The 144,179-nt window shown below is 36.7% G+C and overlaps 2 protein-coding genes across 4 annotated transcripts; one reads left to right on the forward strand and one right to left on the reverse strand.

Annotated features, from left to right (window-relative positions):
* Nucleotides 1-235: 235 nt before the first annotated feature.
* On the reverse strand, nucleotides 236-68,020 carry LOC129733281 (protein Wnt-5). Of its 3 annotated transcripts, XM_055695045.1 has the most exons (10): nucleotides 67,832-68,020; nucleotides 66,425-67,735; nucleotides 30,613-32,386; nucleotides 30,356-30,440; nucleotides 6,282-6,462; nucleotides 4,022-4,271; nucleotides 3,726-3,905; nucleotides 3,128-3,230; nucleotides 2,893-3,060; nucleotides 236-1,761 (listed from the first exon to the last, which is right to left on the reverse strand). In XM_055695045.1, the coding sequence occupies exons 2-10, from the start codon at nucleotides 66,535-66,537 to the stop codon at nucleotides 1,574-1,576; spliced, it is 3,042 nt and encodes a 1,013-aa protein (XP_055551020.1). In that variant the 5' UTR covers nucleotides 66,538-67,735; nucleotides 67,832-68,020; the 3' UTR covers nucleotides 236-1,573. The 3 variants fall into 3 exon arrangements, with proteins under 3 accessions (XP_055551020.1, XP_055551019.1, XP_055551021.1); XM_055695044.1 differs by having other exon boundaries at nucleotides 66,425-68,020; XM_055695046.1 differs by lacking the exons at nucleotides 66,425-67,735; nucleotides 67,832-68,020 and adding an exon at nucleotides 32,484-32,584.
* A 35,361-nt stretch (nucleotides 68,021-103,381) lies between these two features.
* On the forward strand, nucleotides 103,382-105,791 carry LOC129733285 (F-box/LRR-repeat protein 14). The gene has a single exon (XM_055695053.1). It carries the CDS (start codon nucleotides 104,062-104,064, stop codon nucleotides 105,436-105,438), a length of 1,377 nt encoding a protein of 458 aa, XP_055551028.1. The 5' UTR covers nucleotides 103,382-104,061; the 3' UTR covers nucleotides 105,439-105,791.
* Nucleotides 105,792-144,179: the final 38,388 nt, after the last annotated feature.

A 144,179-nucleotide genomic window follows, 5' to 3' on the forward strand; every position in this document is an offset into this window, starting at 1 on the left:
CTTTATTCACACTCATCATAGGAAATGAATTTCAGATAATATTTTTCATGTATCTGAACACTTTCAATTAATAGTGATTTGGTCGTTCTATTAAAAATAATTCATCATCAGCTGCAAATAACATGTTCTGATATACACTGCTACTTCTAATAATACTGATAATAAAACACATTTTCCATACTAAATATATATATATATATATATATATATATATATATATATATATATATATATATATATATATATATATATATATACAATGTTAGATAGAGTAACATTATTAGACATGCAATATGATTAAAGTTGATCAAATAAAACGACAATTTATATTGTAGTAAGTGTGTTGTCGAATGCTCTCAAAACTGGTATTTTTACAGAACTCTTTTGCTCGTGAATGGACTCACTTAATTTCTTCGGAATTGACAACGTTTTTTCTCCATGCGTGATTTTTCATTTACAAGTCGATTATCTACTTGCGTGAAAGAGTTTATTTTGTCCATCTGATTCGTAGGTCTGGCTGTCATTGCAATCACAAGTAGAAAAACAGATGATCTTGAAAGCAAACGAACTTGTGAGATTAACTAATTTCGAATAGTGTGAATTTTATGCCAAATTCAATGGGATGCACCGACAATTAAAAATATTGTCTATTCGATATGTAAACGTTGATAATGTTTTGCAAGTTTTTTTGTGAAAAAACAAATTCTAAATACATCAATTTATAACGGATTGGCAAATACCTAATCATGAATCATTCAAAACGGCCTATAATTCCATGCTTGTAGAATATGCATAAGTCGAATTAATTCAGATATTGAATGTGGGTCTTAACTCCTGATCTGGATGCACGACATTGTACTATCATTTTCTAATTTGCGCTGCCAGCGTCTTTGATAATTTTGTATGATGAATAAGAAAATATTCTTTTAAAATGTTGAAGATTGAGAATATTTTCCAAGGGTAAGGCAAATACCTAAAGAAGAATAACAGTTGTCACGTCCTGCCTAGGTTACTATAAATTATTATGGAGGGAGTTGTCGACTATAGTCACTGTATTTATTAGTCCGGCGAAGTGGATTTCGGAAATCAGCTAATCTGTCGAAGCGTGAAGCAGCGGATTGTTTGACAAATTTCATAGTTGAAGTGTTGTGTTCGTATACTCACACAGTATAGTCGGCAGCTTTTCGAAACTTTGAAACAAAATCAATGGCAAGTCAAGTCACTAATTTGTAATCATTTTCTTTTCATTTTTACCATTCTTAAAAAATTAAAATAAGCATACGTTCTGACCTTTCATTCGAAAATTGCTGATGCTTTTTTTTTTTTTTTAAAGTCATGTGTTAGCGGAAATAATTTCCAGTGGTATCAGTGGTACCACAAATGGAGTATATAGAATTGTCTCGTTCACACTGATAAACTTTTACTGAGAAATAAATAATTCTTTAACTCGTTCTAATACACATTCAATCATACTAAATTCTTAACTGATTCATTCTGTGAGTCAAGCCCTTAATCTAAAAATTCGTTCCTAAGAGCAATACAAAGTTTTGCAATACATTCTTGTTATAAAGAATTATTTACATGTGTATTCTTCTATATGTTTCGTACATATATCACACTTGACCTGACAGCACCACTGAAATTTACAGTTGCACCGTTCTTTAACGACAATTTTTTTTGTGTTATAACCTCTTCCGCAACAAAGTATCGCGCATCCATCTAGGCCCGTAGAAGTTTTGTTGCAGACTCGGCCATGCGTACCTGGAATAATACAAAATTAATAATTTTAGTTTTTTTTAGTTTTTCACAAACAGCCTTTGATGTAGGTATTGAAAATGCAACTTTACTCAACGACAGAAAGTCAGACGGATATTATAAATATATATTTAGGGGAAGGAATTGCAGTTTTATTATATGATAAAAAATGTTTTATACATGTTTGTAAAATTCGACAGGAATGGATTTACTGTCCTGTCGTTTTTAATGCTATTGTATGAAAAATGTACACCCGTAACAACTAGTAATACTCAGAGGGAGAGATATGCGAAAAAAATGTTGTGAGCCAAACGAACATGTCAAAATCCGAGCCAAACGAACAAGAAAGGTAACACATTGAGAGGTATTGCAATCAGGTACAATAAAGGATATTTTTATTTTCAAACGTTTTTGTGTTCTATTACTAAACTATTAACTGAGAATGCTACTAAACTATTAACTGAGAATGTTAGTTCACAAACCTTTTGTATGGTCAACAAAATAATGATCAATTATGGTGCAAGTATATAAAATTGAACCGAAATATAAAATTTAAGACCTTCATGGTTTTCGTGGTGCACTTAATTATTCCCCAGTACTTCCACCGTTGAAATGAATTATACGAATCAAACAAAAAAAAAAACAGTTAGTCAACATTGCGCTTTGAGAAGAGATCTGGCACCTCTGATATGTGAAACCTAGTTGCTAAATTACCGGTTTTATCATTGCTTCTCTCTCTCTATCTATCTATCTCTCTCTCTTTCTCTCTCTCTCTCTCTCTCTCTCTGAGTATCCCTAGTAACAACACATGTTTTCAAATAATGACGAAGCAATCAAAGAATGTTCATTCAATTTTAATCTTATTAAGGTGAAACTGTGTTGAAGCCACAAATCATCAGCCCCAGCACAGCAAACGTAAAATAGCGTTTTCACAGTTGACGCATTAACTATTACCAAGTCTTGTGTCGTTGGTGGTGGCTCGAAGTCGGCCATTTGTGGCTACAACACAGTTTCACCCTAATGCAAATTAATTCGTAAGAGTTCTCATTTGTGGCTTCAATCCAACTATCCGACTATGGGTCTGACGATTTAAAACTACTTTTTTTTTCAAATTGATATGTATAAAAAAAAACTTACCAGGCCACTTAAGTTGCCTATTGTTTCGACACCAGTCCGGGCTTTCGTCGAGATACACTAAATCAAGTGGAGTAGGAATTTTGTATCGGGAGTCTTTCACCTGCAATCTACCTCGTTTGTTGATTTTCACTTGGGTAGCTTCATCATACTTTTCTCTCAAAAAATCACCTGTAGATAGGATTATATGATCACAAATCTCAATCACAAAAGAACAAAATAATCAAGTATGTATTACCAATTTCTCGAATTGAAGTTAACTGTTGCCAACAGGTGATAAGACTGCACGAACCGGATACACCATGACATTTGCATATTATGCGTGATTTTTTTATGATTGCCTGAAATAGTACAGAAACAAATATTCTTGAACCTATTGTTGGTTATAACATATGAGTAACGCCTTGAAAGTGCTCACCAATGGTTGAGTCGATTCAAGGGTGTTTTTTTTCATATTTGAATACTGTTAAATCTGTTTCTACGCTACAATTATATTCAGCCAGCATGTTTTTTTTTAACTTATCAATGAAATGAAATTCTGAAAATGAGAAAGCGCTCTTCTTGATTTAGTACACTACAGAATAGTAACAGTAATAGTAATATGTAATGAACTTGATAGTTAGGATGATTTCAAATCAATATGTCAAGGAAAAAATACAATATGGAAAAAAACGATTTAAACAAAACGATAAAAACTACTATTATGTAACGAAAAAATTCCAGTAACATGCTGCGTTAATTTATTTTTGTGTGTAATTTTTAACATTTTGACCAACTTTTTGCAACGAAATATAATACGAAAATAATGAAATGCAAAACTAAATTAGTGTACCTACCCTTCGTCCTGCTTCATTGTTATGCAGATTCATTAGTGCACGAGCTTTGGCTGAAGCGCTGAACTTCACACCGTTGAGAGTTTTTTCTGGTTTTCGGAACATCTTTTTAAGTTTATCGTAAATGTTAAAATGCTTTAAGTTGAAAACTTCAGAGTTAGTTATTTCTTTGTTAATTTTTTCCTGAAATTATAGATACAAGTTAATGCTTTATGCTTTTTATTCATATTTCAAAGATTTATAGAAATAGGAAAGTAGAAAGAGGAGATATTTTTGAGTCTTTTAAATGAATGTCATACCTGTAAATCGTTCATTTCCTTGGGATCCAAATTTGAACTAGAAATTTCTTTGGCAATTTTGTCTTGCAACTTTTGTAGATCTTCGGGTCTGAAAAGTGTATCTGTGCCATTCAGAATATTTTCACTTGTGTCATTTAATGTTTCTAGCAGCCGTTCGACGATTTTTGGATATTTCGCTGGGATGGAGACCAAACCTCTAGTGCCACGTTTTCGTTCTTTTTCTTTGATGTCGATGAAGGTTTGAGAGAATCTAGGAAACAAAAACGTTACACTATAGAGCTCAGCAAACTGATGTTTATGTATTTTCGAAGTAAAATATATTAAACAGTTTTATTATTCAATTTGTTTTGCAATACTTTGATTTTCAGTGCATAAAACCAAAATTAAAATGTAAGACTATTTTTTCTATTTATTCTGAAATTTTACCAAAGTTTTATTTTGCTTCGGCTACTCAATGAGAGACACATAAAAAATACGCGTTGGTATCTTAAAATATGAGAAATTATAACCAAACTGCTTTAAAAACTACCAAATTCATAGCGACCTTTACTATTGGTGTACCATCTTCTAACCAAAATGAAGTAGCATAGGGTAAGGAACCAATTTTAAGCAGCTCATGCAGCCTCCTGTGCATATTTCACGAACATTTGTTCATAATCTTTTTCTCTGTCTGCACTTATCTCCAGATCATAAAACTGAGTGCGATGAATAAATATTGTGCATACTAAAAGATATGATATTTTTTTACATTTGACATTGTCATTACTTCCTCGAGAGGCAGTTTATCGAAAAAGGCGTCAATTAAAAAACTAACATTAAAAAAAAAATACACTGCGAAATTAGGTTTTCTGATAGCTGCATGATGATGGTACTAACGTAACTATTTACAAACACTGTTGCGCAAAGATTATGGTTAATCTCAGCAAATATCTATGAAAGGTAGCAATGCATTATGGATGTGCATAATAGTTAAATTCCACAAAAAAACGGGCAACCATTTCAATCGACCTCGCCCGATCGATGTAGTGTCTTCGGCAAAGTTGTAGAAAATATTGTTATCCATAACAAAAAAAAATTAAGTGTAAAAAACCATGAAAAAATTTTGATTTTTTTGACAATTTTTAATTTCATTAATTTTAATTTTTCATTTTACCAACTATTATTGTTTGGCTAATAGTGTCTAGTTTTCGCTTGAAAAGATCCGATTTTTGAAAAGAAAGATTTTAGACAACTTTCGAACGTCTTTGGCAGGATTTTGCATAAGACTACTGCAGAAAATTTGCCGAAGAAAACCACCGCGAAAGCGTTCGATATCCTATTGAATTTATGATTATTTTTTTGTGATTTTTTCTATATGTTAAATTAATTGCAATTCAAATGTATTTCATACATCCAATATTTGCATGTGGGACATTAAGTAAATTAGGTTGCCCGATTGTAAAAAATCATGATGGCAGAAAATAAACAAATAATCGTGTATTATATTTAACTTGAAAAACAATCCGAAAACTGCGTGGTAAAATGCTTGCACAATGTAGCAAAGCTTTGATATTTCCGAATCATAACTTGCGGATATTAAAAACAGCTTTAACTGTAATTTATGTACCCCCGTCTGGGAAAGTTTGCAGTTCGTATTAACCTTATATGAACGATCTAGAAGAGCTTGGAGATGGGGTAGGCTATTTTTATTGAGGGTGCATTCAAGTGCCTTCCAGATCTCCCTGCGCCTTCTAGTGCAGTTATACGGTGGCAGTGTTCAGTCTTAACTTTTCGAGGGGCACCGAAGAGTCATGGGTAAACCAAAATACAAATTCCCAAGTTGTTGCAAAGTAAACTGGGCTAGGTACATTCAAAATTTATGTTTGAATGGGCGATTGACGTACCAACCAGCATGGGATTATTCCAAGTAAGTAGCTGTTGGAAATGTTAATTGCGAACTGAAGTTTGCACTGAATGATACAAACTCTGAATCGGGGCAAATAAGCATGGCGTGTCAGATTTAGATACATATTATCTGTGTCCAAATGTACGTATGACGGCATAATGTGACTGTTAGTGTTTCTGACATAAAGTGTCATCGAGAATGTAGAATTATTGCATCTCTTTTGGCTACACCAACAGCTAGGCTGCCTAATGGTATGGAACGTCAATTTGATATGCATTGCCATTAGTGTTACCGAAAATTGTCGACATGAATTATTATATCAAATTCAGCGAAACCAGTACCAAAGCTACCGCCTGTATTTTCGGTTATACTTACTTGTAGCCGAATTCCATGTCGTCGCCACACCCGCCCCATGTCCAATCTTCGTGTAACTGCGACGGTCGAGAGCTCCGGGAACATCCGCATGAGGCTAACTGTCCGTCTCGGCAGGCGCGAGCAATAAAACTGGCAGCAGCAGCTGCTGCCAGAGCGTGGACAAAGGCCATCTCTGGTGATCCTGCAAACAAAATAAATATCACATTCAATTGCAGTGAAACATATTAAGTCTAGCTTAACTGTTCGGCATCGTAGAATTCAAAACATAAAAGAGCTATAATTGTTCATCCAACCGTTGACACTAATGAATTTATTGACAGTACCATGCTTAATTGTTTTACATGTATCGTTAAAATTTGTTACAAGAGTCGTTCATGAGCATTACCTATCCTAGATCGAAAAATGTACTCCATGTTACAATTTGTTTTTTTTTATCGAAATTTCTTCTATATGTTGATGTTTCTATAAACAATTTTTAAAGATTGTATAAAATGGCACAAATAAACATTTATTTTTTTGTTTACTCATTATTTATTATTTATTTATTTGTTTGTTATTTTCATGTAACAATAACGTGAAATTTTACAAAACGCGCAAAATATATCTGGAGTGGGAAAAATCACAAATAAATTTAATGAAACCACTCAGGTTGTACCAAAAAGTAAATTTGATGCCCATAATTCACATAATTGAGCGTTCACAAAAATGGTCTATGTCATGTATTTCAATAGTTGAAACCTCTCCAGGGACGTATAGTTGGCGGAGCAACAAGCGGTAAAAGGAAGGGCATACCACAAGCACGGATAGTAAAATAAGCATGTCACTTACTCTCAATAGTACCTAAGGTCGCTTTTCACGCGGTTTTTTTATATGGGTTTTTTACGCTGATTACGAAATTTACGCGGTTTTTTACGCGAATTCCGGAATTTACGCGGTTTTTCTACGCGGATTTCGGAATTTACGCGATTTTTACGCGGATTCCGGAAACTACGCGTTTTTTTACGCGGTTTCTTTTTACGCGGCATGTATTTCCCGCGTAAAAAGCGACTTTAGTGAACCTAATAAATAATGCCTAGCCAATCGAAAAATCAACGAGAATTTTTTTGTGCATAATTTTTTCAAAAATATTTCCAATACATCTGATAAAAAGAAAGAACAAATGAATGTGATTTTTTCTTTCCGGAATTTTAGCATGTTTTGATCGTCTAAATATAGGAATGTCGTGATGAGTTCTGTTTGGTTCAGAGGTTGGTTGCTGCATCGTTAAGGTGAAGCCACCAACGAATGTGTTCATAAGGCGTCTCAATAAATAACAATAATAATAATAAGGCGTACGTTTTCTTTAAATTTAAAGAAAATATGTTTGTGTTTTTGTGTCAAACTATATCCGTTTTATTTTATAAATTCTAGCTTAAGTTTGAAAGCATGCTTTCCATCTCACCATGAAGTTGACATTTCAAAAAATAGTTTTTAAATACAGCATGACAGCAACAACAAGACACTGCTGTTATTGAATCAAATTTTTATATTGAAATAAAAAAATAGTAAAGGCGTGTTCAGTAGTATTCTGTTATATAATAATAAATATTTAAAATTAGTTTTGTTTATTATGATCCCAAAGTTGTAAAATCTAAATAGCATTCTAGAATTCCATAATAAAAATCACGAGTTTACCAAAATTTAAAGAAAACTTGAACTAATCCACCTTGAAGTGTGATTTGACCCTTCTTCAACGAACATGCATATTTATAAACACATGACACATGTTTCAAATTCTGAAAAGATTTTTTTTATCTAGCATCAAAATAATCCAGAAATCAATAGAATTTGCATAAATGCTTCATGTTAGGTATATAAATTAGAAACTAGTTCTTTTACATGTTAAAATGAAAGAGGATAAGTGTCTATAACTCCACAATCACATGCATTATGAAACTTATTTTTTAGAGATTTTAGCACATATCGTTTCCTTTCATTATCGAAATGGTTCACAAACACAAAAATTCACACCATACACACACACAGAAAATTTTCAGTACGACGAACTAAGTCGTACACTCAGAACCCTTTTTTTGGAAAAAGACTATCATTTCGGGAAAAGAACTACAATTCAAATGAAAGTTGTCAATACAATAACCATATAATAAACCTACTACACGCAAAAGTTCAAGCCTTAATGAACCAACATGTCCTCTCATTTCGCATAACACTTGCTGTAATTTCGCACAATAATTGTGTGAAATTCAATGACGCAACAGTTGTACAATGAATAGATTGACAAAGAATAAAATCGGAATATATAAATCATATGCACAAAAATCGTGTTGTTTCGGTAAACTTCGGTTTCGGGTGAACAATCAGTTTTGAAGCGCCTAAAAAACCGTAGTTCATTTTCGTAAGCCGGTTCACATGAACGATTTGCCCATCCCTAATAACAGTCTGCTGCCGAAACAGCCAATAGAGAGTCTTGTTGCAACCAGATTTGCTTGTGCCAGTAAGGTGGAATCGAATGTATATGAGTAAGATCAGAGTAATCGTTAAATGCAATGTCTTTTTAATAGTTATTGATTCGATAATGCTTTTTCAAGTGGCCGGATTCAGGAAAGTGCATCGATCAAGTAATATTTTCATTAATCTACTTAGTTCGAAAATCATTAGTATTTATTGCTGGTTGCACTTAAACGATAGCAGGCTTCTGAAAAACATTACCAATACCAGTACAAATCTTCATGAATATACCAGCACGGGTAAAACTTAATAAATGTAATGATTTGAAGCCGTCTGATACATCGAAAATATATACGTTTTCCTGAAATCCATCCATGCCCCAGTCTAGTCCCACTTCCTTCCGTCTACATTCAACAAAAAGACAAGAACACGTTGGACCTCGATATTGGAATTCTCATCTGACCCCCTCACGAATTCGTCAGGACCGAGAGCCCGAGGCCTTCCGTGACATCGTGGCTCAGTGACACACACCATATGGCTACTTGAACACCAACGGACAAAAACATAGAACCACTGATCAGAAACAACATGTTAACATGATTTAATTTTAGCTCGTAGTCGGCAGCGAGGATAAAAAATTTGCTCTTAGTTTATAAGATACTTTATAAAGTAAGACACTAGAAATAATTGGCTCTGTGAAACATAAATATGTATTGTGCCGTGTCAAATAAATGCTAATTGATTAAAAAAAAAACATCGAAAATATGCTGGTTTTTAAGCTCAATCATTAGTTGCACCAAATTCGCACAATATTGATGTTGGTTTTAAACAGTCTTTGCGTTTTTTCCATAACTGATAAACCACATGTTAAATTATTATGAAATTCATTACTTGTGGGCTTAAGAGGCAGCCCGTTCCTATAATATTAGTTTCGTTCAAATCAATCATGTAGTCTCTTAGGATCACTGTTATACCTTTGGTTTTGCCAGAAATTTCTATACCTTTTTAGAAGAAAAGCAAACATATACTTTTATTGGTTCAGATACTGGCTGTTTCAACCAACGGCAATTCGCGTGTTCAGAATTTTTAGATTTTCTATTTAAACAGAAACTAGTTTTCGAAATTCGATTGCTCATTTGATGGCCATATTAATTAGCGCTACAGCTAATGTGTTGTAAATAGAATTCTTTGCAGAAGACAACCGCTATCACTTAAAAACCCAAATTAATCCACCTAGCGGTGAGACCTAGCTTTTCTCATTCGCACTTCAATTTTTGTTGAAATAAGTTTGCCAGAAACAAACTTCAATTTTTCGAATAAAATACATTTTGCTAATTTCTTCTGAATTCATAGTTTACTCTAAGTAATAAAATTGGGTATTCAACAGCACATTTATACAAAATATTTTCAAATAAGCATTCACACGCAACATACATTCACACATACAAACATGTAAAAATACACACACGTACACATTACATTCGAAGAAATATGTTTTGAATATAGCAGGCGTAATTTTTGTATGATTGTCAAGTCACTTTTCAGGTAGAGGCCGGGAATCAACTCCGGATTTTATTTCGAAATCCGAAATTGTGGCTTCCTTCTTTTGGATTACACTCTTGAATTGCCAAATACGATCCAATAAAAAAATTACCGCTTTTTGCGTTCCAAGAATAGTGATACTGTATTTCAAGTAAATCATTTTCAACGCGTCACTATCGCAGGCGAAATTCCCGGAGATGTGGAAACAATCATTTATCATTGAATATGGAACACAAAAAAGGGGGAAGGGTGATATCGGCAATTACCGAGGGATAACATCATTATGCACTGGGTCTAAGCTTTTTAAAATTTTAGTTGAAGATGTTCTATTTGCTGCAGTCCGTTCAAATATTTCACTTGCTCAACATGGTTTCTTCAAGGGACGGTCAATTGACATTAACCTCGCAGAATTTTCATCACTTTGCATCAAGGCAATGGAGGACGGAAATCAAATTGATACAATCTACACAGATTTTAAGGCTGCCTTCGATCGTGTTGACCATCAATTATTGCTAACTAAAATTGAGCGTTTGGGTGCCCTTCCTCACTTCGTTAAATGGTTGGGATCCTACTTGATCAACCTTAAGCTGAACATCAAACTTGGATCGACTTTCTCTTACAGCTTCACAAACAGCTCCGGAGTGCCTCAGGGAAGCAATTTGGGGCCATTACTATACTCGATTTTCTTCAACGATGTCAGTCTATACCTACCTTCTGGCTGTAAGCTAGCGTATGCTGATGAACTTAAAATCCTCGTCATTATCGAATCAGTAGAAGATTGCATTGAACTACAGCGACTGATGAAAATATTCTAGAAATGGTGCATGTGGAACCAACTTATCATCAGCGTACAGAAATGCTGTGTCATATCCTTCACGAAGAGAAATCTGCCATTGCGTGGGCTTACGAAATCAACGGACGCCCGGTCGTCAGAGTTGATGTTGTGCGAGACCTTGGAGTTTTATTGGACTCACAGCTTTCGTTCAGAGATCATTACTCGAATATTATTGCTAAAGCAAACTTAGGATTTATCATTAGAGCTGCCAAAGGTTTCCGTGACCCCTTCTGCCTGCGATCACTGTTCTACGCCCTTGTTCGCTCAGTATTGGAAACAGCTTCAATCATTTGGAGCCCCTACATAAACTGTTGGGCCACTAGAATCGAAGCTATACAGTCGCGATTCTTAACATTTGCACTAAGGTTGCTTCCTTGGAGTAACCCAACGAACTTACCACCCTACGAGGACCGATGCCGTCTCCTTAACATGGAAACTCTGCAGTGTTGGCGGAATTCAGCTAGAGCACTGTTTGCTGCCAAGTTGTTGCTTGGTAATATTGACTCTCCCAACCTTCTGGAGCAAATCAACCTGGTACATTCAGGTTGATTTGCTCCAGAAGGTTGAGAGAGTCAATATTACCAAGTATCTTTAAGATCTAGTTACTGTTTAAGACTTAACTTTAGACGAACTAACTACGGTAAAAATGAACCTGTTTTAACGATTTGCAAAGAATTTGACGAAGTGTACCACTTATTTGATTTTTGTCAATCCTGTGAAATTTTTAAAAACCATCTGAAACTATTCAACTTGGCTGCTTAACTGTATTCGTAATAGCTAATAGTTTATGTTTTATTCATGTAGACAAATGCAGTCCGATGAATTAATAAACCAATAACAATAACAATAACAAATGAATTTCATAATGATAACAGAGCAAAATCATTTCAAATCGCCTGGAAATACGCGAAAATTTAATCGACCATTTTTGATTTGAATGAAACTTTGCACACGTATTTGGCTTAGCAAACTGATCATTTTTCACAGATGGAGAGATTTTTTACACCCATGAGTTACATTCTAAAAGAGCGTATGCCTTTTGGCATAGGTTTTATTCGAAGCATTGTAGCCCAGAAACCGTTGGTTGTATAGAAAAACTGTCTGAGAATGAGTTGTAGGGAATTAAAAATGCACTATAAAAAAATATACACTGTACAAAAAAAAATATTCTTGACCAAAAAAAATTAAAAATAAACATTAAATTTCAATTTAAAAAAAGAGTTGAGTTTTTTTTCAATCTTTTTTCTTAAGAAACTTGACGTTAATACGCAACTTTTAAAAAAAATCCAGGATGGAGAAATGTAAAATATTTTTTTTATGGTAGATTAATTTATTTATGAAAACTCTAATTCAAACATTTTTAAAAATATTTGTACTCTGATGATTTTAAAAGATGCAGAGAATAATTTTGAATCAAAAAGCTCTTGGTAGTAAACATTCTAAAGGTATCGGTTTTCGAGTTATTTCTAATTTAAGCTCGAAAAATTATAATTATTTAGGGAAATAAGCAGCAAAAACCATACGTTCATTGGAATGCTAGATCAAAAATATAAAATTCATTCTTTGACAACAAAACGATTGGGCGAACGGTTCTCAAGAAAAGAGTTAAATGTTCTAAGTGATATAAATATATATAAGAATCAAACATTTATTTTCGAGTTTTATTATCTTAGGAACATATTTTTTTATGACATAGATACTTTACAGAACTAGTTTCACCTTATATTTTGTATACATCATAAGTAAATGATTCGTCATCTTTTGAAAACAGCTTCGTTTGTATCATATTTTCTGAAATCGGAACAAAAAAGTAATACTTTTGTGTGGCAGCTATTATTATAGATTTTTTTAATATATTGCTCCATTCTGTTACTCCTTGTTCATATTCTTCCCAACTAAATGACATTTTTGATGAATTTTTATTATTTTTCTGATTAGACCAATCATACAATTCATTTGCGCTTGTAATGGGATGTTCATGTTCTTTAGCTAAACTTGCATTTCTTGCCATTCGTTTTAATATGCCACCAATTGCATCGCATGGGCCTTTACCATGAGAAGTCGCAAAAAAATGCCACTCTGCATCGACGCTATATTTTGTTTTGAACTTGCAAAGACTTGCAAAGTTTTTTCTATTTTTAAATTGTGAGGCAGCTCCATCAGACAGTAATATCGCTTTTTTCAACTTTATTGTTGTTTTCAAAAAACTCATTAATTTGGCAATGAACACCTGAACCGCAACAGTATCATGATGGAGTACTTCCGATATTATGATGAAGCTGATATTCTTGAGTGTTCCAGATTTTGAATAGTAAACAACGAAGGGATGAATGGTGGCTTGACTATTATTCCAACAACTACACGGATCACAAATTGATAAAGACGTATTGAAATGAGCTTGACTGTTCAATATTTTTAATTTTGCAATAACGTTTTCGTTCAATTTGCGTAAGCTTGATGAGCACCGATGATCAGGAAAGGGTTTACAGCATTCGGGCTTGGTGTATTCAATTTTTACTTTATTCATCTTCACAAAATGCAAACTGTTACCAACACTTCTAAAGAAGTGCAATCGTATTTATACACGCAAACAGATATTATAGGATATTGGTAGCGTACTTTACAAACAGTTATTATTAGTAAACAAGTAGGTAGTGTTGCCCGACAAACATATTTTTTTATAAAACATTCGGTAAGGGGAACGTGTAGGTAGCCTAAGGTTTAGCGCTTGAGTTATTTATCCAATCGTTTTGTTGTCAAAGAATGAATTGTATATTTTTGATCTAGCATTCCAATGAACGTATGGTTTTTGCTGGAGAACCATGGACAAATTAAGGAAAACGTGTATTTTCCTCAATAATTATAATTTTTCGAGCTTAAATTAGAAATAACTCGAAAACCGATGCCTTTAGAATGTTTACTACCAAGAGCTTTCAAAATTTTGATTTCGAAAATTTGATTCAAAATGACTCTTTGCATCTTTTAAAATCATCAGAGTACAAATATTTTGAAAAATGTTTGAATTAGAATTTTCATAAAAAAATTAATCTACCATAAAAAAAATATTTTTCATTTCTCCATCCTGGACTTTTTTTTAAAAGTTGTGTATTAACGTCAAATTTCTTAAAAAAAAAATAAAAAAAAGTTCAACTATTTTTCTTTTTAAATTGAAATTTAATGTGTATTTTTAATTTTTTTTTGGTCAAAAAAAAATATTTTTTTGTACAGTGTATATTTTTGTTATGGTGCATTTTTAATTCCCTACAACTCATTCTCAGACAGTTTTTCTATACAACCAACGGTTTCTGGACTACAATGCTTCGAATAAAACCTATGTCAAAAGGCATACGCCCTTTTAGAATGTAACTCATGGGTGTAAAAAATCTCTCCATCTGTGAAAAATGCTCAGTTTGCTAAGCCAAATACGTGTGCAAAGTTTCATTCAAATAAAAAATGGTGGATATTCGACCATAGGTCATTTGGCGCGATCTTGCTCAACAGTATAATGTTGTCGTAATATTCTTGAAATGAGTTGTGCTAAAGAGGTAGTAAAATGAAAATAAAAAAATGATTCCTAGTTTTGAATAATTTAATTCCTAGCAACGCTGAGAACGTTCAATTTGAATAAATATGATGCTGAGGCCACATATTTAAAATTAAGCAGTTAGTTTTAAACAATCTTTCACATAATAAATTAAAATAAAATAAATCACTTGCTAGAGACCGTTTGTATGACACCTGTTTTGCTCAAATAAGTTATGTAATCTTTGAGATAAGAGACTTCCGTTATTTTTGCAATTTGATACATAATGGTTAAGGTAAAAGTCTGGCTGTAAAATAATATTTTGAAAACTTTGGGACAACTTGACCTTTCATTTGACTCTGAGAACGTCGAAATCGATCCGGCCACCTCCGGGGAAAGTGAGCGAGTTTAAGCGGTCTTCAGAATATGTTTCCTTTCAAAATGTGCTTTCAAATTTTCATACATAACGGACAAAGTTACAGTCCGGTTACAATAAAATTCAATAGGGTTTTATGGGGCCAGTGGGGCTTTATGGACCTACCATCAAATATTAATTTTGTGAAAATCGGTCCAGCAAAATGAGTGAGTTTAAACAACCTCTGGATAACTTTTCTTTGCATAACTTTTGAACCATATGTTTAATTATTACGAAATTTATGAGTTAAGAATTTTGAAACAGCCCGTTCATCTGACACCAATTTTATAAAAATCGGTTGTGGTTTCTGAGATATTGATGTTTCGTGATTTTTACATTTTGATACATAACCTCTAAACTAAAAATCCGATTACAATGAATTTCAATAGCAATATATGGGGCAACTAGACCTTTTATTTGCAAAGCATTTTATTTAAATCGGTCCAGCCATCTCTGAGAAAAGTGAGTGAGAAAAAAAAGTTGCACATACACACACACATACATATACACATACATACAGAAAATGCTCAGTTCGTCTAAGTGAGTCATATACCATATGACATTCGGCCTTTGGGACCACTTTTATACCGTTGGTTTTTTCCAGTCATTGCTATACCTTTCTAGGAGAAAGACAAAAAGTAATGTTCATTGCGAATTATTAACGAATGATTGCCCATAATGCCTGCAATAATTTTCATATATGCTCTTAACAAAATTATTTTTAAAATCCTGTTTCAACTGATGACGGTCCAGCTCAAGAAAAAACGTAAGTGAGTAACGAAATAGAAATATATAACCAATTCAATACGAAAATTTCGTTTCGGTTCGTTAAAAAACGAATATGAATAAATGCCTGAAAGGCAAAGCGGTGTGGATAAAAAAGTCAGATCTACGACCAAGAAGGTTTCATTTTTGTAAAAAGGATGCTGCTTATTTTTCACGGTGATCACTATTGTTAAGTGCGGTACAATTTTCCAACAACAAACGACATGAGGCACGTATAGTCCGATAATGAGCTTCCTTCTAGGTGGCATACCGTCACAACCAGTGTCGTGAGCAATAATAAAGCATAATTTATTGCACATTCAAGCCAAAAGAGATCGCACCGCAACATCAAAGAGAACATATTTTGTCGGAATGCCAACGTGGATTGTGCGATGCGGTAGTTTTTTCTATATGCAGTTTGTGGCATTTTCTCCTTGTTCACACATAATCATGTTTGACCACCGATCAGATCCAGTTTGCCAGAAACAAGCCGCCGTAGACGACTATAGCATTGAATTAATCGTTTTCAATTATGTAAATTAGTGAACGAAGGAGTCTTTTTGGTGCCGATCATGTTATGTTAATTATTTCCAAATTTTACCGTACACGTATCGGAGCAGGAAGTTTGTTGAATGGTTGATTTGTTTATCAGCATATTAATTATGTATGTTTGCACGTTGGCAACACTGTAAATGCACAGAATAAAAAATTGCAACCGAATTAGTTAACGTTTACAGCATGTATCGAATGCATTTATTTGAATGGTAGCATTTTATATATTTAAGGATGAATGGCGTTAATACTTATATTTCTGCTGCATTGTGAGAAAAAAAAGTTGATTTGTTATTGGTTTGTAAAAATAAAAAAAAGTTTAGTCAAGTTGAACATCCTTCAAAAGTACGAAAATTTTGTCAAAATTTATTTTGGTTGATTTCAATGCACTGTTGGCTATCATTATTAAAACAATTTTTACAAGACGAATAAGTCACAGTTGTTTCTCGTCTAGTCTTCACTCGGTCACCCATTTGTAACGATTATGTCAAATTTATCAAATCATTATTATGTATTGGATTTCTGTGAAGAAGAACATTCTTACCCAATTAGCTGCAGGTAAACATTTCCAACAAAGGAGCATCAAACCACAAAGGGAGATATTAATAATTTAACGAGGATTGTTGCGTTTGGCTTTGTAATCAGCCGCAGCATCATGATTTCGTAATTTCATCGGTTTCCTTCGCATCATGCTTGAAGCGGGGTAAATTCTGCTCGAGGACTAACTTGAATGCTTTTGGAAAGCTTCGCCCCTACAGTTCACAATGTGCTACATTTTTCGTATTTATTCTATTCATTGAATTTTGAGTATCACTGAACCCTGAAAAGGCAGCAAGTTTTTACATCTGCTTCTTTTATTCACTAGCTTAATTTCATCACAGTTATGAAGTTCATTTTAGGGCAAAGACTATCATTACATCGTAACAGAAGCTTCGTTTAATGGAAATTACTCAGGAGGGCGGCATGTTAAGGTAAAACGGGATTGTGGTCTTTTCCTATACAATTTTGAGGTTATAGTTCTTTTTACTTTTGTAGTTTGAGCGTAAAAAATTCGGCTTCCACTAAATAAACAGCACTCAAATTGCTACTTCAGGCATGCAACAGTTGTGAAAACAATTGATCAAAGTTTCATGTACGTAGTCTTCATTAATCAAGTAAAATTAGATTGCAAAATTCGAGTTGATCGCGACCACGTCCCGTTTCACCTTAAATTTAGATCTAATTTACTTTCAATCAAGTTGCATGTTTCAGTATTGGGATATGTTAGTGATAGTGAGTTCGACACTATAAGTATTGTGAATAAACTTAATGTCTTGAAAAACAGGGATTTTTTCCTTGATTGCATGAAGATATATATACAGTCTATCCCAACAATCTATATCGTTGATTTACAGCTTATTAAGCTATTAGCTATTAGCAGATTTCGGATAAACTATAGCTTAATAAGCTGTTGTTGAACAAAATTGTTTGCTGGAATGTTGAAATGTAGCTTCCCATCTAGTTATAGCCATTTGAATTTCCGTAGAAATCTCTTAGAGCTTAATAAGAGAAAATTAAAAAGTGATAATAGCATTTTGCCTGCGAAGTATGCATAGACTTAAAACACAAGCCCCGGGCTTACATTGTTCCTTAGCATTTGGTATGAAAAAAAAAGCAAAACAACCTTCTGATCATAACCCATTCAGGGTGGATGCGACGTTACTTTGTATATGCTAGTTAATTAGAAATATTATACTTAGTCCAAGTAATCTTGGAGTCAAAAAAATGGTAATAGCAACTATTTATGTAATCCTTGATTGATTGTCTTGTGTTGCTTCCTACAGACATTCTGAGCAAGCTTTGTATAGCATATGCGCAGGATGGACTACATAGGTTCCGAACTTTCTTTTTTACAAATTCATTTTTTTTCTCTGTGTGGACTTGTCACTGCAACCAGATACATTTGGTCTATTGTGATATTGCCCAGGTGTTTTCTGTACTCCGCACATCATATTATTGGCAAAATCACTATTGAAGTTGATGATACGCTTTTCATTCATATCTGTGCTTGTGTGTGAGATTTCGTTTCAAGCTTACTGCTCTACTATACCGAGCCTCTTTCTATCCTACACCCAACACAAACGAAGAACATTTTGTTACTTTGGTGCAACAATTTATTGCTTACTGTGTATTAGACCGCGCATTGTACACAAAGAGTAATAACCAAAAAGTAACCAAAATTATGACCGCCACACGCTTGTATGTGTTTCTGCAGAAGAACATACAACCAAGAACGATCAGGTTCATTTCTGTCCCCTTTACTACACATAATCAGAATCTCACCCGTCAACCTTAAATGTCTAATTAGAAACACCACTGTTTCGTTTCCCAGTGTTTACTTGAAATGAAAATATGCAGTACCGTGTGACCAGAGTTGCGAATGTTGTTCTGGATTTCTATGAAGCACACTCATTGCGTGCTTAAGATAGCTAGGCAAATGTTTGTGTTTTTCTCTGACGCAGTTTACAAATCGTGATGTGATTTCAAGGCGCATTTGAAGTCTTTGAAATCATCAAAGTTTGCATACTGTATGATGGGAAAAATATGCTGCTTGGCAGCTCTTGTCATATTATTTCTCTATTCTGTATGCGTACAACAAACCTATACCGGATGAATTGGAGATAGAAGGAATTCGTAAGACCGAGGACATACTGGCGCGGCTTGAGTTGCGATGACGGTTCGCCTTGCCGTGGGTTAATGTACTGCCCTCAGTAGTGCTGTACATTAACCTGCGGCAGGGCGAGTCGCCCTCGTAGCACAGGCCGCGCCAGTATGGTCACGGCCTGACATGTGCGACGGCGTTGTTTCTTGCCTGGGTTTGGAGAACGTGTATTTTTCAACAGAGAAAATTTTGCATGTGGTTGAAAAGTCCTTCATTAGATAGTCGTACTCCCGTAACACGTGCTAAATATGTGACTGTATGTGTTGTTACTTGACTGGAGATGAACTTTATTGCTTTTTAAGTAACAGATTTGTTACCTAAAGAGCAATTTCACGTTATTGCTAATTAAGTGATACAGAAAAACTTTGCGTGTACCAATATCGCCAAATTACAATTCCTTAGTTTTATTAAGATTATAGTCAGCAGGGGTACTATCGAATTCAGTTTGAAGGAAGGGTATGTAGCGGAGAGCCTGAGAATAAACCCATGTTAAAGTCCTTTGTCAACCAGATGGCCTGCTTCTACTAAGATTCGAACCCATGACCACCCGGCTGCCAAAGCGGACTCTGTATGAAGCTTTTCTTTCATTGTTAATTATTTGTATGAAAATCCAATAAGAATTTTTTAGCTGAATTTCGTTCGATGTTTGAAAGATTGTTATTTTATTAAATGTAAGATCCTAGTTGAATAATTTGAAAAAGATTTTCGAACTTTAATTTCAAGACTGTGTGTTCCAAAGTATTGATCCTTCTTTGTGCGTCCCAAATCGTGACAACCTGTTTAAAACTTTTCTATATGTCGCGATTCATGATGATTGATGTAAGATACTTGTGTTTCGAAACGTGCTACACTAGCGGATCACTTCTCGATTGGTTCACTGACTTCAGTATTTACGATATAGATTCCACCTTCTCTAAACTCGATAATCCTATTTCTTTTTACGTCGTAGAACTAACTTTAAATTATCGAACAAATGCTCACAAACCATTAATTCATCTTTTTGGCCAGTCTCAGTTCTTTTGCGGCTATCGGATCAACAAAAGTTGTTAAAGCAATGCAAAACAAAGCCTAGGTACTACATTCCGCTGTCGGAACTTGACCTTCTGTTTATTAAACACAGACTTCGCAGGTTGTTCTTAGTGAATAAGACAATTGCACGGCTACTGGCAAATAACTATCTCTCAAATCGAAAATGTTGGACCAGCCTCGTAGCCCGGGACCAATCGGGGACTAACATGGAAGATCAAAACTTGTTCCAAAAATGAGTTTGCTAAAGTTGGCTTTGACAAATATACGGGCATTTCTTTACAACACAAAAACTGCAGAGAACTTTATAATGCGAAAATAAAAAGTTTACCAACTTATCTTCTTGATATTAGCGTTCTTCCTACTGCATATGACTTCCAAATAATTCATTTGTTTTGATGCTATTTCTTGCCTGTGGTCAAACAAAAAAGTTAGTTGTTAAAAACAAAATCTATCCGCTATAATTATTTCAACCGTTTGAATATGAACTTTTGTGTTTTGAACGGTAATTTTTTTTTTACATTTAAACTTTTTTTAAATTGGCTGCCAAATTAAGGCCCTTTACAACAAAATCTCGCATTTATTTTGTCGGTTACCATTTATGTATTATGCGATACTGATTCGGGAAAGCATGACAAAAGCGGTTGTAAATCCTTAATTTGTTCCGGACGTATGGCAGACATTATGAAAATATATGCTACAACGATGACGACGTCATGCAGATATGAGGGGTTTATGTTTTTCTATGCCACCTTTTTATGCCGTCCCAACCAGCCCCTTTCTACTATTAGAACTGTAGAGTATTGCATATAGTCCTATATGTTTTAAGAAACAGTGTTATTTTCAAATTCTCGAGATAGAATACGCATTTATTTTAAGAAGAAATATAAAGCACAGATTTTGAGATTATTTTTAAATTCTTATTCTTCATATTTTTTTTGGTTAATTGTCAGCGGGTAAATTTTTAAATGTATTTTTATTCTCATTTTTTAAAAAATAAAACTTTTTGAGATTACAACAATCTACGAGTCAAATAAAAACAAACATTGCAAACTTGAGTTCAATTTTTCGTTTTTGAACTTTTTCACATCAGACAATATAAAAATAATAATAACTATCTTTTTAGTCGACTCTTCAAAGCATATAGTATTTTTATATCAACTACGCGAAAATACATTCCATTTGCAATTCGGAATATCTGCGACGAAACTATTTTCCAGTATATATTTATTCAAAAACTATTGGGTAGTATTGATTATTTTTATTTTAATCTTGTACGTGTATTTCTAAAGTTGCATGCCACCTTCTCCAGTTCATAAATGAAATGAAATTGTAAAATTGGCAAAGTCGGCAAAGTTTCTAAAATGTTCAAATGAGAAATCAATGAAATTTTAAACAGAGAAACCGTTTTTCGAACACAAATTGAAGCGGGGAATAACAGAAGTTTAGAATCAATGTATCCTGTGCTCTTGATAGACATATCTGATTTAATTAGAATGATAACAAAGTCACCTATAATACCACAATAGATCTACTACCAATGGTCGCAGTGGTTCAGTCTCCTACAGGAAAAAAAAGTCGCCTATAAAGTCAATTGTAAACCATTGCAAATTTTGTGCATTGATGTGAATACCTAAGATTATTTACGTTTTTTATTTTTGAAGATTTTCAAAAGGGAATAAATAATGTTCCATATCAAAATGCATCACAAGAAAAACACTGTAGATAATTATCAGTGAGTATTTTGTCTCGAAAATTAGGGTAGAAGTAGTTTGGGGTGTATTGTTAACATTATATTTTTATTGCTGTCAGTTTTTCGAAAATTAGAAATAATGTCTTTACCCGAAAAGCAACATCTCGAATTTATTTTGGGCAAGCATCTAGAAAACCGTAAACGCTCTTATCGAGGCATCGGAAAACAACTCGGAATCGTGCAGTCGTTTGATTAAACGTAACTACGAAACTCTAAACATCGAACGGAAGGATAAATGCGGTCAGAATGGATGTTCTATCAGTGATCAGGATCACAATCGTGTTGTGTTGTGATCACAACACGATAGTGATCCTGATCACGAGACTGCATACATACAAAGTGCAAAAGGCTTCAAATCGTGACCAACGGTAAAATACGGTGGGAAAGTCACGGGCCCGGAAACTGTACACCCTGATGCTGAGACGAAGGCTCATTGTCTCATCATGGATGATGAGACTTACGTCAAGGCCAGCAGCCGTTTTTCATGGCTACTGTTCTTCACCGCCCAGCACAAGGTTGATGTTCCGGTGGAAACGAGGAAGCAAAAACTTTCAAAGTTTACCAAGAAATACCTGATTGGGCAAGCGATCTGCTCAAGTGACAAAAAGAGTGCCCCGTTTGGGACTACCGGGACTTGAACGAAGAGAACTACCTCAAGGAGTGTCTATAGAAGCGTCTGCTTCCTCTGTTAAGGCAACACGAGGGATCTATACTCTTTTGGCCAGATCTAGCTGCGTGCCTCTATTTAAATTATGTCGAAGCCAACGGGGCCACCTTCGTGCCCAAGGGCATGAATCCCCTCAACGCGCCGTAACTAGGGCCTATCGGAAAGTACTGGGCTATTATAAAGCAGGCATTACGAAAGCATCACAAAGAGGTAAAATCTGAGGAAGGCATAAAGAAAAAGTGGGTTTCCATACAAAAATAGCTGCAGCACAAATACCCCCAGTATACCCTTCTACATCACAACAATTGTTCAAAGTTTCTTGACTGACCGCACTCTTCAGGCTAGTTATCTGACAACCACAACAATATCGCACGCTGGCCTGTGGGGCTAATAGCGTCTCGATCAACAAGATTAGTTGACAGAATTCGTTATCGATAATGTTTTTGGCACACTTTGCATGTGTAGGATAAGTACAACGATACACCGAGCCCCAGTGATGAGTCGGGGAAATTTCCAGCTCGAAAAGATCCTCGACTTGGCTAATAATCTGGAGCTGACAGATTACCTGTTAAAGCTGGTGTATCCAAGGAAATATCTTGGCACCAATCTTATATATTTTTACTTATGATCTTCCTGACCAGGATACAAGAAATCTTTGTTTAATAACGATACAAGCATTTTTGTAAAAGGGAATTACCTTCGTGTCATATTTTATTTCAAGAAAAAATTCATGTTTATATTTCATACCTACAAAAATGGAGGCCTTCTCCTTATGTATTGAAACACAAATGATTTTAATACAACTTTCAGTGCTTATTGATGTTGCAAAGAACCGAAAATTTGAAACCAGGAGAGCGTAGGCAATCTCAATTTATCTATTATAACTTCAATAATATACATATACATATACTTTTAAACATCTTCTGACAACTAGAACATTCTGAATCTTCTTTAGATATTTGGGAAAAAAAAACTAACCTTTTTCAAAGACCACAAAAATTCTTGAATAAACTCAGTCGTGTAGGGACGTCTATTTGCACCTCTCTAACATCTAGTTTTAGGATATCTTTAACAAATTCTTCAACAACAGCGCGTATCATACTTGCATTCATCAATTTTTCAACCATACAACTTTTATTTTGCTATTCCTAATGATAGGCGAAAATGTTCTGTTCTGAACTCTTATTTTTTGTCAGTTCCTTTTTTTGTAAATTATATAAACTAATTAAACGGGATTTGATTCGTTTTCTTTCTACGCAAATAGACTCAATTGATTCCCATCAGTGTAGCATCGGTCCATGTAGACGTTTCCAGCTGTGTACCATGATTGAACGGCTAATATTCAGCGTACACAGCGTATAATTCAGTATATTTAGATGCAGAACCCATTTTTTATCAACTATTTTTCCTTGACAGAGAGGCCACGCAATCATTTTGAAATAATGCACAACGATCAGTTTATATCATTAGCAGAAGATAATTCTATATTTACTTGTGAATATGAATATGTGTTCTACACAGTAAAAAAAATTTACATTACTTTAAATGCACATAAATGGAGCATTGGAAACCACGTAATATTCCGTGTGTCATTATATTCACATGCAAAGTAAATGAATATATTGTGAATTTGCATGCATATTTATATTCGAAGCTTTAAGTTTATATCAATTAACGTACAAATTTACATGGCTTAAAACGATTCTGTATTGTACATTATTAACGGTGTGAAAATGTATATGTTTTTCACTTTATGTGCTAGAGATCGTTATGTGCTTTCATTTGTATTAGTTGTAAATTTCATATTTTGGTACTGTGTACCTTTCTTAAAAATGGATACAACTATCTTAATAAAAACATCAGTCTTTAGATTTCTCAACAAAATTTAATAATTATCTTAGTTAAACTAAATGTAACTCCGTGATGTAAGCAAAATTATGTTTTTCGAATTTCTAAATCTTGACCAGTCGAGTGAATTTTTCTTTTTCATCAAAATAAAGAAATATACGAAAGTGAGAGACGAATGTATCCTTTTTTAAAGTATATATACAAAACACCTAATATATTCACTAAGTGAATAGATTTTCTACTCGACGTCCAGTCACGCTTGAAGGTTTAAACGGACGGATATACGAAGGGGAAATTGAGAAGTGATGAAAACAGCGAGCGGCAAAATATGAAAGAGAAACTCGCTGTAATCCAACACATTGCAGTGACGTGACGAATCAGATGTAAGTGAGCATATTACCTTGGTATAGAGGGGTTCCTGGTGAGCTTTTATACGTTACATGACAGCGTAGACAAGCAAATAGCAACATATTGGCAGCCTTTCGTGACTTGTTTTTCCACTGTTTACTAATTTAAAATTTTAAAAGTATTTTTTTTTTTCATTAACTGCATATTTGTTACGTACATCCCCTTCTTTATACATTTTTAATTTTGTTTATTTGCCATTAGTCTTTCGAGATTCAAGATTATTCTCTTGAGAAGATAAGGCACAAGGCTTTTTGTGAGGTCAAATCATTATGTTGGCAATATATACGAATTGCAAGTAACATAATTTAAATTAGATTAATAAACAGAAAACAGATTGTTTACTTCTCTTCATTTTTGCTCATAGTTATTAACCCTGGAAATCTTATTTAGACGTGAAATTGATGAGTGATCGTTACGGTGTTAACACACCAATACATAACAAATATCAGAATTCGGTTTTTTGGAAAACGGGAACGTTTTCGCAATATTTGAAAACGAAGAGGGCAATGTCACTAAAAGCGAGGAGTCAAATTAATGCAGACTTTTTTTCTAGGGGTAATATGCGTAAAAAATGAAAAAAAAAAACGGATAAACAAAATGGATCATTCTATCAAATTTGTGATTTGGTACCTACACTAGAAAAAAAGAAAAGCTATAATATTTTCCAGATATTTGATAAAACTTTTTGATAAGACTGTTCACTCTGTTCATTGTATGCATCAAAAATTTCAACTCTTGGCGCACGATATAACTGATAGATGTTTGCTAGGCTTTTATCTTATTTTTCAGATTTCATTTAAAACCTGCTAGCAACCCAGTTCACCATTGTCTTATACACTTAAAGATAAGAGGGTTGTGAATTCGAAACCAACATGCTTGAATTCTTGACAACTTTGTGATAAGGTCGTATGTGTAAACGTAAACAAAACGCGTGAGAGTTATGTCCCTTGTACTTCACAAACACAAATCATCTCTTACTCGGTTTGTTTACGTATAGACATACGACCTTATCACAAAGTACTCCAGAATAGTATTTTTTACTATGTTACAATTGGGTTGTTTAGCTATGTTAGTTTTTTATATCATCTGAAAGATCTGCATTTTCTAAGTATATTGTAATTTAAAAAAATTTCTATCGTTGTCCTTCGGTTTTAAAATCACGATTTAAAACTACTCGAAATCGCTACAATGACAGTTAGCCCATATATAAACTGTCATTGTAGCGATTTAGAGCGAATTTTTATTCTTCATTTAAAAATCGAAGGATAATGATATAAAGTTTTAAGCAATCACGTTTTGCTCAGAAAATTACATTCTTTCAGATGATATATAAAAATCGGAATCCGTAAATAGCTAAACAACCCAATTAAGAGTGCTTCTCCTAGCAATTGAAGATTGCAACGATTTTTGTCGAAAATTGGTAATAATTATTTGCCATAGCATCTGATGTTTCAATACCAGTAGGTCGAGTGTACCAAACCAAGGAGGACGTTTCGAATTTTTTTTCAGAATTTTATCTTAAATCTTTGATTTTTTTTCTTCTTTGTTAAACAACAACTTGACCAGATTGGTACAGCATAAGCATTGCTGGTCTAAAAATTTGTTTGTAAATCAAAAGTTTATTCTTCAAGCAAAGTTTAGAATTCTTATTAATGTGGAAATATAAACATGTCGTGTATTTGATGCACTTTGCTTGTACATTCTCAATGCACTTTAAATCTAAGTTTTTTATCGTAAATTAATCCCAAATATATAACCTTGTCAGACCAATTTACAATAAACCCATTCATCATGATAACGTAATTATTGTTTGGTTTGAAGAAAGAAGCACTAGGCCTAGGGAGAAAAATTATCAATTGAGTTTTAGAAGCATTGGGAGAATTTTTTTCCATTTTTGCAAGTAGGAAGAAAAAATATCTAAGCTTTTCTGCAATCGATTGCATATGACGCGAAAACTTTTTCCTTTTACGGAAATGCTTACGTCAAAGAGGATTCATTATTGCGTGATCTTCTTGGTTAGTCAACAAACCATATTGACAACAATGAAAAGTTCTTCTAAGACCTCTCCCTTGATGATATCTTTTTTTCTGTTTGGCCACATACTAATACCTGTGGTAATTTACCGGCTACGTGAAAATCTAAGAGGTAACATAAGCATCAAAGCGCTATAAAGATGACGGTAACTGATAAGTTTTAATATCCAAATTATTGAAAACAAATTTAAATTGTCTAATACACATTTTCTAAAAGAATGATTCAATGAAAAAGAAATAATGGATTGCAACTCTACACTGCACCACCTCTGAATTGGGAATATTTATATTTGTTGACGAAAGAAATATTCAATTCAATTACAATTTAACTTTGTAAAATATGTAATTCTACGCCACTATCTCGCCCCGTCTGATCAGTGTACTCCAGTAAACTGCGAAGCCAGCCAATTCCAATTGAATCGATTATATTTTTGAACTGTTTGCATTCGAATCTGTTTCTCCGGATTAATAAATAATCGGTTTACGTTATGACAGATCCCTCTTATATCATGCTTATACGTATAACAATGACCATGGAGCATGAAACTGCATTTATCCTTACTTCCAACCGTTCAGTGTGGACGTATTGACTGTTTGCTCTCACCCAGAAAGGCAAAGAGAGTTTGTTCATGGCTTTTGCGTTTCATTCATGCAAGATACGGTTAGATAGAAAGATATCGCCGTTGTGACTATTTTGAAGTGAGCAAGCTGGGTTTGGAAGCAACCCGCAGCCCAGTTCCACAGAGCCTGATGAAGGGGTCGTGAGGATTTGTCTCAAAGTCGTACTGCTTTTATGCTGCATAGCTAGAAGTGCATTCCAGATTCAAGCTCAACCCTACGTTTATACGTATCGAGGAATGATAATGACATTCTATCATAACTGTAGAAATCTTTCATGCATTCGAAAATGTTCATTTGATGGTTGAGTGATTGTAAAAGTACCAGAGCATTTCTGTTACATCATATTCCGCAAGGAACGAAGCGATGAATAGAAGATAATAGGATGAGCAATATCGAATTTCTGTTCTTTTGCTTGTTAAAACATGTAAAGGTTTGCGACTTTTTAGGGGAGTTTTTTTGTACTACCGTTTCTCTGTGTTGCTGGATGATGATATTTGGGAAATATAGCTTAGCACATTTACGTAATGAATTTCACTCTAAAAGTACGACTTTGTTCAACAGATACTTTCGATAGTGTATTTCATCGATTGTCTTTACAAAGGAGTTACGGCATACTCGTGAACTTTAAAATTGAAGTAAGTTTGCTAAAACATCTCAAATGAGCTTTTTCGATAAGATCAAAATTATAGCGGGGAACATATAGGTAGGTGCATAACTTCCTTTCCTTCTCATAGGGATTTGCTTTGTCATTACGTCATACGACAATACGTACCAATATGTTAATCATAACAATGGGCATGATGAAATCAAAATTGCTCTTTTTGACCCTGGAAATCCATTTTAACTCCTCGCTTTCAGCAACGTTTCAGACGTTTGATTCACTGGTCAACACAGGTTCACTCTCAAAGCTCAAACCGGAAAAAATAAAAGATTATAGCTATTCAACTATTCCTGAGAACTTTGGTGTCCCTAGCCATTACCGTTTTTGAGAGACTTAAATGAGTTTTCTCGTAAACTTACCGTTAAAGCGACAAACTCGGTGAGCAATTTCTATACGCCACTCTCACGTACGTTGACGTGTTTTGGTAATGTTTAGAGGCACCAAAATTTATAGGAATTGTTGAATAGCTATAATCTTTCATTTTTTCCCGGTTTGAGCTTTTGGAATGCATTTTTCTTTTATCCTTTTACACACATCAAATTATGGTTGTCTTTTCAGGGTTATTCAAGGGAAAAATATTAACATTGAAATTGAGATTCTAACTGAGGTATATAAAATCACATATCCGAAAACTGGGTGGGTGTGTCCGATTGATGTTTAATTTCAAACGCATCTAAGTTCCAAACTACATATAGAGTTGAATTAAGTTACCAACACATCGTTAAACAGGTTGAGTATTTAGCAATAATCCTCGCTATTTAGCTACTAAATAAGTATTTTCTCATGAGATTCCCAATCAGCTGCTCCTTTTTTTACATTGATAATAGTTGTTAATTCAGAATCTGATTTTCTGCGTATTTGATATAGACTTTAGTATACATACAGGACAATTGTGGGATTATTGCTACAATCATATTGAATATAACAAGATTCGATTATACGACGACCGGCACATTAGCCTGGCATCTTAAGCTAAATAAATACAATACTCGTTTTACCGATTTTCGATTTGTCAACCATATCATGCTCAACAAACGATATTACCGATCTATCAAATATGTTTATCTAGCAAACCATTTTTATGCTTCCTAAAAAAGTAAGGCCGTACAATTGAACTGCTACAGTATTTTTGCGATTATAGAAATAAGCCAGATACCCCTGAACACGCTATTTTCATTGTAATTCAATTTGACTCCAGGCGATCATTGCTATATTCACAGCAGAAAGATCGAACAAAGCAAATTTTTCGGGCGCTAGGTAATTAAAAACTGTGAAACGAATATAAAAGTTAGGGTTGCGACTTATATGGATAGAATAATAATCCCAATTAGCAAACGGTAATGTAGTAAATTGTTTACCCATAAACGTCAATATTAGCTAGTAATCAAGCTCAAGGTAAAACGCAATATAATGATTGAGTAAAGTAAGACCCAAGAATCAAGCACGTAGAGAGACTCTGATAATATGTTTTGTAATTTCACCAATGCAACTCTGTTAAATATTATGCATGTATGCAGACTCTGACTTTGAATATTCTTCGAAAACTGTGTATCATCAATTCAATGCTTCTAATAACTTCCTGAGACACATTATCAATAATTATTGAACATATACAAGAGATATTTCACACGTAACCGTTCTCTTGTACATACAATGCTGTTTTTGTTCAATGAATTATTTTTAATCATCTTACTGAAAATAAATATCATAACATAATGTGCTTGCCGATGGAATATTTGAATGCCGATATTGACAAAAATTTATACTGAAATAATATTAGAGCCCGTTAAACTTTAAAAAACTTGCCGAAAATCGAATGTTCAGTGTTATTTTTTTCAAGGTGTTTTTCAACTTAAAACTATACTCCGAATTTCCTCGAAGAACATTAGGAGACTAAAAAGAAGATCTAGATCACACGACTAGGTGGATCAGGATAGTATTTTTCATTATTCAACACCTCAACGTTGTGAGATGATGCACCACCACCGAGCTACTGTTCAAGGACACTTTCTTCGGCGGGAAGAAGAACGGGTAAGTACACCTTGAGGTGTATAAGCAGTGATTTGTCGAGTGACGTTTTGAGGCAAAACCATTAGCGGCTAAAAGAAGGGTTGTTATCTAACGGTGTCGTTAGCCTAGGTTGGTTGCGTTGTTTGTGTAAACAGGAGACGTGTTAGCACTGCTTAGAGACGGATCAAACAAAAAAGAAACCTGATACGTCGACCCCCTGCCTTGTGGCAGCAATGCTGGAAGCATAAATAGTCTAGTCTACAAACCTATATTTGAAACGGGTCCAAAAACGGTGTTGTCTTCTATCGTTGTGCAGTTCCATCGTCGGTGCTTGAACTGATGTTTGCACTCCTGTGAAAGAAGGAAACCGATTAGCGAATAGAACAAAACACGGTGATAAATAATGATGAATGTGGTAATTTAAAAAAAAATCAACACGAAAGTCAGCTTCGTGTCGCTGATCGACGCGTTAAAATTCAATGATTTTTAATAATTTAGTTTCACAGTTCACAGTCAGACTAACCTGAATAGCGGCTCGGGCGCCTCGACTAATTGCCGGCATAACGCTTGTATGCTGGGCACATAATTTCTGTTGTCCTCCACTAAGTCCACTCACTTTGTAGCAGAGTTCAGGATTCAAATTAATGATATCCTTTTCACTTTGGTTGCTATTGTTATTATTGAGATCGATAGTTGAAATTGAGCTATTCCTAAAGGTAACACTATTAGTGATACTCCCAATGGAACTGACGCTAGACCCATTCAATGAACTGTAAAACGGAATTATTGTACTGTCTCGAACCAATGTGTGCTCCAGTTGGGATCGTGGGATTTTGTTGGCAGGCCATTCTGCGCGACGGAAACGCGAAAGCTTTCGAACCTTGGAACTTTGTAATACAGAAGACGATGTGGGGGCAGCAATCGTCGATGAGCTGGATGTTAATTGCTGCAACATAAGCGCTTTCTGTTGTAGATTTTGCAGCCGTTTAGCACCTTTTCTGCCGACTCTGGTCTTGTTTGCGCTTGAACTTCGATTCGTTACGCCGTCAAAGTCTTGAACCGGATTGGAGTTAATTGGTTTCTCGGACGGCTTTTTATTTTTCCGATTTCTTTTTTTGCCATTTCTTCCCCGTGTACCAGCAATGCCGCCACTGGAGCCACGTGTAGTAGTATTATCAATATCAACAACATCAGCACTGATGGCTGTTTGTGCCGCGCTAGACACCATCGCCGCCAAAGTTGTTCTGTTGCGGCCGTTCATTCGTGCCGGTGTTATTGTGACCGACAGTGGAAATTTATAACCTGTGTCTTCCCCCGTGTCCTCCTTGCCGTGTCCATGATAGACGGGCGGAGACGGTATTTTATTTTTGATGCTCTCTCTGTCATTTCCTTTGATTTCTTTCCTCCTTTCGTTGTTGTGATCGTAATTATTGTCATTATTATCTTCATCTGCCATGGAATCCGGCGTTTGGTCGTTTTGTAGGAAAACCTGTGGAACTATTGTAATTTTTTCCATTTTGAACATGTCATCCTTATTATCGGTCAGAATATCTTGAGAATTGGGCAAGATTTGCCGGGGCATATTGATCGTTGGGCGTAATCGAATAAATTTTTCTGGAAATACTCTGGTTGGACCTTGATCTTCCCTAATTTGTAGCACCGGCATTTGGTGAATCGCAGGTCGAACAGTTGACGTAGTTACTTTTTCGGTAGTAGTAGTTTCTGAACTATTATTCTGCAGAGCAGGGAACACAACAAATTTGCTTTGAAAACTCTTATCGGACTGAGTTAGATTTTGCAGCATCAGAATGTGACGTTTTAAATCGTCAATATTAGTCGACGATCCATGAAATACAGAAGACGTTTTTTCCTTTTCATTCGATGACGTCTTCAAAGCTAGCGGTATAATATACTTTCTTTCCTTTTTGCTGCTATCATCAGATATCATATGCTCGCCAAAAATTTTCTTCTCCATGTCTACATCGTTTGAAATGCCGTGCTCTGTCGTTATTTCAAAATGATTTACAAACGATGGTGGAGTTGTGGTCAGAAACGTAATCGACATGTTGCTAGGAAGCGTGTTGACCACACCTGCAGATGATGATGACAGTCCAGGAAAGAGATTCCTTTTACTATCATCTTTTCGTCCATTATCGACGGGACGAATAAAGTGGTCCAGATTTTGTACACTCTTTAGTTTATGCCGAATTTCTGTCAAATTTAACGATATACTGTTGTTCGACAGTACCTCGAACTCCGACCGGAACTCGATAAATGGTGACTTCAGTCCGAGACATCTGTAAGAGAAACGAAGATAAAATAGAAAAAATTAAGCTTATTAACAGTTGCATTTCTGGTTCAATTTGGCTGTCACACACGCACACGCACACTCACATGAACGCAAATGTTGATACATTATTACAGAATTATGCAGTGATTTGTCTTGATTATACAGCTCGGAATTCAGCTTCATTCTGAACGACCCACGTAGCATGATGCAACGTTTATTCTGTCCAGTGAATCAGATGACACGCAAAAATTTGTACCAAAATCTAACCAAAATATGTATGATAGAAAATATTTCTTGTTGACTTGCATGTGTTTGGTATTTTTGAGGTTCGGAAGAAAAAGTATTTTGTAAAATACGTGTAACTTTTGCAACCATTTGAATGCACTAAACATTGTAGGCAAGCAAGCATCAAGTAAAACGTTACAATATTCGCGTAAAAACACCACAATACTTCTTTTAAAAATTGTAGATTTTGTGTATAACATTACACGGCAGATGCATCTTGACGGCTGATTTTTTGCGTGTACACGAAAGCACGCAAAGAATCTGAATGAAACCGCAAACATCAGCAGCAGGTTCTAGTTTAGTAATAGGATCAATCAAAGAGATGAGCTACACAGGCCGCACCACAGGAAAATGACGGCTGATAAATATGCAATATCAAACATTGCCTTTTTTTGCATTAAAAATGAAGTTAATTTGGAAAATCTATACTGAGCGTCTTAGCAGAGTGATTTAAGAAATCAGAAGAAATAATTATCGGTTTCCGTTAGACTCTACTAGAAATTCTAGAATTTCTAGTAGAGTCTAACGGAAACCGATAATGAAGTTAATGCCCAAATAACTTTAAATGTGCTTTGTAAGATAACAGCAAGTTTTATGAACTTTAAACATAAAAGTCTTGAAAAATATATGTAACCATATTATAGACGAGTATCGATTTCATTTGACCGGATGTTTAATAACGGGAGTATTTGTAAACCTACGAGAGTATAGAGTATTAATTCATAGCACATATTTTAACAGTACACATTGCAAAGTTAAGTCATTAGTATTGAAAGTGGCACATTCTGTTTATTTGTTGAAACATTCAAGCCTAATCCAGACAATCTGACAGTTTGTAGTTGGCATACTCCACCGATTAAATGAAAGTATATAACGTGCGCAGCGACGCAGTATAAAGACTTTAAAGACAAGAGAAGCTGCACTGATACGAAAACATTTCAACCCACATCGCAGGCAGATACGTTAAGACGTTCCTGCTCTACATTAGACAAATAGTGATTCACTGGAATCGGCTCCGATTGACCCGAGGGAAATTTTATACTTTCTATTCGATTGCAATGTTAGCATCATTAAAGATATTTTATTATTTCAAGCACATACCCATCGACCTAATAGGTAATAACATGAGCTCAATTTTTGTAAAAGGTATCGCCGATTTCGGCTCTAAATTTAGCGTCCTCAGATTTGATTTTAGTGATATGCTTTATTAGGAAAATTTTCTATGTATTTTTTTTTTGTCCTTCTTTTAGAATGTACGATTTGGTGATTAATTCACCAAGAAGTGATATGAAAAATTTATTTATAGATAGCCTATAGATAGCCAGTGTCTTCGATTTCATCTCAAGTTTGAACATATTTTTGAATAATATCATCATCAAAACGAGTGACAGATGCGCACGCTGACTTTTTTTTTCTTCATCAACAGTCATGCACGCTGACTTGATTAAAACGATTATGAGATACTTTTCTTGCTCAAAAACGAAAACAAAATTGAACTGTCATTGAGCCAGAATAGACAGAAGGCTGCATGAGTTGCTTAGAATAGGTTGCCACCCTATGAACTCTTTCTCTTTCATTAAAAAACGCTCGATTTTGTCTTATGGGCACTTTTTTATCATTTTAGTCAACAAGTAATACAAGTAAGAAATACAAATTTGAAACTCAAATAGTAGGTAATTTCCATACACGAAAAAAAAAAACAGATTCAAAAATATATTCTAGAAAGAATGGCTATTTCAATACTTCTCTTGGCTTTTTTCAGATTTCCTAGCAACAGCAATTTGTCAATTTGTAAATAGTTTTGAAATAACAAAAATGTGATAGACCAGTGAATATATAAAAATCACATATCGTTGGAAAATTTTTAGGTTACCTGTTAATTTTTTTTCTTCATCTAAAGGTTAACCGTCAATTGAAAATACATGTTATAATAAAATTGAATTATAATTACAAATGAATTTACGAATAAATGTAGGTAATACCCTAGCCAGTACACCATTTTGCTTTGCTACACAACTTGACTTCCGGGCTTCCGAGTTTGTTGAATGCGATTTCAATCGATAAGTTAATGTACACAAACTTTTGATGTAAACACGGTAACCCCGGTGAAGCGGTTTTCACAGCAAAATTTCGCGTGTAGGCAAAGCTAATGGAGTTTGCGGTCAGATTGGGCTTCCTTGCGACTGTAAACTTGCAGTTGATGGGTGGGCAGCGATTAAAGTGCCATAATTACCCAATCTTTCTAAAACTTATACTGGCAATGCGAAGAAACACATAAGATCGAATCAGATTTTTCAAATGCTGACTGTGCACAGAATGGAAAGCAATTTATTGTTTCACGGCGTTCATATGGTGGGACGCTGAGGCTTCGAAGTATTTGATCAAACCTGTCAGAGCAATGAAAAAAAAAAAACAAATCCCCAACCTGATCAGGCAAGCAGTATATTATAATAGGATGGCAATAGTCAGTAGACCTCATGTAATAAAGAAAAAATCAAAGTTTTTTTGTTAGATTTCTGTTTGAGTGAGAAGATGTATTGCTTACAAAATCTCAAATTTTGAATATATTCCTGCTATCAGAAAACCTTTCATAAAAGAGATTAATATGATGCGGCTTTTTAACGTAAATAATTATTTTTAAAAATGAAAAAAAAAAATGAAAAATGGTTAAAAATGAAATGGTTTTAAAAATAAAAAATGAAATAAATAAAAATATTGCTATATAGTAGATCCATTTACTCATAGAAGTTTCAACCTATTCACACAAAATTAATTGTAACATATTTCACGAAAACAAACGAGAAAAGCTGGGATTTTAAAAATTGTCAAATAATCTATGGTCTAATATCGACCATTTTCGATGTGAATGAAACTTTGCACACGACTTAGAAAATTGAGTTTTTTCCTCGAGTGGAGGGATTTTCCAGATTCAAGACTAATTTAAAAAAAAAACGTATGCATTTTGGCATAGGTTTGACCAAAGAATTTCAGCTTAGATACTTTTAGTTGTACATAAAAACTGTCTGATAACGAATTGTATATCTCAAAAACGTATGCATTTAGAAAGTAATTTGCCAAGAACTTTATAACTTAAAATTACTGACAAAATCAAATTGAATCATTGGAATTCGGTTATTCTCAAAAAATGTTGAAATTAGAAACTTGAAAACCTAACTGTTTTTCATTTATTCATCCTGGACTTTTTATCAGAACTAGCTTTATAACTCAAAGTTTCTTAAAAAATATTAGAAAAAATCAAGTCTTTTTTGAAAATTTAAATTTTCTATTTATTAGGAATTCACTTTGGCAAAAAAAGTTTGTATTTATTTGTTTGGTAAAGCATTCTTAGTTCCCTACACATCGTTCTCAGGCAGTTTTTCTGTATAACTCATGGTTTTTGACTGAGTTACAATGCTTGGAACAAAACCTATGCCAAATTACAATCACTCTTTCAGGAAACTAGTCCTGAGTCTGAAACATTCTTTCATCTGTGAAAATTTTTTAGTTTGCTTAGCCAAACACCTGAGCAAAGTTTCATACAAATCAAAAAACGGTCGATTGGATTTTTGCGAATTTTTAGATCATTTGGCATGGGAACGCTTTATAGCGAATTCGACAGGACGATTGGAACCGTAAAACCCGAAACATTTTCTTGGTTTTAATCATTTTTAAAAAAACTCAGTTTTTAGCGCCTAAAATTACATATATCAAACATTTTATTCTTGGACAAAATTGAAATGTACGCATAGAACATGATCGTTCAAACACTGAGAACGTTAATAATGAATCTTTTAAGATAGATTAAAAAATTGCTTTTCGGCATAGAGAGAAAGTTACAACGACGTTACGACCGCATAAAGTAAACTTAAAAATTTTACGGCAATCGGTGTCCTTCAAAAACACAATTTCAAGATAATCAGGTTTAAAGTTCAAGGTTTGATTTATGCGGCTGTAACGAGCCACGCTTTGTAATGCTCAAACTTTATCCCTATTGCTTGAATCTATATAGAGATTTAGGAATTCTCAGGGAGTTGTACTTCAATGTTGAACCATGAAACAATTTCTCAAGAAAAAATAATAAAGAAGTTTGCATGAAAAAGGTCACAGACTCAGGGATTAAATAGAAGAAAATAGAATTTAAAAAAAAAGGCTTAGATTGCCCAATTGAATGCTTTGCCACTTTTCTGTCACTGACCAAGCCTATGATCCGAAGATGTCCGAGATGAAAGACTACAATTGAAGGCAAAACTGCAGAAATGAATAGCAACTTCGATTAACTATTAACACGTTTTTGTTTTAAAACTAGCTGACCCGGCAAACTTTGACCTGCCTATTTTTTCCTCCCTATTCAATTAATTTTGAACAATGAAGGCATAGATATTCTAAAACAGTTCGAAATCGAGGCTTATCTAGGGGGGGCGTGAAGCTCTTTGTGAATTTGACAGATAATTAAAATTTCTCACTAGATATCCCTGTGAAAGCGGATTTGAAACTCTTCGGCGTTTTAGGACCAAGACGTGAGTTATATTTGTATTGCGAAACTTGCCCCTGAAATTCTTTTGTGGCCGCGAAGCTCTCTGTGTTTTGTAAAAGGGGCCGCGGAGCTCATTTTGTTAGCAGAATAGCAGAAAGGGCCGCGGAGCCAAAAGGTTGGAAAAAACTGTTCTGAATTAATTCCACATACTTTCAAATATTGACCTTGCGATTTGTTTATAGTTTTAAATGATAAGTTTTATCGGAATGAGAACATCTTCGCCCTTGAATTTGTCTTGAAATTGCTTGTAATACATTGGTTTTAAGATGCTATCAATTTTGTCCCTTTACATAATTTCGGTTGATTGAGGTCTCTAAATATGATTCGTCACACAGACTACTGATTTATTATGTCCAAAAATTTAGCTTTAAGTAATAAAATTCAAATCATCGACATCTTTGTTTCTCTCAACCAGTATTGCACGTGCATTCAATTTTAGACACTGCACTGGATTCTGGAAGATTTTCAAAAGCACATTCGTAATGAGTTTCTCTTTCGTCGATATTAGGGTAAGAGGGGAACTTAAGCATTTTATCTTATTAATTCAACGAAAATTAAAAAACCTGAGAATGCACCATTAAACTAACCTACCTAAAAAGCATACTACACAACAGTTTTCGGTGAAATACAGGCTATAGGTAGCATTACTTTGTAATTAGTTCACACACATTCAAAATCATGCCTAAGTCGACCCGAAGTCAAGAGGGAGTGGTAAAGTTTTCAAGTCAACTTCCGAGCGCTATTGTAACAAATCTGTATGCTTTTGAAACAATTTATTGTTACAGTAATATTATTAAAATACCATAGAAACAGTTTATATACTCTAACACGTGAAAAAGTCAAAATAGTAGTCTAAAGCAGGTATTAGACGAAGCAAAGATTTGCTATTTTTAAATACAGATTTTATTTTGTGCAAATAAAAACCGTACCAAAAATAGCAAATATTTGCGTCGTCTAATACCTGCTTAAGGTATGCCCAAAAGATGTTTGTATTTGTTTAAAGCGAATATATTTTGGCCATGCCACCTGAATGTGCTTCGACTGCTCTTTGTTTGCCATTAAGTCGTACTATTACTTATTTCTTAATTTTTTTTTCTTCATCTATAGTTTATTTGACACGGCACAAATACAATTCAATGTTTAACGGCGCCAATTATATCTGGTAGCTTACTTTCTAAAGTATCTTAATAACTAAAAGCAAATTTTTTATCCTCGCTGCCGACTACGAGCTGAAACTAAATCTAACTTAAAGCTAGAATATTTTGCATTAAAAGCACAGGTTTGCTGTTTGATGGTTTTCATTGCCATAGGTAAGCAGCATATTAAATTTGTTCCGCTGCTGGGCCAAGATATTACGGACTGGCATATTGGGTTGTTTCCATCGGGCCTTGAGAGTATCGTGCGGGTCTGATTGCTGTTTCGGATCCGGGGTCTTAACGTGTTCTTGTCGTTTGGTTGGATGTAGGCGGAAGGGGATAGGACTAAACTGGGGCGTGGATGGATTTCAGGAAAACGTATATAAGGGACATGTAGGATAGGTCACGGCTCGCCAAGACATCACGAACAGGAACAGCCGACTGCCTACCTTCGGCCTGCAGGGAAGCTATTAACCTAGACCTGGCGTCACGGTGTACAGGGCATGACCAAACAACGTGCTCTATGTCGTGATAACCTTCACCACAGGCACAGATACCACTCTCCCCGAGCCCAACACGACGGAGATGCGCGTCAAATCTATAGTGATTGGACATAAGCCGGGACATCACGCGAATGAAATTCCGACCTACATCCAACCCCTTGAACCACGGGTTCGTCGATACCTTGGGGATTATGGAATGTAACCACCTTCCCAGTTCCCCCTTGGTCCAAGAATTTTGCCAACTGATGATCGTATTCTGACGTACAAATGCGAAAAATTCATTAAAGGCAATTGGTCTTTCATAAATATCACCATTTGTTGCGCCCACCTTAGCCAAAGAGTCCGCTTTCTCATTACCCGGTATCGAGCAGTGAGAAGGGACCCACGCTAAGGTAATCTGAGTAGATTTTTCGGATAAAGCACTCAGATGCTCCCGTATTTTCCCCAGGAAATACGGAGAGTGCTTAACATCTTTCATCGATCGGAGAGCCTCAATGGAACTGAGACTGTCCGTAAAGATGAAATAATGGTCCGTGGGAATTTTTTCGATAATCCCTAGGGTGTACTGAATTGCAGCTAATTCTGCGACGTAAACAGAAGCAGGATTATCGAGCTTATGGGAGACGGTTAAATTGTTATTGAAGATACCGAAGCCAGTGGACCCATCAAGAAGTGATCCGTCAGTGTAGAACATATTGTTGCAGTTGATGTTTCGATATTTATTGGAAAAAAATTTAGGGATCTGCTGCACGCGTAAATGATCCGGGATTCCACGAGTTTCTTCTATCATGGATGTATCGAAAAACACAGTAGAATCAGAAGTATTTGATAAGTCGACACGATTTGGAATATTCGAAGAAGGGTTAATATTTTGGGACATGTGATTGAAATACAATGTCATAAAACGGGTTTGAGAATTAAGTTCGATTAACCTTTCAAAATCTTCAATCACGGGACGGTTCAAGACCTCACATTTGATTAGAATACGAGAAGACAGGCTCCAGAAGCGGTTTTTCAATGGTAGTACTCCAGCTAAGATCTCCAAACTCATCGTATGGGTCGATTGCATGCAACCCAAGGCGATACGCAAACAACGATATTGTATTCGCTCCAGTTTGATCAAATGTGTGTTTGCTGCGGAGCGGAAGCAGAAACACCCGTACTCAATAACAGACAGTATCGTTGTTTGGTAAAGCCTTATAAGGTCTCCTGGGTGGGCTCCCCACCATTGTCCGGTTATTGTACGAAGAAAATTCACTCTTTGTTGACATTTTTTCATCAGATACCTCACGTGACAACCCCAGGTGCTTTTAGAGTCGAACCAGACACCAAGATATTTGTGTACCAAAACCTGAGAAATCGTTTTACCCATTAATTGTGTTTGAAGCTGAGCAGGTTCATGCTTCCTAGAAAAAACTACTATCTCAGTCTTCTCCGGAGAGAATTCGATACCTAGCTGTAAAGCCCAAGCAGACAAATTGTCCAAGGTATCTTGCAATGGTCCTTGCAAATCGGCAGCTTTGGCTCCTGTAACAGAGATTACACTGTCGTCTGCAAGTTGTCTTATCGTGCATGAATTTGCCAGACATTCGTCGATGTCATTTACATAAAAGTTGTAAAGAAGGGGGCTTAAACATGAGCCCTGGGGAAGACCCATGTAGCTAATGCGAAAAGTTGCCAAATCGCCGTGCGTAAAATGCATGTGCTTTTCGGACAACAAATTGTGCAAAAAATTGTTTAAAATTGGAGAAAATCCTTGTCGGTGAAGTTTGCCCGAAAGAATGTCAATAGAAACGGAATCAAAAGCCCCCTTAATGTCCAAGAACGCAGACGCCATTTGTTCTTTGCGAGCATACGCCAGCTGAATATCTATTGAAAGCAGCGCAAGACAATCATTCGTCCCTTTGGCACGGCTATTTCTTAATTTAATACATTAAACAATATAATAGGTACTGGCTAGAAATGCTTGCCAAACCGCTATAAACCCTATCTTTACATTTTCAAATGCTTACCCAAGCGAAAACTTCTTGGTAGAAGTTTCAGAAGGAGGACGTCCTCCTCAAATCCACTATTTTTACGATAAAAAGATGATGATCTTAGATAGGAATAATCCGAAATATTTCCTCCCATGGTTCTAAGTAAATAGAAAGGTGAACCAAAATATGAGCTTAGCGGTCCAGATGATTTTAGTACTTCGTAGAAATATTGATATTTCTAGAATATCTTACAACAAATTGCATAGTTGAATGATGTATATCGAAATGGACACTTAGTTTTTAACAATAGATTTATGTGATTGTATTTTTAATAATTTGTGCAATCACTTCCTAAAGAGGTCCAAATTACCTCCGTTACTCTAAGCGGTAGAAATGTTTTGAATACATAACAACAAATCCTTAACTGTTATATTCCCATTGCCAATCGCTAACAAATGATTAAAGAAAATTTCTTACCAAAAAAATCAAAAAGGTTATTGTGAAAAGCCACGACCCCAAGGTTGACGTAGACCTGCATAGAGCTGTTTGTTATACTAAATGCGTTGTTGCATTCGAGAGTAATCGCAAGTGATAAGCTTGAAACAAACTTCTCCTGTTCAATATTACGATTGCCTAGGTAGTATCTATATGTTTATGTCAAAAAAAAAACTCTTTGCAAATAGTATGGTGGTCCCGAACAGATTCAAAACGGCGTCTGGATTCGATTTTGAACCTCTGAGTATCATCTCGATTACGGAAATACCCATGTTCTGTGGTATTTGGTACCAAAAGCAAAGCAAAGCCTTGGTGCTACATTCCGATTCGGAACTTGACCTTCTGTTTATTTATACACAGACTTCGCAGCCGACTATTTAGTGTACAGGACAATTGCGGGGCTAGCGCTACGACCCTACTGACACTAACAGTCTCTCCCGAAACGAGACTCGAACCTACGACGACTGGCTTGTTAGGCCAGCATCGTACCTCGAGACCATCTGGGAGTTCCAAATTTGGTACCAAAGTAGCCAAATTAGGCACTATGAAGCAAAGAGAAAGTTTTAGCAAATTCGCCGACGAGATTGAAAAACTAACTCTCGAATTGGAGAAAACACACATTCAGGAAAACATTCCTTTAGACACATCCTACAAACTAGCGACAAGTGCGGGTAGAAAAAGCACTTATCAATGGCATCAAAGGTGAAGAAACAAAGTCGCCATCTTTCGCCATCTTCAATATTAAAACGGTGTCTGGAGTCAATGCTTGACCTCTTAGCATCATGTTGAGAAAATACCTATATTGTGGGGTACTCGATCCATTTTCGCTGTTTTACCAGAAATTATTCCAACAAATAATTTTGAGATAATCTAGTTTAAAGTTGTACTACTTCTGATACATGGTGCTGCTAGTGTGATTTGGGCTTTCGCACAGTGCCAGTGGTAGGTATCGCTAATCATATTTAGCGTTGATAATCGCTAACCCACTAACCGCAAAAATTAGCACTAGATAAGCTTTTTTTTTAAGGGGGGATTTGTTAGTAGCTTAAGTATTTATGATAAATATTAGTAAATAATGAGTATGTGTGTCCAATCACAAATGGTGACTTCTCAACACTGTTAGAAATTTGTAATTTTAATTGTTAGGATTTGTTTGCTTTCGCAATTAGGACTTATCATTCGTAGGGATTTAAACCTACTTGTCAGAAAAGGGGAAGTAAACTTACAACTAACTTAATTGCTAACTTTTTGGCTATAAAGAGAGCTTATCGTAGCAATTGAGGATTGCAACGATTTTTGTCGAAAATTGTTAATAATTTTATTTGACATAGCTTCTCATGGTTCAACACCAGTAAGTCTATGTAATTCGAGTGTACCAAACCAAGGAGGACGCTTCAAAATCATTTTCAGAATTTTATTCTGAATCCTTTGGAGCGTTTTCTTCCTTGTTGAACAGCAACTTGACCAGATCGGTACAGCATAGAGCATTGCTGGTCTAAAAATTTGTTTGTAAATCAAAAGTTTGTTCTTTAAACAAAGTTTAGAATTCCTGTTAATGAGAGGATATAAAAATCTCGTATATTTGATGCACTTGGCTTGTATACTCTCAATGTGCTCTTTGAAAATAAGTTTTTTATCATAAATTAGTCCCAAGTACTTAACCTTGTCGGACCAACTTAAAATAACCCCATTCATCTTGACAACGTGATTATTGTTTGGCTTGAGGAAAGAAGCCCTAGGCTTATGCGGAAAAATTACCATTTGAGTTTTAGAAGCATTGGGAGAGATTTTCCACTTTTGCAAGTAGGAAGAAAAAATATCTAAACTTTTCTGCAATCGACTGCATATGACACGAAGACTTTTTCCTTTTACGGAAATGCTTGTGTCATCGCAGAACAATGACTTTATGCATCCTGGAGGCAAATCAGGAAGATCTGAAGTGAATATGTTGTACAGGACTGGACCCAAGACTGAACCTTGAGGTACACCTGCTCTGACAGGAAATCTATCAGATTTTGAATTCTGATAGACAACCTGCAGAGTTCGATCAGTAAGATAATTTTTTAAAATTTTGATTAGGAAAATTGGAAAATTAAAAGTTTGCAATTTCGCAATCAAACCTTTATGCCAAACACTGTCGAATGCTTTTTCTATGTCTAAAAGAGCAGCTCCAGTGGAATAACCTTCAGATTTGTTAGCTCGTATCATATTAGTAACTCTGAGCAATTGATGAGTTGTGGAATGCCCATGGCGAAATCCAAACTGTTCATTTGCAAAAATTGAATGTTCGTTGATGTGTGACATCATTTTGTTAAGAATAATTCTCTCAAACAGTTTACTTATTGAAGAAAGCAAACTGATTGGTCGATAACTTGAAACTTCAGCTGGGTTCTTATCCGGTTTTAAAATGGGAGTAATTTTTGCATTTTTCCATAATTTGGGAAAATATGCAATTTTGAAGCAGCAATTGAAAATTTTCACTAAAAAATCCATTGTGCTCTCAGGGAGATGTTTGATTAGTATATTAAAGATTCCATCGTCACCAGGTGCTTTCATATTTTTGAAATTTTTAATAATTGATTTAATCTCATTCAAGTTAGTTTCAATTATTTCTGCAGGTAAAAAATTCTGGGAAGAAATTAAATCAAATTGGCGTGTGACTTCATTTTCAATTGGACTCACAAAATTCAAATTTGAGTTATGAACACTCTCAAACTGCTGAGCAAGTCTTTGAGCCTTTTGTGTATTGGATACAAGAAAACGTTCACCATCTTTTAAAACTGGAATAGGCTTTGAAGGTTTCTTAAGAATCTTCGACAGCTTCCAAAATGGTTTTGAATATGGTTTCAATTTTTCAACTTTAGTCTCAAAATTTTGATTTCTCAGAAGAGTAAATCTATGTTTAATCTCTTTCTGTAAATCTTTATGAATAGTTTTAAAAACAGGGTCACGAGAACGTTGATATTGACGTCTGCGGACATTTTTCAAACGAATTAGAAGTTGAAGATTTTCGTCAATTATTGGTGAATCAAATTTCATTTGAGCCTTTGGAACAGAATAATTCCTGGCATCAACAATTGCACATTTTAATGCTTCCAAAGCGGAATCAATATTCACTTCGTTTTGCAAATCAAGCTCATTATTGGAATTTCTCTCAATATGAGTTTTGTATCTTTCCCAATTAGCCTTGTTATAATTAAAAACAGAGCTCATGGGGTTTAAAATTGATTCATGTGATAAAGAAAAAGTTATTGGAAGATGGTCAGAATCAAAGTCAGCATGTGTGATCAAATCACTACATACATGACTTTGATCTGTTAGCACCAAATCAATTGTTGAAGGGTTTCTTACAGAAGAAAAGCATGTAGGACTATTCGGAGAAAAATAGAATAGTATCCTGAAGAACAATCATTGAATAAAATTTTGCCATTGGAATTACTTTGAGAATTATTCCATGAACGATGTTTAGCGTTAAAATCGCCGATTATGAAAAATTTCGAACGATTTCTGGTGAGTTTTTGTAAATCACCTTTAAAATAATTTTTGAGCTCGCGTGTGCATTGAAATGGTTAATATGCTGCGGCAATAAATAAAATCCCAAGTTCAGTTTGAACTTCAATTCCCAAAGTTTCAATAACTTTCGTCTCAAGATGGGGAAGAGCACGATGTTTGATTCGGCGATGAATAACAATTGCAACTCCACCGCCGGAACCCTGAATCCTATCATATCTATGAACCACGTAATTGGGATCATATTTAAATTTTATGTTAGGTTTCAAAAATGTTTCAGTAATAATTGCAATATGCACATTATTTACTGTTAAAAAATTAAAAAGCTCATTCTCATTGGCCTTCAATGAGCGAGCATTCCAATTTAATATTTTAATTGTTTTATTTAAAATCATTGCTAAATTTTAAATTAGAAACAATTTTAATAGTAAAATTTGTGCCTATTTGAATGGCTTCAAACATTGATTTTGCCTGCAACATGGCGTTCATAAGATCGAACATTTCCTGTTGCAAAAAAGAAAGTTTACCTGCCGTAATAGGCCCCAGGCAGTTGACATTAGAGCAAATATTTTCGGCAGCAATATAAGCTGGAGTAATAGGTGTACAATTATTTTCTAGCGCGTTTTACTTACCCATATTAACGGTCATTTTCGAACTACCAACACTAGGCGGTATAATGTTCGAACTACCTGTAACCTGTGCATAAGTTGAACGGGTATGCAAAGGAGTAGGTAAACTATGAGTCACTGGTACGCTTGGAGAATTTTGTTTTGAAGTTGGTTTTAATTGAGAAATTGAATTTTGTTTACCTTGCCTTGCCTTAACAATTGCTAAACGGACTGGGCATTGATAAAAATTTGACATATGGTTGCCGTTACAATTCGCACAGCGAAAATTTTTACTCTCTTTCACAGGACATGTGTCCTTTTTGTGAGAAGAGTCTCCACAATTAAGACATTTTTGGTCCATGTTACAGAATTTGGAACCATGGCCATAACGTTGGCAAGTACGGCATTGGGTGATATGCTTTTCACCTCCGCCATACTTCCTATAAATTTCCCACTTTACACGCACATTATACAAAGCATGTGCATTTCAAAAAATTTTTAGTTGTTAACCTCATTGCGGTTAAAATGAATTAAATAATTAACAAGGGAAATTCCAGTTCTCTGACTGTTTTCGCCTCGTGATTTTTATTTCATTAGAATTACTTGGGTAGGGGCTATGCCAAGTAATTCTGTTAAAGTAAGTTTGATCTCATCAACGGTTTGATCGTTGGTGAGACCTTTCAACACGACCTTGAACGGCTTGGCGTTCTTGGTGTCATATGTAAAAAATTTGTACATCTTGTCAGTTAAATACTGAACAAGACGATCACGACCCTTTACTGAGTCGGCTAATAAGCGGCATTCACCTCTACGGCCAATTTGATAGGTAACTTTAACGTCAGAAACAAACGTTGAAAGTTCCTTTTTGAATATATTAAATTCAGAAGAAATAGTTACCACAATAGGTGGAACTTTCTCCTTTTTTAAAGATTTTATATTTTGTATAGTTTCATTATTGGTAACTTCCATTTCACCAGCTTCTTGCTCAGGCAAAATATCAAAAGGATTGTCACTACAGACACTCGAAGTGTCAGAAAGAGATGCCTCTCTTTTTCTCCCCGCAGCGATGCGAGGTTTTTTTTCCGTCCAGCCATTTCAGGTGATACGAAAAAAGTTAAAACAAATGTTAAGTTCAAAAGTAGGTAGTCTTGAGAAAAACTGATGGGAAATAACTTTCAGGTAGTCTTTAAAAGACACACTGACAAAACACAAACTTTGAAGCTATAGGCAGCATTTCGAATGTTATATACAGATATCCATCAAGTAAACGTTCCTTAAAAACATCATGTGAATGGACTGTTTATCCGAAAAAATTTGCTCGAAGGCTCTATGTTCGAGAAAAAAGAAGGAAAGTATCCCGATCAAACGATTATAACAAACGGGTAACACAAATATATCTTAACTTGATAGAAATAACAAAGCCTGTAATATTCTTGACATGCCAGAATGATAAAAAGTACAGAATTATAACTAATTTTGAGCTTTTTTCTGCCAAAATTCTTACAAAAAATTTCAAGAAAGTTGAAAGACAACGGGAAACTATTGAAAACGATTACGAATCTTGACAGTGACTATAATTCTATGGCCACATGACCGCGCTATGAAAAAGAAAAAAGGTCATAAGTGGCCATAACATTAAATTGTATCTGTAAAGAAACCGATAAACAATCAATTCTTCTTGATTGAAAGGACCACTGGGATGAGAAAAACATCGAATTGTGAAGAAATTTAAAAATTTCTATGGGGAAAGTAAACAGAATAACCATTGTTAAGATCGATTTGTAGAATATTGAAATATGAAAAATTGGCTGTAACAAGTGTTTCACGGAAAATCCACTTCTGTTTTAAATCAACACTCACCGATTAATTGTCACTTTCTTGCAGTCTGAGTTTATAACAGAGAAGTCTAACTTATGTTTATTTCTTTATGGTAAAGTGTTCTACAAAATATATTAGACCCACCTGCAACTTTCTGCAACTCGGCGAGATTTTTTATTTTTTGTAGGTCAACACCGATCGTTTATAACCCGACCGATTTTTGAAAATTATGATGAAAACAGGGTAAAATCATGGGTATGTATTTCGATATATGACCTTGTACGTATGTATTTCGATATATGACCTTGTACATCTGGTTATGTACTTGTTTTACTCTGGTAATTAAATAAATAAAAATAACAGGAGAATAACAGAAAAATAGAAATAAAAAAGGAACATACCAATACGGAAGCTTAATTCTACGCGAAATTGTTTTTCATCCGCAAGAAAGTTTGCAACAACAGCAAGCTGCAGCAGTGTTGCTGGGAAAATCCAATTTTAAGTCGTTCGTCGTATATTTAATCAGATTGAGGTAAACAGTTTGATATAAACGAAATGCCCACGTGGTCTTTTTTTAAATTTTTTTAATCAAATTTTTTTTTTGACGGGGCTCAATAATTTATAAATTTTACGGAAAATTTGCGATTTGTCAGCAATTAGCTAATGTAACCAAATATTATAAATTTATCAGAGCTAAGAAAAAAATTTTTTTTTTCGGTTTTGAAGAGGCATTGTCCAATAAGACATTTGCCTCTAAGGATATTTTACAACGTGTAAAAATTTGTAACATTATTCCTGGAAATATATTCTAATACTCAATGACTAGTAAAATGATATGATGAAAAACACAATTGTAGATACCTAAACCACAAGTAGATACTTTTCAGTTAAGGAAATTATTGATAATGAAATGTTATCGGAATATATATGGTTTGCTTGTCTTTCAGTCACGCGCACGACAAACGAAAGTTACTCAAATTGCTTTTTTCCCAAGCAAACTTTAAATCTGAGGTACACTGAAGTTTGTTATTTTTTTGTGGGTAGCAACGCAAACACTCCTGTTCTGACTACAAGTTACCTTTGCTTTTAGTCCTCCACTCACCTCCTCTCGCCTGGTATGAATCCAGTCGTAAGGAAATCGAAGCTAACTGCGTCTTAACTAATATTCGGCACACGTGTTAAATCAGCACATGGCTAAAGGTTCTGATGCAGGTGCATCGACAAAAACCGCCAAAAACGTAATAAAGGGCGGAAGGCAATTTTAAGATGTAATAAAACAATAGTATCAAAGATATCAAGCAATTAAAAGAAATCTAAAGTTAGCCAAACCACTGTCGGTTGATTATGAACGTTATTTCATAGTTACATCATGTACATAGTTACATTACATGTACAGTTACATCGAAATTAGGTTGTCAAGTGATGGAATAAGGCAGTACCTGTTGTAGTTCATTGAGGATAGACTATGAAATAGTCAAGGAAATAATGAGGATTATAAACTTTTTTGCTAGAGAAAATAAGCAGTTTGGTTTTTTAAAGTGTGTAGCAATTTTTATATGCATTGAAATTGAAATTTTTCAATAGTACAGTTATTCGATAGCAAAAAACTGTTTGTTTATTAAAAATATCAATTACGACCGAAGACGTTAAAAACGAACATTTATAAAACAATGAAGAAAACCGGCTGTAACTCGCTAAAGCCAGTTTATGCAAAACATCATATCGAGTTTCAAGTTTAGCTTATGGCGCGTGACAAGCCGCACTTGAAATCTATCCAACTTTCTCCCTATTACTCAAAGCTCTAACAAAATTTACCAAAATGTTCTCAAGAAGTTGTACTCAAAGATAAAGCAATATATTTTTTTTCGATATTTTTAAAAATAGAAAAGACATTTAATCTACACAAGACATGCTGCACATATTGTACCCCAAATTAATTCTTTAAGTATACTACGACGGTCAAGATGTACGGAGAAAGCGATAATTATTTTGCTGTTACGTGAAAATTTCAGCTGTTTCAAAAAAACTTAGAGTATAAGATAAACCCATTCCCGACGAGTGACATTCAAACTTTGATTCAAGTTCAACAATTATACTTGAAAACTTTAACGATGCAATTATTCAGTAAGGTACAGATTGATCTTTAATTTGCAATACAGTTTGTGTTATTAATTAAGTTTATAGTTGATGAGTAATAAGAGTTTGAAGTTCATTTTTTGAGGTAAAAACTGATTTCTCTGCGCCGGGATCGGGTTAAGCTATTGGCCATTATTTTTGAACATGATGTAAAATCTGATCAAAAGTTTTGATTTAAGATATTTTGATATATCGACAAAAAAATTTCAAAGTTTTAAAAATTAAACATAGGTTTATTTACTATTTTGCAAATGTGCTACAGTAAGTCAACTTTTTTTTATTTTTTATCAAATTTTATATATTTGTTTGCTTATGTAGAAGAAGACGAAAACAAAGAAGTAGACAAAGGTGGTGGTGATGGGATGAGGATAGAACTATAGAAGGTTTCTGTGATGGAACGCAGATGATAGATGTTTCATCCGCGTCATTTATCATTTGTGAAGTTATAACGGAATATTAGAGAGGGATTTAAACTAACCATCAATGATTAAAAAAGGACAGTACTTCGTTGTTCCAAGCTTGGCAATTGTTAATAACAAATCGCAGAGTCACACTTTTGCGTGTATGAATACTTTTTTGAGCAATCCAGTATTTTTTCATGAGCAATGGTTTTTGTAAATTGTTTTTTCTTCAATCACATTCATTTTTAGTTATTTTGTAAGTTTAGTTTGAATATAACATATGTAACATCAAACAATTGAGAAAATGAACTGTTATTCAAGTTATGAAATTTAAAAAAAATTAAATCGTTAGAAAACAATTTTTCGAAAATAATCAAATAATGGAGAAAAAGTCTTTAGATATTGGAGAAAACAGGTGTGCAGTGGATCCGTATAAGAAGCGAGATGCAGATTCGTTTTCGAGTAAGCAATCAATCCACGATCTACTGAAGGAGGGATTTATCGCAGTTTAGATAATTAATAAAGTTTTAAACCAGCGCTGGCCATTTGCATCGAATTGTCGATAGTGTCATAGTTACATCTTGAACTTCAACTCGATATTAAAAAAAAATCATTTTAGATTAAATACCAACTTTTAATAGTTTAAAATGCATTTGAAAGTGGCTAGCCACTACGGGCCACCTAGTTAGTAAATGTTATTATAACATATTCATACATTATTGCTCTTTTATTTGTAGAATATGATATACTAGAAAATATGACCGCGTAGTTTAGGAACGGCTCCATAAGAAACTTGACAATACAATACCTTATTTTGATGTTAATGATGGTTTATATAATTTGTAGAATAAAAATAATACCAACATATCGTTTCTCCAATGAAAAATCACATCAATCAATCAAATCCTGAAAATCACAAAAATAATCAGTTCAGATATTTCCACCTTCACACCAAACGCGTAACTAAACATGTTATAAATAATCAAAAATAAACCATTTTTACTAAAAAAAGCACCTAATAAATATTTAAGGAGTTACATACCTTTTTAGTTTTCAACAAACCCAAAAAAATTTTATTGCATTATCTTCAAATACAACATCTTTTGAATATTTTCACAAATTTTCATAAAGATCAGAGCAATAGGGAGAAAGTTAGAGCGATTTGCAGCGCGCCTCGCCACGGCCGCATAAGCTAAACTTGAAACTTTACACGCGCTATAGTGTTTATCGAAAAATGACTTTGCCGTGATCCTGATTGCGGGAAAACTACTAAACCGATTTCCTTCATCCTTTTTTTTAAATTTTCGCTATTAAATTCGCCGGTCCTTGAACGATCGCTTTTTGAAACATACAGTTACATTTTGCCGCAAAAAAAATTAATGCAATTTTTAGCGCTCAAAACGTGCATTTTTGGGAAAAACGTTTCTGTTTGCACTGAAAACAAAATACTCATGAAAACGATCGTTCAAGGATACGGCACGCTTCTAAACTAATGAAATAACATGAGTTTTTTTTAATTTTAGTTGACCCGCTGAGTCTCTATCAGGATCACCGCAAGGCTCTGCAAAAAAAAGCGTTTCGGGAAAACGCCCATTACTCCAGGAATAATTGGCATATCTCAAAATCAAACGTATTTTTTTGTTGTTGATGAACTGTACTTTTGAAAAAATACCACTTTGATGCAATAAAAATGGTGCTATGCACTTAAAAAATAAATGCAAACTTTCCTCATTTTTTCGACCAAAAAGGTATAAAACCAATACACCAGGTATATACCAAATAAACAAAGTGATAGAACTAAAAAGTAAAGTGATTCAAAAGTGTAAATTGTGTAAAGTGAAACTAATATCACACACAGGTTGAAATTGCGAATTCGAAAGATATTACAAGAAAATCCCCAATAACAAATATATTATGAACGTTATTGTTATGCTCTTCAGCCCGGATACCCTATCCCGACGATTGCAAGAACGCAACCGAGGTATCCAATAAAAGGCTTAGTTTGCAGATCACATCATCTGGAAAAAAGAAACTAGTCCCAAGTTTCTTTTTTGTGACAATAGATGATGCGTTTGTGATATTACTAATATTTTTTTTTCGCTTAAGCTGATCATTGAAAAACCACCTACGATGTGTACAATCCCATATGCTATGCTATGCTAAAAATGCCCTGTGCGGTTACATAGCATTATAATCACGATTCATATTTTCTAAAAATTTCATTTTTTTGTTCCAAAAGTGAAACCTTTTTATGAAACTAAGTTATCATATTGCATCATATCAGTGAGCATGAATATGAACTATCTGTCCATAAGTTTGCCATAACGTAGAGCTAACGTTGATTTATTGTACTTAATGATAAAGGCTTCTAATTTGTTAATATATGCGCAACGGCGAGGATTAAAAAATACACAATCTAAAAACTCCATAAGACGCATGACAGTAACATTAACAATAGTTTTCCAATACCCACGCAGTGTGGCGTTGGTCACTCATTTTGTTGTAAAAGTCCTCAATTTGTGGCTACTATCTTTTATCATTCACCTACTTTGGAATGTTAACAACTTAAGCCAGCAAGCAAGCGGAGTACTATCGCACTACTGTGCTGCAACATATAAACGTATATCGACAGTTCGACGCTGGTGTTGGAGACCAAGTTATATTGTATTTTTATTTGAGCGGGAGCCGGTATTTCAAAACATTGGCACCTACTCGTTCGTACATGGCCACAGTCGGAAACATAACAAACCATCAGACGAAGATTTTTCATTCGTATTTAATCTATATTAATATATGCGGCCGTAACTCATCAGACGGATTAAAATCTGAGGTAAAATTGTGTCGGTTTTGTACACCGGTTATGATCGGTGTATTGTGAAAAAACATACTCTTCTGTATCAGGTGACTTAGAGCTCATCACAAACACACAAGTCCCCTGCTTTTGGTCAATCTATCTATAGTTTGGATGCATTTTTCCTTATTATTACACACGGCTGAAACGGATGAAAGCAATTAACAGTTATTTGAATTGATGCAAATTGATTCAAACTCAGACTTTTTTAACAGCCTGCCTCAAAAATGTTAAAATATTTATCTATATTTCTATTTTCCAGATATGCGAGAAAAAGTCTATGCAGTAACCAAAGCTTTTCTACTCAAATGCTTCTTTCGTAGCAAATCAGAGAATAATATTTAGCTCATTTATCGTATCTTCTCTAAGGGATTATCATAATTATTATATATATATATATATATATATATATATATATATATATATATATATATATATATATATATATATATATATATATATATATATATATATATATATATATATATATATATATATATATATATATATATATATAGAGAGAGAGAGAGAGAGAGAGAGAGAGAGAGAGTGAGAGAGAGAGAGAAAAGAGGAATACAGGTTTTACATCTTAAACTATCATGCATTTACTCAGGCAGCAACTTGAATCCACGTAACGGTTAGATTGGAGCTTTTTTTATGTTTTTCTTCGGAATTAGTCATTCTTAATGGTTGGTTTTTCGCATATTACTACTCATTTGCATATTTCTATTAAGTTAAATAATAAAATAAGGTTTAGCAGCTGAATTAGGGTTTCTAAAAAATAACTAGTTACTTTTTGTGGGTTTGATGTAATTTTTAGGTCGATTTGGTGAAATTGAGAATGTAATTTTAATTTACAAACACACTGATTCAAAATAATTGTTTCCCAATGTTACTCTCAAAAGTTTGTTTAATGAAAAGTAGATTTTCACAGTGAGTTTAACTACCTTTCAGAAAAGCGAGCAACGCTAGAAATTTTGACTAATTTTATCAGCTACTGAATGAGAGATTATAAAGCTGCTTTCAGTGTGACATTTTTCAGCCAAAATAGCTTAAGGCGATTAGTTGATGCCTCAAATATGTTGCCGAATAGAAACAAGCTCTGTAGATAAACAGGCGTGGGACAAGCTGGTGTTAGTATGCGTGCAATCCACTAAATATTCTCTCCAAGGTGTGATCAGAGGCGGATCTTATTCAGCAGACAATCTACGTTATTCTTATGAACCAAACTTTTATTAACAATGTAAACTTTGCAATTCGTGTACCTATCTATCATGATCGCTTTATTTTTTAGCAGTTACAGTTTTGAATATGATAGAGTGTGCCAGCAAAGATTGGTAGATTAATGATTTGTCCTTCTGAATATGTAGACAACAACAAATATTTATATTTTAATCGAACAAAATGACTAAATAGTAAAAACCGCAAAGAGTTACATGTTTAAACAAATGTTCAGAAACTAAAATATGTCCAATTCAAAATTCTGGGCAGCATTTGAATCGTCTCAGCCGCTTTAATTAACGCATCATGCTGCGACCAAGCATCGCTGCATAGCGACATAAATGCTCTCTTATCGTTGTAAAACAAAACTGCGTTCTTGCATGAAACGTGATGTGCCGTTTTGAGTGGAATTACCTCGTCGTGAAACAGGTTTTTCCTTGTTCATGTGTTTGAGACATTCAAATGCGGCAAAACGGACGGAGTCAAAGCATAACTTTATGCTCAAGGTTTGAAAGGTACATATATAAAAAAACTTATCGATACTTTTCGTTCGTTAAAAGGAAATAAATTCGTCCGGAGATAAGTCTGAATGGTATCCACAAGGTTTCATAGATGGTGGATAACTGTTCTCTGCTGGACTGAAGCCGTTCACAGGTTCCTGCTAATGGAGTCCGTTACGAACTCTGATTCATTCCAATTTTACTGATTGCTAGGAGCGCAGGAGTGAGGCCATCCAGCCATTGCGTCATCTATTGCGGAGGATAGCTGTGACGAGAAAAATGCCCCGGCTATCAATGTAGAATTAAAATTAAGTGATCCAATTTATAATCGAGCTAAAATAATTTATCATTCCACTGATAAGGTGTTGTGTAAATATATGTATTTATTCCTAGCAATTTGAAAAGTTACCGCACCTTCCAAGGAGTGAGACTAAATTAAATGAAGCGTGTACAATTACATGAAATGATAGTACAGCGAACGCAGCTAAATGATTTAATATTAATTAATGGGTTTCCATTTATCTTGGCCGCTTGCTTGCACATCCGATAGTGAGTTCGTCCGGAAAGGGGTCTTCTTTGAGTTGTCGAGCTCTAAAGAGCTATCAAGGATTTGCTTATAGCTTGCATGCGCGCAAGTATTCGAAAGATAGTAGCACATGGTAATGGATCAAAAGGATATGTTATTAATTTATCAGTATTATAATAATGAGCATACTGCCAACTGTCTGGATGGCTATTGTTTATTGATGAAGTAGCTTTTCAAAGCGTAATTTATTGGAATCAAAAACAACGTTTGCCTTCCTCAGACATTGCCAAACTAATGTCTTAAAAAGTCCGTTTAGTAAGAAAGTGTTTGAGTGTTACAGAATCAACCCATCCTATGAGAAGTGATTGCAACAATTTAATAACAGACGAGATGGACCATAGCTCTTTTTTTATAAATATATTGATATTTGAACAATTTTTCTATGTCAGTTCTATAGCAACAAAATTCTGATGAATTCGAGATTTCATGTAATTCGAAACAATTCAAAAAATCGACTCTTATCAGCACATCAATTTGATATAGTCGCTTCGTCGAGTTTAAGCTCACTACGCCTTTTTTGCCCAAAATAATCATTTTTGATAATCAACAGCGCAACTGCGCATTTATATCTAAATATTCAGTATGAAAATGTAAAATTTGGTAACGCAATTGATGTTATTAATATTTTTCTCTTCATTTCTGAAGTGTATTCTGATTGTAGATTGGCCACATGCCACCCACTATGGGTATTTTCGGAAGCAAAATGATATCCAGAGGTCAGAATTGGCATTTTGAAATCTAAAATGGTGCCTTTTAGTTTTTAGAATACTTGTTTTTTGTTTGAATTGATTCTTGATGTTTTGCCAGAGCCATATCTCTAAAATTTTATATTAAACCTCCTATGAGATTTTTGTTATAAAAAAGAATATTAGCGGTAAAATAGAATATTACCGTTAGAAATCTGAAAAAATCATTTAAAATTTATTCAAAAATTGGGTGGGGCTAAAATTAATTCTACTAGCATAACTGTTTATTCGCTAAATCGCTAATCAGTGACGCTAAATTAGGCAACTGCTGAAACTTTGGCCTTTGAAATGTTAATCGCTAAGCCACTAAATTTGTAGAGAAACGGTAAAAAAGTATTGGAGGTGTATACAAATTGCTTCGAATGATAAACATGCATTACTGCGAGAGTTACTTCTAAAACGTATGTTTCATTCGAATAACGTTTCATTGTCCTAATGCTTTCTGTATTTTCTCTTTACGGGACTAGTGCAAGTTTGTCTTTTTACCAGAAATGGATTCGAATAATCTCCCAGCTGGTCTCGAGGTACGATGCTGGCCTAACAAGCCAGTCGTCGTAGGTTCGAGTCTCGGCTCGGGAGAAACTGTTAGTGTCAGTAGGATCGTAGCGCTAGCCCCGCAATTGTCCTGTACACTCAACAGTTGGCTGCGAAGTCTGTGTATAATAAACAGAAGGACGAGTTCCGATACGGAATGTAGCACCAAGGCTTTGCTTTGCTTTGGATTCGAATAGTTGTATAAATAACAGGAGCTTTTAGAAGAACAAGCTCGCAATAACCGAGATCAAAAGCCTTTTCAAATATTTGAATTGGAGGGCACTTGGAACTACCATAGCTTTGGTTCTATATTTCGATTTAATTAATAATCGAGTTCTCTTGTTATGAGTAGTACTCAACAGTAATTATTTTTGTTTCTTTTGATTAGTATTTATTAATTATTCTTTTTATTTTGTTTGGTTACACTGAAGAACTAACAAATATTTCTGAAATATAATGCAACACTTATCGTTTTACAGTGGTGGAATTATTAAAAATTAATTATATAACAATCTACATAATAATAAGTCGTAATTAGATTATGAGCTTGTCGTTTAGAGTCTAGCGATTATCGAGCAAAACATACTAGTTTCAAAGCGAATTTCCGAGACAAAAAATACTAAATAATTGTTAAAATTTTCAAATTTCCAAAAATTGTTTTCCCTCGTTGTAACCGTTAATTCTGACAAACAAAAATTCAGTCGCCACATCACTGATTAGAAGCAAATGACTAGTATTAATTGTCAAAACGAAACAGTAATGACGCTAACGTTCTAAAGATTTTCATTCTTCTGTGTAGAATGTAAAATTTTTTAGTCATGATAAGAAAAAAAAAGAAGGCAATAACAATAAATGTATAAAAACGTTTTCAGATCTCGGAGGTTGCGCTTGCGTCTGTAACTAGAAATGATATCATCGAAATAAATCTCACGTTTCTATATTTATTTATTTTCTACTACCGAGCAAGTTTTAATTACTGCAGTTTGAATAGATAAATGGAGCTCAGCAACCAATTAAAACATTTTTGTTTAAAAACGCTTGATGGTTTCAAACTACGCGATAGCTGAGATATATGCCGACGTGGAGATCAGCCACCATTCCTCAAATGTTCAATAGCAATGACTTCATTAAAGTTTTTATAATGTTGGTCTATGGCAAGAAAACATTCTATTTGTAATTGAAAAAGCATGACGACAACTCAGGTCAGTTTTTTTTTAAATTAAATTATCCGTTAGAACGACTCATTTAAATATGAGTAAATATATATATGAATTTGCTTAATATTCAATATCTATTTGATAGTAAGAAACGTTCCACCCGTAAATGCCAGATATATCGAAATTATAATTGAATACGTGAACTTGCATATTATTTAGATATAAGTTCCAGTGGCTTTTAGTTAGTGCAAGGTGTAACTGAAGTCAGATGCAAATGTTTTGCCTTTCTTCACAATACTCTCCATGCTATGTAGCTCTATCGGTAGGTTAAATTAAATTTGAATAAAACTCAGCCTTACGCTTGCCATACGATGTGTCTAGTTTCCTTTCAGTAGTTTTGCGTGCAGATGGGCTTAGTGAGATATGCGAACCCTTTTTCTACCCGTTTTCTGTCGATGTTCAGGAGGCTTGAGCTCTGCTGATAAAATGTGGGCTATTTCTTCTCGTCTGGATAATGGTAGCTGGCAACAGGACCGTTTGCGTAGAAAGGGGAAATTAATATAAATGAGAGAGTTTTTTTACCTTCGTCATTCGTCGTTGTTTGAACAGCTATACCCACAATGCTGCTGGCAACAACCTCGTAGAATCCGGCAAAAATGTACATTCCGTGAATTTTAGAAGATGATCTAACATACTTAAATAAACCAAATAAAATCGTGCAACCGCCTGGTCACGTTAGTGGTGCAGATTTTTCCCATTCACTGAGGATGCTGGTGTAGTACTTTTACATGGATTCTATAATATATTTTCACAGGTTTCAGTAGAAAAGATATTTAATAGACACTCCCGGAAAACTATTATCATAAAGCAACCAAGGTTCACTGCTAATAATAAAACTTAATTGAGCGATTGATGATTTTCGAAAATACTTCTAGTCGGATTTTGATTAATTAAACGCAAACGGCAACTATACGTGTTTTGATGAGGCTCTGTTTTAAGAAAACTGGTTTACTCGCTGTTCAAAACAATCAATTAATGAATAAATTAATGAGTAACCTTTAGATATTCAGATGACTATCATTAAACTTTGAACATGCGCTTTCTACAAATGTGGTTCGCTACAAAAAGAAACGTGATCCAAAATCTGTCTAATTACGTGAATTGTTTAAGAAGTGAAAGTAACGGCCTATTTGAATGGAAAGCACAAATACAACTATCAATCGCAACTTAGATAACTAGCTTAGCTTTCGCGTACCCAAGGTTGAGAACCGCTACGTTTATTTTCTATAATTTATTTTTACAGGTATTAGTAGAAAAGATATACACAATTGACACTTCCGGAAAACCAGTATCATGAAGACACCAAGTGGATCTTCAAATATCACGTTAAATAATGGAAAGAATAAATATGCTATAGTTGTAATTGAACGCAAACGGCAATTGTACGTGTTTTGATAATGCTCAGGTGTAATAAAACTTGTTGGTTTTGTTGTAGTTGAAAAAATATCAGTACAAATAAAATTTGTTACCAGTAATAACGTTTGCGGTAAAAAAAATGGACAAAAAATTGCCGATTTTTCATGGGTTTACGTCTGATTGCACTGACGAAACTACTCATTCATCATCAATCATAGTAACCCATGAGTTATCAAAAAAAAATTGGACAGCTCTATCAGTCAAACTTTAACTGTGATGGCGAAAAAAGTGAAGCTACTCCGTTCAGAAGTGTGCGCGTTCAAAGAACGGTACTCCGCCGCATCAAAAACGGGCATCGTGCGGCACTTTGTGGACGCCGGGTATGCCCGTTCCGACATCTACAACATCTTGACACTATTGGACAACGATCAGAGCATCGAAAGAAAGCCCAGTTCCGGACGGCCAACGACCTTGAACGACAAGAAGCTTCAAAGGATGCTGAAGAGGAAGACCGAGAGAAAAAAGGCTAAATCGCTGCGTGCACTTGGCCAGGAGGTTGGTGCATGCGGTAAAACAGTGAAAAAGTATCATGGAACGTGGACATACATGTCAGGAAGCGGCAGTCCCGTCCACTGGTCTCAGAACTGCGGGCAATGACGCAGTGACAGCGGTTGAATAAGATGGTCAAGTCGATTTTCCCGGCGAATCACGACGTGGCAGTGGTGATGGACGACGAGACCTATCTCACCCTGGATGGCAACGACTAGCATGGCACTTCGTATTTTACTTCCCTCACGAAGAAAGTGAGCACCGAGGTGAAGTTAATTTCACAGACCAAGTTCCCCAAAAAGATGCGACTGTGGCTGACAATCAGCGAGAAAGGGATGTCAAAGTTGCTCTTCTTTCGCTCCGGGCTGGCCGTGAACGGGGAAATTTGAAGTACGAAGTGCCTGCCAGAAGTTGCTTTGTTCATCAAGAAATACCATAAGGGCGAAGACACGGTGTTCTGGCCAGATTTGGTGTCGGCCCACTACTCGAAGCAATCATTGGAGGAGATGGAGCGACTGAATATCGATGTTGTACCGAAGTCGGCGAATCCGCCCAACGTCCCCCAGCTGCGTTCCATTGAGAATTTCTGGGCAAACTTGAAGCGCATGATATATTTCAACAATTTTGTAGCGAAAACGGAGGAATAAAAAAAACGAAGAAAGAGCATGTTTTCGTCAGCCATGGCGAATGTGCCGGTTAACTGCCGGAAGGCCGCACGCAAGGACGTAAATTTTTTTTTCAGAGGAAGCTAACATGATTACCTTCCATGGGAAATTTATCCAACTTAATTATCTGTCTTAGTTTTTTTTTTCATCACCATCTGAAAAAAGTCTATTTTTACCGCAAACGTTAGTATCGTTTTAAGGTTTTGCTTTTGTAAGCTGCCAGGCGCATAAAAATTTTTACAGATTATAGAGTCGCTGTTTTTGCAACGATATAACACTGATTTTGTGAGGTTTGTGTATTTTTCTTTGCGAATCAACACTGAAACAAACAAATTTATCGCAATTATAAACTGGTATTGAATGAAATTGTCGATTATGTACAAATTACGACTGCTTAAAATGTCTGCATTAAAAAACAGCAACCCTTCTTATTGCGATAATTTCGATAAGAGCTGGAAAACTAGCGATTTTATCAAATCATTCACTAGGGTAACGGGGGTATTTTGGCCAGCTTTGGGAAGTGTTCGCACAGTTCATTAAAAACAAACACAATTATTCAACATAAATACCTACTCTGTTATACCATTGTTAAAAGCTAAGTGTCTATTTTATTATACACCGTTCAACAATGCAATATCTTGAAAAATATCCTAGAAATATCAAAATTTCTACGAAGTACTAAAAACATATTTTGGTCCACCAAATTTTTACTTTGGCCCACCTTTATATCCACAGACGTGTATGGAAATAGTTCGGACTAATTATATTTAAGATCATCATCGGTATTTTTAGAGCAAAAATAGTGGGTTTAAGGAGAACATCTTTCTGCTGTGAATTTCTGTAAATTTTAGGCATCTAAAAATGAATGGATTTGGCTTATAGCGGTTTGACAGGCATTTTCAACCAAATTCATATCGTTAAATGTGATAAATTAAGAAGTAATTACCTGTATATTGTCACAAGCTGCTTTTTTGTTCACGTGCAACGGCCGAACGGTAATCAAAGATATGTCAAAACTTGGCATGGCCAAAATATGTTTGTTCAGAAAGAGGCAAACATATTTCGGCCATGCGTTTAACCACTTTTTCAACTTTTTCCAACAAGTAGGACTACTGGGGGTAAGCCCGGCACTGAGGGTAAGACCGTCACCCCTTGGATTTCACTAGAAAACGCTGAATAACTGTGTTTTGGTATATGTGAAGTGTTGGTATTTATTATTTTACACATTTTGAGACACATCGAAGCCACCTTGAAACGTCAAACGTCAAAATAATAGACAAAACACACGCTACTGCAGCTGATGCGCGAATGGATGTAATTTTTCGTAAGTGGAACTTAAGCTTTTATTCATTTGAAAACACTAAAATAATTTTTTGTTGCTCTACAATTTATTGCCTGTATTGTTGGCAATCAGAGGAATTCGATCTGAGGTAAATTGAAGCGATAAATTAGTAGAAATACTCTTTTTAAAAAAATGTGTGCTGTCGGGGTAACACCGTCACCCAGTGAGTGGGGTAAGCCCGGTAAGCCCGGTAAGCCCGACATGGTCTGAGGTTAGTTGGATGTTACTGACACATATTTCTCATCTATTACCGATGTCTCGCTGCTAAATAAATTAATAAATCGACTTAGAACCATGCACTCAAGCTCTTCTGTGATTTATGAATGATTCCAAGGGTTATTAGAGGTGTCATATGTACTGAATCAGGGCACAAAACTGACCGCTTTCCCGGTGGTATTCGGAATATGCTCCGTTGGGGTCAAGGTGATCCTGGCTTCGATGAAACTAGTTATTAAAGTGTCACGTGATAAGCTTGCCGAGTATTAAATTGTTTCATTGTTTATACATAATGTTCACCGGAACTTGTTCCGGCAATCTCCCCAGAACCAGCTAACCGACAATAACCAAATTCAACAGTAACATACAGAAATGCAAGATCTCTCATTCGGCGGTTTCCGAATTCAAATTGGTTCAGCTAATTCGAGTAAATTCATGAACAAACTTAGGTGCCGGTGTTACCCCCAAGGGGTGCCGGTGTTACCCCCAAGGGGTGCCGGTTTCACCCGCACTGGTTGCTAAACGTCGTTTTTATCTTAGTTTCAAAACTTCACTATTCCTTGTAAAATAACAGTTTGAAAGTACTGAAGTCTTCATATCTTGTTGAAAACAATCTGGGCAATGATTCTGTGAAAGAAATATAACAAAATTCGCCATCAAGTCCTACTGAAGAATCATTTTCCTTAGGGGGCCGAGCTTACCCCCAGTACCCCTAAGAGTATACAAACTGTTTCTATGACATTTTATTGATGTTACTACAACAACGAATTGTTTCAAAAGCATACATATTTGTTACAATAGCTTCCGGACGTTGACTTGTATATTACCACTTCCTCTTGACTTTGGGTTGACTCAGCCATGACTTTGAATATGTATGAACTAATTCCAAAATAAAACTACCTAGAGCCAGTTTTTCGCCGAAAATTATAGTGTAGTATGTTTCTTAGGTGTGTTATTCAATGTTGCATGCATAGTTTTCTAATATTCATCGAATTTATCAGATAAAATGCGTAAAATGTTACCGGGTGGGCAAAAATATGCATGTGGGCCAAAATACCCCCGTTACCCTACTAAGTGTTCTTAGCGCCACCATACTGCGTATTGCGACATGCTAAAAACCCGTTGCATCTTTTTACACATGAAGCGAATTAGCTGTCCGTTACCTGTGGTTATATGATGATAAAATCGGGTGACAAAGGTGATAAAATCGGGGCGTGATATAGTCGGGTGATTACTGTATAGATATAAATTTGACATATTCAACAAAGTTGCTGTTAAAAGCATCTGGTACAACTTTCTTCGAAGATACTGGCAGTCTATCTGACTGTTTAAAAAAAATAGTTTCTTTATATCTCTTATAAAGTGATTAATCACTGAATTGTCCATTTGAAAAAAAAGCGCAATAAAATACATGGAAACTTTTCCAAATAAAGTATATCGCTGAAATCAAATGTGAGGACGCTATTAATTTAGAGCACAAAATCAGCAAAATAAAACACTCGGTGTATCACCTAATTTTTTATTAGTAAGATACTTATAAGTAGCACATGATATTGAGCCATGGGTCATTGCTCTTTTGGACTATTTGTTTTGATGATGTTATACAGAGTGTTGAATAAGTTCGAATAAGTTCAAATACACTGTCAAGAAATTGACATTATAAGATATTTTTTCTGGAATCAATTTTTATTGAAGCATTACGATTTTTTTACGACAGTGGGGCACCTAAAAAATGTGAAATGGCAAGAGATGGCGCTTTTCCAGTCGCAGTAAAATCTAAGTTTCCCCGAATATCTTGCTCATTGACCAAGAAAACAGCTATCAAATGCATTCTGTTCATGTTATTCTAACTTTCTAGTATTAATTTCACTAAACGCAATCTATTGTTATTAGAGAACATGTTTTTCTTATATAACTCCGTTGTGTCTTACTATCATTCGTCCATGAGCGCGTAATGTTGATTTTAACAACAGCCCAGAATTAGAGAGAGAGCCGTGTGGTCGAAAGCGGATGCGCACAAAACTCATCAGGACGGATCAAGGTTGCAAAAAGTAGGTAATCTCATACAAATTTAACATGCAATGCAAAATGCGATAAATTTAGGATTTTTAAGGACTAAAATGGAATCAAAATTTGTTTGTACAGGCTCTTTGCTATCAAGTTTTAACATTTCCATATAACGATGAACCACTTTAATACTCATAGCGAAGTAACGACATTTAGTTCTGATGTGCTTAGAAAAATCGATAGTTTCTTCAATTTTTTAATAGATGGCAATACATAAACAGTTGCGCTCACTGGTGTGATTTATTAGCAAAAATTAGCGGCGGTGTCCCATTAGCTGGGAGCACACCCCATTTGTGCTGTATGACGAGCTTGAGACGTTTTTCAGTGAAATTGCACGCGGCACGCAGCACGCGTCTGGTCCTGTGATCTCGTCCCAGATCTTGAAAATAAGTTTTTTAAATTGGTCCATAGTGCTCACTTTTTGTTCGCTCTGCTTGGTCAACATGTACGATTATACATAAAAGTCCAGGGGATTAAGGAAGCTGGGAGGCCATAAAGTCTTATCGAGAAAATCAGTAAAATTCCCCCGACACCACTCTTGGACGATAATCACCGTGTGGACCAGTGCACCGTCTTATTGAAGGACGTAGTCATCCTTCCCGTAAAGATCCCGAAGTGCCGGGATCACAATCTTCTCCAGAACATCGGCCTTATAGCACGCAGTGTGGGAGCTGCTCACGCCTGGATAGGCCCCAAACCATCACTAATGCGGCGTTCAGAAACCGCGGGATGTTTATGTAGGACGAGGAATGCTGGCCAGCATCGGCGCCCATAGCTTATCATTTTGGACGTTGTCATTTTGACCTGCGTGCCACAAATAACTTTACTACGACGTCGCGGTACTCTTTCATCTTGCGCGGTGAACAAACAACAAATGTCAGCAAATCTCACAGAGGAGAACATTCATCCATACCAATTTGGCCATTCGATTGAAACGTTTTGCCAAAATACTCATAGGTTTAAAGTGAAACCTAATAGTATATGCGATGCAAACATACTGTGAACTATTATATAGTAACCAATCAAAAATCAAGTGAAACCATAGATGAAACGAACATTTTGTTTTTAAAGTTAGGCTGATACAAATTTCGAATTCTTTTTATGTCCAAGGTTATCAAAGTTAGCAGAGGGGGTGGCAAAAAATAAATAACACCGAGACGAAAAAAAAAATATCTTTGATCAAAGTTTGTGTGCAAGTTATAACGTTTGTAACTTGCATCAACTAAATGTTGAAAAATAACACTTTATTATTATTATTATTTATTTCGCTTGCCTTTCGACGACACTCTCGCTGTCACCTGACTTGTTTGTTGCTAAATTAAGCATTTATGCTGTCGGAAAACCAATGAAATAAACAAAACGGTTTGAGCTTTTTTTTCTTCCCCTTCCAATGTTCAAGATTATTGAAGGGGGGGGGGGGGTGACATAAAATGAAAAAAAAAAATTGTAACGGCCTTATGTTGAAAACATTATACGTACTGAATGCCGCGTTGTTTAGAACAGATGAAGTAAGGCTGATACAAATTTTGAATAGTTTTTATATCCACGGTTATTTAAGCTAGCTAAGGGGAGGGCAAAAAATAAATAACATTGAGAAAAAAAGGAATAGCTTTCATTAAAAATGTGCAATAGGGTAGGGAACGGCGCCTATTTTAATCAGTCGAAAAAAGCAGGCCTTGAACTCCTGAATTTTAATCAATATCGACAATTTCAATGATGAAAACGAAAACTTTGATTGTTTAGCTGTCATACGAATTTAGGAAATACCGTTAATCACAAAGAAACCTGTGAACAATCACCATTCGAAACAAATCGACCTATATTACAACCATTCAGGAGCCACTTCGGGTGCTGAAAAAAACGCCTACAAAACAGATGGAAATTGCTTAAAATAGGTTCGGGGTGCTTGGAATAGTGTCTCTCGATTGATAACTTTTATTGATTATAGTTAAAGTTTGCTAACTTAGTTTGACAGTCTGAAAACAAGTTCTGACAGAGAAAAAGATAAAGAACAGATTGATATACTTCTGTTTGAATTTCACTCAACACATTTCGAGTATTTCGTCTCAATACACAGACGGTTCCTAAAGCTGCTTAGAATATGTTCCCTACCCTATTAACAAAACGGCTTTTTTTCTTCCCCTTCCAATTTCATCATTGTTGAAGATGGGTGACATATAATAAAAATGAAATTTGTACCGGCCTAATTTGGATCTTCATTGCACACAAATAAAATATTCCTGTAACAAATCGTGTGGGGTTCCTGATCAATTCTAATTGTTTAAAAATAATAATTAAAACGTTATGACATTGGACGCAATATTAAGCGTTGACATAACATATTCTGGTATCATCAATTTGGTGATAAATAAATCCAGGTAACCTTCACTAATCGTGTCTCTAGACAGTGCGGAAGCATACAGAATATGATTTATGGGTGAGCTAGGTCGCATCGGTAAGCTATATCAGAACTTGGGATCACCATGTAAATATCTCAACGATCCAACCCGAAGTGTTTTAATTGATCATTATTTTAGGACTTATTGTCAAAGGTTTGTTTTTTGTGTACATTGTTGATTAAGACCACATACTTGTTTTTGTATGATAATAATCATAAAGAAACATGTAGGGTAGCATATCAACGTTTCTTTGATAAGGATGATACAATATTTTTCTAGTTGATTCCGTTAGAATAACCGTTGCTTATTGTATTTAGTTCAAAAAGCCGACTGAGCAGGTGTTACATTCTTCGGAACAACACAAACGCCAGTAGAATTCTGCACAAGTACTTACATCCATGTCGGTATTCCTTGTCCGTAATTATGTCCGTAGCCGCAGTGCACGGAAACGATTATAAAGAGAGCAAGAATAATCCCAAGATTCATCTGCTTGCTTGTAGAGGCCATTTTCGTTTCACTTTGATTGCCTGTTTTCACTTTTCTTCCTTTTTAGCTCTCAAAACTGTACAAAAATTTACCACCTTTAAGGTGTTTTGCTGCAGAACATTAAACTAACATTATAATTACATTCCAACTTCACTCGGCTCTACTGATTCGCCCGTTTCGAAGGCATCTTGCTACCTCAAAAATGCACATGAACTTGATTGAAGTATGGATATTTTTTAATTCATTATTTCATGATTTTTATATTTTCCTCCTCTTTTGATACATTTTATCACGGCGAATCCAGCACTGATCATTAAAAGCACTTAACCACAAGTAAATTAATAGGACCAGCAACAGCGCAAAAAGCGCCTAACACCAAATGACTGTGTGTATAGGATAATAGCTGGCAGCGTTCGCAGCATTTATGCAGGCAGCCACAGGCGCACTCTATCTTCGCGATCTTTCGTTTATATGGTGTAAAGTTGAACCTTGGCAAGATACATCGGCGAAGGCAGAAAGCTCTGCATAAGACGACTGCAACAACTTATACACCGGCGACCGATGACGATGGCTTAGGGGGCTTAACTATAGTTACACTCGCTCAGAGTAGCTGCACAGATTCATGGGTCGAACGGTATTGCCTCATACAATTACCAGCAACGCTTTATACCGTCGTAATTAATTGTATGCATTTGCTTAATTCGATTTATTCATTTTGCACACGTTCTTAAGTGACTTTCCACATTATGCGCTTCTTATTATTAGCGGCAGCTTTCATTTTCGTTTTGCTAAAGTCGATAAACCGTTTCCTCTTTTTTCGTCCCACTTCAGAAGTTCATTTTACGATTGCGTTCGTAACCAGTTTTATTTCAATGAATTCTTCACGTCGTTTTCAGTATCCGTAGAATCCAATTGATTCAATGAAGCAGCAATTACTCTGAAAACGATGCATATTTCAACGACGACGGTGCGGTTGGTTTCGGCATCGGTTCAATTCATCAAAAGCGCGCGAATCGATAGCTGATGTTCCACTTCCATGCACACCGTACACACAGTAAACTTTATTCATTTAGATTTCTCTTGATTCTTTTTCTATATGCCTGAATATATTCCTTCGGTTTTTTTACTTCTGCTAACTTTTTATAGCGCTTCAAATCAACATGTTATTATTTTGATTTGATTCCTTCATTTTTCATTCGTCTGGCCACCGCGCACTTCTCTTTGATTTTCGAGCACATAAAAAAGAACCGCCGATGTAGGAGAAGAAAGACGAGTTAATGTTTCCTCTCTGTCTTTGAATTCCTACCCTACTTACGTTTACTTTGTTCAAGATACGGCAACTGGGAGACTGACCCTTGCCATGCCGTGTATAAAGGAACCGATTTGTAAAGGGCACCGCAAAAACACAGATTACCGATCACCGTGACACACGCTAGACCAGGGACCACCTTGTCAGCTTGATTTATACCATACTCACAGACGTTACTAGTACCATCAACGATGCTCTACCACAGACTGAACACGAGAGCCTAACAAGAGCATGGATTTGCTAAAAAAACGTATGTCGAAAGTCGAAAGCATAATTTATCCCTACCACTACGGCTAGACATTAACAGGTAGTATGCTCTCACGCAGGAGGGATAAGGCATGCTAGACCTCAGCGCCAATCGATGTTCGTCGGAAATGTTGTTATATTACCATAGATTTTTCTTTTTAACTTTTCCTCGAATTCTAACAGCTTATTGTTCTTGATACCTAAATAGGTACATATATTTTTTCGTTTTTTCGTTAAATGAACACTAGGCTAAAAATTAGTTATTCTTAACAGTTGCAATGCACTGGATACCTTTGAGCTTTGTTCAGTAACATGTCAATAAAATGTCAATGCCAAGTGAGGACGTTCTCCAATACATCAAAATTCGTTTCAAAATTGTTCAAAATATCATTACCCTAATTTGTTGCTACAAGAAATTATTATTAAGGTTGAATGCAATATTTGACGGTTCAGGACTCTTGTTAATATGAAACACAAACACTCTCTTTATTTCCCCTCAACGCTTTCAACTTTGACGGAGAAAAATTGAGCTATGCTCTTGGTGGGTGGAGCTTTAGAACGGCTTCTCCTCCTGCACATGTGCTTAATTATAGATAGGGTTATCGTAGTTTGTTTTGATCGTGTGTTCAGCATCTCTCCACTGCTGCTAAAGGAAATTCTCAATATGGTGAGTAAATAAGCTTAACGTATTTCAGTTTATGAATGGATGTATCATGATTGCAACGAGTTAACTGTTGGTAAGATTTCTTATCGATTGAGTTGTTAAATATTGTATGTTGACAAGCATCTTACTTACAGGTGTTTGGCAAAATTGTTGACGTTGTTTTTTTTTCTTCATCTATATATTTGACGTTGTTTTGACACCGGTTTAAATTGATTGTGGGAACTTAAACAACTTCGGAAGAGCTCTAAAGGCCAGCTAGTTTTTAACGCTACAGTGAGTACCTTTATTTGGTTAGAAAGAACGCTGTGCTGATCATAAGTTGTTACGGGTAGATTGCTCTTCAAAGTATCCGAAGAACCTATTTCTAGAAGGACCTAGTCGTTCGTACTAATAAGTATTCATTGCGATAGTGATGAGTCAACATCGGAATCCGTTTTTCGCTTTCTTTATTGCTGATGAAGTTACCTCTGACTGTGAGGATCAAATGATGGCATTTATTTTCCATTGTTGACTTGACTACTGTTGAAACTCTCTATAACGACTATTTCGTAATGACAAATCTCTTTATTGCGACATTCTCAATGGTTCCTTCTGTTTTTGATACATAAAAATTCTTCGTTTTATTGCGACATTTCTCTATTACGACGGTCCTTAGAATGTCGCTATAAAGCAATTAGACTGTACCTACTAATATGATCTTGGCTGCCCAAAAAAAAAAAAAAAAAATAAAATGACTTCATCAGGTCCTGATGAAATTACTGCCGTTGTTTCTACTTGTTGTGGCATTGCGTTTGCAGACCCGTTTTGCTGTATTTTCAACAATATATCATAAATTATCATGATATCGCTAATCTTTCTGCTTAGATAAAGTTTCCCACATCATAGTAAGTGGTTTGATGCTTTTTCATACTAAGTATTGTATTTACACTGCAAAACATAGATTCGCATAAATCATACTAACTTACTTGAGATCACTCCGTTGTACTTTCGTTGTACGAGTAGGAGAGAACATCTTTATAACTATGTATAATTAAAACCATATATTAGAAACCCTCCTGCCCGGGTCGCAAAATGAATAGAAAGCTCAAAAAAATGCTATTTGTTCCGATTTATAAGCAAAAGTAAATTAATTACCTTGTGGAAAATCTCGCTACCAGCTGCCACCTACCAGTTTGTTTAAGGGGTAATATCTACCAAATGCTCAAAAAAAAACAAGGCTTTTTTCATAAATTTTTTTACAGGACATTTGAGATGTAAGGAATATAAATAATATATCATTAGATTGAGCAACTCTTGCAGAATAGAAAAAATATTTTTATTGCAATTTTTGTTTCAAAATGGCGGCTGTGCTGCGATTGCCGTGAACCGCTTTTTTTAAGTTGTTCCGCGGCGAGCAGCAGAAGTCGTGCCCAACTGCACCTATAACCAAAACAATTTTTTTTTCATTATCTACATAAGTGTCACTAGTGAAGTACACATGATTATATTTTTAGAAGTTTTCTTCGCAAAATGGCAACGGTTTGAAAAAAAAAGTTCTGTTTCGACAAAAAAAATCGACTTTGATTGTTTATAGCTTTAGTTGTTGTTAATCAATCACTAAAATCGTGTGTACTTCACTAGATAATCTAATGAAGAAGCTACAGTTAAAATTTCAAGTCAATCGGATGTAAACTTTTTAAGTTCTACTGCTCGCCGATTTTGAAACATGGTTTTGAGAAAAACGCGTTGAAAGTTTCAAAGTGCTATAAATCTCAAGAATCGCAATATTAAAGCCCCATAATAATTTTTTTACCTTTAGTCAGCTATCCCTGCGCCGTAAAGTTGTCATTCCTGGGCTTTATTTTCCTCTTCCTTACTTTTTGTTATCTGATTTAGGGATGCGCCTCGCCTCTTTCGCGATATCAGACATGCGATGCTCAGCGACTTTGACGTGGTTGGCGTCCGATCCCATGCAAAACTCAAACTTGTCACTCATATTTGAGTACTTTTGAATATAACTCACAGATAAAAAGTATAGAATAACTCAAACAAAGAACGTACACAACGAGAACGGCTGATTGACTAAACAAAGGGAAATTGTGAGTAAACACGTGCTGTAGAGACGCTATAACGGTCGAAACTTGATGCAGCGACCTCTATACTTTAAATTTGTAACACGATAAAGATCATAGGTAACTTCTGCTAGTTTACAAAGCCTCGAAATAAAAAGAAAAACGAGCATCGCCAAAATAAACGAAAAATGTGATTCTGGAGTGTGAAAGTTGTTCGGTAAAAATTGATTTAAACGAACTTTGAGTTTAGATCTGTACTTGGGCGATGTAGATTTTGATTCTTGGATAGTTTTAGCATAATTTAGGCAAAAAAAATGGCGAAAAAAAAATTTTTAGTAGATATTACCCCTAAAGGCTGCACAGATTACTTTTGTCTACAAGTTTATGTTCCACCGTTATTTAAAACTGATTTTCTTCGGGCATTTGCGGACCAAGACTTAAGAAGAGTTGATCATAAAAGGGCTCCAAAGAGCAAGTTCGCGAGAAGCGCAACCGCATGTTGTTTTGGTGTTCTCCGATTGGGGTAAAATTTTCAGCTTTTGTTTGTCTATTTAAGGTAGGAAGTTTTGCAAAATTTCATTTTTTTTCATTGAGATTAAGTGAGGTAAAATCACCCTTAAAGATTATATGTACAAAAACGTCCAAATCACGAAAAGTGCAATAACTCCTGCCAGACTTGATGGATTTTTCTCAAAATTTGTGATATCATTCTACACTGAGAATACTTCAAAACGTATGGTCACAATATATGGCAAAGAGGTAACATAACGGACAAAATGCATTTCCTTTCAAAAATTATCAATTTTCGGGGTCTTCCGACATTTCTCAACATCGCTAGAAAAAAATCTGAATATAGCGTTTTGTAGAGCAACTCAAGAGCTTTAATTTCATGTATAAGCCAAGTGCGCCAAATGGGGTAAAACCCCTTTTTTCCAAAAAACGCCAGAATCGCTAAATTTACAATATTTACGGCCAGACTTACTAGATTTTGCTGAAAATCTGGATAAGCACTTTACCTTACCAGAACGACCTATTTTACCAGAAGATACGTCATTTGAAGTAAAACGTTCCTTGAATATTTTTTTCCGAAATGCCGTCAAAATCACTAAAACTGCAAGAACCTGGGTTAGACTTGATAGATGTGCTGAAAATTTGGATTATTACCACAGACAAACAGACGTACCACTGCATACAAAATTCTAAGAAAATTGTGGTTCCAATCAACTTGTGCGACACCTACTGGACATATTCCGCAAAAGATAAACTTTCAGCTTTTCTGCTGATTTTGGCAACACGGTGCTCGAATACTGTCAACTGAGTTCAAAGGAAAAGGCACATCAGCGCCATCACCGCTGCGGCGGGAAAATTCCGCATAACTGAAACTCATTCGAAATGACCGTTTTTTTGATCCACGGAAATAAATCTCGTGGTACGTCTGTTTGTCTGTGTTATTACTCTAGCTAAATAAGATCTTCGAGGAGAAGGTGACAAAAATGACAAATAAAATTACATAACGAGAAAAATATTTTTCTTGGAAACTTGGCGATTTTCATGATGCTGTTTCACACGACAATAATTTTAAAAGATACACAACAGTTTATTTAAAAATTCATCGAAATTTTAGAGACTAGCACTACCTAATAAAGGTAGTTTATCGTTTATTGGAATACCCTTTGTTCGAAAATTATAATCTGGTTTAATTTACTCATCAGATGATTTTAAATTTGCGGGTTGAGTGTATCAAAAAAAGCTTCGTCTGTATTGCACATAATTATGAATAGTATATTCAAATGTCCCATATAAAGCATTATTTTTCATTTTTTTGTCGATTAACGATCAGACCGAGAGAGTTTCTGGCAGCACGGCCATTGGTAGGCGCGTTAAAAAATTACTCCGTCATATTTTGACGTAATTCGAGTGTATTCTGCTGGATTTGTGGAAAAAGAGTCTGCAGTTTAAATTGACATAATAGTTCAAGTTTGTATTGTGTGAAGTTGGCATGAAAAAAGAACGATATCATGTGAAAATCGTCCGGCAAAATGTGTTTTATTTTTTTGTTTTTTTTTTTGTAAGCCAACATTCAACGAAGAAAAAAATGTCAGTGTTACGTCATACAGTGGCAAGTGCTATAGTAAATGTTGAACGAAGGCGGAAGGAAAAGGGTCGAAGAACCTATGTAAAGCTAAGTATTCTGCTTTTATTCGTTCAATTATTGTTTCATATAACTAGCGCCAGTTAGAAAAATTTGTGTCAATAAGAAAGCGCTAGAAAGATAATTCTATTTGGAAAATTTTGCTGTAACACCTGCATTGTCTGTCTGTAGGGATGTGCAAGTTGTTACGTGTTAATCGATATTTCTTCGATATATACACAAAACAAAAATATTTTAACTTTAAAAGTGAAATAAATCTACAAGCAGTAAGTGTTATGTTTAGTTTTTGCGTTTCATGCGTCTCAGTTGAGCAGTGCACTGACGTCGGCAGGGATTCTTTAAACACCCTGCCTGCGTTGTCAATTAGCCGTTTTGAAAATAATTGGTCTATTTATTTGTTTATTTTTTTGGTAGATGCCAATCTGGGTGCATTGCTTACAATATGTCGAGATTTATTTTAGCGTGGTTTTGTGGAGTCGTTTCATTTGCTAAAGCTCTGCTTGAATAATCAGGATTGCCCCAATAGGTAAGAGCTTTAAACCATTGTACACGCTGGCTCTCACAACACCGAACGGTTACGAACATTTGGCCCAGTTTTATACTCTTGTTTTATAATTTTTCTAGCTTTTGAACAAATATTGAAACACATAGACAATTTTTATTAATTATGTGAAAATCTTGTTGGTCGGAATAGCTACTAAATTTTGATTGCGATTGCTTTGGCATTTTATCAATCAACTTAGAATTCTGTCTTGTTCGATATGCATATTGCATTTTTTTAAAAAGTTTGAGCTATGAGTGCATGAAACTTTGCCAGTTTTTATATTCAGTAGGTATCTTAACTTAAATACAAAACAAAAGATTATCGGGGCGAAGCACCGTGTCCTCTCGCGTATGCGTCGGTGAGAGGGAATAAAGCGGTCGTACATAATGCTCCGGTGTAAACGTGTCTTCGGCCTTGGTGAGCTTTGCTCATCTAAGGATTATAGGTGTATTGTGATTTCCGAGATGTACCAAATCATTATTTCGGAGACTCTACGCTCGGCACGCTCTTGTTTGCTCTCTGAGAAGGCAGTTCAGTTTCGCGGACGGTATTTTGACTGCGCTTAGTGTGACTATCCATTCGTTTCTAAGTGAATTTGAATTGAGTTCACGGCATTAAACGCGAAGTTTGGTGTGATACAGACTGTTAACGATTGGTAGGTTGCCGAAAATAACTAGATCGTGGCGCGGTTCTATTTTTATCGTCTCCTGCTGGCCGGTTGCCCAGAGACCGAGAAGTAACCATATCGTGCGCGAATTTGTGTAGAAAAGATCGCACCATCAACCTCGATGGATCCAGATCAATTCCTTTCCACTAACACTAATTCCTTCCTTTGAACTTGTGGATGATGCAGAGGATTCCTCGGTCTCTAGTAGCAACGAGTATCAAACTAACACTCCCGATATCCCTTCCGCTATTGATCTGCATTGGGTGTGGCCAGCTTCGTTATTGACCAGTGAAAAGAAAGATCACCAGAAATTGTACACTGAAAATGGCTTGCTACTCCTAGGCACCATTTTGACGGTTCTTTGTGCAATTTCAGCTGATTCTGTTCAATCGCGGGCAACACACGGGCGATCAAATATGCTATGCTATGCTATGCTATGCTTTTGTCGATTAACGATCAGACCAAATAAGCCTGGCTAAATAAAACATGCAAAAGACCCAACATGCTCTTCGAAACTGATCGGCTCAAAACAAATGTGCTGAAAATTCCTGGGTACTGAAGATTTTCAGCCTGTGTGGATGAAATCACATATAGAAGGTACTCAACTTCTACACTTACAACACTTACTTCTGGAATTTCTATTCTGCCATGTTCATGAAAAACAGTTATGGAGCCTTCTTCCAAATTACTGAAACAAATTTGATCAACAACTTTCTGAGGTTAAAGTTCACATCTGTGGGGACTGCAAGAAATACCATGCTAATTTCATCCAGAACTCAAAAAATTATTGGTTTTTACCTCCAGTCATTTGGGATAATGAAATGCTACAATATATTTTAGAACTAGTAATTTTAGAGTGAAACAAAGCAACAAGATGTAATAAACAAAATTGTTACACAGAGACTGAATTACCAAATTCAGTATTGTCATGATTTGTACACCCACACTATGTACGTACCGTTTCCGTGTACCGTTTTCATCAAAACTTCGAACAGTCTCAAACTTCAAACACTTCAGAATAAAACAAACCATTATAGCTAGTGAAACAAAAGAGTGTGGTCATTATATACCGTTTTGTTCATTGGAATGTCCATTTTTTTAAAGGGGAGGGGGAGGTGGTTACGGGTTTTGTAATTAGCTCAAGTATTTACAACAATGAATAAAAAGTTTGTGCGATCAATAACAAATCGTGACTTATTGAGACTGATAGAAATTGGTGATTTTAATTGTTAGGATTAGACGAACGGCGCAATAGATTACTTCCAAGTTTGATTTATGTCAACACGAAGCCCGGGACATCCTGTTATGGAATAATCTCCTGCACCGAGTGTGTATTAATGATAAAAATTATATTTAGCGTCCAAACGGTTTATTTGATGGGTAAGTGTCTTCGGCAAAGTTGTAGATAGTAACTTTGTCCTTCTAAAAAAAATAAACATTGTAAAAAAAATTGAATCTTTGGATAGTGGACTTTTGGAGATATGTTTTTTTGGACTCCATCTTGAGATGAAGAAACTTTTTTTTCTTACGACAAAAATATTATCCACAACTTTGCTGAAGACATAACATAAGCCAAGCAACCATTTTGGCTCTAAAAAAATATTTTTTAGAGAAGTTCAACTATTTTGTTCCTCATTTTACCATCACTAAATTTTGACAGATTGTTGTGAACAAGCTAAGGAAAATGACTGGAGAGCGGCACTATACTGACGTCTTTTCTCTCTCTTCACTCTAACAGCCTCATGCATGAGCTATTCATGAGAGCTCACATACAGCTACAGCTTACACAAGGCAAAGAAACTGTCATTTTCTAGGATCCTTTCAAGCGCTGGCTGTGTTAGTGTAGACTAGACTAGAGTAGACTAGATACTTGCGAATTTTGGTGCCCTTAGATAGGATTAGTTATTAAAGACTTAAATGTTACTTCTCGTTAGTAAACGTTGAAGCGCCGAACCCGGTGAGCAATTACTTTTAACGCACTTTGCATTCACTAGGGGCGAGGATCGTATGCGCAGTTGAAATAATTTCTTGCATTTATATTGATACCTTAATTTCGAATCCAGAGTCCAGTGTTTCTGCTTATCGCACCAATTGTGCGTAACGGTCCCTTCTTATTACCCAAGTCATTCTATTCGCTATAAACCCAGCCAAAATATTGATTATATTAGGACACCTGTAATAAAATTAGATCAATGCAATTTTGAAGTATTTTGTCATACCTGTTACAAAAGCTTGTAGTTGCACTAGATTCCAAATATTTGAAACATTGAAATAATTTTAGAAACTTTAGAAGCGAATGCAAGAATGATCGCCGGACCCCAAAGTTTTTGATAACATTGCGTTTACCAGTGTTTTCTCCTACGTACTTACTAGTAAACGAAAAGATAGAGCATCGCAAACTGCTTTTCAGAATGCACCGTGCAAATAATGAAAATTGTACATATTGTGACGACAAAGCTAAAACATTCCATCACAAATTCTGCACGTGTGCACGAGTCGGTCCCACGGTGCTCCCACAGACCGTTATTATAAAAAAAATGCACCAAAGAATCTGAGTACGCCATTCGATTCGTTATGACGTCCAGAATCTCTGGTCAAAATTTCAAAATCATCGTACGGTACATTTTTGAGTAATGCCCTTTTGAAGGTCGTAAAGTACAAAAAAGTGATATTAAAACGACGAAATACTCAATGTAAAGCACGTTTTTCAGCCACAATTTCATAAAACAACTTCCAAAATAGTTTCTACACATTCCAAGTATTATATTTCAAGACATTTACAATTGGTGGAAAGATTTATTTGAAAATCCCACAATGCACAGCGGTCAAAATTCGAAAAATCGTGATCGTTCTAGATTTGACTATGAAGAACTGATTTTATGTACTCAATGCCTTCAGCAAAATTGTTCCATAGAATAAGGCCTTACTTTTGGCGTTTTTGGTTTTTCGATCAATCCACCTAACAGTTAGATAAAAAAAAATATTTTTTTAAATTTTCAATATACCGGATTGCTTCCTTCAGCAAAGTTGTGGAAAATTTTAAAAGAAAAACAATTGCCGAATACTGCGATGTCATATCTGTACGTTGAACACGACAAAATAGAGTTTTTTGTGGAAAACCCCTCCTTTAAATCAGTTTTTTCTCTATAATTTTTTCTGTGATTGTCAAAACAATCAATTTTACAAAGTCTTGAGGAAAACTTAGTTGAATGCATAAATTCTTAGAACATTTTGCATTGTTTTGACCACTACAGACGAAATTATAGACCAAAAACTGATTTTGAGGAGGGATGTTCCACAAAAAACTCTATTTTGTCGTGTTCAACGTACAGATAGGACGTCGCAGTATTCAGCAATTGTTTTTCTTTTAAAATTTTTCACAACTTTGCTGAAGGAAGCAATCCGGTATTATGAAAATTAGAAAAAATATTTTTTTTTATCTAACTGTTTGGTGGATTGTTCGAAAAACCAAAAACGCCAAAAGTAAGGCCTTGTTCTATTGAACAATTTTGCTGAAGGCATTGAGTACATAAAATCAGTTCTTCATAGTCAAATCTAGAACTATCACGATTTTTCGAATTTAGACCACTGTGCACTGTGGGATTTTCAAATAAATCTTTCCACCAATTGTAAATGTCTTTAAATATAATACTTGGAATGTGTAGAAACTATTTTGGAAGTTGTTTTATGAAATTGTGGCTGAAAAACGTACTTTACATCGAGTATTTCGTCGTTTTAATATCACTTTTTTGTACTTTACGACCTTCAAAAGGGCATTACTCAAAAATGTACCGTACGATGATTTTGAAATTTTGACCAGAGATTCTGGACGTCATAACGAATCGAATGGCGTACTCAGTTTCTTTGGTGCATTTTTTTTTATAATAACGGTTTGTGGGAGCACCGTGGTCCTGCTTGGACGGTCCTTCTGCGGAGGATTACAGAAATCATGAGAGGATGGAGACGGTTCGACTTCGATGATTTAATAAGGCCTACTTTACCAGGAATAAACGAAAGGCGAAGAATAGAAATAGGGTAGAAGCACCGGTTTTGGCCATAGCACCAGTTTTGGCCATGATAGAATAAAATTGATAATTGTGAAGAAGTATCTTGGATTACTCCTATTTTGAAGTATCATTTTAAAACTGCTGATATTATTCGACAAATAGTACATTACTTACTGTTGTTACAATCAAATATGCGTATTTTACTTCTGATAAAGGAACTAATTATACTCTTATAATTTGCAAGCTATTTCTGATAGAGCATAATCTTGTTTAAGTGTCTACATTTCTAAAGCAAATTCTGTTACCAGCATCAGGCACAACTGATAATGGCCCATGGATAAAAAAATAGGCATTATGGTATAATTTTTCTCTGCAATATCAAAAATAACAGAAGCTTCCAAAAACGATCAATGATCCATTCTTGGCCACATATCAAAGCAATTCCACAATTCATAATCCTGATATTGGCCATATGTCAACAAACCCATGGTAACGTATTAACATTGATGCACAACATGAAAAGTACGAAGTTTTTCGGGCTGTCATAAGATATCGCATGAGATTGGTGAAGGCACAAAACTGGTTTTGGAAAAAAATGATTGTTTTACTACAGCACCGCTATTTGATATAATATATCCGTTCTCTATTTGTTCAGATTATTTACAAAATTGTAACTCCGGTTGTATCTACCGAAACTAACGCTTCGGACTTTGACTATAGTTGGTAAATAATACGAATAAGTTTCTATGTGAAAAAAGCAAAGAGCGGAAGCTTATTAATAAAGATAAATGACAGAAGAAAAATTAACGTAGAACAACGATTTGATGTCAGTGTTATTAAATATCCTACTCAGTTTAAATAAAATTCTAGCTCGAATTACTTCGCACTGCTAGTTATGTGTGAATATAATATTATTATTTAGTTTGATTAATAGATATACTGGCCTTTTAGTTAATTGAATAACGAAGATTTTCTGCTGATAAAATATGTTTACATGGTAAAGTCAAATTATAGAAAAAATTCGTGCGAATTTAATTCTTTTTGCGAATTGGCCAGAATAGGAGCCCCGAATGGCCAATTAAGAAATGTTATGGCCAAAATAAGAGCCTAGAGAAGTTTTTTGGTTGGAGAATATATAAACAAAATAAAATAATTGTACTATTTAAACTCAATGTTAGTGAAAAATACAGGCGAGTTCATCCGATTTCCACGTTGAACTGATTCAATTACATATTTTTCGAAGGAAGCAGGCCAACTATCTCTCTTTAAAACATACTATGGCCAAAACCGGTGCTTTAACCCTACTGAAAATTTTTATAAAATATGTTTGTTTTGTTAATGCATGCAATGCCGCTAGAACAGACTTAGTCGAATTGATTTTTTACCTAGATTTAGATAACAGACAAATTTTACAATCAAAACACAGACTAATAAACAAGATTATTTACAAAAAAAAAAACATATCTTCAAAGAACCCTGCCCACCGTCTATGTCTATGACTTCACTGATTCTGAAGATAAATCAATGTTACCGATATCAAAAAACCGCCTGTATCATGAATCATACTCTGGAGCGCAGGCTGTAGGCTGAGCGGTTCCTATTTCTAATGCTCTTTGCTAATTGTTCTGTCTGATAGAAAGACATTTAATTTTCTTAATCATTAAAATACACAAATATAAAACATATAACACCTTGGTAATGCTTAGCTTTTAATTTGCATTCATATGCAGCATTAGACTGGGGCACGGTTATATGGGAAAAAAGCGATGGTGTTATTTTTTCGCTCCCATGCACTTTTTGTGTTTCTTATGGATCCTATAACAACTGTGTAACTTTTCAGATCGATCGGTGAAACACCCGATTTGTGCCCGATTTTTAAAGTTTCCATACGATTTTTTACGGGAAAATTCGCTTTTTCAAAACTTATTCTCTAGAAATTCCCAGTTGGGTCCTAAAAATATATCGATACATGATATTTGTAGGAAATTTTCCTGGGGAAAACTCTTCTTAAGACCGTAAGGCGCTATGATGCTTGTAGAAACAGCTATTCACCCCAAACTGATTGAATGTCTGACGGACGGCTCACCATTGAATTTAACTAGCAATACTGCTGCAGCATGCTGCTGTTGCAAATTCAAACATGTGATGAGAAATGATTTCGCTTAAATTTATCTTGGAGGCTTCCCCGAAGATACTATGAGTAAAAATCACACTTTGAAAATTAATTTCACGCGAAATTATTTCTCATACTTAAGCAAGTCTGCAATAGCAGCATGCTGTAACAGTGTTGCTGAAAAATTTCAATTGTGAGCCGTCCGTCAGACATTCAATCAGTTTGGGGTGAATAGCTGTTTCTACAAGCATTGTAGCGCCTAACGGTTTTCAGAAGAGTTTTTCCCAGGAAAATTTCCTACAAATATCATGTATCGATTTATTTTTAGGACCCAACTGGGAATTTCTAGAGAATAAGTTTTGAAAAAGTGAATTTTCCCATATAAAATCGTATGGAAACTTTAAATTCGGGCGCAAATCGGGCGTTTCACCGATCGATCTGAAAAGTTACACAGTTGTTATGGGACCCATAAGGAACACGAAAAGTGCATGGGAGCTAACATTTATTTTTTGATTCTTTGTAGAAGATGGCTGATTCGCCGTTCGACGCGGTTTTTTCCATAAACGTTGGGTAGCTCAATCTGATTTTAGGAAGCAACATTTTTTTCTGGCCACATGATAGAGGGGACAGGTGTTATGACCCTTTTTTCAGCTCCCCGATCAGAGAGACAAAACATAAATATAACAGAAGTTGTTAGTTTGTTATGAGAAAAACCTTTCAACTTGTTTTTTCAATTTGATCCCGTTAGGTGTTAAAATAACAGAAATTATAACACAAATATCTACTAGGATCAAACCCCTATCAAACTTTGTTACGAATGTATCAGTTTTATAATAAAATAAGACATATAGCATATAGAACAGTATAATAACAACACACTTAAGATTTATTGCCGGGTCTCGGTAATTTTTGCCAAGAACGGCACCACTGAGTGCTCGGTTAGAAAAATAATGACAGCTGTCACATTTTTTCGTAAATCTCGGTTCACTTAACTGAAATTTCAGTACAAAATATCCGTAATCTCGGTAGTGATAGCTCGGTAATATTAGAAACAACAGCTTTTGATAGCGACACCAAATTTGTTGGACTTGTTTCAGCACAACTTTATTTTAGAAATTGTTATTATAACTCATTTAGGTTTAATTTAGATTAAACTATCGAGGGCATATGGGAAAACACAAAATCATATCAAAATATGTTATTTGTATCTTCCGTTGATAGAATTTTGTATTTTTTTTTTGTTATGCCCTTTTGATCGGGTCATCACCCTTCATTTCCAGCGGAGCGTGAAGTCATTTCACAATTTGCAATTATCTAATATCTTTCCGTTTTAAGGAGAGAAGCCCACACAAAAGTAACTGCCCGAGCCCCCTAATAGAAAAAAAAAAACCGTACCTTAGGTCTATTATGATGATACTGATACTGATTTTTAAGAATCTTCAACTTTACATCAGATTGCATCACGAGCAAAATGCTATAGAAAATTACCCACTGAGTATTTTGTCTTGAAAATTGGTTAGGAGTAGTTTGAAGTCGATTGTTTACACTGTAATTTTATTGCCGTCAGTTTTTACGAAATTGGAAAAAAATGCGGTTACCCGACGAGGGACCTACAATCTTCTGGCCGGATCTAACTTCTTGCCATTATTCAAATTGTGCCCTGGAGTGGCATGAAGCCGGATAGAGAGAGAGTTCAAACTAGAGTAAAATGAAAGATTTTTACCAATTCCTGTGAATTTTGGTGCCCCTAGCCGCGCCAAAAGTGTGTTAAAAAAGCCGCAGAATAATTACTCGCTGGGTTCATAGTTTCTCCATTTATTTACGAGAAAGCTTCATTGAAGTCTCTGAAGTTTTGACGAGGCTAGTTGGCAAATGGCTGGACACGTGTAACTTGAGACCCAAATGTGGCCATTCACTTCTGTCCAGCAACTCCTATCCCAACCTCTACGTGGTGCCGACCGGAATACGAGTAACCTTAGCGGAGATCGGGTAACCAACCCCCGGTGGAAACTATGGTCGTATGCTGACTGGGAACGGGGTCGTATGCGGCTGTATCCCTATGAGGGCGGTGTACAACAGCGTCTGACCCGGAGTGGGCGGCTGAATTAGGGAATGCTGTATCCCGCCAGCTACACCTAAGATGGCAGCCCCATCAGCAGTATGTACCTTTGTTCAACCACCAACAACGAATTTAGAAATACGGAACGGATCAACCGGCGAAGACCTAGGCTACAAACACGGAAAAAGATTAAGGCAAACGATTGAAAATTGGATATTTGGAACGTCCGATCTCTCAATGAACCGGCGTGGGCTGGCTTGCTTGCTCGAGAACTACAGCGTCAGGGAGCCGAAATCGCAACGATTCAGGAAGTTCGGTAGCCAAATTCCGGAGAAAGGGAATTCCGTGCAGTAGACCCTCTTGCACGCACTTTTTTCAAGTACCACATCTACTACAGTGGCGGCGAAGCAGCGGAACGGGGCGTCGGTTTCGTAGTGCTGGGAAATCAGAAAACAAGTGTCATCCGGTGGAGGCCCGTAGATGACCGTATATGCGTGTTGAGGATTAAGGGCATATTCTTCAACTACAGTTTAATCAACACCTACGCACCGACAAACGACAAACCCGATGAAGTCAAAGATGAGTTCCATGACAAGCTTGAGCGAATCTATGACGAGTGCCCAAAACACGACGTAAAAGTCTTCATCGGAGATGCAAACGCCCAGGTTGGGAGGGAGGAATTCTTCCGTCCGGTCATTGGAAGGCATAGCCTCCACTCGTCAACCAATGAAAACGGCCTGAGGCTGATAAACTTTGCCGCGGCCAGAGGAATGGCCATATGTAGCTCCTATTTTCCACGTTTGAATATTCGGAAACACACCTGGAGGCATCCAAAGGAGAAGCCTGCTCCCAGATCGATCACGTACTGATTGACGGTCGGCACTTTTCGGATGTTACTGATGTTAGGTCTTTTCGGGGACCAAACATTGACTCTGACCATTATCTCGTCGAGAGGACGACGCGTTTCAACATTCAGCGGTTGAAAGCTGATGGCGTGGCAGCAGAATACGCTAGAGAGCTGGATCAACGGATCGCAGAACAGCAGAAGGAAGGAGTGGAAGACATAAATGGGCTGTGAAGCAGTATCCACGGCACCATCGAACGACTGCGAGAGAGGTGGTAGGTACGACGCGTGGAAAACAGCCTAATGGCTGGTTCGATGCCGAGTGCCAGAGATGAGAAGAACTGTGCCAGGAGCCGCATGCTCACTGCGGCTACGCGTCAGAACAGAGAGAGGTACAGGGTGGCAAGAGCTGCCGAAAATAGAACCCACCGTCGGAAGAAGCGCGAGTACGAGCAGGTGCTCGCCAGCGCAGAGGACAGCTATGCTCAAAACGACGTGCGGAGATTCTATAGAACTGTCAACAGAGTCAGAAGCAGGAATTTCCCTGGGCGGGTCATGTGTAATGACAAGGACGGCAACCTGCTTACTGATAAACCGACGGTTGTAGCCAGGTGGAAGGAGCATTTTCAAGCGCTATTTAACGGTGAGGAGCCGGATGACGATTGTGAGTGACGAACAAGCTGTGGAGCCACCAACACAGAAGGAGGTGAAAAAGGCGATTAGTGAGCAGAAAAACGGCAAGGCCGCTGGGAAGGACGGTATCCCGGCCGAACTGCTAAAAGCGGGAAGCGAGCGGCTGTACTATGCGATCCACCAGATAATACTAAGGATCTGGGCGGAAGAACAAATGCCGAACGACTGGTTGGAAGGCCTCATATGCCCTATCTATAAGAAGGGCCATCGATTGGATTGTGGCAACTATCGAGGGATAACGTTGCTCAACTCCGCATATAAAGTGCTCTCTCGTATCCTGTTCTTCAGATTGAAAACGTTAACGGAATCCTTTGTTGGAGAATACCAGGCTGGTTTTCGACAGGGGCGTTCCCCGACGGATCAAATCTTCACCCTGCGACAGATCCTCGATAAGTTACGGGAGTGCAACTTACCGACTCACCATCTGTTTGTGGATTTCAGGGCGGCATACGACTCAGTGAAAAGAAACGAGCTGTGGCAGATCATGCTGGAACACGGTTTCCCTACTAATTAAGCTGAGTCGTATGACGCTGGAGGGATCAAAATCGTGCGTGTGGATAGTTGGATGGACTGAAGCAGGGGGATGCGCTCTCCAACTTACTGTTCAACATCGCTCTTGAAGGTGCAGTACGAAGAGCAAACGTGGAAAGAAACGGTACGATCATCACGAAATCTCACATGCTTCTTGGTCTTTTGCGGATAACATAAGTTACCACAGGGGGCATAGTAATACCGCACTGCCGTAACACCTAGATTTAGAACAGTGATGCTATAGACCATCGTACGGTGACATCACGCACAGCTACTGGTAACTTTGTTTACCTTCGGGTGATGCAGTTTTGTTTTTAATTATAGCAGATCATTTCAATTGTGACCAAAATGTCCTTTAAAATGTTGTGCGTGAGGTGCCAGTACACTTAAAACAAATATAAATTGAGTTGCATTTTCACTACGCACATGGATGCACGATCATGAAAAAGGACTAAGTCTAAAACGTAAATAAAGCTACCACTAACTATCAGAAAAGTGAGAGATTCGGTGAGATAGTCTATAACTATAACTCGAAGCAGTGGCGAAGATTAGCAGATCATCAAATACATCCGATTTTGGCTATCGGCAGCCATTGTAAATCGCTTGATAAGGCGACACCCACAAATTACGTAACGCAAAAAAAAAACAATTTTAGGACCCCTACCCCTCATATGTAACGAAACGTAACGCCAAAACCTACCCCCCATAAAAATTACGTAACGCTGTAGAAGGATTTGCTTGACAAAATAGTTCGTTTTTGCAGAGTCTCTCCAGAGATTTTTTGTTACGTAACGATGAACTCACCTCCCCCCTCCCATGTGTAACAAATCGTAACGCTCAAAGAAACTCTCCTCCTCATTTTGAGCGTTACGTAATTTATGCATGCCACCTAAGTTCAGTTCAGTTAAGTTTAAACCCAGAAAAGCATAGAAAAGGCTAGTGTTGAGCACGTGAGCTATACCTCAAAGACCAAATGAGGATAGTGAATCAGCAGCCGAATTCCGAGCACACATTTCTTCGAAGAGAAGAAAATTTCTTCATATACATTCAATGAAGAAATTTTCTTCTCTTCAAAAAAATGTGTTCTCGGAATTCGGCCGCAGGTAAGCCTATCTAGTTCCGTATAACGTTAGGCAGCAGGTTGTGCTGATAGCAATTACAAGCGATTAATTAGGTATTTTGTGTTTAAATCAGGACCTAGAATTTGAAATATCGCTTCGTAGCAAAGCCAGTTGTCGTAGGTTCGAGTCTCGGCTCGGAAGAGACTGTAAGCGTCAGATTGACACTGTCAGTAGGATCGTAGTGCTAGCCCGCAATTGTCCTGTACACTCAAACAGTTGGATGCGAAGTCGGTGTATAACAGAATGTCGAGTTCCGATTTAGAATGTAGTAGCAAGGCTTTGCTTTGCTTTAAAACCTGCGAAAAAAACCGTGGCTCTTTTTCGTGAGCCGTTCATTCTTTCGCTCTTTTATAAGAACCGGTTCATTCACACATTCAAATAAAATCATGATTTTTTAAAAATTTCTATCGTTATGCTTCGGTTTTAAAATTCCGATTTAAAATAGTTCGAAATCGCTACAATAACAGTTCGACCATGTACCAACTGTCATTCATGCGATTTAGTGCGATTTTTATTCTTTATTGACAAATTGAAGGACAATGATATAAAATCACGTTTTTTCAGAATATTACATTCTTTTAGCGGATTTACCAGAAATCCGTGAATAGTTAATATTGAAATATCGTTCGCAAAATTAATATGCTACCACCACATTATCCGTTCGTACACGTTCGTATCCGTTGCTCCAGAAGCTTATCCAAGTTTATCTAATCTCATTTTACTTATTTTTATTCCATCGGATGCATCTAGCATCAATGAGTCCATCATTGCTTATTCGGCAGCCGAAGAGGAAAGTTAATTTTCTTGTGCGCTCCGCAGTTCGCTTAAATTAATTTACCGTTTTTTCTAGCGCTCGCTGGTGAAGAACAGTGTGTGGTAGTGGTGAAGTGCTTGCTTTTGGCGCGTGTGCTGGAAGGTGCGGCGCTTGTTTTTTGGTTTGCTTCTTCTCCCAGATTCGAGATTCGACCGAAGCTCCGGCGAGGTAAAGGAGGCGGTGACGCCGTTTCTCAGACGGTGCAACATCGCAACTGTGCTGGAAGGTGTCGTGCTAGTTTTTGGCGCGTACGCTGACAGAGGAAAAAATCGGCGGCGCCGTTTTGCAGTCGATGCAACTCGAACCGCTAGTGCTGATTACAACTACATACAAAGATAAGTGACACTTTTTATTTATTCTCTCTCCCACTTGTGTATATACATAACTGATCCATCTTTCATTCTTTTTATACATACATATATTCACTTTTTTTTACCTTGTTAGCATTAGTATATTACATATTCTTATATTTGATACATTGCGCAGCCGTTGAATGGCGGTTGGGGGTCTGGCTGCCCCACCGGACCTTTCATCCTCCTCAGAGGCTGAAGAGTCCGGCATGGACTTTGCCGAGATTCCCATAAATGACAACAACGCTTTCTTTGACGTAGTGAAGAAGCGTAAAAGGCCCCGTAAAACTGCCCCGATTGTCCCATCCACTGATGATGTGCCAATACGGGTCAAAAAGTACCAGGTGAACCAACCCGGTCTTCGTTGGGTCGTGTTTTTCCGACCCAAAAATAAACCTCTCAGAGTTATGCAGATATGCAAAACTCTGAAGAAAGATTACACCAGCTTGACTGAGATTTTTAAAGTCAAAACGGACAAGCTGAAGGCAACTTTTTCCGATCCTCAACAAGCAAATGCTGTCGTCCAGGATCCAAATTTCAACATCGAGTACCGCGTTTATATACCGGCACGCGTTGTTGAAATAGAACGGGTTATTACCGAGGCTGACCTCACTGAAGAAGATGTCATGAAAGGTGTTGGATGTTTCGAAAATCCATCCCTTCCTGAAATAAAGATCCTTGAATGCAGGAGAATGTACTCCAAGGATAATACGGGCAAATATTCCCCAAATGACTCGTTTAGAGTCACTTTTGAGGGAAAAGTACTCCCGGATTTTGTCGAGCTCCACAAGCTTCGACTAACCGTAAAACTTTTTTTTCCGAAAGTCATGACGTGTACGAACTGTTTGCAGTTAGGGCACACGAAAACCCACAGCAATAAGAAATTTAAGTGCTCCAAGTGTGGTGAAATCTCCGATTAACCACACTTGTAGCGAACGGGACGTAAAATGCTGTCTATGTGGAGGTGAACCACATAAAACAGAAGCGTGCCCAACATATAAATCACGCTCAGAAGCGTTGAAAAAAGCGACCAAGCAACGCTGTAAGCAGTCATTTGCACAGATGCTGAAGACTGCCTTACAGCAACAGGAAAATCCATACTCCAGCTTGGAAAATGACGAATCCAATGATGATGAAGAGACATATCAACCGCTTCCGTCCGTTCCGCTGCGAAAACGGCCCAACGCGTCCTCTCCTAAACTTCCTAGAAAGGAGCAGAAAAAGACGCTTACAGACACTCCAAGAGGAACCCCCCCTAAGCAAAACAACGCAAAATCGTCGCCTCCAGGATTCAAACTTAATGCTGAGGCTAACAATTTCGATAAAGAGTTTCCCAAATTACCAGGAAAACAATCTGCTTCCGCCAAAATACAGTCATCGGAATCTGAAATACCGACCACTGATGGACGTATCTCATTCAAAATGATCGTTGAATGGATATTTACCACTTTTGGTCTATCTGATTCCCTCAAGAGTATGATTTCGGCTTGGCTTCCAACAATTTGCATGTTGGGTAAGCAACTAAGCACCAAATGGCCCCTCCTCGCGTTCGTATCCTTCGATGTCTAATTCAGACAGCCGAAGTGACGAATCGACAACAAGGATCATACAATGGAACTGTAGAAGTTTGATCCCCAAATTAGATAAATTTAAACTCCTACTTCACGATAGCAAATGCGATATTTTCGCGCTATCTGAAACATGGTTGTCAACTGATACGACACTAGCCGTTCAAGACTTCAATATAATCCGTTTAGACCGAGGAAACTCTTATGGCGGAGTGCTCCTTGGTATCAAAAAATGCTACCCATTCTTCCGTATTCCTCTCCCAGCAATTGATGCAATAGAAATTGTTGCTTGCCATATAACAATTGCTGGGGAGGGCCTCACTGTCGCATCAGTCTACATTCCGCCTAGAGCGGTTATTAACCGGTTGCAGCTGTCGCAAATAACGGAACTTCTTCCGACTCCACGCCTCATCCTGGGAGATTTCAATTCTCACGGTACGGCGTGGGGCGCATCCAGGGATGATAGCCGGGCTGTTCTTATTGAAAGCTTTCTCGATGACTTCGATATGACCTTATTGAACATACCTGGGTTAGCTACGAGAATTGCAAGGCCTCCAATACGAGAGAGCACATTAGACTTGTCGATGTGTTCCTCCTCAATGGCTTTGGACTGCAAATGGGAGATTATTCAAGATCCCCACGGTAGCGACCATTTGCCAATCAGTATTTCGATTAAGAGCAGGCTCCATTCTGCTACCACAGTCGAAGTAGAGTATGATTTTACCCGGAATATTGATTGGGAAAAATTCTCGTACACAATATCCCAGGGTCTCGAAACAACGGATGAGCTTTCTCCATCCGACGAATACAACTTCCTTGCAACATTAGTGCTAGATAGCGCGTTGCAATCTCAGAAGAGACCTGCCCCTGAGAACAAGCTGAAAATTCGTCCCAACAAGCAATGGTGGGACAAAGAATGCACCGAGATGAAAAAAGCTCTAAAAGCATCATACATAGCATTCAGGGATGGTGGTTCAATTGAGCTTTATGATCAGCTTAGGGAGCTGGAAATAGAACAGTCTAAGCTGCACAAACTGAAAAAAAGATCATACTGGCAAAGTTTCATAAGCACGTTACCCAGAGATGCTTCTATGAGCTATCTCTGGAATACAGCTCGAAAAATGCGCAATAGGTCCGACAGTAATGAGGCAAATGAATACTCTGAACGTTGGATCTATGATTTCGCAAAAAAGGTATGCCCAGACGCTGTCCATCACAGCAAAAATTCAGCGATACAACGGCTTTTGAAGAACCAGAATTTACTATGTTGGAGTTTTCAATTGCCCTCGCGTCTTGCAAGAACAAGGCTCCAGGACCGGACAGGATCAAATTTAATTTGATGAAAAACCTGCCGGACTCGGCCAAGATACGATTTCTTAAACTGTTTAATAAGCTTATCAGGAACAATATGATCCCGAAAGCTTGGAGACAGGTTAAGATTATCGCAATCAAAAAGCCAGATAAACCTGCCGCAGATCACCGCTCGTATAGGCCGATTGCGATGCTCTCATGCATACGCAAATTGCTTGAAAAAATGATCCTTCGTAGACTTGACAACTGGGCAGAGTCAACTAACCAACTATCAGAGACCCAGTTCGGCTTTCGTAGGGGCAAGGGCCCTAACGATTGCCTGGCATTGCTAGCCACAGAAGCGGAAATGGCTCTTGGTAGCAAACAACAAATGACCTCGGTTTTCCTGGATATCACAGGCGCATTTGATTCAGTTTCAATCGAAATTCTCTCCGAGAAACTGCATCAAAGAGGATTCTCCCCTATATTGACAAATTTTTTGATCAACCTGCTGTCTGAAAAGCAATTACTTTTCAACCACGGTTCTTCAACAATAACACGAACAAGCTACATGGGTCTCCCCCAAGGCTCTTGTCTGAGTCCGCTGTTGTACAACTTCTACATCAGTGACATCGACACATGCTTGACGGACGGCTGCACGATGCGCCAGTTAGCTGACGACTGTGTAGTTTCAGTCACGGCGTCTCTAGCCGCAGACATGAAGAACAGCCTGCAAAACACGCTCGACAATCTGACCGTTTGGGCCAGTTGTCTTGGAATCGAGTTCTCGCTTGAAAAAACGGAGATGGTAGTCTTTTCAAAAAAGCGACCACCACCTCGTTTTGAGCTAGTTCTGTCCGGAAGACCCATCACTCAGTCACCTAGCTTCAAATATCTCGGAGTATGGTATGACTCTAAGTGCACATGGGAAAAACATGTCAATTACCTGAAGCAAAGATGCCAACCAAGGATCAATTTCCTTCGAATGGTAACAGGAACATCATGGGGAGCCCATCCAGAGGATTTGATACGACTCTATCAAACCACGATTCTGCCCGTAACAGAATACGGCAGCATATGCTTCAGAGGTGTCGCAGCTTCACACATGCTGAAACTCGAGAGGATACAATACCGTTGTTTGCGTATCGCTCTAGGCTGCATGCAGTCGACACATACCATGTCCCTAGAGGTCATAGCTGGAATACTACCACTCAAAGAGAGGCTGTTTGAGTTGGCTTTTCGTTTCCTCATTAGATCGGAAATAGCAAATCCAATGCTTATTGCGAACTATGAGAAATGTTTGGAAGTTGTTCAGAAACCCTGTGCGGTTCATGTCCATGGAGATAAACCCTTCGGTTGTTGCTCCATCCCATGAGATTTCAACATCGCTCAACAATTCTTCTGTTGTATTTGATTTGACGATGAAACAAGGAATCCATGGAATTCCCGATCACCTCAAACCAACAGTTGTGCCATCAATATTTTCGGCAAAATTTGGCCACCTCCCAAAACAGAATTCCTTTTTCACGGACGGATCTGTGATGGATGGACAATCCGGATATGGCGTTTTCAACACAGATCATCGCATATCTCGCAAACTGGCACAGCCCTGCTCCATATACGTAGCTGAATTAGCTGCCATACACAATTCGCTGCGAATTATCGAGCTCAAGACACCAGACAATTACTTCATCTTCTCGGACAGCCTCAGTTCTATCGAAGCTCTCCGATCGATTAAACCGGTCAAGCACCCGTCCTATTTCCTTCCGGAAATTAGACGGATATTAGAAGTGCTGGTTGATCGGTCTTTCATTATCTGCTTTGTGTGGATCCCCTCTCATTGCTCAATCCCAGGCAATGAAGAAGCTGATTTATTAGCAAAAAGGGGTGCCATAGAAGGAGAGATATTTGATAGACCGATCACCTATACCGAGTATTTTCATCTGCCCCGACAACTGGCTCTGGAAAACTGGCAGGAAAAGTGGGATAAAGACGACCTTGGGCGATGTATGCACTCGATCTCGCCCAAAGTGTCTACAAAAGCTTGGTTCAAAGGGTTAGATTTAACTCGTGATTTCATTCGAGTTATTTCGCGCCTAATGTCCAATCACTATGTTGCAAACGCACACCTCTATCGAATAAACTTAGTCGATAGTAATCTGTGCGAATGTGGAGGGTACGAAGATATTGACCACATAGTCTTCGTATGCCCTAAGTACCACAGAGCAAGGGCCAAGCTTATAGATTCTCTCCGGAAACAGAAAGTAACGTTTACAATGCAAGTACGGGATGTGCTTGCTAGCCGCAACCCCGCGCTTGTAATACCCATTTACGACTTTTTAAGAGATATCAAGTATCGAATTTGATTATCTCTATGCTTTCTCTCCTAATTTCTCCCAACATAACAATCTTAAAAAGTTTCACACTAATTCTGTTTTTTTTTCTTTCTTTCGTTCATCTTTTTTATAGAAACATGAATCATCGCTTCTTTTTGAGAGACATGATCCACCGAACTTAGATATAAGCTTTGATTTCAAAGAGATAAGGAACCATCACCCTCAACGAATAGTAGTAAGGATTAGTATTTAGTTATAAAGAGAAAAACTTTGATGTTAATGTTAGTCGTAGGCTTAAATGACATGTATTTTTAAATTGTATTTTTGAAAGAAAAAAGATGAGAGGGTTTTTATGCCTGTTTGAGGAGGAGCAGAAGGGATACAGGCTCAACTCAAGCTGGCTTTTCCCTACTCCAAAAGATATTCGGCCCCGTTATGCTTCGCGGTTGGGCCTAAATAAATATTAGAGTTTAAAAAAAAAAATCAATGAGTCCAAAACCGATATACCTTCAGAGTTTGGATCTCGGGTGATCGAGAAAACATGTGATATAATGAAATAACAGGATGAAACCTGTTTAGAAATTTCAGGGTCGACGAACCAATACCTATTCAATATTATTAAATATCTAGATATTTGCCTAACAATATTTATCTGTACAACATCTTCTTACAATACAAAGTAGCACTTCCTTCAAACAAAAACAAAAAAAACTTCATATTTGATTTATGACAACGATAAAGTTTCAAACTAATGTTTATAAATAACTGTCGCTAACACCTGATACAATCGTGAGAGGAAGACCTTCGCAATAATTGCATCATTAACAGTTTCGAACACGCGGTTTTGATTTTAATAGCATTGATTGTGGTTCGTGTTCCAAACAGACATGTACGGGACATCAGATAGCTTGTGTTGATACTTTCACTTACTTCCACTGTGCCACATTATAGATTTTAGAATACAAAAAATTGCACAAATGTGAAACTTTGCTGTTTTCGCACAACGTTTTTGCATTGCACGTAAAAGTTCGAATTGAACAGGTTAAACTGTTGAACTAACCGTCAATTCAAAGCATTGAATAAATTATGCCACTTTATACCACTGTCGCAGTGGCATAAACGTACATGACAAATATATATTGCTGAGGGCAAAGAAAATTCATTCGTGATTTTTCAGTCCTCTTTGTGTACACTTTCTGTTTGATCATATACCTGAAGTTGACCTTCCGTTCTGTGACAGTACGTCAGTCAACGAAGTCAGTTGGATCATCCGGAGATCACCGAGAGGCGAAACGAGCCAACAGGCCGTGGGACGGCGAAGGTTCGCTGAGTTCCCCTGAGCGGTCTGGGAGGAGGAGATATGCGGAAACAGCCAGCAGACAGCGGTATCGTCGACGTGACGGCATAGGTTACCGAGCTACCGAGCAGCCAGCATCGGTAGCAGTGTTCTGTCAAAATAGTGTATGTAATTAGACCTAAGCTAAAAATGCATGTACTAAGAGTCAGATATGTAAGAAGCCACGTGATATAGGATAGTCAGGTTACCCCCCATTCCCCCTTTTTACCATAAATATACAATGCATGTAAAACCCAACTGCTATTTTCGTCCTCCTTTTTTTAATAAGCTTTGAGGAGATGTTCGAGAGAGAGAGAGAGATTGCTTGGTTGAGTAGCCAGGGTGACATGGCTAATGTTGATCACACATGGTGATAAATCATTGGTTGTTTCTTGAGACTTTTCATTGTTGAAAAAAGGTGAAAAAAACCAGACGTTTTACCACACTGGTACATATTTCATCAAAACTGATGTTGTATTTTAAATTATTTAGATACAAACAAAGAATTATTATTTCTCATTATAGAATATTATTTATTTGGGTAATGAGCGCTTCCATGCCAAATGGACATTTTATATTCGAATAAAACTCTGCACACATGTTTGAAATACACACGTATTTGGAATTAAAAATGGTCCAACGCTCTTACATAATTTTGTGTAGGCTTTAAACAGCGATACCGTGGAATGGGGTGAAATTGATCACTTGAATATTCGTGATAAAAATACTAATCAAAAGACATTGCTCTTACAACACTAGGCAATGTTAACGTGTCCCTAAACGAAACTTTTTGCATGATTCACATACCTGTCAAAGCTAACCCTTGCATGCCCGGTGCAATTTTTCATATTTTCGAAAAATTCTTCTAACTTAGTCAAAACTCAATCAAATTTGATCAAACAAGTTTCCAAATAACAAAAAAAAGTATTGAATTTACCCAAAGTAATCTTAGTTAAGGGTTAATTACGTTGAATTTGGAGAAGTGAGTAAAGTTTGATAAAAACTCAAAAAATGTAATTTTTAACAATGATCATTCCATACAATTAAAGAAATACTGATGAACTCGCAGGAAACCACAAAGATTTTAATTTCAGAGCTAATTTTTTAGCTTTTGCAACAAACCGAATTAAAATCGGTCTAACGACGATCGAATAGGAACAAATTTAGCAACAAGCAGCTCGTGAACCCAAATAAACAAGTTTTACCTGAAATATCCTTATTTTTGTTTCTAAACTAGCTGTAAATGATATTTTTCAGTACAGAAATCATCATTCATCTTTAGCATATCGAAAAATAAAACACATTGCCAAAAGAATGTATGGATTTCAATAGTGATCAATTTCACCCCAATTTACCTCATAGTACCCTATAGAATTATCGAATTTATTTTATGAAGTAGACGATAGAAATTTCACCAATAGCCATAGAGGTTTACTGGAGCACATACAAGTACTTGTTTTAAAATTATACTATTTCGGGAAAAATGTACATGAAGCTAGTTAATTGGAAATTATTATAAAAATTGATCAATTTCACCCCGTTCCATGGTACAGTTCTTTACAAATCGTTCGTAGATTTTTGAGTAGTAATACTTATAATGAAGCATATACTAAAATGCATTTGTCATTGTTAATTCGTCAGCATTTTTGTCTATACTAGGAGACCTTATATTTTGTATCTCTCAACATCAAATAGTACCTCTTGTAAAGAGAGAGAGATAAAACAGATTTTAGCTACAATAATTTATAAGCGAAAGTGAGGGAATCCCTATCGCACATGATTTGATTGCAGCGCATACGTTTATGATCATCTACATGTAAATCACTTTTAATTGTAAAATGTTATAGAGCTCAACAAAGAGTTTGCTTTTTCATAAATATCAAATTACTGATTGCTGACTAAACCCACTGACGTTAAAGAATTATCTTTATTACCAAGCATATAGTACACAGTGGGTTGCAACCAAAATGGTCATTATGAGAAACCCTATCCAGCTTTTTACGCACCATAATGGCGGACGCTATAATGAAAAATTCGTTTTATGTTACCTACCCTTTTGACAACTCTGCTTACGTCAGTTTGACTCTTCATGTGTTTTACAAGAAAAACAATTAATCTGGCAACATTAATGTTGCCAAAACTGCAGAAATCACGAATCTGCCGTAGGCAGAGAGGTTCACAAATAACGAACGCGCATTATATCACTCGCCATTATGGTGCGTAAAAAGCTGGATACAAAATGTTCACCTGCCGAACAAACACCCTGTGCAAAATTTTAGCTCAATCGGACCTGAAATGGGGTGGCGCAATTTTGCTTTTCGAATTTCTTTTTTGGTGCCAAATGGCTTGGAAATGCATAAAACGTCGAGAGCTGGTATCATCTGAGGAAAAAAATCATGATTTTGGTGATTTTCCGAATTTCTCAAGGTCAAACTTCAATCGCTTCGCGCCACTCCGTTTTATGTACGATCGAGCTAAAATTTTGTACATGGTGTTTTTTTCGGGTAGGTGAACATTTCATGTGGGGTTTTTTTCCTTAATATTTTGGTTACTTTATTCCCATAGAAGTGATTGGAACCCTAGTGAACAGTTAATCTTGAAATGAATTAATAAAATAATAAAATTATCTTGAGCTGAATTTCATACCTAAAAAAGCTTACAAATTTTTATTAAAAATTATTCGAACTAACTAAATTTGTTTGAAACTTTATTATTTATCCGTGTGGGTGTGACGTTCTTCGAGTATTTCATTGTTTTGTAATTATAACATTGATGTACATGAACTCTGCAGAGATTTTTGGATTTGATATCATAAAATGTTCATCCGCAGATTGTTTCCCTTTTTGAGATACTTAAAGGCTTGATCTATTACATTACTTTATTACTGCAAAGCTAAATCCTTTGCAGATTGCATACAGAGCTTTTTGTGTCTGTTGGGCTCATGCAGTAACTTACTGCCAGTAAGTTTCAATTGTGTTGTTTAAACGGGGGAATTATCAGGGTCATAGTTGGAGAGTAGCGACACCTAGTATAAATTTTAAAATATAAATGAATCAAAATCTAGAGCCACCTGGTGATAATATGTCACACATATTTACACACCACAGTTTAGCGGTTTATAAAGAACTTCAGTTGGTCGATAGTAACGTCTCTCGTGGTAGGTATTAGAACTTCAAGCAAATTTTGTAGTCACGCTTACCTTTCTTTCCAGGTAAGTTTCTAACATCAAGAAGCAAAATAACGATGGAATATGATCCTAAAGCTTTTAGTAAGATGCACCGGTTAGCCCCTAGAGAGCGTACTACCCAAGCTTTTGGAAATTAAAGCTTTTGAGTTGTTTTTTGGACAATTATATGTAACGTAACGCAGCGTTTGATCATCACGTTATTCTACATAACACACCTTTATATGCGCAAGAATTAAGCGTTACGTTAAAAATAAAATAATATATATAATTTTGAAAAATTATTCCAGAGACAATACTAAATTAGAGTGCCTGTATACTACTAAAGTGGCGATAACTGTCAGAATCGAAATAACATTATCTGTCAGTGCAATTCCAGTCGAGTAAACAACCGATTAAACTCGTGCGGAGAAAAGAAAAAGGATGTTCGTTGTTACCGTATGGACCTGCGTTATCTTGGACAACATGGCGCCACTTAAGTGATATACAGGCTAGGCTGGCTCAAAGTTGCATGATGTCTGGAAATCTGGGGGCCCACTCTCCAAATGACAGCTCAGGGTGTCAGAAACAATCTTTACTATAGTGGCCACATTGGAAAATGCTGTTAACAGGGTGCACAAGTTCGACTTTTGAAAAAATACAGGGTTTTGATGATGTCCCAAAATATTTAACGGATTCTTTAGACAGGGTTTTTTTTCAGAGCTGTTCAGGGTCCCAAGCAAGAATTATATTTTTTTATATGACCGAAGAAGTGTATTTTTTAATGTTTCGGCATTCAATCGTTAAAAGTGGGCACCACACATTGTACGTTAAAATATGGAAAATTTAATGGCGAATAACTTCACAGAAGTCAGATTAGGGCTATCTTAAACCTAAATAAAAATTTTCGTGACTTATTGCGATGAAAAAACTTCACTTTTTTAACAAAACTTATTTGGAGCAACCAACAATAAAAATCAAACGATATTTCACCGTCAACTATGAATTAAGGTAATCAATAACTTCTTCCATTAATTGTTTTGCCTTCTACGGTCTTTTTACAACTGCCAGTAGTGCATTTTCCGTTTCTTAAACGGACTTTGGACCCAACACCATTGCAGTCTTCTATTGGCCACAGTGCTCGTTACGCTGGATCGTTTATCACCGTTATAGAACTACCACAGATAACAGACATCCAAGCTAATTTTGCTTTTTGTGTAAAAAGACGCAACGGTTTTTAGCATGTCGCAATACGCAGTATGATGGCGCTAAGAACACTTAGTGGTCAATGATTCGATAAAATCGATAGTTTTCCAGCTCTTATCGATATTATTATGCATTAAGTTGAAAATTGGAGTTGTCGACTAGCGACATTCGATTTTACTCTCATACCGTACATTATACTTAATGTCGGAAGTAGTGCGCTGTATAGCGCATTTGATTTCCTAAACAGCGCATTACTTCCGACGTTAGGTATAATGTACGGTATGAGAGAAAAATCGAATGTCGCTAGTTGACAACTCCAATTTTCAACTTAATGCATAATATTGCAATAAGGAGCGTTGCCGTTTTTTAATGTAAAAATTTTGAGCAGTCGTAATTTGTACATAATGTACATAATCGAGAATTTTATTCAATCCCAGTTACTTGCGTTAAATCTGTTTGTTTTAGTGTTAATATGAAAAAAATACACAAACCTCACAAAAACAATGTTATATCGTTGCAAAAACAGCGACTCTACTATTTATGAGAATTTTCATGCGTCTGGCAGCTTTGACTATAATCAAGCGCTGCCATCACTAAAGTGGTTAAAGTCGCAAGTTGCAGAAAGATGTCGTTAGCATTCCAAATGAGTAAGAATTTGAAATCTTACACGCGATTTGTAAAGTTTTTTGTTCTAGCTTGGATATCTGTTATCTGTGGAACTACGTTTCTTCTTTGCCTTACAATGGTGCTTAATACGGAAGTCACTTCACGGTGAAATATATTTCACTCTCACGCAGGGATGCCACATATACAGATTATTCTGTATTTTACAGATTTTTGAACTATAAAAGCAATACAGAATCTGTATTACAGAATGACAGAATATTGCCAAAAATACAGATTTTTCAGATTTTTTTTGCTATTCCGTCGAACTGAAATCAATTTCAAATGTTGTATTCGATCTTGTGTACCTAACATTTGTTTACCAGTACCTTTTTCTTTTGAAAATCCTAATGCTACATCAACTAGGCACAAACGTCAGATATTAAGAAACTTAGCCTAAGCCCCTGCGACTGCGTGTAATTCGTATGATGCAAGTTAAAATGTTGCTGATGTTTATTTTCTTTGTGTGAACCGTCTGCATAAGAGAGAGAAACGTTTAATTTATCATTTAGCGTACTTGATAATAATATCCGGTAGACTAAGGACAGTTGCTTCCGGAGTTCTCTGTGACTGCAAATATTTACTTACTTTCGATGTTCTGATTTGTGGCCTCAGATGCGTCTACGGACATTTTCAAGTTTAAATTTGAACCGCAAAAGAGTGAATAAGGATATTTGGATGGTACCTGATACTTGGTATTCGCTCTCACTGTTTCTGTCATTTCCGTTTAGTGGAATAGTAATATATTCAGCAAGAAAAAATTTTTCCGTCCAACATTTTTAGTTTACAGATTTTTTGGTCCGTAATACAGATATACAGAAAATTTCGGGAAAAAATACAAAAATAAATGTGGCAACCCTGCTCTCACGTTCACTTAGACCTATTTCCGATTCCACCTCAAGTGAGGTGACAAAAATTACCTCCGTGAAGTGAAATTGACAGTGGCGTGAAATTGAGAATAGGACATGTGAAATAAGAATGTTTCCCAGCTCAAAATTTTTTAGTTCCAGAAAGTCGATTTTTCCGTTTTTTTTAGATATTACCAGTGGCCGTGTTCTCTGAATTCGGCCGAAGATCTTGACGTTCTCTGCATTTCTAACACATTTGGCATAATAATTTTTTTTTTCGGTATGGAAAATTTCATAAACTAGCGTACATTTTTTCATCGATAAAAAATTTGAACTTTGACCGCTTTGAGGCAAGGCTAGAATTTTGATTCATTTCGTTACTGAAAAATAAATCCAATATTTACCATTAGATCACAAATCAATAAAATTTCCGAATTTATCCCTTCTTCTTGGAATCCTTTCACCGTTCAAAATGGTCGTAAAATAATTCCACGCGAAACGTCACTAAGGGAACATACTTAAATGACGTAGCATTTTTTTCATGATTTTCAAGCCCCCCCTCCCTCCTCGTATCATTTGATCACAAAACCTAAACCCACCCTGAAAAAAAACGTAGCATTCGAATAACCCCCCACCCCCTCTCTCCGCTTCTGAAAAAACGTACAGAAATACGTGCAGTCAGGTTTTTTACGCGGTTTTTTATACACGGATTTTTTTTACGAGGTTTTTTTACGCGGATTTTTTAATTAACGCGGTTTTTTACGCGGATTTCTGAATTAACGCAGATTTCTTTACGCGATACCGCGCTAATTCAAAAACTTTTTCGCGAATTTTCGAATTTACGTGGGTTTGGAACTAGAAACGTTTAAACGTTTTAAGTGTTTATCTAGTAGAAGACTTAGTCCAAAACATACCCACCGCCCTCCGAAAGCTCCGGAATGACCGTCGAAAAGGACAATTTTAAATACTGGTTCTAGAGCGTCTCGGGTTTTTTCTAAGCCCTTCTTGCTGGTTAACTTTATGCGGATTTTTGAATAACGCGGATTTTTAAGCGGATTTTTGAATTAGCGCGTTTTTTACAAGGTGCGTAATAAAAACCTGACTGTAGTAACATACATACAAAAAATACTTGAAAAAAAACCGTGTCTAATTCAATTTATTTACAACTTATAGACTTGTGACTGCATCTTCTGCTTCGAAGGGTTTGTGTTTTGGTACAAGGAGTAAAGGTGTTTAAACAACTTGTATGATCCATGTCTGCAAAAAACATAGAAACTGTTTCGGGAATGAAACAATTTTGTAATTTCCACTATTAAAAGCCACAAAAAAAGCAACGATTTTTGTATTCAAAGCAGATTGTGTGTTTGGAAATCCAAGTGATTGTTTATAGATTGTTTATAGCTTTTAGAAGATTTCAGAATGCCACAGATAAAAACATTTTGACAGATCTCGCTGCAATACTTTGTGCAATGTTTTAGTGTATTTTTAGAATACATTTTTCCTGCCAAAATATCAGTCTTTAAAAAATTGCTACGTCGATTTTACTACAACCCCCCGTCACAGAATGATGATATCTCCCCTCCCCCCATAAATGCTACGTCATTAAGGTATGGTCCCTAATTCCGTTTTTACTTCAGTGATATGACACTTATAATAACCCAGATTTCACGGCACTCTAGCCGCAAACTTTGAAAAAATATCTGATGAATTTTCAAACCAGATTTGGCAGAGTACTTCATAATCCTGGAAACCTGAATTTCTGGAAACGAATTTGACATAGTACTCGTATCTCCATAATGTTTGTGCTTGCAGTACTCAGAGAGAAAGAGAGAGATGAGCGGAAAAAATGTTATCGAATTGTCAAAATTGAGACAAACGAAAAAGAAAGCTAACCCCACATTGATGGATATTGCAATTAGGTACAATAAAGAATGTGTTTAAAAATTAGGATAAAAAAATATAAATATGAATAAGAATAAACAATAAATACGGATTGAGTGCTCGAAAATTGTATTATTCTGATGATTCTGAACCGGAGGTTTATTTACCTTTTTATGGTTGACAAAATAATGATCAATTGTGGCAAAGGCTTGTAAATTAAACATAAACATAAAATTTAATAGCTCCACGGTTTTGGCAACTTGCCAGATCTACGGAATTTTCCGGAAACCTGCCGATTTGTTTCACTTCTACGGATGAACAAGTATGTATACGGAGATTTCGTAAAAATCAGGGGAAAACCGTAGAATGTGCGGAATTACACGAAATAACTCTGGCATCGCTCTAGTCTAACATATGAAACCCAGTTGCCACACTCATGTTTTTACCCCCCCCCCCTCCTATCTCTCTCTCTCTCTTTTCTTAATTCGATTTAAAAAAATAGTAATTTTGTGATGTATTTGGGTTCATAGTACAGGTACACGCGAAAGGCAACAGAATAAAATATAGCATATTTTTTCCAATTTCTGCACTTATTTATGTATTAACATGTTATAAATTTAATTCTTCATTCCCATATTGATAATAAAATTTCTTTAAAAAAAAGGAAGTCTAGGTGCTACGTCACTTATTGGAAATTAATCTTGTGTTGTTTCTAAAGCTCAGATTTTCCAACCAATTGTTAGTTAGATTTTCTAACCAATAGCGGGACTACGATAGTTAACAATCTCTCCCGAGTTTTTTCGAATAATATAATTTTTTGATTATTATAAATTGAATATTATTTCAAACCCCCTTCCCCCCATCTACTTCTACTTGGCATATTAGATATTAGATATTACGTATTACATATTAACAGTGGTGGGCACCATTCCGCTAATTCGATAATTCGCTAATTAGCGACGCTAAAATTCAGTTAGCGATTTAGCGATTTCGCTAATTTTTGACCTGGTTAGCGAAACTGTTAGCGCCACTAAAATTTTGGCCTTCGAAACGCTAATCGCTAATTCGCTAAATTTTGTGGAGAAGCGACAATAGAAATATTTAGAAAAACTGTGAATTGCTGATGGCTCTTGTCAGTTTTTTTACCCTAGAATGGAGTTCCAGTTATCGTACAAGCCACAGGAGCATTTTGAAAAACAAGCACAAGGTCTAGATTGAATTTTTGGCACAACAAGAACTTTGATGAATTGCAATGCGCTTGAAATTATGACAACTTTGGTTCTATTTTTTCGATTCAGATAATTGAATTTTTATGAAAACATTCCTAAGAGTATCTATTTTCAATGCAAGCTAAATAACTTTTGTTATTCTTGTTTTTACAAAATCAAATATGAATACCGTTTCGTGAACCTCTTACTGTAAATAGCTTTAAAAAATAATTGTTATAGTTTATTTAACCAAAACAGATCAAAGTGGTCCAAATTTTACAAAACATGAGCAATAAATATAGCGATATGACTATTTACATATTAATAAGTTAGCGATTAGCGATTAGCGAAGGTCCGCTAATGTGGGTTTAGCGTTTAGCGATTATCGAGCTAAATTTTCCGGCTAGCGACTTAGCGATTAGCGTCGCTAAATTTTCGGTTAGCGGTGCCCACCACTGCATATTAATACAAATACGTTACCTCTTTTAATTGAAAATCATTCATGCCATGCTTTATGGTGCAACTTTTCTGGAAAGTAAGAGCCTTGTCAAAGAGAAAGAGAATTTAATGAAAGCTTTCACGCCAGGAAAAATGCTTCTGATCGAAATACTACGAAAAATGTGGGAATTTGCGTTGGCATCGTTCAACGTATCAAGGTATGAATTGAAAATGATGCTAGAAAGGTTTTTGGAGCCTAAACTTCCATATTTGTGATCATGTTACAATTCTTCGTAGAAATTATTCTTTTCGTTTGGCAAAGATGAAATGATTTTATTGTGCCAATTCCACTGTCGCTTTGCGAAAGTCTTTCTGTATCTCTACATTATTTGATAAAATAACCCAGGTAATTAACCGAATCATAATTCCCTTCGAAAATAATAAAAAGATATAATCGAAAACAAGGTTAAACTAGTTGAAAATGTTTTATGACTTAACAATAGACTAGAGAAAAATAGTGTTTATGAAAGAAATTTGGCGATAATTACTTCGAAATGGCAAGGAGTAGAAATATTTATTACCCCACACTTTCATCTACCTGAAGCCATCACTGAGCCTAAGCTATATGCAATGGTGGTGGTTGAACAGCAAACCTGTACTCATACAACCCCACAGATCATGTGTACACAACTGTGTTTATTTGTGTGTCTCACGTTATGTACCCGCTACGGGTAGTTTCAACCAGTTCTGATTCTCGGTCGGTCGTCAGTATACAGCGTGATAGTCGGCGAGTAAAGACGTGAGTTCGGGAGCGCTAACGAAGTTCTTCCTGACGATTTTTCGTGACGGTCGCTTCCAGTTCAATACACATGCTGATACAGTGGAGTTTGCGTATGGTGAATTCCACTGAACGAAAGAGTTGCGAAAATGTGTTTCTACTCACTGCCAACGAGAGAGAGGCAATGAGTAAGTGTGCCAAGAATAATAAGGAGACGGCAAGAAACTCGCAGTATATGTACAGCAATAACAAGTCTGGCTAAAGACACGAAGCTCTCGAATGCATGATAAAGTGAGGAAAATATATAAATATACATGTGGAAGAAACTCTAAAGCAGAGTGAATAAAAAAGCCGTTTATATGTGGCCAAGAAGAACTACACAAAACACGCTGAAATAACAACGATACATTTTATATTTACAAAGTTTCCAATTGATGTTGAAATAAGTGAAAAGAAGAAAATTTGTACGTAAAGGAATTCAGCAATCTACTCGAAGAATAAGAAATGCGAAGCTTTTATGAAAGTGCTTCGGTTCAGTTGGTTTGATCGGAGGAGGATCTGTGTGAAACAGTGAATCAGCAACTTCATATGGTAAAATGAATAAAAAGCGCTGAAGTGAAAAGGACAATTCGCATTTTCCATTGCATAAAATACCACACGAAAATATGATGATGGAGGAAGCGAATTACATGCTGACTGAAATCCCTGGTGGATATATTTCCCACCGACCACATGCAATACACCGCTTTGCACCGTATCCGTTACATCAGCCGCATCTGCAGCCTGCGCCGATATACATCCATTCACAGCCGAGAGTGGTGAATCGACCAAAATCGCCTCCCACGCCACCGGCACCGGAAGGAACACACATTGGGCATCTGTATCCGGAGATTCTAGCCATCATATTTGAAAAGCTCAGTGTGAAGGATCGCGGTAGAGCAGCACAAGTGTGCACGGTGTGGCGTGATGCGGCATATTCAAAAAGCTGTTGGAGGGGAGTGGAAGCTAGTCTTCATCTGTGGCGACGTTCTCCTAGTTTATTTACATCGTTGGTCAGGCGAGGTATCAAGAAGGTGCAAGTGCTCTCAATCAAAAAATCTGTGAAAGATGTAGTTGTTGGAATACCAAATCTAGAATCGTTAAATCTTAGCGGATGCTACAGCATGACCGATGTTGCAATGTACTATTCGTTCTCTACAGATCTACCAAATCTTAGGCTACTCGATCTTTCACTGTGCAAACAAGTTACCGATTCCAGTCTTGGTCTTATTGCCCAACATTTGAAAAACATCGAAGTACTTGAACTGGGAGGATGCTGCAATATAACCAGTACCGGTCTGCTGTTAATAGCATTGGGATTGAAAAAACTGAAGCGGTTAAACCTTCGATCATGCTGGAATGTTTCCGACCAAGGTATAGGCCATTTGGCCGGACTTAGCATAGAAACTGCTAGCGGTATTCCGGGGCTAGAATATTTAGGTCTTCAAGACTGTCAGCGACTATCGGATGAAGCCCTACGGAATATTGCACAAGGATTAGTCTCATTGAAGAGTATTAATCTCAGCTTCTGCGTATGCGTAACTGATAGCGGATTGAAACATTTGGCGAGAATGACCAAACTGGAAGAACTGAACCTGAGGGCCTGTGATAATATATCGGACATTGGAATGGCGTATCTGACTGAGGGTGGTAGCTCCATTTGTTCATTGGACGTCAGTTTTTGTGATAAAATAGCAGACCAGGCGCTGACGCATATCTCGCAGGGACTGTTCCATTTGAAATCGCTTAGTCTCAGCGCGTGTCAAATAACGGACGAAGGATTAGCCAAAATTGCCAAGTCGCTTCATGATCTGGAAACGTTAAATATTGGCCAGTGTAGTCGCGTTACGGACAAAGGATTGGAAGTGTTAGCGGAGGAGCTTAACAATTTACGTGCCATCGATCTATACGGCTGCACGCGACTGTCGCCGATTGGATTAAATAAAATTTACAAACTACCGAGACTGTCTAAAGTTAATTTAGGATTATGGCATGTCAGGTGATGCGTTATTATTCTATTGCAAATTAATTGTTAAAGTTTAGTTTCTTTTAATTGAAATTGTAATTAGGTATGCGATAGTATTCTCTGTTACAGGGATTATAGCTGTAAATCGTAGGAAAAAAATGTCTCAAAAATCCACACTTTAGCAAAAAAAAATTGGAGTAACAGTAAAAAAAAACTAATAAATACTCTCTGTCGTCCATTCTTGTGAGGGTTGAATGCAACTACTGCTACAGGATTTAAAAAATTTGCTATGTTAGCAGAAAAAATCGAAATATTCTGTAAATATCAAAGAAACTACAAAAGCTCCTAATAAAAATGAAAAAAGGCTAAATAAAATAGGCCGTGCTGAAATTGATGCTGAGTTATAGAGTTATTTCCAAGGATTTATTCTATCAAGTATATCCTTCCAGAATATCTACGTTTGATGACATGTCCAGAACTTGTAATTGAATGTAGTTAGACACCGTTTTTTGTCTTAGATTCTTTGTGTCAGTAATATAATACATCCAGCGTAATGTAGTGGTGGCAGCGTTTGTTAATTATTGGTCATTATCAGTTTTTGGGATATACTTGATGAACACAATTGAGGTTTGCTTACTTCGATGATGTTTGAAAATGAAATAAATTATAATATGTCGATAGTATTGAAAATTATATTTTATTTTATAACTTACAATCAAGTATTACTGTTCTTTGCAGTATGCAACGATTTTCAATTTTTTTTTGTTATGCACATTTTTAATTGGACGAAAGTTTTAAAGCATTGCGTTTATAGGCTTCAGATTGTGAAAAACTGACAAAAATTGTGTCTTAGAAAAAAGAAGATTTTTTTATGGTTTATAGTCATCTAGACAATACATAAACACAATACATACATAAACTACATAACAATAAAAAAATACTATGCTACAGTACAACATCCTTCTATTCAACCATGCAATGGGATTACTTGCAACCTGGTTCGTACACTAACGGAAGAATGACAATTCTGGAAGGACTCAAATGAAATCATATTACCCCTAATTTTTTGCAACATGTTATACGGCAGGGTGATACAGCCGTCTTCTACTTGTGACTTACGTACCAAATGGTTCGTTCACTTTGGTTCAGACGCGTAGGTTAGGGTGACAAGGGTAGCAGCATCGATTTCGACCATGGCACTAGTTTTGTCCAGACTTGTATTTCATAGTGTTAAGTCTGACCGGACCAAGTGATATTTTTTTATATCGAGAAAAACGAAATCAAAGTTCACACGCAGTATAACTTCAAACCGGCAAAGGAATATAAAAACTTCAATATGTCCATAATTGCTGCTGTTATCCTAGATAAGTTTTTAGAACAAACAAGTATTTAGAATATTCAAATTTCAATGAGTCAGTGTTGATGCAATATTGATCCCATTATGGTTGTAAGCGAGGCGCAATGATAAATTTTCTATACTTGTTTGTTTTGCTCTTTTTTCTAATTAGTTTTCTACCAAAATTTTCACTTAGAATCTTTTGAAAAATTAAATTATTTTGTTCGAATTATTCCCGTCCGTCGTATTTTAATGATGCGCGCGAAGATTTTGAAGCTTTTCAATTTCATTGGATTGCATGCATTTGACGGTCAAATTATAGACGAGGGCCCTTATTCCTGTCACCGACATTCGTGTGTAAATATCTTTTCAGACGAATTGAAAAATGGTATTCCGATTTTTGATTGAGATGAATTAATTATCATTTGCATATTCGAATTGCTTAAAACAGGTCTTTCAAAAGATTCGAGCGAAAATATGAACTAGGATGGTGCAGTGCTTTAGTTTGAAGCAGCTAAACAGTAGTGAAGCGATTTTCTAAACCGTCGAAACATCGAATTTTTATTTTTTACGCAACCATGTTTTTCTCTGCTATGTAAACCGCGTATAAAAACTCATAAGTTTATCAGATCGCATTAAAAGCGTTTTATTTTAAAGTGGTGATTGCGTATTATAAACATATTATTAGACATGCGGACAGAATCGCACCAAGCCAAAACAACTGTCAAACGAGCGAGCCAAAACGAACATATGAGAGATTCGTTTCAAATAAATAAAACAACAATAAAAAAAACTTTGTAGCCTTGGGGCTACCAGCTCCTGGACAAAAATAGATTTTTGAATAAAACAGAATACTTATTATTACTTGGGGTTGGTAAATTGATTTATAACCCCTGTGGTTTTTTAGTACAACCCTTCGAGTTCAGAATGTAAACCAATTTAAGGAAGGAAAACAATGTTACAATGGCTTTACGACCATTAAGTTTCCCTTCCCGACCCTTGGGTAGGTGATACGTCTGTAAGACCTCTGTATCGATGAAAAACTTCTTTGCATTTCTTCTCAATAGACCATACGATTCTGCAAAGACTGGATATGAAAAAAGAAAACGCTCTCATAGGATCCGGCTGTTTGTTTTTGTCACCTTCAACACAGCTGTCACAGTATCAAAATCTAAAATAAGTAAGTATAATCTGATTTTGCGAAAATTGCCACGAAGTTTCCGGTTATCCGATGACCATAATAAAAAATTTAGCGGCTGGGTAAGTATTCGTGAATAACTTGCATGGAAAAAGCTGTGGTCCTGATTTTAGTTATACCAAGGAATACTTGTTTCATTTCTGTCTTATTACAACATAATCATGTAGAAACAAGAAAAGTTACCATTCAAAATTACCTATCTAAAATTTATCTAGCATTCAGTCGAAGGCAATTAATCTCAGCGTTTTATAAAAACTACTAAGTCCTTTTGTTGCTCCAAAACCAAAGGGTCATTTTTGTGAAGTCCATATGAAGTAGACAAATATAAGGTACAGTCAAACCTGTTTTTGTGCGAGGGATACGGACCGCACAAAAAAAATCGCATAAAAAATCATTTGAAACTTCACGTGCAGCTACAAAACAATATTTCCACAGCATTATTGAAAAAAAAAATTTTTTTATGCGGTGGATAGGGACCGTATAAAAATGTTTTCAGTTAAAAATAACTCGAAAGTTGTTGATTCTGGTTTAGAATACCTATGAGAACAATTTTAAAGCATCGGATTGATAAACAAAACTTTTTTAAACATGCTAATCCTTTCAACTGCTTTCTTTCGTAGGCAAGCAATTCGTGACTTTTCCTACGTAAAAGTGGCTCAAATAGTAATTTTTGGACGCAACACTTCTGTAATGCGTTGGAATTCATTCCTAGAATCGGAAAAAACTAAATGGCTGAAAATGTTGTCGGAAGTGGTCCTTTTTCATATGCCGCACAAAAAAAAATTCGCACAAAAACAGTCGCACAAAAAAATAATCGCATAAAAAAGCCGCACAAAATAAATTTCGCACAAAAACAGGTTTGACTGTATATAGAAAGCCTGCCAGTGCGAATTATTGAAATAGAAAAGATTTATTTTTTATTTAGAAAATTACGCGAAGTTTTTTTTTTAATTTTAATCTGTTCTAGAAGCCTTCTTTGCTAGGAATAAATTTAGTTTTGCTTTGTTAGAAACGCTGGAAAACATAGGTAATAGCGGTCTTTCGTGTGGAGAGTGAGTGCAGGTTGTTGAGGCGCTCGAGTTCAAAACGAATTCAGCAAGTTCAGTAATAAAACCGAAGAGGTCTAAGGCAAGGTGATGGTCTCTCGTGCCTATTGTTTAACATTGCCCTGGAAGGTGTCATTAGAAGAGCGGGGATTACCACGAGTGGCACGATATTCCAAAAGTCGGATCAACTGTTTGGTTTCGCCGACGATATCGACATTGTGGCTCGGACCTTTGTGAAGATGGCGGATACGAACATCGGACTAAAGGCTGAAGCCAAACGGATTGGACTGGTCATCAATGCATCGAAGACGAAGTACATGAAAGGAAGGGGTTCACGAGAAGACAGTGCTAACCTCCCACCTCGAGTTCAAATTGGTGGTGATGAAATCGAGATGGTTGATGAGTTCGTGTATCTGGGCTCACTGGTAACTGCCGGCAACGACACAAGCAGAGAAATTCAACGGCGCATTATGGTAGGAAATCGTGCGTACTTTGGTCTCCGGAGACGCTCCGATCGAGTAGAATTCGTCGCCGCACCATTTTAACCTTCTACAAGACGCTGATCAGACCGGTAGTCCTCTACGGGCATGAGACATGGACTATGCTTGTGGAGGACCAACGCGCCCTTGCGGTCTTCGAGCGGAAGATGTTGCGTACCATCTTCGGTGGACTGCAGATGGAAAACGGAGTGTGGAGAAGGCGAATGAACCAGGAACTGCAGGAGCTGCTTGGGGAGCCATCTATCGTCCACACCGCTAAGATAGGCAGGTTGCGGTGGGCTGGGCATGTTGTAAGGATGTCAGACGACAGCCCGGTAAAAATGGTTCTTCCAATCCGTCAGGGACGAGACGTAGAGGTGCACAGCGGGCAAGGTGGATTGATCGAGCGTATACACAAGTAAGCGGTCTGTTTGAGCACAACTCGTTTGCAAGGCATTGCATAGTGGGGCGACTCCATACAAAGGCTGGCCAAGCAAAAAAAGTGTCGATAACTGCAACAAAACTTGGTATTTACATAACTTTGGGGCGCTGAACACGAATTTGGCATCCATTTTTTGTTTGGGGCCGTCTATAAAGCACGAAATCCAATTTTTAATATTTTCTGCACTTTTTTCCTTTTTATAGAATAATATGATCTTTGACCACAAGTAGTGCCACGGGTCGTCCTCCCTATTGAAAAAAAATACGTAGTTCATGGACGACCCCTCGTACTAAACAAACTTTGCCTAAATATATATATATATATATATATATATATATATATATATATATATATATATATATATATATATATATATATATATATATATATATATATATATATATATATATATATATATATATATATATATATATATATATATATATATATATATATATATATATATATATATATATATATATATATATATATATATATATATATATATATATATATATATATATATATATATATATATATATATATATATATATATATATATATATATATATATATATATATATATATATATATATATATATATATATATATATTACAAATTGAAAAAGTCATCATCATCTTCCGCTTTGATCGCTTAAATCTTGTGTTGAATTGTTTTCAGAAAATTTGAAGTTCATTATACTTATCAGCAGGAAAAATGTCTTTCGCTGCAATTTTTATTTCTTCTAGTGATTTTCGATGTCTTATTGTTTCATATATATGTTATCTTCCTAATCCGGTTTCTATGGTTTAAAGAGGACATACAAATACATGTATAACACCATGAAACGACAATTCTCTAGACATTGAATTAGGTGGTGCCGCAGAAGTTGAAGGCTCCATAATAAAATTCAACGAATTTATGAATGTGAAAACCAAGACACTGGAATGACGCAACGTTCTAAATGAATACGAAAAGATGCGGAGGGCGACGACTGTTTTTTGTTTTTTGCTCGTGAAGCCAAATGTGTGCTTTACTTTTGTATGCAAAGTGAATCTTCAAACGGGCTATTGTTAGCCAGAGTTTGATGGTACACACTTAATCCAAAAAAAGTCGTTCGGTAATTTTTTTTACAATAATCCATCGGTAAAGCGTAATAATACCGGTATTCCTGCAAAAAAGCATCAAATTAACGACTGTTCTGTAAGATCTGTAAGTTTTACCAAAATTCTGTTAACTGTTACCGAAATATTTGCTTAATTTTACATTCACCGAAATTTGTATAACTTTTTACCGAACAACCTGTAAAAATGCCAAATTGTGAATGTGGTGGCCATTTTTCTCATACGTGCAACCGTGCAAGACGCGAATATTTTCTACTGGTGCTGCTGATTTGTTTTAATTGTTGTTGTGTGTAAACATAGGATATTTATTATTTGGAAAGTGTTAATGGATGTACGAGTCGCTAACATTTTTCGTAAGTAATCTGGTTAATTTAGTTTGATTTTAGACGGTACCGGCAAGCTGATTTATAACCGACTTTTTCTGCCACCGGAATTTTCTACTGGTGCGTTCGGTATTTTTGTTCATTTTTAAAGTTTCTTTCGGTAAATTTTACTGGCTGCTCGGTTTGGAACATTACCAAAAAGCTGCGAAAATTACCGACCACTCGGTTGGTGGTTTCACAAACTGTTCGGTAATTTTCGGAAACACCGAAGATTTCACCGAACGTTCAGCTGTTGAGATTCCGGTAACATTTTACCGAATTCGGTGTTTTATTTTAAGTGTGTATGAATTTGCTGCTAGTATTTGACACTTCAATCAGTTTAGCGAATTTCATGATCATAAATTGAAAAGGGCTGAATGTTTTAATATTGTTCTAAATTTGCAGAAAGTGATAAAGTTCAACATAATTAAAATTTCATAAAGATTTGTTTACTGTTTTCTTGTTTAACACTTGTTTTATAACTTTTCATTGATAAATTTTGTGATTTTTGCCCAAATTTATATATTATCCTTACGGATTGAGTATGATATCATAAATTTTCATTAATGGGGTATCATGGTTATGATTAAAATTAATCCTGGATGAAATTTCAACTTCAAAAACACCAAACTAAAAAAATCTGCTATCGCTTTTTTCACTAAAGTGACAAGTTGCGCAGTTTTGCGGACAGTATGCATTTGAAAGCTTACGTTTTTACCTAAATTTTGAATGTAGTCACAACCGTGGCAAACTGCGGCAACTAAACTTTTAAGCTACTTTTCTACAAAAAATCAGGTTTTTAAAATTTTTTTTTAGTGTCAGGCCTACTATAACCAAGTTTTACAATATCTAATGAAAAGAGTTTGTTTTGCACAATATTTACAACAACTTTTCCTTTGACGTCAAAAAAATCCAAGCTATCATTGAAGCTACAGAGCGTTTCAAAGTAATGTACTTAAAAAAAAAGACAAAAAACGTCAGTTCGCCAAGCTTTGAAAAATCATAAAAAAAATCAGATTTCATGATATTGCACCCAAATTTTGGATTAAGACACTTGAATGTTATAGCAATAAAGGAAAAATATTATGAAACAGCTAGCGAAAAAAAATTTTTTTGGGTGATGGCCAGCGATTCTCCACTGTGCATTGGAATCAGCTGTAATTAGCTGTCAAACACCTACATCCTGAATAGTGTGTTACCAGCTCGTGAGTATATAGAAATATATTTTAAAAAGAATTTGTGAATTTCTTCCTTAAAAACGTGAAAGGATGAGTTTAGTGAGATTTGAACGGAGAAGACTGGTGGCTTTAATTCGAGTTTTCAAAAACTTCATGTTCTACACTAAACATGAAAACGGGGAAAACGGTTGAGAAAGTGGCTTATCTATAGTTAATTAAAAGGTATGATCTGTCACTACATTTATTCTCAAAATTTGTTCATTGTGGTTCATGCTCTGTTTCTAATGCACGGTTATGACACTAGGCAGAGTTGTATTTCCCAAAAAAGATGGTTTCAACCATTGGAAGCAGTCGGATGAAAAGATGAAATCACATGAACATGTTCAACAACAGCGTGAAACAGTTTCGAAGTACAACTTGCAAGGTTTAGCGTCCAGCAATGTGGACATGGAACTAGAAGCGCAGGAAAACGAGAAGGCGGAGTACTGGAGAGAATTTCTGCGCCTTATTGTTGCTGTAGTTATCTTTTAGGCGGAATGGGGTTTGGCATTCAGAGATACAGTTGAGACCATTGGCTACTTCCACCGTGTATGAGGAGTTCTTGTTTTTAATGTCAAAGAGGGTTAAAAATGTCATTCTTACGGAATTAGAAACAGCCGAATACTTCTTAGTGTAGGTAGATTCGATGCCAGATGTGACTCATACCGATCAGCCAACAGTTTTTCTGCGATATGTTGTATCTGGTAGTACAGTAGAACGGCTCGAGACTTTCTTGCAACCCAAGTCTCATTAAGCAGAAGATCTAACGAATACCTTCTTGAGTTTTTTTAAATTCCTATGTAATAAACTTTGATGATTATCGTGGACAGTCTGATGGCTGGTCCCTAGTCCAAAGTGCAAGCTCGTCCTCTGCAGAAGCACTCATCTGTGTGGTATTCGACCTTCTGAAAAACTATTGTGCGTAACCCTAAGTAACGCTCGATAGATATGAACAATAAAACGACGGCAGAGCCGTCATTGTTATTCAGATCATAGACACGAACAGGTCATTTTACTTTTCATTTACATAAAAAGAAATACCTTGCCAGTCCTTCTGTGATTTTCGACTATGGATAGAAATCCTCTGTGATATCAGTGTTTAGTTCGTCATTGGGCGTAATTCTTGTACTAATGTGCTTTAGATATTATAATTAATAATAAAAACTTTGAAAATGTCAAAATCTGCAGTGTATGTTTCTTGCGCAGCACATTCTCTGAACCAAGTAGGTAATGCGGAAGCTTCTTGCTGCGTAGAAGTTGTAAGCTTTGATTTTGTTCAAAAACTGTATACGTTCCTTTCTGCATTCACTTGACGATAGAATGTTTTGAGCGATTTCATGCTAAAGAATAATCGCAAGTTAACCATCAAATCACTTTCTGACACCCGTTGCTAGTATCAGAGAGTCTTTGATACACATTGAAGTAAGGCGTCGTACACAAAGTACGTAACGCTAAAACCTAGATTTCAGACCCCCTTCCCCACTATGTAACGATAAGTAACGTTCGATATGACTTCCCCCCCTAAAATTACGTAACGCTAAACAAAACTGCCCCCCTCTAAATTTCTAATTTTGAGCAAACATCACAGTTACGTAACGGTCTCAACTACCCCCCCTCCCCCTATGTAAAAATAAGTAATGCAGACATAACCACCGCCCCCCCCCTCATGTGTTACGTAATTTGTGTACGATGCCTAACATATGATCAATCTCCTGCAACAAAGTATCAAGCGGGTTAGCGAACAAGATGGATTATTTTGAAAGGGCTTCAATGATGAAGATCTGGATCGGTTCAATATGAGCCCAGTACAACTATGCAGGGCGTTCACGTGGATATAGAAAGGTTGTTGACTTATACGACTCACCGGTTGTAGATGTGGCTCTCAGTACAACTGTGGAATATTGACCCACCAAAGGCAGACCACGAAAGAACTAAACTGGTATAACTAACGTATACAGGAAAAACTTCGAACGCTTAACTACAGACAGGCGTCCAAGCAAGAACAAAATTGATCGAAAATTCCGTGTAAATTTTACAAGAGAATTGCGTTATAAATCACTTGTATACTAGCGCCGCCTGATGACCTTATCACTACAATACATTGTTTTCGCTGGTGTATGAGGCTTGCGTCACTGGCATGCTTGGTTTCGCTCTTTTGCCATTTGAATGCTCGTTAGGCTGTATTTTGTCAAGGAGGCAGAATTCGAACAAGTTATATATGATGCACTTGTAGAGATACTCTATCTCCACAATTTGCCCTAACATTTTATTGTCGAATTCTGCCTTCTTGACAAAATATAGCCTAATGAGCATTCAAAGAGCAAAAGAGTGAAACCAAGCATGGTCACTAGTGGCGCTATCTAGTTACGAATTGCTACTACAAAAATCTTTACACAAGTTTGGAACTCAGCTTGGACGTCTCTCTGCGGCTTAACCTTCGATGTCATATTGGATGAGCTTTTGTGAGCACTGTAAAGAGGCGAGCCGCATATCAAGCAGTGTACGACAGATTCAAGAGCATAGTGGATTTTTGCACTCTATCGGAAGCTGAGTTAAAACTGGAAGCTAGAAAGATAATTGGATTGTATCCTAATAATCTGACAAATCTTTTCGTTGATGAGCTCGTACAGTTTTCAGCATTTGGAAAATACGAAGATCGCTAACAGCCTCACAGCAAGTTGCATTATAGATACGTTTCCGCACCTATACACTGTTTTTTTCACCTATGCACCTATTCATTTGTCTACGAATGTATTTGAGCTTGATGGTTACCAATTGTGGTCCATGTGGCTCTGTGGTTAGCGATGTCGGTCGGCTAGCTCTCCCACAGGGTTGTGATATCGGGTTCGATTCCCAATCGAGTCGAGGATCTTTTCGAGCTGGAAATTTTCTCGACTCAGCACTGGGGCACGGTGTATCGTTGTACTTATCCTACACATGCAAAATGTGCCAAAAAACAATATCGATAAGGAATTCTCTCAACTAATCTAGTTGATCGAGACCGCTATTAGCCCCAAGGCTAAGCGTGCGATATTTTTGGTTACCAATTGTTCTAGAGAGAGATTTTTAGCAAGTAGGCTTTAATTAAAAGAAAATCGGTAAATGCATCGAAGAATGAAAGATCAGCCTCCCTATGTCTGCTGAGCATAGAAAGTGATATCCTCAAGACGATCGATTTTGAAGACTTAATTAGGGACTGTTCCAAAGCAAAATAGTTAGTTAAAAAAAAAGGAGTTCAAAAATTTTAGAACATCTGCTACTTTAATGTATGACAATAAACGCTATCAAACATTTACTTGCAGTTTTCTTACTTTTGAATGTTCTTAGGAAAGAGGACCCTCGAAAATATCTGTCCCGGGCCTCCTAGGACCCAAACCCAGCCCTGATTCAAGCTTCCGGCGTTAAAAAAAGCATCAAGACAAAAATCTGATAAGGACAAAGCGTTGCTAGCTAAAACACACCGCATTTCAGATTGTTTTAGCTCTGGATCAAAATTTAATTTTGCTATTGCAACGTAAGTCGAAAAATGCATCGAAGGATGAAACATCCTTCTGCATATGTTTGTATGAATACCGAAAGTGAAATCTGTGAGATCGGATTTTAAAGACTTGATTAGGAACTTTTCTGAAGCAAAATGCTGAGGTTTACCTACAAACGGCCGAAACATAAACGGCCCAATTTCGAACGGTCGAAATATCAAACGGCCGAATCATTCGAAAAGCCGAAAAATTATTGGAAATTGATGATGATTTGGATAAAACCCGAAATAATGTACCTAGCGGTGAGACCTAGCCTTTCCCATTCGAACTTATTATTTGCTAAAGAAGTTTTACACGAAAGTTTCAATTGTCAAAAAAAGCACCTTAATAATTTCTGGCACATTTCTTTTTCTCTTAAAATAACAAATTTTTGGTTCGGCTAACTATACCGAACATTTAAAACAACATTCACACACATATGAACTTACAAATAACATGAAATAGACATGTTCCAAATATATGATGCGAATTTATAGGTCGAACTCGATATCATTCTAGATTCGATTATTTAGAGCAGGAATTTTTCTACTCTTTTTTAAATATGACTTATCTTAAGCAGAAATGTGTTAAGGAAACGCCCATAAAATACGTAATGCTTGAGGAGAAGGAGGGAAGGCTATCTGACAAAGTGTTGCCACCCATGCGAAAAATTTTGAGGGTCTATATAAAAGAAGAGAGTTTCGAAAATATTTATATTTTTTTTTGCGTAATTAATGGACGTTCATTCCGATTTATAGAATCAAAAAAATTTAAAAAAATGGAATTAAAAAAAATAGCAAAAGAATTGCAACACACTCGTGGCCTTCGGTCAACTCGATTGTCCGGGACGCATGCTGTCCTTACTCTCTACCGCTCGTTCGGACGTAAACTAGAGGATTGTCCCTACGCTTCAGTAATCCGGGCAATCCAGCAGATCAGTTGTTTGCATGCGAGAGGCCACCGCTTCCTTGGTCGTTTTGAAGTGCTTTTCTAGAAATATTTTCTCAAAAGTCTGAAAATCGCTTGAAATGTAACATCACTGACTTCAGATCTTCCTGAAATATCCCAATAGTCATTGATTGAAATAACAGTGATTAATTTTGTATGCAAAATAACGGAAAACGTCAATCCACTCTACATAGAGTACCCGATCAAATAAAATTTTCGTTGTTTTTTCGACGCCATTTTTTTTTTTGAAGTAGAAAACTTCTCTCAGGAAGTTCGGCTACATAGTGATGTGAAATGAAAATCTAAAACTGGAAAAAGGGAGAAATATGTCCAATTTCAAATGCTAATAAATCGGTTAGTTTTCGATGGATTTCCTTTTTTTTTGCAGCAATCGATTAGAAAATCTTCTAAGATTCCTACCAAATGCATGAAATTGCAATTTTATCATTCGAACTATTGTACTATTAAAAATTCTCAAGCCTTGTCAAAACACAAAATTCGACCTCTGATTGGTCGTTATACCGCGCTTTCCCCAACACCGTCGGCAGAGTTATGGACCTAGTAAATTGGGAATGCATCATTTGGCCTATTTAAGAGCTTCATCAGATAATAAACAGACATTTAGTTTGATATTAAATTGAACAACTGAAAATTGAAGAACACAAATGAATATTTGAAGAGTTAATATTTTCTCGTTTTGCGCTATAATCCAAAGTAATTATCTTCATCTACATGCATACTCTTACTATTATTACGTGTTTGCGTCGCTTAGTGTTTGGCTACGGTTATGCAGAACGCAAATAACGGCGCGATGCGATTCGGCAAGACGAAATGTGTTGAAATATATAGCTCTACTTCGACCTAAAGAAGAGCGGTACATTTCACCACGGTAAGGCGAATCGCATCGCGCTGTCATTCACGTTCTGCATAATCGTAGCCTTTGTTCCGTTCCCGTTTAATGATGTCGTATTAAATGTGCATATTACAATTCGGCAGCAGTTCACTTCTCATTTGCACAAAATGTAAAAATATTCAATGAACTTCATTCAAAATATCAAACAAAAAGAAATTACAATACTGCGAATGAACGGTCAACGTTTATTTACTAGAAAAAATGACTGACACGCAACAGCCGGGTTAATTTTCTTGTAAAAGTATTCTACTTTAACCTTGCGGTCGTGGCTTTGCATACAACCTTCCTGTGATTTTTTGAAGCCAAATATCAAAATTCTAAGAGTTTGTCTACATATTAGCATTTTTTACCCATCTTTAAACAACAGATCTTAAATCGGACAAAAACTGAGCTCGAAACGGTGATTCTACGAAAACGGTTTTTGCATAGTTTTAGTATATTTCACAAAACGAAATTATATCGAGTATGTAGAGCATTAACGGTAATGCGCTAATATATAAAAGTGGTAGTTAAAATCTGTTCTCAAATCTGTGAAAAAGTCTCAGGAATCGATTGGTAGGTTCTGATCCACGTTAAATGTCAGAAACATGTCAATTTTGCCCCAATCCCCCTACAATACTAAAATAGATTTATCTCGATGTTAGACTAACTTATTTGAAATCTGTTTAATGTAATATCAATTATGTAAGCGATACTCAATGATACAATAACAATTTGTCTCTACGTGATCCTCCCCCGATTGCGGGGAGGGGGTCGCAGTTTTGGTCAGGACCGGCCAACACATAAAAATCTCGCTGCAGCTATGAGACAAAATCATCGTGTCTTCAATAAAGTTAAATGCGACCCCTTCCCCACAAAAAGGGGAAGATCATGTGAAGACAAATTCTTATTGTAACTTTGAGTATCTCTTACATATTCTTGATATTACAATAAACAGATTTTAAATAAGTTAATCTAACGTCAAAAAAACCTATATTAGTATTGTGGGGAAATTGGGGCAAAAGCAACATTTTTCGTGGATCAGACACCTACCTGACTTCTTCAGTCAATATAAGACAGATCTAAACTACCACTTTTAGATATAAGTGCATTATTAATAATACTCATATAAATTCGATATTATTTCGCTTTGTGAAATACACTAAAACCATGCAAAAACCGTTTTCGCAGAATCACCGTTTTGAGCTCAGTTTTCATTCGATTTATGATCTGTTTCATTAAAGATGGGTAAGAAAACACTAATTTGTGGACAAACTCTTAAAATTTTGATATTTGGCTTTAAAACAAAATGGCGTCGAAAAAACATCCAAAATTTCCGATTTCTCAAAAATTCAAATTGGCGTCACTGTTGCCCCTTAAGGTGAAATGTGTTCACACCAGGAGAAATTTGTTTTTGCGTCAAAATACATGGAAAAATAATACATAAAGCAAGGGCAGAAGAAAAAGTAAATATTTGTTGCACTGTGTTATCAGAATATGCGTGATGACAAAAGCGAAAATATTGCTTTTCTGTCTCGCGTTGCATTCCTGCATCAGCAGCTTCGTAGTCCCGAATAGAGATAAGTGACTTTTCACCTACGCACACTAGCAAACGTGTAGAGCCGTGTAAAGTTGCTTTTGTTTACTCCAAGCTGTAAATTGTCGCATCTCTAAGTTCCGACTTTCTATCACTTTTTACCATTTATAAGCTGACTACGTTCAGCATCTTTTTCCGATTCCTGGTCATGGATGACGCGTGTATTCAGAACCTAGTTTAAGAGATTCAATTAGTGTTCAAGTAATTAGTTGTCAGGCCGGTCAAAACGTAGGTAGCATTAAAAACAAAACAGCGATTTGTTTATATTTTTCTCAACGGGTGGCACAAACACATTCGTACGTAAATTTTCTGAATGGCGTTACACATCAATTTGCTATTTTTTATAGCGAATTTCTTTATTCCACTGTGTGCGGGCAAAACTGCCGAGGAATAATAAAGCGTCATCGCCATTTAAGACGCAAGTAAGAAAGAGATGCCAGATAATTGTTTACGAACTTAGCACGTGCGGGGGTGGGTTGAAGCTGACAAATTTTACAGTGCGCTTCGGGCAGCACGGTAGGTCAAAACTGGGTCAAAACCGAGCGAATAAAGAAGGGTTTTAACAGCAGTTAGTGCGCTTCCAGGTCAAAACGAGGTGATCTGGTGGAATAAAGAAATTCGCTATTAGTTCACTTCTTCATCACTGGTTTACCCCAGAGTCTATGTTAATAATATAAAGTCGCGTAAAGTTGAAACCAAAGGAACCAATTTAACGTCAAACAAGGATACCAATCGAGCAATGTAAATAAACAAAGGTATAATGTTAGGAGTGGATGAAAAGTGTTGTAATTGAGCGTGATATAGCATATGAGTTTTTCCGAAGTTTCAACTACATATATGTAATCCAGCATAAACCTGTAAACTGGTTCAGTTATATTTGACAAAGCATCACCGGTGTAATCTTTTAAAACTGTATACCTTGTGAATAATTTCAAAAAAAAACAAAAAACGACATGTATAAACGATTATACATGGTGAAAAACAGTACTGTATAGTTCTTGGCAACAAACGGTACAAAAACTGTGTTGCCGGAACGATTGGTTTCCTCTTTGCGCGATTCTACATAAAAATAGACTATGGTTATCCCTTCCTTTTGACAACAATTCCATGACCGTCATATTTGTACAAAAGATTTGTACACCAGGTTATGTGGAAACCGGTCCAACCATTCAAAGGTTGTGTTTAAATAACAATACATACGAATCTTGACTTTTATATAAGTAGAACCATAAACTTATTAGAGCTAAGATGCCTATACTGGAACGTAGTTGTTATTTTGCTACTGAATTGTTTTTGACAGGTAGGGCGAAAATTTGGCACACGGCCTATTTTCAAAACGGTGTATTGCGAGTCGCAGGCACGAAATATGCATCCCAGACAACCATGTGACAATATCATTGTAATAACTAATATGAAATCATGGAAGTTGACATTCAGGCAATTCCAATTTTCTTCTTCTGTCTTCTAAACATATAAAAATGTAGTCCTGTTTGTCTGATCCACAGACTTGAAAACTACTGAACTGATTGACGCGAAAATTTGTATGTAGGGGTTTTTGCAGTGGTGGGCACCATTACGCTAATTCGCTAATTCGCTAATTAGCGACGCTAAAATTCAGTTAGCGATTTAGCGATTTCGCTAATTTTTGAGCTGGTTAGCGAAACTGTTAGCGTCGCTAAAATTTTGGCCTTCGAAACGCTAATCGCTAATTCGCCAAATTTTGTATTGAAGCGACAATAGAAATATTTAGAAAAACTGTGAATTGCTGATGGCGTACGTAAATTGCTTCGAAAGATGAACATACTTTACTGCGAGAGTTACTTTCGTCAGTTTTTTTACCCTAGAATGGAGTTCCAGTTATCGTACAAGCCACAGGAGCATTTTGAAGAACAAGCACAAGGTCTAAATTGAATTTTCGGCACACCAAGAACTTTGGTAAATTGCAATGCGCTTGAAATTATGAAAACTTTGGTTCTACTGTTTCGATTCAGATAATGATTGAATTTTTATGAAAACATTCCTAAGAGTATCTATTTTCAATGCAAGCTAAATAACTTTTGTTATTCTTGTTTTTACAAAATCAAATATGAATACCGTTTCGTGAACCTCATACTGTGAATAGCTCAAAAAGTAATTGTTTTCGTTTGTTTAACCAAAACAGATCAAAGTGGTCTAAATCTTACAAAACACGAGCAATAAATATAGCGATATAACTATTTACATATTAAAAAGTTAGCGATTAGCGATTAGCGAAAGTTCCGCTAATGTGGGTTTAGCGTTTAGCGTTTAGCGATTATCGAGCTAAATTTTCCGGTTAGCGACTTAGCGATTAGCGTCGCTAAACTTTCGGTTAGCGGTGCCCACCACTGGGTTTTTGGGACCGGGAATGGTTCCTATGAAGGTTTGAGACTGTTTCCTCTCCTGGAAGGAAGGGGTCCCATACAAAAGAAACACAAATTTCTGCACATCTCGAAAACTAACCAAGTAAATGGAACTTAATTTGGCAGGTGAATGTTTTTAGAGGTTAGAAATATGTCCATAATGTTTCGACACCCCTCCCTCTTCTGTAAGGGAGAAATCCCATACAAATGAAACTCAAATTTTGCACAACTCGAGAACCAATCTAGGAAATACAACCAAATTTGGCATGTGGATGTTTTTTGAGGTAATAAATGAATCCATAATAGTTCAACGCCCCTCCCTCTTCTGAAAGAGAGGGCTCTAAAACAAATGAAACTCGAGTTTCTTAATAACTCAAGAAACAAATCAAGTAAATGGAACCAAATTTGACACGTGGAGGTATTTAAGAGCATAAAATATTTTCATGGTGGTTCGACACCCTTCCCACTTCTGGATGGAAGGGTTTTTGTACGAATCAAACTCAAATTTCTATGGTAGTTTAACACTCCTCCGTACTCTGGAAGGGGAAAGATATTTCAACCTGTTTTTCCGAAAAACAGCCTAAAATGATCGGGATGATGCACAGGAGCCAAAAACCGACTCCAGATGCCATTTTTATATTTAAGATGGTTTCTTATGTGGATGCTTATCGACAGTGACGTTCAATTGGGGGGAAGATCTTTCTCAAGGATTAGAGGCTATATCGTTTGTTGTCATATGTATGTATGCATGTAGTAATCATTTGTCCCAATATGTTTTCCTTCCTAAATGGCATCAATTCTAATATAATTGACCATAATTTTGTTTTCACTATGTCTGTTTCAACTATTTATTTGTTGCTGGGCGAAAAATCGGGTCCGTACGGTTCAATTTGGTTTTAGCGTTCTCTTTTAGCGTTAGTTTATCGTTTGCTTTGTTATCTGTACACTGTGTTGGTGTTGGTGAACGAATCGCAAGGATTCAACCAACTTGGAATGTTTAAAGTTATTTAATTAAACACAAAAATGGGCGGTACGAAGTTTGCCGGGTCAGCTAGTTACATACACATTATAGGATATGCTCATAGCTCGGATTATATTTTCGACCATAAATATTTAGCACTCGTTTCTGAGAACCAAAAAAATCAGTCTAACTAGAAAACGCTATATTGACAGTTTGTAAGATAGTGAAACTTTTTATAAACAAGAGTCACCTACCGGCGTTTATGGGTTTCGTGAGATTTCAAAGTCGTCATCTTCTTAAATCATTATTGTCGATCGAAGAAAACGTAGAATATTGCTACTAGCTTAACACTCTAGTGCCCAGGGTAATTTCTAGACGGGCTTCGATAAAATCACTAGGAATCATTATAATCACATTTTAAAGTTTGACTGAAGCCCGCCAAGAGGCGGCATTGGGCACTTAAGGGTTAAACCCGTTTAAAATACCATTCCTGGCCACAAATAAAAAAAATCTTTATTTACAAGTAGGTATGTGACAAAAATAAAGTTTAAGATTTACAGTTTTAGTAGAAAGTTTAAAATTGACAGAACGCAACCCGCATAATCAACAACCATAAACGGATCATTCGTTGTTTTGCTTTCGTCTCGATTAGACGCAAATTGTTCCTCTCCGTTTGATTCGCAAAATAACAATACACGAGTTATCGTACGGGTGTTTTTTTTTCGATTAGTTCTTGTGTTGTGCGATAACAATAGCCTGCAGTTTATCGGCAGAAACATCTTCTGCACACTGGTAGGGGCAGGCTACCCCGCCAGTGATCTGATACGCAGCTGATATATCAGCAAGAATAATTCTCCCGCACCGCTGTTACCCCGCTAGCAGCACGGACCACCATACGATCGAGCGAGTGGAAGTCAACTACACGTGGCATCTACAAGGTCGCGTGTAGGATACGGCCACTGTTTCACAACACGAAGCTGGATCGTCATTGTTTGTTTTGCGGAGACACTCGATTGATCCTACTATCAGCCGTGAGGTCGTGACTTAGACGTTCGGTGAAGTATTCACTTGAGATTTTTTATCATTATTATTAATATTCTTACTATCAATATTATTATTATTGTTATTATTATTATTTTTATTATTATTGTTGTTATTATTATTATAATTATAATAATTATTATTATTATTACTACTATTATTACTATTGTTATTAGTATTAGTATTACTGTCTTTTTTTTATTTTGATCCCTTGTAGTTTGAAAAATTGTTTTCAAAATTTAATATCAACTATTTGATCCCCCCCACACATTCGAATATTTATCGTTTGTGTGCGGTAGAGCGTAACGTTCCCGCAAAATGAACGACATGCAGGTGCAACTTTTCCTGGATGTTGAAACAAATGGGGAAGAAATTGAAATTTCCCCCAGCAGTTCTCCCTTACCTTCCCCTGTACCACCCCCGCTACCTAGCCCCGTACCAAGGGTACCGGAAATACGGGTAAAAGCTTACCCAGATGCCGCTAGCGGTCCCTACGTTGTTTACTTCCGGCCCATAAAAAAACCTTTGAATATAATTCAAATAGGCAAAGACCTGGCAAAACAGTTTTCGGCCGTAACCGAGATTACGAAGGTGAGGCCGAACAAACTGCGAGTTGTCGTGAGTAGCTTGAAGCAAGCAAACGAAATTGCTAGCTACGAGCTCTTTACAAGGGAGTACCGCGTGTACATCCCTGCCAAGGACGTGGAGATCGACGGTGTGGTTACCGAAGGAAGCCTCACGGTCGATGACATTTTGCGTCACGGGGTTGGCTGCTTCAAGAACCCCCTGATTCAAGATCTAAAGATACTGGATGTCAAGCAATTGCATTCAGTATCCATCGAAGAAGGGAAGAAGAAATTCCTCCCTTCGGATTCCTTCCGTGTAACATTCGCCGGATCCGCACTGCCGAACTACATCTCTTTGGACAGGGTTCGTCTGCCTGTACGCCTGTTCGTACCGCGGGTCATGCATTGCCAAAACTGCAAGCAGTTAGGTCATACAGCCACCTACTGCTGCAACAAGGCACGCTGCAGCAAGTGCGGAGGCAATCATGCTGAGACCGCTTGCAGTGAGGATACTGAAAAGTGTCTTTACTGCGAGGGAACTCGGCATGACCTTTCGGCGTGTCCCGCGTACAAACAGCGCGAGGAAATAATTAAGCGTTCCCTCAAGGAACGATCAAAGCGCTCTTTTGCAGAAATGCTTAAGAGGGCTGAGCCACCCTCGACAGGAAACATTTTTTTCTTTTTGCCAACCGATGAGGGTACCTCTGACGATCCCGTCGAAGGGTGTTCTTATGCCATGCCAGAAGGATCTAGGAAGAGGAGAATGATCAACTCTCCTAATCTTTCTCGCAAAGGCCGCAAGATAACCCCTAGCGGAATGACCAATAAGCCAACACAAAAAGGAAGCGGTGAAGAAAAACCGAAGCAAGTTCCTCCCGGTTTTAATTTTAAATCAAACCAGGAGTACCCACCGCTACCAAAAATCCCTCGTGCACCAATTTCTCGATCAGAAGACAAAAAAGAAACAGGGTTCATAAAATTTTTTGATATTGTGGACTGGATAGTTAAAACATTGAACATACCAGATCCTCTACAAAATATTCTTCTTGCCCTTCTTCCTACAGTGAAAACCTTTTTGAAGCAACTAGCAGCAACTTGGCCCCTCATTTCAGCTATTATATATTTCGATGACTAATACGGCGAAAGAGGTTAGGAATTTTATCACAATATTTTATTACAGTGGAATTGCAGAAGTATCATCCCCAAATTCGATTTATTTTCTCATTTGATAAATACATACAATTGTGACGCATTCGCGCTCTGTGAAACCTTTCTCAGTTCAAACGATCAACTCAATTTCCACGATTTTAACATTATTCGTCGAGATCGAGACTCACACGGTGGAGGGGTACTTTTAGGGATTAAAAAGTGCTATTCCTTCTTCAGAATCAACCTCCCCTCGATCTCGAGTATTGAAGTCGTTGCCATTCAAACCAATATGAATGGAAAAGATCTTTGCCTTGCTTCACTATATATACCAACAGAAGCAACTTTCTGATATAGCAGAATTGCTTCCCGCACCTTTTCTGGTAATGGGAGATTTTAACTCTCACTGTTCGCAATGGGGGTCGCTGTACGACGACAACCGATCTTCTTTAATCTGTAACTTGATCGACGACTTCAATATGACACCTTTGAATACTGGGGAAGCGACACGTGTACCTAATCCTCCAGCACGTGAAAGCGTGCTTGACCTATCCCTCTGCTCGACATCACCAGCGTTAGATTGCCGGTGGAAAGTAATCAATGATCCCCACGGTAGTGATCACCTTTCAATCGTTATCTCGATTGCTAATGGTTCAACTCCCCCGGACCCAATCAATATTTCATACGACCTCACTCGTAATATTGATTGGAAGTCATATGAGACGATCATAGCGGAATCCATCGAGTCTCACGAGGAACTTCCTCCGGAGGAAGAATACGCGTTCCTTTCTGGCTTGATCATCGATGCCGCGACTCAAGCTCAGACGAAACCGATACCCGGGGTAACGATTAGACAGCGTCCTCCCAATAAGTGGTGGGACAAAGAGTGCTCTGAACTGTACGCGCAAAGGTCCTCGGTGTATTTGGCCTTCCGAAAACAGGGTACTCTTGATCTGCTCCGAAAGTACGATGTACTGGATAGACAGATGACGAGTTTAATTAAAGCGAAAAAACGCGGATACTGGCGGTGGTTTGTAAACGCGTTGTCAAGGGAAACAGCGATGAGCACTCTTTGGGACACGGCCAGACGCATGCGGAATCGTAACGTTTCTAATGAGAGCGAGGAATATTCAGGCCGCTGGATACTCGATTTTGCCAAAAAGGTCTGCCCGGTCTCTGTACCGGAACAGAAAACCTTTCGCGACGCGTTTTTAGTAGCTACGGAAGAGCCTCAATTTTCGATGTTGGAATTTTCGATGGCTCTCCTCTCGTGCAACAATAAAGCTCCAGGGTTGGATAGAATCAAATTCAACTTGTTGAAGAATCTACCCGACTCTGCAAAAAGACGCTTGTTGGACTTGTTCAACAAGTTTCTTGAGCTAAACATTGTTCCGCACGACTGGAGGGAGGTAAAAGTCATTGCTATTCAAAAACCCGGAAAACCTGCCTCTGACCACAATTCTCATAGGCCGATTGCTATGCTCTCTTGCCTCCGGAAATTAGTGGAGAAAATGATCCTCTTACGGTTAGACAAATGGGTCGAAACAAATGGTTTACTTTCAGATACTCAATTTGGCTTTCGCCGGGGCAAAGGGACGAACGATTGCCTAGCGTTGCTTTCTACTGAAATTCAACTCGCCTTTGCTCGAAAAGAGCAAATGGCTTCTGCATTCTTGGATATTAAGGGGGCTTTTGACTCCGTCTCTGTAAAAGTTTTAAGCGAGAAACTTCACTCGCAGGGACTTTCACCAAATTTGAATAACTTTTTGCTCAATTTGTTGTCAGAAAAGCATATGTATTTCTCACATGGCGATTCGACAACTTCCCGAATTAGTTACATGGGTCTTCCCCAGGGCTCATGTTTAAGCCCCATTTTATATAATTTTTACGTCAAGGACATCGATGAATGTCTTGCAAATTCATGCACGCTAAGGCAACTTGCAGACGATAGCGTTGTATCCATTACTGGTAGCGAAGCTAGCGATCTGCAAGGACCATTGCAAGATACCTTAGACAATTTGTCTGAATGGGCTCTTAAGCTTGGTATTGAATTCTCTCCGGAGAAAACTGAGTTGGTCGTTTTTTCTAGGAAGCATAACCCAGCTCAGCTGCAGCTCCTACTAACGGGTAAAACGATCTCTCAGGTTTTAGTCGCTAAATATCTCGGGGTCTGGTTCGACTCTAAATGCACCTGGGCTTGTCATATTAGGTATCTGACACAAAAATGCCAACAGAGGAATAATTTTCTTCGTACGATTACCGGAACATGGTGGGGTGCCCACCCAGGAGACCTTCTAAGGTTATACCAAACAACGATATTGTCAGTTCTTGAGTACGGGTGTTTCTGCTTCCGCTCCGCAGCAAACACACATTTGATCAAACTGGAACGAATACAATATCGTTGTTTGCGTATTGCCTTAGGTTGCATGCAGTCGACCCATACGATGAGTCTTGAAGTGCTAGCGGGTATCCTTCCGTTGAAACATCGCTTTTGGAATCTCTCTTATCGATTGCTAATTCGATGCACAGTTATGAACCCATTAGTAATTGAAAATTTCGAGAGGTTGGTCGACCTTCAATCCCAAACCAGATTTATGACTTTATATTTTGACTACATGGCTCAAGATATTAATCCTTCTTCATACGATTCCTCCAATGTCGTACTTTTAGATACTTCTAATAATGCTATATTCTTCGACACCACCATGAAAGAAGATATTATTGGCATCCCGGATCAATTGCGACCGCAAGAGATCCCTAAGATTTTTTCCAATAAGTTCAAACATGTTAGTTGTGATAAAATGTTTTACACTGACGGATCTAGTCCACTGGCTTCGGTGTTTTTCACGAAAATTTTACCGCCTCCTACAAACTCGATGCTCCTGCTTCCGTGTACGTCGCAGAACTTGCCGCTATTCAGTACTCTCTTGGGATCATCGAAACCTGCCCATAGACCACTACTTCATCTTCACAGACAGTCTCAGTTCCATTGAGGCTCTGCGATCGATGAAGACTGTGAAGCACACCCCGTATTTCCTGGGGAAAATACGGCGGTTTTTAAGTGCTTTAACAGATAAAAATTACCGGGTTACCCTAGCGTGGGTCCCTTTTCATTGTTCCATTCCGGGCAATCAAAAGGCTGACGCTTTAGCTAAGGTGGGTGCTTTAGCTAAGGTGGGTGCTATTGCTTATGATGAATTTTATAGCATTTTGCGTCAGAGAACACTCAACAGTTGGCAATCATCATGGAACTCAGATGAACTGGGACGGTGGCTACATTCCATTTTTCCTAAGGTATCGACGAAAGCATGGTTCAAGGGGTTGGATGTAGGTCGGGACTCCATTCGCGTGATGAGTAGACTTATGTCCAATCACTACACGTTATACACGCATCTCTTTCGTATAGGGCTTGTAGACAGTAATCACTGCGTTTGTGGCGATGGCTACCATGACATCGAGCATGTTGTTTGGTCGTGTGCCGAATTCTGTGATGTTAGGTCCGAGCTTATAGATTCCCTCCGGGCCCGAGGAAAACAACCGAACGTTCCCGTTAGAGACATTCTGGGAAGCGGTGATTTTCAGTACATGACACAACTGTACTGTTATTCAAAAAAGACTGACATTAAAATTTAATATTCTTTTGTCTATTTGTCAGAATACCCGTATACGACGCTGGAGACACGAACACGAAGAGCCTAAATCTATGTTTGAAAAACAAAAATAACACCAGTCGAAACACAAACAGATCGTATATCTTAATTAGTTTAAAGCAAGAATTGTAACTCCCCTCCTCTCACCTTTAATCCCCACTAGCTCGTAGTCGGCCGCGAGAAATAAAAAAAGGCCTCCCTCCTTTTCCCGCTAATCTAGAATTAATAAAAAGTGTACTTGGCTCAGTTAAACCTAAAATTGTATCGTGCCGTGTCAAATAAACCATATTTAAATTAAACTAACCATAAACGGATGATAATCCATATGGTTTAACGATACCCCATACAGTCGGGACTATAACCCGAACTTGTTCTTAGGCACGTTTTATGGTTTTTGATTATGCGGGAAGGCTTCGGCATCCGCTGGCTGGCTTCCAGGGTCAAATGATAGAATGGTTATTCGCACCCCGCTGTTAGGGTAATGTAACGTGATCGGACCAATTTAGACTATTTCCTATTCCTTGTAAACTGGACGAAAATACGCGTGTTTATGAATAAATGATAACACTGAGTTATATTTTTCCTATTTAAAGTATAGTGGGCTGTTTGTAGTGAAGTATTAAACGATTTTGCCTCAATTTGCGAACTTTACGTCGTTTTTGAGAGGTTTTATTCCATAGAAAATAATCTTCATCATTCAAGTTCTGTTCCAATGAATTAAACGTGAAATCTTTCATTGGATATATCAAGCATAAGCAAAGTAATGTCTCAGAAGTAAGTTGGTCCGATTGGCAACTCTGCTCGCAAACCGACTAATCGGTTATATTTCCACTCCGTTAAAATAATCGTTTAATACACTAATTTCAGTGTTTTATCGCGCTAAAATTTTACATACTGCTTTTCGCCGTGCTTAGTAAACCTGTGTAGTGATAATCTGTTTATTACACTGTGTATTTTTGAGTTAGAGCTAATAATCGATTTGACTGCCTACTGCAAACGCTCGCTATTGTTCCTCGGCTCCAGCGTTGTTATTGCGCTATTCCTTTGATTCAACCAGCCATGGATTCTGTTTGCAAAAAATGCAGTTCAGCTGTTAAAGGAATAGACATAGTTCTCACAACGCTTATCGGGGGAACAGCCAACGCCAAAACGTCGTCGTGAGATTAGTGCCAGAACTCGCACTCCGGCTGCTGCCGTCTGCGGCACCAGATCTTTCGAATGGGAAATTAAAACGGTTGCCGACGAACGACAACAATTTTGGATGTACCTGAGTCGTCTTGATCCAAGCCACACCATTGATGAAATTTCTGCGATGGCTAAAGAGTGCTTAGGGATGAACGAAACACCTAAAGCCATTATGCTGGTAAAAAAAGATGCAGATTTGGCGAAGCTGAATTTCATCTCCTTTCGGATTGAGGTGCCAAACGAGCTTAAAGACGTCGCTTTGAAAGCTTCTACCTGGCCCACCGGAGTATTGGCTCGGGAGTTCGACTTTGACCAGCCGCGACCTAGCAGATTTCGTCAATAACTGCACAGTTCAACAAAACGTTTTAATAATGGACAACGGGAGTCATCAGACTCCCGCCAAAGTTAAGTACCTCCCATTTTATGTCCCTGACGATAGCCATCGCTCCGCTATAAATTTTAGACTTGACGCTCCTTCTTCTTCATCAACCTGTCGGGTGTCAGCTGTTCCGAAATCAACTTCTGCCAGCGGACATGACTCATCCATTCACCTATACTACCAAAACGTATGCGGTGTGAACTCTACTATTGACGATTACATGCTTGCTTTTTCTGGAGGATGCTACGACATCATCGCGCTTACCGAAACTTGGTTGGACAACCGCACTCAATCTTCTTACGTGCTTGGGAATGAATATACGGTTTTCGCTCCGATCGCGGCCCTCACAATAGCAGAAAATCGACTGGAGGAGGTGTGCTCATCGCAGTTCGTCGAAATCTAAAGGCCCATCGAATCGACGACACTACCTGGAGCAATCTTGAGCAAGTGTGGGTTTCGATAGAATTGGCCGATAGAAATGTTTTTATCTGCGTCATTTATCTTCCACCTGATAGAACGCGTGACAAAGAAATTATAGATACCCATGTTCAATCGGTCTCATCAATCGCCAGTCGAGCAAAACCGAGTGACGAAATTATTATCTTCGGTGATTTTAACTTTCCAAATTTATGCTGGCGCCCATCACACGACGGCTTTCTTTACCCCGATCCGGCTCACTCCACGTTTAATTCCTGTACTCTAGCATTGCTTGATGGCTACTGCACAGCCACCCTTCGGCAAATCAACGACAATACTAACGAAAACGAACATTGCCTCGACCTGTGTTTCGTTAGTTGCCGCGACACCGCCCCCATATTAACCTACGCCCCGGCACCTCTAGTTAAAATCGTACGTCATCATCCGGCCCTCACTCTCGCTCTAGAAACTAAAACAGCAGCGAATATCAGCAAGTTTCTTGTCTAAGCCGCTACGATTTTCGAAAAGCTAATTACAGTGAGATGATTCGAGCACTTGATAACATTGATTGGAGTATCATTTCTAATGAAACCGACGTCGACATAGCCGTATCTAAATTTTCCTCCATGATCTCAGGACTAATCGAACAATTTGTTCCAAAAATGGTCTGCAAGAATGCAAATAAACTCCCCTGGCAAACCCCGGAGTTGCGTCGATTAAAAAGGGCTAAAAACGCTGCATTCAGGAAATTTTCTAAATGTCGTACCCTACCCTTACGCGACCACTATCGCCGGATTAATAACTCTTACAAAACACTAAGCCGAAGATGTTTTTCTGCGCACCGACGGCGTATGGAAGACAAACTAAAATCCGATCCCAAAAAATTTTGGAACTTCATCAGCGAACAACGCAAAGAAACAGGATTACCGTCGATTATGGTGTCAGCCAACGAGACTGCTGACAATGCTGCCGCTATTTGTAACTTATTTGCAAACAAATTTTCTTCAGTATTCTCCAGTGAATCACTTACCGCTGAACAAATTTCGGCAGCCGGAAACAACGTTCCTATTACAAACAGTTGCATCGCATCTATTTACTACGACGAAAATGCAATTCTTACCGCTGCTCGGAAGCTTAAACACTCGAGCTCTCCTGGGCCCGACGGAATTCCTGCTACTTTGTTAGAAAACTGTATTTTACCTCTTCTCGTGCCCCTGTCACATCTGTTTCGCTTATCACTGGCGAGTGGTAATTTTCCAAGCGGCTGGAAGCAGGCTTATATGTTCCCCGTGCACAAAAAGGGCAACAGGTCGAACGTGGAAAACTACAGAGGGATATCAGCCCTTTGTGCTGTATCGAAATTGTTTGAGCTGGTCATCATACAACCTATCTTCTCACATTGTCAGCACGCCATATCAGATGATCAGCGCGGTTTTCTACCAAAACGCTCTACCGCTACAAATTTACTTTGTTTTACCAGCTACGTGGTCGAGAGCTTCAACGAACGGTCGCAGACTGACGCGATTTATACCGATCTTTCCGCTGCTTTCGATAAAGTTAATCATCGGATTACTGTCGCAAAGTTGGAACGCTATGGCTTCAGCGGCAGTCTATTGAGCTGGATAGAATCCTATTTATCGGATCGAACAATCAGCGTTAAGATTGGAGACGAGCTCTCCAATTTCTTCCCTGCAACATCTGGAGTCGCTCAAGGTAGTCACTTGGGACCACTGATCTTTCTGCTGTATTTCAACGACGTTAATGATTCGCTACGAGGCCCACGCCTTTCATTCGCAGACGACCTGAAATTATTTTTCAAAATTGTTAACACCTCAGACGCATCCTCTCTTCAGCAGCAATTGAATTTATTTGGGAATTGGTGTGCAATTAATCGTATGACGCTGAACCCCTCAAAATGCTCGGTTATAATCTTCACTCGAAAAACGCATCCGATACTTTTCGATTACAGCCTTAACAATCAATCGATTCAACGTGTCGATGTTGTCAAAGATCTTGGTGTACTTCTCGATGTCAAACTTACCTTCAAGCAACATGTTTCTTTTATTATCGCCAAAGCATCCAGAAAGTTGGGATTAATTTTTAAAATGACACGCGACTTTAGAGACATAAGTTGTCTGACCGCATTATATTGCTCGCTTGTTCGGTCACAACTCGAATACTGCTCCACGGTTTGGACACCACACTACAACAACGCTGTTCAACGCCTCGAAAGCATCCAGCGCCGGTTCGTCCACTACGCACTTCGCCTCTTGCCATGGAGACAGCCTATGTGGAGCACTCCTTATGAGGATCGTTGTCAACTTCTCCATATTGACACCCTACAAGTTCGGCGTGAAACTGCTCGTGCTATGACTGTGTCTAACGTGCTGACAGCACGGATCGATTGCCCTGACATTCTTCGCCAGATCAATATAAATGCTCCATCCAGAACCCTGCGGAGAGTACCTGCGATGCACCTACCTTTTCGTCGTACAAACTACAGCTCCAATAGTGCAATCATTGGCCTTCAACGAGCGTTCAACAAAGTTTCGTCAATGTTTGATTTTCATCTGTCGATTGAAGTGCTTCGTTCTAAATTTGTTGCTATGTTTAGACAATTGTTGTATTAATGTTTAGTGTAGTTAACTAGTCACCATTTGGACAATATACGTCTGTTGGTTGAGAGCAAATAAATAAATAAATAAAAAAATGCTGGTCCGATCAGGATACAAAACAGGCCTTCGCGTATCACCTATATTTTCAACTTTAAAGCAAATATTTCGTATAAAAAGTTCTCCTACATTAAATTTAAAAGTTACAGTGGCATATTACTGGACAATATACTGAAATCTTTAAATATTTGATTCTAAAATCACTGCTTGAAAACAAGACTTGATATCAATTGTTAGTGTAAATTGTGCACAAAAATAATTCATTTTTCAACACTTTTTTAATAATAGTAATACTCAAGCAATCTGAATGAAACCTTCTGAAGATCATCAACAGAAATTGTTTGATGATGCTGATACATATTTGATACAGTTTTTTGTGTTCAAATCTCGCATATGAAAAATGGTCGAAAATATATCATAGGAATGCTTTTTGTTTGCTTCTTTAAATATTTTTTCAATGTTTTCTTATTTTACAGATGTTGTTTTATTTTTCGATTTAGTCACAATAACTCTACAATTGGGAACATTACATTACTGACTCATTACTTTGAGCGCTGTAACGCGCTGTAAGCTGTACGCTTACATACGCGCAACAATTGCATGCAACCGTCAACCTAGAAGCAGCTCTTTCATTCATATGTTGAGAACGTAGGCCGATAAATTTCGCTTTCATTTAAATTCTAATCAAACCGTGCTTCGCGTGTAACAAAGAGGGGTTTCGTCATATATCACAATGGAAATACAATGGCTGGAAAGTCGAACGCAGCGAGCAGAAAAAATACTTTCGAAACAATGGAAAATTCATAATGTAGTAAATTTATTCATGTAGTAACCAACAGAAAAACAACATAGCGAGAGCGACTATTCAATGCAATACATTTTCGCACACTTGCGTTTGGGGTACGGCGGCTTTGTGCTTTCGAAGCCGGTTTCGTTCTCTCTCGTTGATTCTCCCGGCCAATATCTACGGTTATGGCTGATATGCAGCCAGCTGAAAAATGTATTTGCTGTGTGTGCATGTGCACCTCGCGCGTTCGCTATAAGCGTTGAACTTATAAACCCACGACTAAGTCGGTGGCAACCGCAGTTTAGTATTGGTTGACGATTTGTCTGTCCTTGAAATTGAGTGTAGACAGTTACCATCACGATAGTAGCATATTTAACCCTCTTTTAATCAACCTAAAGGAATCAGCCGGCCTTTCTAATACTCGTAGGTTTATTGAATTGATACCTAAGTGTTCTCCAACCAAAATACGGGGGTTACATGCTATTCGGAGCTAATCGAAACACTATACATGTCTTTATTTTGACACATTACGAGTTAAATCAATTTTAGCTAATCTAGAAAATATTTGCAAGGCAAAGTCCATCAAAGCAAGAACGCATCGAAACAAACGAATTAAATTCAGGAGCGCTTGTTTAATTTCACCTTTGGGGTCGTCCACATTCCACGTGGACACAAACAACGTTTTAGACCCCCGTGCCCCCTCGTGGACAAGCGTGGACATTTACCAAACCTTCTCCCTCTCCCCTCCTATGCTCTGAACGATCGAAAACACTTTTAAGCGTCAGAAGAAAAACAACACAATAGATTTGAAAATCCACTCTAAAAAAAACCAATAAGTGAACAAAAACAAAATAGATTCAGTATGGCAAAAAGCTTCTGTAGAAGCTGGAAAGGAATTTTTTTTCTACAAGGCAGAAGAGTTAAAAAAAAAAGTCCGCAGCATATTAATTGAAAACATTTTACACAAAAAATAAAATATATATAATTTTAATTTCAGGAAACAGGTAAATCTAAAAAAAAAGCAGGAAAACCCGAACAAATTGAGCTTAAATTTATCTTACGCCAGGAAAAGGCCGAAAACTACTAACAAAAATTAACCCAGAAATTGACGTCTCTAATAACTAGTAAGAAAGCCTACAAAAGTTTACACTGGAAAAACATGCCTGAAGAAGAAGAAGTCGAGAAGAAAATAATCCTGAATATAACTTTAAGTGACTAAAAACGCGTTAAGGAAAACAAAACAAAAATTCTAAAAACGTATATGAAGGTTAAAAAAAATTTGAAAATGAAAGCAATTATAGTTTTCTAAAAAAAAAATATCTAAATGTAGTCCGATGAACGAAAATAATATGAAGAATAAAATTTACATGTAATTAACAAATAGAATTTGATTGTCATTTCCAAAATTTTCAAACAAACCAAAAAAATATGGCTTCAGACGCGGTCTAAAAAGCATAAAAATAAAATCATCTCAAACAAATCTCCAACTTGCAGAAGTTAGAAATCAGAAATTTACATGATCAAAATTCAGCCAAAAGGCCCGAAACGTAAAAAAAAACATTCGGAATCGATTTGGTTCGTTTAAGGTAGTGCACGTCATGTTTTTTACATTGTGTTGGAAGTTTAAAAAATATTGAATACCGTTTTTTTTTTGGAGGATTTAATGGCATTTTGGCAAGTGTACAATGACACGGACAAATAATGAGACTATCGATAGTTTTGGGAAATGTGGAGAATATAACAAATGTAGAAATGAGAAAACGAAGAAGATGCGATCGTAATCAAATTCGTTCTTTTCCATTTAATGTTTGAAACACCGTCCAACTGGCATCACCCCTCCTGGAGCGCTGCGCTGGCACACGGACGGAGCAATAACGTTTCTACGATTATGTTTTGAGCAAAATTTTCCCTGATCTCAGCTGAGGAAAAATTTCAACTCAACTCGTTCATTACAATTTTCCCAGGCCACCCCCGGGTGTCGTGACGCTTTGCCTTGTGTACATGTGCGATAACCGTTGATGTCACACCCTCCTCACGGACGACGGTTGCCTTTGTATAAGATTTTCCTCGCTCTGCGTTGGTAAAGATAGAAGTTAACGCACGCGTTCCAGGGGATTCCGTTTTGCTATCTGCCTTTACAATGCTGGTAGGTGAACTAAAAGAATGTACTGCATTTGGAATTATGGTGTACAGTAGGGGATGCATACGTTCGATAAAATAATTTTCAGGCATCGCTCACAGTCTACAGAATTTTCAGAAGTATATGATACGACACTTTACATTTGAACAGGTGCATTGCACGATTCACTTGTTTTGTTGTTTAACATTTTATGCTGAAAACGTATCGGATACTATTTTATTATATTTATAATATATTACATTATATAACGGCTCTAGAAGACCTTTGAACATGAATTAGAACTCATTATTTGAGCTCATGTCGTATTTTGTATTGAAAAATTGGTTGGTGTTAAGTCATACCTGGACCAAGTAACATTTTTATTTTATCGAGGAAAACGAATTTGAAATTTACTACTCCGTGACTTTTCTTGTTTTGCGAAAGTTAAATTTTAAGACAGTAACTAGGGTAGAGCGGGGCTAGTTGGTCATTTTTGGTCAAAATGTTCTGTAACTTTTGTGGGAAATATTATGGCAAAAACTCATTCCATGGAAATGTTGTGTTAAGTCTATATAGCATCTAGAAAAAATATGAACTGTACAGAACAGTTTATGATTTTGAGGATATTATATGTTTTTTGAGTGGATGTCAAATTGGCCAACTAGGCCCTCAGCTGGGGTAAGTTGGTTAGGGTGTGGGGTAAATTGGCCTTTTATATTTCGAAAGGACAATTCAGTTTCCCTTCCTCGTTGCATTTGTGGCAGCCTGTGGCGTCTCAGCGGAGGTCAAACCTTATCCGGGTTTTTGTTTATACATTTGCTTTCCGAAATCCCAAACAATGAAAAAAGTAACTCATAATTGCATGAAAAAAATCGTGTTACTCTTTCATACCTGACGAGAAGTATATGTCTAAATCTCTCTAATAGTTTGGTTGCGAACTAAATCAAAGAAAATACGGATTAAATTGAGAGCCGGAGCCAAATTCTAGATTCGCATCTGCAATCACAAGCTCAAAACTATAGCTACATTAGTTTTTTTTTCTTTTTTATTTGTTGAAAGCTTGCTTTCGCCGAAATTTTCATCAGGTAGAAGGCATTTGTCGATGCATTAGTGTACGTTATAGTTATTATAGATCAATGACTCAGCATTTATAGTGTGCGATAAAATATTCATCAAAATGACAATGCAATGGAGAGAACTTTTACCAAATAGTTCAATCGTTTCGAATGAACAATAAAATATGCTGTTTTCGCTTGGATTAAGTTTGCATCACGAAAGCACTGTTCCTGAAATTGCATTTACTTGGTTACTTGAATTCATTTATGATGTCCATATGACCAACCAGCCCCGCTAGTATGTGACCAACTAGCCCCTCATGTATGAAATATAAAAATTACTTGAAATACATGAAAAGAAAATTTTAGCGAAAGTTTGCTTTACACAACTTAAAACTAACGAAAATGACTTTCATAATACGTTGAGCCATGTTCATTTCCATTTGGCTAGCTTTGTTTAGATAAAAATTTCTATTTGAAAACCGAGTAGAATTGATGACCAATTTGACACCAACCTGTGTTTATTATACGTCCTAATCAAAACTGTACTTCATTTTGTCTCTTACTTAATGGCACATGTACCACTATTGCTCTCAACGGCTCATATGTATTAGTATTAGTATGCATCGGTTGAACAAAGCATAAATAGGTAGATGATGTATACAGATATACAGTGCCGGATTTAGGAGTGTGGGGGCCCGGAGGCCAAGCACTTTGTGGAGGCCCCTTCTTCAGTTGTCGAAATTTCAATACAGCAATATATCATACAAAAACATAAGTTAAAGAAGGAGAACAGAAAGGTTGTGTTATTATTATTTCAATTAATTCAAAGTTTCATGGAATTTTTAGGATTTTTATTTATTTATAGAAGTAAAATTTTGTGAGGGGCCCTATAGAGTGGAGGCCCCTCACGAAAATTCACTTCTTATGACTCATGGGGTCCCCCTCTATATCCGGTTATGTTGAGGTATAAAGATTATCTATACCTATAAAAATGCAGTCCGGTCTCTTTGTCTGTCGGTCTGTCGGTTTGTCTGTCTGTCTGATCCATATAGGCTCGGAAACTACTGAACCGATCGACGGGAAAATTTGTATGTAGGGGTTTTTGGGGTCGAGAAAGGTTCCTATGTTGGTTTGAGACATTTCTGCACAACCAAATTTGGCAGGTTAATTTTTTTAGGGGTGAAAAATATGTCCATAATGGTTTGACACCCCTCCCTCTTCTATAAGGGAGGGGTCCCATACAAATTAAACATACATTTCTGCACAACTCAAGAACTAATCAAGCTATTTCTCAGGGCTCAAGCTGTTTTCAGGGGTAACAATAATGTCCATAATGTTTCGATACCCCTCCCTCTTCTGGAAGAGAGGGGTTCCTCACAAATGGAACACAAATTTTTGCACATCTCAAAAACTAACAAACTAATTGGAACAAAATTTGGCATGTGGATGTTTGTAGGGGTAACAAATATGTCCATACTGGTTTGACGCCCCTCCCTCTTCTATGAAGGATGGGTCCAATGCAAATCTTCTATACCTATAAAAATGCAGTCCGGTCTGTCTTTCTGTCTGTCTGTCTGTCTGTCTGATCCATATACGCTCGGAAATTTGTATGTAAAGGTTTTTGGGGCCGAGAAAGGTTCCTATGATGGTTTGAGACCCCTCCTTTCTCTGGAAGGAAGGGGTCCCATACAAATGGAACATACATTTCTGCACAACTCAAGAACTAATCATGCAAATGGAACCGAATTTGGCATGTGGATGTTTTTAAGGGTAACAAATATGTCCACATTAGTTTGACACCCCTCCCAGTTCTTGAAGGGAGGGGTGCCATACAAATGAAACACAAATTGCTGCACATCTCGAGAACTAACCAACTAAATGGAACCGAATTTGGCAGGTTTATGTTCTAAGAGGTTAAAAATATGACCACAATGGTTCGACTCCCCTCCCTCTTTTTAAGGGAGGGGTCCCATACAAATGAAACACAAATTACGCACAGCTCGAAAACCAATCAAGCAAATACAACCAAATTTGGCATTTGAATGTTTTCAGGGGTAACAATTATGTCCGTAATAGTTCGATACCCCTTCCTCTTCTGGAAGGGAGGGACTCCATACAAATGAAACACGAATTTCTGCACATCTCAAAAACTAACAAAGCAAATGGAAACAAATTTGGCATGTGGATGTTTTTAGGGGTAACCAACATGTCCATATTGGTTCGACACCCCTCTCTCTTCTGGAAGGGAGGAGTTCCATACAAATGAGACACACATTTCGAGAACTTACCAAGTAAATGGAAGCAAACTTGGCAGGTGGATGTTTTTAGGGGTAACAAATACGTTTATGATGGTTCGACACCCCTCCCTCTTCTGTAAGGGGGGGAGGGTCCAATTCAAATGGAACACAAATTTCGCACAGCTCGAGAACCAATCAACCAAATGCAACCAAATTTGGTAGGTGAATGTTTTAAGGGGTAGCAAATATGTTTACAATGCTTCGATACCCCTCCCTCTTCTGGAAGGGAGAAGTTCCATACAAATGAAACACAAATATCTGCACATCTTGAGAAATAATCAAGTAAATGGAACCAAATTTAATATGTTCAGGTTTTTAAGGGCAAGAAAAATTTTCATGGTGGTTCCACTTCTGGATGAGAGGGCTCTTATACAAATCAAACATAAATTCCTATGGTGGTTTGACAGTCCCCCGGAAGGGGAGGGAGGTTTCCCAAACAAACTAAACAGTTATTTCAACCAAGTTTTTCGAAAAACACCCTAAAATGATTGGGTCTATGTACAGGAACCAGAAATCGACTCCAGACGCCATTTTTAAATTTAAGATGAAAACTTTCGGTTTCTAACCGAAAAATGTCTCCAAATACCATTTTGAAATTCAAGATGGCGACTACCAGTTTCTGAAAAACAACGGAAAATGACCAAATACCACCCAATATGGGTATTTCCGAAATCATAATGATGCCCTGAAGCCACAAATCGACCTCGGACAACATTTTGAATTGTAAGATGGCAACTTCTGGGAAACTGCGAAAAATTAACGAACACTATGGATATTTCCGTAATCGAGATGGTGCATAGAAGCCAAGCATTGACCCTAAACACCATTTTGAATTCGAAAATGACCACTCTCAGTTTCTGGAGAACAACGAAAATAACTGAATACCACCCAATATGGGGTTTTCCGGAGAGAAAAGAATGAAAATGACCGAATACCACCCAATATGGATATGTTCAGAAAAAAGGTGTTTGCACATCGCCCAAAAGTCTAGGATGTTGTCATTCCGATGAAACCAATCATTTCAAACGATTTGTCTTTTGACTTTGATCATATCCTATGGCTGATTCGTCGTGCATTTGCAGACTTTAAACAAATCGCAAGGAATCAATGACTTTGAAATGTTTAGAATTATTAAATTGAACACAAAAATGGGCGAGACGAAGTTTGCCGGGTCAGCTAGTGTTAGTATATTAGAGTTGGTCATGGATATATGGAAAAATTGAAAATAGATAGTACAGAGCCAGAAAAAGTTTAACTTTTTGAATAACCGAATTGTTTTCGTAATAAGACCAAACACAAAAGAGGTAGCAGAATGATTCAGATACCGTATTTAAGTTAGAATATTCTAAAGTTATTTTATATTATATTGTCATATCTGAAGTATTGATGATCGAGAGTTTAAGTATGAATAAAATTATAAATTTATTCTATATTATTTATTCATAATACATATTTCCTGTTCTCTAGACCGTATACGAATTATGTACTAGTTTAATATAAAACAGAAGTAGCATAAAGGAATCATTCAATTTGGAACTCGGGTATTTCATGAAATAAAACTCGGCTATCAGGTCAGTATAGTATTTAACAGATCTTTCATTGAAATAATATCAGGATCAAAAATTTCAAATTTAGGTAGGCGACATCCGTTAAGTACGTCTACACTATATACATTATAGTGTTAAGAGGAAGTTAAGATAATTGTGACGTGTTTTATAATCGAACTATAACATTTAAAATATATAATTTGATGTTTTCGATGACAGGTCACGGTACCATATCCGATCGTAGTGATCGGAGAGTAATCTTCAGAATCCATGGATTGATGATGAATGAGGTAAATGGGGGATACTTGATGTCCTTTTTAATGTTCTTGTTTAGATATATTTTTGATTGATTTTTTTTCATCCTAGTAGAGAGGGCCGTGATCGGGTAATATGTGGCGAAACATGACAAGAGAAGATTGGGAGTTAGCTTCAATCGAAATTCCCATGACGTACATAATGGTTGTCGCTTTACACATTTTGTCGTTGCTAGAAATCATGTAAAATTTACAAAATTAAGTTCACTAAGAGTTTTCATACCTTTTGAGTCCCCTTTTTCAGTGTATATAACCTACTGTGAAACTTTATATAACAGACGATTCACGCTTCCCATCCTGCCCAGAGAAACGATGTTGTATCGAAACCAGTGTTATTACGAAAGAACGCCGTAGCAGGAGGAAGAAAGATTTCTAAAAAATATATAAAAAAGACGATAGCTTCAGAATTTAAATAACAGGTTTTATTTTTTCTTCTTTAACGCTCCTTTATTTTTGTTCCTTTGTGCCTTTTTAATCTTGCTGCCGACCGATTTGAAAAATTCTTCGGTTACTTTTCGGATCTACTTTGAAGCGACATCAACAGCGCCGATCGCTTAAGTCAAAAAGTCTCATGCATGCTCGGCTGATGTGGTAAAACCAGTAACAAACAAGCCAAGGATCGATTTGGATTGGATGCTCGTGGCTTGAATAACTACCATGGATAGCGTTAGCAGTCGACACATGGATGGATACGGTGAATGCACATCACTGCAAATAGTAACCCAAGAGGCTCTATCATGTGGAGCCGCTATGCATCATGCCCTCTTTGAATGAGGCTGCTTTCGGTTGGGCGCGTCTCACTGGCGACTATATAACTTTTTATAGACTGTGTAACTGTTACGTTTCTGTACCGTTTTACAGTATGGGTTTTACAATCATGTGGGGATAATTCTGGGAAAACAGTAATTATTTATTTATAAACTCAAGTGAAAGAATTTCGCCACCTAAGAAATTTTTGAAACATACAGTATTTCTAGTTGCCACTGAATATATTCGACCATACTTAAAATAAAAATAAAAATAAAAATAATGTCGGTTTCATTAGATTAGTTTTCCGTTGAATCTAGTCACGAAATCATGCGTGTAAGAAAAGATTGACTGGTTACCTTGGGCCCACGACCATTTTCCTCCTGTTTTTTTTAACAAAATGTTTATTTGACACTGCACAATACATGTAATTTTTAACGGAGCCAACTAAAAGTCTTCCTCATGTTGAACTTCTAAAGCTGATGATTCATCCTTCGCTGTTAGTAGCAATTGTAGGATTAATAATCTTTAACATGCCGTGACTGCGGGTAATATCGCGCATTTGACGCAGGTACAGTGCTCTGTGTAGAAAGATTAGATTTATATTTTAAGAATTAGATAGGGTATCGAACGTCTCCGTCAGTGATTTTCTTCGGCAGTTTATCTGCAGCAATCTTATGCAAAAGGGGGCCGAAGAAAACCACTGACGAAGACGTTCGATACCCTACATAGAACTTCGATTCAAAAATTTAAATTCACTAAGATGTTTTGCGAACAAAAAAAAAAGTAAACCAAACGCGAATAATTCTCACAATTGCACAGTGGGAATCGCTCGTTAGCCCAATTTTTTTTTGTGTCAGTGTAAGTGTTTAAATCCAAAATTTGAGCGCAATATCATGAAATCTGATTTTTTATGACTTTTCGAAGCTTGGCAAACTGAAGTTTTTTTACATGTTTTTTGAAAAATTACTTCGAAACGCTCTGCAGCTTTAATGGTAGCTTGGTTTTTTACGTGAAAGGAAAAGTTGTTCAAAATACTGTGTAAAATAAATCTCTTTCATTAGATATTAGAAAATTTGGTCATAGTAGGCTTGACACTAGAAAGATTATTAAAAAAAAGTGATTTTTGAAGAAAAGAGGCTTAAAAGATTTGTTACCGCAGTTTGCCACGGTTGTGACTAAATCTAAAATTTAGGCAAAAACGTAGGCTTTCAAATGCACACTGTCCGCTGTAGCGCAAAAATGTGAAAATTGCCGCCTTGGTGAGAAATGCGACCGCAGATTTTTTTATTATATTTTTTAAACTTGAAATTTTATCTAGGATTTCATTTAATCAAAATTATAATACACC

The sequence above is a fragment of the Wyeomyia smithii genome, chromosome 3 (assembly GCF_029784165.1).
Source record: "Wyeomyia smithii strain HCP4-BCI-WySm-NY-G18 chromosome 3, ASM2978416v1, whole genome shotgun sequence".
Lineage (NCBI taxonomy): Eukaryota > Metazoa > Arthropoda > Insecta > Diptera > Culicidae > Wyeomyia > Wyeomyia smithii.

What these genes read in the sequence shown, in the direction of transcription:
- LOC129733281 (XM_055695045.1), bottom strand. Translation starts at nt 66,537, where the DNA reads ATGGCCTCTACAAGCAAGCAGATGAATCTTGGGATTATTCTTGCTCTC. An exon ending in CAAGGAATACCGACATGGAT is followed by an intron (nt 32,387 to 66,424) that starts GTAAGTACTTGT and finishes TTTCTCTTACAG; the next exon opens with ATGTCTCGGACTGAAGTCAC. An exon ending in GACATGGAATTCGGCTACAA is followed by an intron (nt 4,272 to 6,281) that starts GTAAGTATAACC and finishes TTTGTTTCCTAG; the next exon opens with ATTCTCTCAAACCTTCATCG.
- LOC129733285 (XM_055695053.1), top strand. Translation starts at nt 104,062, where the DNA reads ATGATGATGGAGGAAGCGAATTACATGCTGACTGAAATCCCTGGTGGA.